We start from the raw sequence: 144179 nt of genomic DNA, 5'->3' as shown, positions 1-144179 counted from the left end.
TTTTGTACCCTTATGTTCAATTTTTGGAACTCCTCAATGTGCTCCATTATTGAACCCTTTTGTTTGTGGTATGGAACCAGCTCAAGAAAAGATAGAAAAGATAGATCAACGCCTTAGAATTTAGCATCTTCGATGGGGCAACCTCCTTTACATTACATAAATGAACAATTGTTGGATGATTCAAATGGCAAAACCTCCTTTCTATATATAGGAGTCTAAGGAGTCACAATATAACCCAGCCGACCTAACAATAATAATATAAAGCCACAAAAATAACAATAGAGGGATTCTATGGGGCACAGTAATAACAATATGGGGATAATAGGGGCACAACAGTATTAATAAGGGATGAAACTACAATAGTAATGGGGTAATTACTAGTATTATAGGGACCCAACATGCCCCTCTCCTTCAAAAAAAGTGTTGTCCTCAACACTTGAGTAGTTCTGGATGCTTCTGTATAAAATTCTCATCCTCCCATGTGGAATCTTCAGTGGATAAGTTCTTCCACTTGATAAGATACTCTGAAATTGATCGATTTTGTAGCTGTGGAGTTCTTGTTTTTGTGATTGCTTCCGGTTCCAATATAATTTTTCCTTCCTCGTCAAGTTCTGGAAATATTGTTTGAATTGGGAGCTTGTCGCCTATAACCTTCTTTAAACATGAAACATGGAAAACTGGGTGCAATCGAGAAGCTGCAGGAAGCTCCAATTTGTATGCCATAGTACCAATCATTTGCAACACCTTGTATGGACCATAATACTTTGGTGATAATTTATTATCCTTCTTAGCTTGCTTGAGGGACATTTGCTTATATGGTTGTAGCCGTAGGAATACCCAATCACCTACATCAAAACTTCTTTCACTGCGATGTTGATCTGCCTGTTGTTTCATTCTATTCTGTGCCAACACGAGGTTATCCTTTAAGAGTTGGAGGACTTGTTGTTGATGTTCGATGTGATGTTCCACTGCTTGAACCTTAGAATTTTCTCTTAAATATGATGTGATGGATGGTGGCTGATATCCATAAAGTGCCATAAATGGGGTCATTTTTGTTGCTGTATGGAAGGAAGTGTTATACCACCATTCAGCCAGAGGCAACCATTTGACCCATTGTGTCTGTTTATCAGATACAAAGCAACGAAGATATCCTTCCAAACATTTGTTTACTATCTCAGTTTTCCCATCAGATTGAGAATGATAAGGTGAGCTATGAGCTAACTGAGTACCAAGACAAGAAAATAATTCTGTCCAAAAATTTCCAGTGAAAATGGGATCTCTGTCACTTACAATAATCTTTGGGTTTCCATGTAGCTTTTGAATTGTTTCCATAAATGTAGTAGAAACCGTATTGGCTTTAAATGGATGTGATAATGCACAAAAGTCTACATACTTGGTAAGTCTGTCAACTACCACCATGATGACATTCTTTCCCTCAGACTTGGGTAACCTGTGATAAAATCCATTGAAACCTCCTCCCAACGTTGGCTTGGAATGGATAAAGGTTGTAATAGACCCGGTGTCTTAATTGTTTCAACTTTATTTTGTTGGCAAACCAAACATTCCGCCACAAATTTTTGAATATCTGATTTAAGGCCATCCCAAAAAAATTCCTTCTTAACCCTGTGGTAAGTTTTTAAAAATCCTGAGTGCCCTCCTAAGGGAGAAGTGTGAAATTCCATAAGAATCTTTTGTTTTAGTTGGGAATTCTTACAGAGGTATAAGCGACCTTTGTACCATAAAGAATCATTTTTCCAGCTAAATGTATTAGATGTATTGGAATCTTGTTGTAACTTTCGAATAAGTGCGCATACTTTTTTGTCATTCTTCCATTCCTCCCTTGCTTCGTTTATCCAATCTGGTTGGATAATAGAAATGGCGCACAACAATGCTTCCACATCCTCATCCTTTCTTGAGAGTGCATCTGCCACCACATTTTGCTTCCCTTTTTTGTAGATGATTTCAAAGTCATAACCCAACATCTTTGTGACCCACTTTTGTTGCTCTTCAGAGGATAATCTTTGTTCTAAAATGTATTTAAGGCTATCATGATCCGTTTTTACCTTGAAGTGTCTTCCCATTAGGTAGGGTCGCCATTTCTTAAGTGCATGGAGTATTGCCAACATTTCCTTCTCATAAATAGCTTTGTGTAAAAAATTTCCCTTGATTGGACGACTTTCAAAAGCAATGGGTCTTTCATCTTGCATTAAAACAACACCAATTCCATTTCCTGAAGCATCGCATTCCACAATAAAGGTTTTTTTGAAGTCCGGTGTAGCTAAGACCGGTGCTTGGCACATTGCCTCTTTAATATGTTTGAAGGCCTTTGTTGCTTCTGGAGTCCATGAAAATGCATCTTTCTTCAATAATGTTGTTAGAGGTGCTGCTATTCTCCCATAATTCTTAACAAACTTGCGATAATACCCTATCAACCCGAGAAATCCTCGCAGATGCTTTATGGATGTGAGGATTTTCCATTCCTTAATGGCTTTAATTTTGCTACGGTCTACCTTAACTCCTTCATGAGATACAATATGACCTAGATATTCCACCTCTTGTACTCCAAAGAAACATTTGGATCCTTTTGCATATAATTGTTTCTCCTCCAATAGTTGTAGCACCCTATCAACATGTTCAACATGATCCTTCCAAGACTTGTTGTAGATTAGTATATCATAAAAAAATACTAACACAAATTTTCTAAGGAATGGTTTGAAAATGGAATTCATCAAACCTTGAAATGTTGAAGGTACATTGGTAAGGCCAAAAGGCATGACCAAAAATTCATAATGACCTTCATGAGTTCTAAATGCTGATTCGGAATGTCTTCAGTATTCATTCTGATTTGATGATATCCTGAACGAAGATCCAACTTGGTGAAGTAAATTGATCCATGCAAGTCATCCAGTAATTCATCAATGACGGGAATGGGAAACTTATCTTTAATAGTGAGCTTGTTGAGCTCCCTATAATCCGGACACATGCGCCATGATCCATCCTTCTTGTGCACTAATACTACTGGAGTAGAGAAAGAACTTTGACTCGGTTGAATTATACCAGCCTCTAGCATTTCTGCAACCATACGTTCAATTTCACTCTTTTGGGCATAGGGATATCTGTACGACCTGATGTTTGAAGGAACACTTCCTGGAATCAAATGAATAGCATGATCATGATCACAAATAGGTGGGAGACCTTTGGGAGTCTCAAATACCTTGGAATGATTGTCCAAGACTTTTTGGAGATCTGGAGAAATAGATGATTGCAATGTGGACACATCTAGCGAACATAATTGTGCAATTACACCCCTTTGTTCCTTTTTTAGAAGCTTTGTCATACCATTAGAGCTAATTATCTTTCCCGATTTCCCTGCAATACCCCTTAATTCAACTTCCTTTCCTTCCATGGAAAATTTCATGAAAAGTTCTTGAAAATTGAAAGCTATTGTACCCAAGGATTGTAGCCATTGTACTCCTAGTACAACATCAGCACCTCCCATTGGAATGGAAAGCATTGGGCTAGTCAATACATATTCTCCCATTGATAGCTTGATATTATGGCACTTTCGAGAGCAATTTATTATTCCTCCATTTGCAACCATCACTTGACACTTTGGTGTTGGGTATAAGAAGCAATTCAATTCTTTTGCTACCTTACAATGAATAAAATTGTGGGTAATTCCTGAATCAATCAACACTAGTACCTTTTTCTTCTTGATTTGTCCTTCTATCTTGATGGTTTTGTTGGAAATAATACTGAGAGGGGGGGGGGGTGAATCAGTATTATCACATCAATAAGACTTTTCATTTCCATATTCAGATTCATATATGCTACTTCCACAACTTCTTATGATTCAGTTAGTTGATCCTTAATGAGTGCATTAGAACATTATCAACCATATTAACAGTAAACAGGTGCAGTAAAATAGAACAAATCATCACACATAAGCCACACATATGAACACCATGATATAAGGTGGAAACCCAATGTGGGAGAAAACCACCTGCTGCAAGTCATCTCAATCTTCTTCTTAATATGAAAATCCTTTTACAATATTTCTGTACTGGTGCAGTCTTATACCAGTACGCAAGCTTCTACCTGCAGAGAGCTACAACCCCCATAGTTCTTGTACTAGCCGATCCATTTACTAGTACGCAGGCTGCTACCTGCTACAATGCTCCAAAGTTTTCAACTGCTACTGGAAGGGAGCTACCACCCCCTTAGCTCTTGTACTAGCTAAGATACTAGTACATAGGCGCCGGCCTACAATCTTCTCTCCTCCGGGTACCATGTTTCATACATTTTCAGACTGGATACTCCTAAAGCACAACACATAATCTGAAAGGCCACGTTTCATCCAATTTTCATACTGGACCCATTAATATCATTGAAGCACATAATCAATCAATCTTCTGAATCACCCAAACACCATATCAATACATATACAAGGATAATATATGTGTTAGCACCCAGATCTAGTCCATCAGATCACATAAATATATGTCATTATGATCCTGATCCAATATTAGTTCTCATCCATCAATACTGAAGCTAAACATAATCAACCAAACAGGATATGCAGAATACTGACACCTTTAAACTGTCATCAGAACCCATCAACAACCAGAACCACCTGTGACTTCAAATATCATAGCTCAAATTGTATACGCTACTACAATGAACCAAACCTGCATACATACGCGCTTACACCAAAGCCAACCCGTGTACAGATCTATAAATATTCAAACATGACTTGCAGCGATTTCAAACTCAAGTTATACCCAGTTCAGATCATTACAAGCGTCAGTATACATATCTAGAATAAGCATAATCAAATATATAGAGATAGTTCATTTCAAACCATTTGATCCCGATCTATCCTTAGATCTTGTTTTCCATCAACCGATGAGATCCCTCTTTAGCTCAGATCCAGATCTGCACCATAACCCAATCACAGTATTCCAGATCTAGCACTTTATTAGATATTCAATAATTCAGATGATGCTTTGCCAAATGATCTCCTTCCTCTTTTATAGCCTTAGTCCTTTCTCAATACCACGGTCCAAAACCATAGGATCAAAAAAACTGTTGGACTAATACCATGAACCAACCATGAAAGTGCGTGAGATCAACACTTTTGGATGCAATACCACGGGCCAAAACCATAGGATCAAAAACTGTCGGACTAATACCATGAACCAACCATGAAAGTGCGTGAGATCAACACTTTTGGATGCAATACCACGGGCCAAAACCATAGGATCAAAAACTGTCGAACTAATACCATGAACCAACCATGAAAGTGCGTGAGCTTTTCTCTTGCATGAAGGGAACTTTTCTCTACATGAAAGTGCGTAAACTTTTCTCTACATGAAATAAACTTTTCTCTGCATAAAAGTGCGTGAACATTTCTCTACATGAAATAAACTCTTCTCTGCATAAAAGTGCGTGAACTTTTCTCTACATGAAATAAACTTTTCTCTGCATAAAATTGCGTGAACTTTTCTCTACATGGAATAAACTTTTCTCTACATAAAAGTGCGTGAACTTTTCTCTACATGGAATAAACTTTTCTCTACATAAAAGTGCGTGAACTTTTCTCTACATGGAATAAACTTTTCTCTGCATAAAAGTGCGTGAACTTTTCTCTACATGGAATAAACTTTTCTCTGCATAAAAGTGCGTGAACTTTTCTCTACATGAAGGAAACTTTGTTGCACTATAATTTATCAAATAAATTTGCTGCACTATAATTTATCATTTGTGTGATTTGCCATCAAGGACAACACTTGTCTCATAATGCCAACAATCTCCCCCTTTGGACTTGTCATACTGAGAATTGTCATCTGATATCTCTTCCGTAGATTCATCTAGATATATATAAGTGAGTTGATCTTCTATGAGTTGTTTGCCATCAAGTACAACACATGCATCATAATGCCAACAATATCCCCCTTTGGACTTGATGGCAACAACACCAAATCACTCTCCCCCTTTGACATCAAGGGCAAAGGGTGAACCAAGATATTCTCTTTCCTAAATAAACATTCCGCTGTCCATACTCCCCCTGAGTACCTGCTGAAATCTCTGAATGAGCTCCCCCTTTGTATATGCCAAGGTGTACCAATCTATCCATGCTACATGTTGAAAGCTCTGCTCTTGCTGAATTGTGTTGTTCATGCTCCCCCTGTATGTAAGCAAGGTCTGCAAAAAGGTGTTCTACAAGAACATGACTCTATACATCATACGTGACCTTCCTAGCACCAAATACTCATACATACATCCATCTCCCAACCAAGTGGGGATATACCAGAAAATGACAACCAAGTACATTACATCATTCATCCCAGGCATAGTGGGGAAACCAACATAGGCCGTTACATGACCTTGATATGACTGAAATATTTCATCAAATGACTACAAAAGATAGAGACACACTATTATAACATCATGAGTCTTGATATGACCTTTACATCGAATGATATACATGACATTTATAACAGAGACCAAACACCTAAATAAGATCATGATAAACATCAGCAACGACACTGTATGATCTGCTCCATAGCATATGTCAACAACAACTAGACCAGCAACTTGTATTAGTGCATGAATCATCAAGGTATGTCTGTATCAACTCATCCTTTTGAACAGAATTCTGTATATACAGAATCATTCTATCATATGTGAGAAACACCATAGCCATCCAGATCTGCATGGACCAAGTATCATCAATTGGGAATATCAATCAACATATGTACGAAACAACCTATCATCATAAAGGTAAGAACTCATCATCATCAAGTCTCCAACAATGCAACTTTGAATAATCATCCATGTATCCAGCCAACAATCCTCATCCATATATGTGCCAAGAACAATAGAAATCCTGCATCATAACTGTAATATATGATCTTTATGCATATGACGACAACAACATATGAGTGACTCATCATCAAGTAAAGAAGATGTGAATTCAAGCTAAGTACTTCTCCTTATCCTTATGAAGATCACCATGTAAGCACCATTAGAGGATCAACCACAAATCTGATCTAAATATCAACTATGTAACCCCAAGAATCATCTGAACAACTCATAACCATATCATAGCAAGATGAATCATTTATCCATATAAGCATCATCACCAAGGACTATTAACCATAATGCCAACAATGCATTAAAAGCATATACTCCCCCTAAACCTGTGCCATCTTGTTTACTGTCAGATCTGATCATTCATATCAGCAAGAAGTATCAATACATCATCATTATCAAGTTAGAAACAAAACACTTCTAACCATCAAGTCATTTCCACACATCATCAGCAAATTGTAACCATTATCAAACAGCGCAAATAATAAACCGAACCATGACTGATCCTTTTCCTGAACCTGTCCCTACTGCCTTTCCTCAAACAATCATATACGCGACTATGCTATAACCAACTCGCGTATATACATGACTTCTCTTTAAGAAACTTGCGTATCAGATTTAGGACACTGAAGTTTTACACTTCCAACTCCCTCTAATTCTGTTATGTCTGTATGTTGTGCTGTGCCGCCTCTTTCTGACTGTACTTCTTTCTTCTTCCACATCTTCAAGTGTGATGATGATGTTTTCTCCTTTTGGTATGGTGCCCATACTTTGTTCTTGCATTCCTTAGCTATATGTCCAAGCTTGTTACATGCATAACATCTTACATGTTTCATATTCCTCCTGTAGCAATTAGCAGCTTTGTGACCAAACAAATTGCAAGAAAAACAATATCCATTGAAGTACCTGGAATGTGATGATCTTTCGGTGTGATGATCTTGAACCATCCTTCTTCTGCATCTAGCTGCAACATGTCCAAGATTATGACATTCATAACATTCAATATTATTCATCTGCGTAAATGGCCGACCATAGTTAGGAGTAAGATATTTTCTTTGAGGAGTCTCTTTCCTTGATTGTTGATGGGGTTGACCTTTCATCTCCTTGTTGATCATTTTAGATTTCTCTTTAGAGTTCCTTGCCTCACCTTGTGAACTAGATTCACCTTCAACAGATTCATGAAAACCAAGACCAGTCTTGATAGCAGGAGACCTTTGACTACTAAGAATATCATCCAAGGCTTTAGTACTATCTTGAAATCGTAATAGTTTATCCTTTTCTTCTAATTTACCTTTCAAGATATTTACCTCAACTTGAAGTTGTTCCTCCTTTTCTAGACATTGCTTCTTCATGTCTTCTTCAACTTTCCTTCCTTCTTCCAACTGATGCCTTAGTTTGAGAATCTCCTTTTCTTGTTCTTCATTCAGATCCTGCTGCATTTGACGAGTTCTGAAGGCACATTCCAGTTGATATTTTAAGCTGATATCTTCGTTTACCTGTTTTTCAATAGCTTGGAGTAGATCTTTATTCTGCTTCTTTGATTCTTCAAGATCTTCCTTTAGCGAGCGGATCGTGGCTTCAAGACTTTCATAGTAACTGGATCTATCTCTGAGTTTCTTGATGGTTGTGCTTCTTTCATTGACTTCATCTCTTAATGATGTCACTTCACCCTGCAACTTTTGACATTGATTTTCCTTATCCTTGAGTAACTTTCTTACCTTGTTTCCTTCCTCTGATTGAGCTTTTAGTTTGGTAACTTCTTCTTTGAAAGCACATTCCCTTTTGTTCAATAGATCTTGTTGATCTTTAATTTTGTCTGTAAGCCTTCTAAATACTTCCTCTATTTGATACTTTTCTTGCTCACCCATAAAGGCAAATTCAGTTGCTTCACTATCACTTTCATCTTTTCCAAATGGATAGATAGCTGGAACATCAGAGGATAGAAAATTCATACCTGATAGTTCATCTTCATTCTGAAACGATTCTGAATCTGAAGAGCTTCTTATACCTAATCCCCAATCGATTCTCCCACTGTCATAGTTCTTCTGAGATGTCTTCTTCCTCTTAGGTGCTTTCTTCTTAAGCTTCTTTCCCATAGTTCCACGGATCTCCTTCAAGCGATCAAGCTTCTACCAAAGGACCTGCTCTGATACCAATTGTTGGAAATAATACTGAGAGGGGGGGGTGAATCAGTATTATCACATCAATAAGACTTTTTCATTTCCATATTCAGATTCATATATGCTACTTCCACAACTTCTTATGATTCAGTTAGTTGATCCTTAATGAGTGCATTAGAACATTATCAACCATATTAACAGTAAACAGGTGCAGTAAAATAGAACAAATCATCACACATAAGCCACACATATGAACACCATGATATAAGGTGGAAACCCAATGTGGGAGAAAACCACCTGCTACAAGTCATCTCAATCTTCTTCTTAATAAGAAAATCCTTTTACAATATTTCTGTACTGGTACAGTCTTATACCAGTACGTAGGCTTCTACCTGCAGAGAGCTACAACCCCCATAGTTCTTGTACTAGCCGATCCATTTACTAGTACGCAGGCTGCTACCTGCTACAATGCTCCAAAGTTTTCAACTGCTACTGGAAGGGAGCTACCACCCCCTTAGCTCTTGTACTAGCTAAGATACTAGTACGTAGGTGCCGGCCTACAATCTTCTCTCCTCCGGGTACCACGTTTCATACATTTTCAGACTGGATACTCCTGAAGCACAACACATAATCTGAAAGGCCACGTTTCATCCAATTTTCATACTGGACCCATTAATATCATTGAAGCACATAATCAATCAATATTCTGAATCACCCAAACACCATATCAATACATATACAAGGATAATATATGTGTTAGCACCCAGATCTAGTCCATCAGATCACATAAATATGAGTCATTATGATCCTGATCCAATATTAGTTCTCATCCATCAATACTGAAGCTAAACATAATCAACCAAACAGGATATGCAGAATACTGACACCTTTAAACTGTCATCAGAACCCATCAACAACCAGAACCACCTGTGACTTCAAATATCATAGCTCAAATTGTATACGCTACTACAATGAACCACACCTGCATACATACGTGCTTACACCAAAGCCAACCCGTGTACAGATCTATAAATATTCAAACATGACTTGCAGTGATTTCAAACTCAAGTTATACCCAGTTCAGATCATTACAAGCGTCAGTATACAGATCTAGAATAAGCATAATCAAATATATAGAGATAGTTCATTTCAAACCATTTGATCCCGATCTATCCTTAGATCTTGTTTTCCATCAACCGGTGAAATCCCTCTTTAGCTCAGATCCAGATCTGCACCATAACCTAATCACAGTATTCCATATCTAGCACTTTATTAGATATTCAATAATTCAGATGATGCTTTGCCAAATGATCTCCTTCCTCTTTTATAGCCTTAGTCCTTTCTCAATACCATGGTCCAAAACCATAGGATCAAAAAAACTGTTGGACTAATACCATGAACCAACCATGAAAGTGCGTGAGATCAACACTTTTGGATGCAATACCACTGGCCAAAACCATAGGATCAAAAACTGTCGGACTAATACCATGAACCAACCATGAAAGTGCGTGAGATCAACACTTTTGGATGCAATACCACGGGCCAAAACCATAGGATCAAAAACTGTCGAACTAATACCATGAACCAACCATGAAAGTGCGTGAGCTTTTCTCTTGCATGAAGGGAACTTTTCTCTACATGAAAGTGCGTAAACTTTTCTCTACATGAAATAAACTTTTCTATGCATAAAAGTGCATGAACATTTCTCTACATGAAATAAACTCTTCTCTGCATAAAAGTGCGTGAACTTTTCTCTACATGAAATAAACTTTTCTCTGCATAAAAGTGCGTGAACTTTTCTCTACATGGAATAAACTTTTCTCTGCATAAAAGTGCGTGAAATTTTCTCTACATGGAATAAACTTTTCTCTGCATAAAAGTGCGTGAACTTTTCTCTACATGGAATAAACTTTTCTCTACATAAAAGTGCGTGAACTTTTCTCTACATGGAATAAACGTTTCTCTGCATAAAAGTGCGTGAACTTTTCTCTACATGAAGGAAACTTTGTTGCACTATAATTTATCAAATAAATTTGCTGCACTATAATTTATCATTTGTGTGATTTGCCATCAAGGACAACACTTGTCTCATAATGCCAACAATCTCCCCCTTTGGACTTGTCATACTGAGAATTGTCATCTGATATCTCTTCCGTAGATTCATCTAGATATATATATGTGAGTTGATCTTCTATGAGTTGTTTTCCATCAAGTACAACACATGCATCATAATGCCAACAGATTTGAGGAGTGGTAATTCCCACCAATGCATTACAAGATATGGTTGGATTCATTTCTTCTTTATCTAGGTTTTGTTCCTGGAGTATATCCTCTTCTTTTGACCTTTCTTGCTCCTTTTCTTCTTCCTCTTCACAATCTATGTAGAATAATTTCTTCTCAGCACACTTATGACCTTTAGTGTATTTGCTATCACAACTGTAACAAATCCCTTTTGCTCTTTTTTCTTCCAATTGTTTTGGTGTCAACCTTATAGGTTGTGGAAGACTAGGAGCAACCACACTTCCATCTTTATAGTTGTGAGTGGTATGCTTCCTGGTTGCCATAATTTTGTTTTCCATTTTTCTTGCTAACCTGAATGCCTTCTCTAATGAATCAGGTTCCCAAAGGCGAACATCATGTTGGATATTATCCTTTAAATTCCCTATGAACACATCAATCCTATGCTCCTCTAGAATATCTTTTACCCTTATGTTCAATTTTTGGAACTCCTCAATGTCCTCCATTATTGAACCCTTTTGTTTGAGACTTATCAATTGGCTAAAAAAAGTGTTTCTTTTTGTATCCTCATAATGTGCTATAAATTCTTCCGTAAAAATTGCCCAAGTGATAATTTGTTTACAAGAGCAAAGCCATTGATACCATACAAACTGATTTGGTTCCAAATTTAAAGTTGCAATACGTACCTTTTGTGTGTTTTGCACATTATTGAGATTGAGAAATTGCTCCATTTGTAATATCCATGTTGCGGGATCCTTGCCATCAAACTTCCTCATATCGATTTTTGGAATATGGTGGGTTTTCGATCCCACATTAGAGTCTAAGAAATCACGATTAACATTTCTTTTGTTCGCACCATGAGTTTCCTTTACTACCTTTTCACCATTGGCAAGTATTTCTTGTAGAAAATTTGTCAAATTTGTCTTCAAATTTGCCATGCCTGTCTTCAAATTTGTGTTCAAATCTATCTTCAAGTTGTCCATCTTAGCTTCCATGCCATTCATCTTAGCTTCCACGCCATTTATCTTAGCTTCTGTTAGCTTTTGTGAGAGTGACATTTGTTGCACTTGTTCTTGTAATTTTGATATATCATGTAGCATTTCTTCCTCTTCTTCATGAGTCATGCTAGAGATTTCAGGTTCCTTACTAGGTGTTTGCATTTTCTTTCCTCGGGGCATCAGTTATCGATAATAATTCTCTACTATGCCCTTTGAATTCCTTCAAAATAAATTTTCAATCCAAGCTTAAGCAAAAATTTAAGAAAATCTACACACCTTTTTTCACTTTGTAGGAGCTCGATATTGCCTCTGATGTATCTCTGTACTTTCCAATCATCTAGTTCTGAATTTGTGACTTGCAGTATCCCTCTGTATCCTCTTTCCAATGCCACAAGTCTGACCCAAATTGGATTCTCCAAGGAAAAGTTATGCGAAATATCCCACAGTGACTTGATTATAGACTAGTTCAGTAGAGCGAACTTGTACGACGTGCCACGATTCACTGTTTCGACCTTTGGATCTAAAGAATGCATACAAGAAACTACATTCTGTCCTCTTTCTATACCTTCTTATGAAATTTCAATCCAATCCCCAGAGAGAAAGTTATGACGATTTTCCCCAGGTAACCTGTTTAGAATGTAATTCAGGAGTCTGCAAAAAGACCAATTTTGTCAAATCATATCTCTGCAAATATAGCACGAAAAGATCTGAAATTTGGACCCGAGGTTCAACGCAATTTCTTCTCAAATGGGTTTTTTTTTCAACTTCTGAAACGTAGCAAAAAAAGTTATAGTGAAAATGCCACGATGACCTGTTTAGAGCAGCGAAACCCTAGAATCCAAAGCTCTGATACCAAATGTTATGGAACTAGCTCAAGAAAAGATAGAAAAGATAGATCAACGCCTTATAATTTAGCCTCTTCGAGGGGGAAACCTCCTTTCTATATATAGGAGTCAAGGAGTCACAATATAACCCAGCCGACCTAACAATAATAATATAAAGCCACAAAAATAACAATAGAGGGATTCTATGGGGCACAGTAATAACAATATGGGGATAATAGGGGCACAACAATATTAATAAGGGATGAAACTACAATAGTAATGGGGTAATTACTAGTATTATAGGGACCCAACAGTTTAAGACTTATCAATTGGCTAAAAAAAGTGTTGCTTTTTGTATCTTCATAATGTGCTGCCAATTCTTCCGTAAAAATTGCCCAAGTGATAATTTGTTTACGAGAGCAAAGCCATTGATACCATACAAACTGATTTGGTTCCAAATATAAAGTTGCAATACGTACCTTTTGTGTGTTTTGCACATTATTGAGATCGAAAAATTGCTCCATCTGTAATATCCATGTTGCGGGATCCTTGCCATCAAACTTCCTCATATCGATTTTTGGAATATGGTAGGTCTTTGATCCAACATTAGAGTCTATGAAATCATGATTAAAATTTCTTTTCTTCGCATCATGAGTTTCCTTTACTACCCTTTCACCATTAGTAAGTATTTCTTGTAGAAAATTTGTCAAATCTGTCTTCAAATCTACCATGTCTGTCTTCAAATATGTCTTCAAATCTATCTTCAAATCATCCATCTTAGCTTCCATGCCCTTTATCTTAGATTCCATGCCATTTATCTTAGCTTCTGTTAGCTTTTGTGAGAGTGACATTTTTTGCACTTGGTCTTGTAGTTTTGATATATCATGTAGCATTTCTTCCTCTTCTTCATGAGTCATGCTAGAAATTTCAGGTTGCTTACTGGGTGTTTGCATATAATGCTCTATTATGCCCTTTGAATTTCTTCAAAATAATTTTTCAAACCAGGCTTAAGCAAAAATTTTAAAAAATCTACACACTTTTTTTCACTTTGCAGGAGCTTGATATTGCCTCTGATGTACCTCTGTAATTTTGGATCATCCAATTCTGAAATTGCGACCTGTAGTAGCCCTCTGTGTCCTCTTTCTAATGCCACTAGTCCGATCCAAATTGGATTCTCCAAGGAAGAGTTATTCCAAACCTCCCACAGTGACCTGATTATAGACTAGTTCAGTAGAGCGAACTTGTACAACGTGCCACGTGTTCCTATTTTGACCTTTGACTCTAAAAAATATATAGAAAAAACTACAGTCCGTCCTCTTTCTGTACCTTCTTATGAAATTTCAATCTGATGCTCAGAGAGAAAGTTATGACGATTTTCCCTAGGTAACCTGTTTGGAATGTAATTCAGGAGTCTGCAAAAAGACCAACTTCCTCAGATCATATCTCCGCAAATATAGTGTAAAAAGATCTGAAATTCGGACCCAAGGTTCAGTGCGATTTCGTCTCAAATGGGTTTTTTTTTCACTTCTGAAATGTCGCAGAAAAAAAGTTATAGTGAAAATGTCACGATGACCTATTTGGAGCAGCGAAACCCTAGAATCCAAAGCTCTGATACCAAATGTTATGAAACTAGCTCACAAAAAGATAGAAAAGATAGATCAACGCCTTAGAATTCAGCCTCTTCGAGGGGGCAACCTCCTTTACATTACACAAATGAATGATTCTTTGATGATTCAAATGACAAAACCTCCTTTCTATATATAAGAGTCTAAGGAGTCACAATATAACCTAGCCGACCTAACAATAATAATATAAAGGCACAAAAATAACAAAAGAGGGATTCTATGGGGCACAATAATAATAATATGGGAACAATAGGGGCACAAAAATATTAATAAGGGATACAACTACAATAGTAATGGGGTAATCACTAATATTATAGGGACCTAACAGAAAGCCACAGCTAAAAACCCCTACTATCTATATATTGCATTAGTCAAAAAATATGATAAGATTACAATGCTTTGCTCAAGCCCAAGCAACCTCTACACTATCTCTATCTGCCTCACAACTTCGTACATAAGCCTAGGCCAATACTTAACGAATTTTCTGCTTTCTCAAGTCCCCATTTCCTTACATTGTTTCCTTGGGAATTAACCCCTATTAATTAGAGAAATTCCTCAATTGGAATTGCAAAATCCATCATAGGCATTCCTCTGACTGCATGCACCACCTATACAATTCAGATGATTATACAATTGATAGTACATTGTCCCTGAACTCCAATCTCAACTGGGTAACTCTTATTCTGACATGCATGAGTTATTTATGAGTGAATCATAAGTTAACTACTTGAACACATGAAGAAACACCCCACCGTCTGACCTCCTACTAGTTCCTCCATCAGTTGGAACTAGTTTAACTGATTTTAACTCAATTAAATCAAATTAAATAATTACAACTCAAAATAAACTCAACCAGGGCTCCTATAAAGTAGGAGACACTCTACATGACTCAAGTTATACCCTCAACTCGAATTAGTTGATACAACTAATTCAACTTAACTTAGTTAACTCGTATAAGTTTCCTTGTGATGTGGAATTACAATTTTTCCCTAATTTAATTCAAGGAAAAAATTAAATTAGGATTTTCTTGTTGCATTTTCAATACTCCCTCTCAAAAATAAGGGGATTATCAGATACCCCAATCCTGCCTCTATGGAACTCGAGTTTTCCTCTTCACAGTGCCTTAGTCAAGATGTATGCATCCTGTTCCTATGTAGGAATGTACTCTAGCAACATGTTTCTCCTCTGCACACAATCTTGTAGATGGTGATACTGAATGTCGATATGCTTGGACAAATCATGAAAAATTGGATTCTAAGAGAGTTCGATACAACTTTGATTACCACAATAAATCACTGTAGGATCCATCTCCTAACCAAATAACCCAACAAGGATCTTCCTCATCCATATAGCCTCACAAGTTTCTTAACTAACAGCCACATTCTCTGCTTCTATTGAACTGATTGCAACTAATATATGCTTCCTATTGTACTAAGAAAATATTGCTGAGCTAATACTGAATATTCCCCCTAATGTGCTCTTCCTATTGGATGGACTCCCTACCCAATCTGCATCTTTGAAGCCTTGAAGCTTCACTCCCTCTATCCATTTGTACCAAAGACCAAATTGAGTGGTGCCTCTGAGGTACTTAATACATGTTTAACTGCCTTCCAATAAATTTTGGTTGGCTTAACCATTGCTTGTCTAAGCTGGTTAACTGCAAAACATATGTATGGTCATGTTTTCACAAAAAATATAACTGAACCCACAAGCTTCCTATAAATAGTATCCTCCACTAATTCACCTGAAGTAGCATCTTCCTTCCTCCAATTTCTTGCTAGAGGAGTCTCCATGGGTTTGTTGCTCTCTGTGTGGAACTTCTTCAATATCTCATTGGCATACTTTCCCTGAGAGACAAATGGTTCCTCATCTTCTTTCCATACTTCCATACCAAAGAAATAATGCATGGGCCCTAGGTCCTTCATCTCAAATTCTCTTATAAGATCCTATTTGCAAGATTTTACCAGCTTCTTGTCACCTGTTAGAATTAAATCATCGTCATATAATACTATAATCAACAATTTACCTTCAACCACAATATGGTAAAGGTTTGCATCTGCTTCACTTTTGGTGAAGCCCAACCCAGTGAAATAGTTGTCAATCATGGTGTACCAAGAACGAGGTTCTTTTTTCAATCTATACATCACTCACTTGAGTCTGCACACATATGACTCTTTGTTGAAGGTATCAATCCTTTTGGCTGCTCAATGTACACATCTTCCTCAATCACCCCATTGAGGAATGTTGTCTTCACATCCCTATGATGTATCTTCAATCCCATCCGCGCTGAAAGTGCTAGAATAGATATGATGGAAGAGTACCTTGCTACTGGAGAAATGATATCCTTGCAATCTATTCCCTCCACTTGAGAGAACCCTCAGGCCACAAATCTGGCCTTGTGTTTCTCCACATTCCCATCTATTACTTACTTTACCTTGTAAATACATATGGAACTCACCACTAACTTGTTTGTTGGTCTTGGGACCACTTACCAAACACTTTTTTTGATAATGGAGTCATACTCCTCTACCATGGCATCAAACCATACTAGTTGTTGCACTGCTTCCTCAAATGAGGACGGCTCAATCACTACACTCTTGATCATAAGTTCCATGTAGCCAGTGTATTGATATGATGACCTCCTCTACCTACACTATGATGTGGGTGATCTCACATTCTCTATAACATCATGCATCAATCTGTCAGCTTCTTTGGTGTTCTTCATTCCATCTTTGGAAGTCTCTGCATGAGTGGGTTCTTCCACTCTCTACTCATCTGCATGTGGCTACTCCACATCATCCTGAGGTTCTTCTTTTGGAGCTAAAAGCTCCTCATTTGCATGTAATTGAAGCTCCCTCTCAAAGGAATATCTCATGGCCTTCTCTTCTTCAAAATTCACATCTCTACAGACCAATGTCATCCTGTGAGATGGCAGGTTTTCCCAATAGTTATGAGGTGTATCAGTGTACCCCAAAAAATATGCCCAAATCAACTGTCAGTTCTATTTTTTCCTTGCATCCTTGGTAACATGACAGTAAACTGATGAATCAAAGATCCTGAAGTGTGCCACATCTAGTTTCTTACCTAAAAACTCTTCTTCTAGTTTACTCATCCCGAGAATATGATGAGGACTCATTTTCAGCTCATATACAACAATGTTGCATGCTTTAACCCACAAGTGCAATGGTAGGCCTTGATCATGTAACATTGCCCATGCAGCTCCCACAATACTTATATTCTTCCTTTCAGCCATCCCATACTGTTGTGGATTATGGGGTGCTATTAATTCCTGTTGAATTCCTTCTGAAGCACATAAGTTCTTAAATTCATTTAACACATATTCTCCACTGTTATCACTCCTGAGAGCCTTCACTTTCCTGCCAATTTATTTCTCAACAAGTGATTTAAATTCACAAAAATTAGAGAACGTATGATCTTTCTTATTCATGAATAAAATCCAACACTTACATGAGAAATCATCTACAAATATTAAATAATACATGTTCTTGGCCGTGGAGGCTGCCAAGAATAGTCCACACACAACTGAGTGAACTCTTTCAAGGATTGCTTGCACTCTACTGTCCTTATCATGAAAGGTGGCTTTGGTGTACTTCCCTAATGTACACCATTTGCATCTATCTCTCTGTTGTAGTGCACCCTTGGGAAGTCCTGTAGAAATCTTCTGCATGATCTTCAAATCTCCATGGTGAAGATGGCCCAATATTCTATGCCATAATGCACCGATGTCTTGGATCTGCACCTTCTCTGCTTTTGTGCTCAATGCTGCATAATATTCTACATCCAATTTGTAGAGGTTCTTTACCCGAACCCCAATCCGCTTCACTTTTCATGAGGCTATGTGTTGAAGGAAATCCTTTCCTTTGCTAAATATCACATCATAGCCACAGTCCTCCAACATAGCAACTGAAACAAAATTATTCTTCATACCCAAAACATGCATGACATATTTTAATGTGAGAGGAGAACCAAACTCCCTATGAAAAGTAACAATAACGATGTCGGTTGCATTATACCTTCCATCATATCCAATTTCAATGTGCATATGGAGGTCCTTCTCCTCCAAGTCACTAAAGAATTCTTTGTTGCTGTTCATATGGAATGAGGCTCCACTATCTAGATACCACACACTACCCATCACCGATGTCACCATGCAAGAAATGAGGGATTTTTTTCAGCCTTATTGTGTGGACACTTCATGGCATAGTGTCCCAGCTCATGAAAGTGAAAACATTTAATCTTCAACAAGTCCTTATTCTTGTCACCCTAACTGGAATCTCCTTTGGATTGGAATTTCTTTCCTTTCCCTTTCTTCACCTTTCCAGCTAGGGCACAGTTCTACTCATCATCATGCTTGGATGAGGTTCCATCTCTGGTGCTACACCTTAGCTCTTCTTACACCAAGTGAGACCATAAATGCTCCCACTCTAGTAGTTTCTCCCTCCCATTTACTGAATCCTGGTAGTTTTGTCAGCCCTTGGGAAGGCCTAGAAGTGCTAGGCTAACTAGTTCCTCTTCAACAACTATAATATCATCACTCCCAAGCTCATCTCAACGTTGGGTGAACTTGCTCAAGTACTCTGGTATTGTGTCACCCTTCCTCATCTTGATTTTCTGAAGCTTGTCCTTCACTGCCAACTTCCTGTGGTCATTGTTATTCTGAAATAGGTATGTCAAGGCCTTCCACATATCATATGGAGTCTCATTCCCATGGAGATTTGATACAATATGATATCGAACTCCTTCTAGTATGATCCTTCTCGCCTTTGCAACACATTTCCTCCACTCTGCTATATCTTAAGCATCTGTTGTTAGAGTATTAGGAATATCTTTGTCTATGAATTCCTTCAGCCCATTGTCTTCTAACACTATCTTTATCCTATCCTTCCAAGAAATATAGTTTGAACTACCCTCAAGGGCATATTCGAGTCTCAATTCGTAAAATGACATCCTATTGGCTCTGAAGAATGATACTGCAAATTCAATTTCACCTGCAAAAGAAAAACTTGTATTCTCTTCTTCTAGAGTGATTTATACTCTGATACCATGTAGAAATTCCTTGTAGATTCAAACTGCTAATTGTAATTTACTAAAACAATAGACTTTAATCTACTCTACTCATCAGCGGAAAAAATTAAACGATCACGAAGCATACAAGAGAAAGAATTCAATCAACAAATTACAGAATGATTTATTTAGGAAATCCATAGCTAAAACCCCCTACTATCTGTATATTACAATAGTAAGAAAAAATGAGAAAATTACAATGCTTTGCTCAAGCTCAAGAAACCTCTGCACTATCTCTATTTGTATCACAACTTCCTAGACAAGCCTAGGCCAACACTTATCCAATTTTGCGCTTTCCCAAGTCCCTATTTCCTTGCGTTGTTTCCTTTGGAATTAGCCCCCTATTAATTAGAGAAATTCCTCAATTGGAAATGTGAAATCCATCATAGGCATTCCTCTAACTACATGCACCACCTGTACAATTCAAATGACTATACAACTGATACTACATTGTCCCTGAACTCCAATCTCGACTGGGTAGCTCTTAGATCTGACATGCATGAGTTATTTATGAGTGAATCATTAGTTAATTGGTTGAACACATGAAGCAACACCCCATTGTTTGACATCCTACTAGTTCCTCCATCAATTGGAACTAGTTTAACTCACTTTTACTCAGTTAAACTGAATTAATTAATTACAACTCAAAACAAACTCAACTAGGGCTCTGATAAAGTAGGAGACACTCTACATGACTCAAGTTATGTCCTCAACTCAAATTAACTAGGCCAGCTAAGTCAAATTAACTTATTTAACTCGTACAAGTTGTCTTGTGATGTGGAATTACAATTTTTTTCCTAATTTAATTCAAGGACAAAATTAAATTAGGATTTTCTTGTTGCATTTTCAACATAGAGCATGGGGGCTTCACTCAATGAACCTTGACATAGCATGTGCGTTGGTGGAATACTAAACAATACCATTAATTTGACTACATTTTGGAAAATACATTTAAAAATAACATTATTTAACCCCCTACCAATATGAATCCAATACACCTTCCCAATTAAAAAAACCCCTACTTTCACTAGATATTGTAGGTATCCATTTTTTCATTAACATTTTTTATACTCCTTTATATTTTTTTCATTAACTTTGGGCTCCATTTTTTATACTTGCCAATATAAAGAAATTGAAAAATTAAAAAACAACATGAACCTTGATGAGGGATTAAACATTAGCAATACTTGGAAACCATTATTAAAGTACACTACCCATAATAACAACTAAAAATAATTCCTCCCATACATTAAAATAATAATAACAATAAATAATAAACAATTTCATCAAGTCGACCTTTAATTTTTTTTAAATACTACACTATATATATATATATATATATATATATATATATATATATATATATAGAGAGAGAGAGAGAGAGAGAGAGAGAGAGAGAGATACACACACACACACATTAAACCTTTATTAGATCTACACAAAGCACACAATCTTCTAAAAAATAAATGGCATTTCCCTGAAGATGGACTCACTTAGAAGTCTAAAACGTTGGATTTAATAAACTCTTAACAAGTTATTCCACACTCAATTTCAATATAAAAACCCTTTACCCCTATTATATACTCAATATATTATGTCATTTTTTCCTCAATATATATCCCCCAATATGAAGACATGTGGTATGGTATTTCTCCCCCGGTGAAGCCCACATGGGTGAGAGAGTTTTCCCAAAAGGAGGGAATGGACTACAAGGGAAATTTGATCCAATTTCTAGGTATACTTATATAAATGCTATTATATCTATTCCTTCATAAATGGGTTGGAGAATACATCAAATGGATGTGAAGAAAAACTTCCTCAATGGAGTGATTGAGGAGGAAGTGTACATTGAGCAACGATAGGTTTTTGTGGTGCATGGGAGAGAGTCTCATGTATGCAAGTTAAATAAGGCACTATATGGACTGAAGCAGGCACCTAAAGCATGGTACTTGAGGAATAAGAGGTATCTGCTAGGCATGGGTTTCATTAAGAGTTAGGTGGATACCAGCTTGTATTATACACTTGTTGGAGGTGGTCCATTCATGTTGGTCTTGTATGTTAATGACCTATTTCTTACATGGTTAGAGAATCTCATATAGATGTGCAAGCGAGATCTTGGTAGATAGTTCAAGATGAATGACATCAAGATAATGCAGTACTTTTCATGGTTGGAGGTGTGGTAGAAACAATGTGAGATTCTCCTGGGGCAGGGAAAATATACATTAGATATCTTAAGGCGATTTGGTATGGTGGATTGTGGTCCTATGTCTACACCTACGATCACCAACCTAAGGAAGCTAAATGCTTCAAATTCAAAATTGGTGAATTTCACTTTGTACAAGAAGTTAATAGGTTCCTTGATGTATTTGGTCAACACTAGGCTAGATATATTTTTTGCCGTGAATACCTAGAGCTATTTTATGCTGGAGTCAAGGAGGGTGCAATATGTTGTAGTGAAGGAGGTGCGTAGTTACTTGTGAGGTACACTAGAGTTTTGGCTCAGATATGTCAAGAGTGGTGGAGTGTAGTTGTATGGATATACAAACTTACATTGGTTTGGGAGTGCGACATATAGGAAAAACACCTTAGGGTGTTGATTATGTTTGAGATCAAAAATGATTTCATGGTTTAGTTAGTAGGAAGTAAATTTCAATGGAACTTAATTCAGCAGAGGTTGAGTACATGGAAACAAGTTTTACAAGTTGTGAGGCTATTTGTCTTCACAAGATGCTCATAGGTTGTTTGGTCTAGAGTTGGATCCCATTGTGATTCACTATGATAGTAAGAGTTACATAAATACCTCAAAGAATCCAATGTTTCATGACATGTTTAAGCATATGGAGATCATGTACCACTTCATCAAAGATAGGGTTCAGAGAGGAGTTGTGAAGCTCCACTATATCCCCATAGATGAGCAAGTTGCATACAAAGTCTCACCAAGCTTCTAGTGAAGGGGAAGTTTGTCTTCTATATGAATGAGATGGGGGTGGTGTAGAATAACTTCCTTACTATGAGGGATTTTTTATTTTGATAACTCAAATAGGTTCTTCTGCATAGGCTAAGTGTCAAGCATGCAGAATATCTCCAAAATCCTCTTTAGGTACTTGCTTATGTTGAGCAAGTGACTATTATGATTTCTTTCCTAAGTTTAATTTAGGAAAATAAAATTAATTAATTAATTAATATTAGATATTAAGTTAAGGTTTTTAATGAAAAATGAATTTATTTCATTTTAGTGAATTAGATCTAATCTATACTGTTGATCTCATGTGAGCCTTAGGATCTAATCCTAGCCACTCATCACTTAGCATTATAGGATTAGGGATTTGACTTAATGAAAATTATAAAATAAGTTAAGGGACAGGAGGAAGACACATCAAATGTTTGGGAGAGATATTTTATCAAGAGAGACTGAAGTGAAGAGAATAGTGTGTAGCAAGTTTTATTTTGGGAGAAGGATTCGAGGATGTTGATTTTGTGGAGAGAGAAGGTTAAAATTTGTGAGGGGTCGATTTTTTCAAGTTATGTTTATGTAAGGGAAGAAGGACAAATTTCTATGGTGCACAATGGGTCGTACATGTTGAGGATAATGGGGTTGAATTTGCATGTGGAGGTCGAGTCATTTCCTAGGTCGAAATTTCTAGTGGGTAGAATTCTTCAGGAGGGCCAAAATTCCTAGGGGGTGATATTCTAGGTTCTATTGTGTTGGTTTTTCTGTGTATTATCCGTGGGTCATTTTTCTTGTTAGAGAGACCTAATTTTCCCGAGTAATAGAAAAGTGAAGGAGAATTTGTTGGGAAAATTTCTGTTGTGTTTGTGACTGATTTTCTATTAAATTTATGTTTCAATTATTTAAATTTAAATGCAATGTATTTTTTATTCAATTTCTTTTAGATAAATTAATTTACTGGGGTGAATATAATTTTTTGGGTATAAAATAAATTGTTGAGAATATTAAATCAGATTTGGTATTGATAAATCTAACAATGCCTTTTGTGTGATATCTTTAGCTTGTGGTTCTTTAATATAAGTGATGTTCCAAGCTATATTTCCATAATATCATATCCCAGATTTGGGATTTTGTTACACATTAATGCTCCTCCTCTTATTCTAATTTTTTTTTTTAGCAAATTATATCACAAAATTTCAATAATAAGTGATATTAGAAACATTGAGCTTAGAGGGGAAACTCTTCCTATAAACGTCAATGATCCAAATCCCATACTCTCTAGTTTGATTTGTATTAATTCCTTGTAATACTCACCACATGGAAGCATTATTCCTTCCCAAGGGTGGAGCCACATTTTTTGCCTCTTTCCCCCCATACTTACTACCTTACCATAAGAGTCTTCTCATACCCTTGTCTTGTTTTCTCTAATATTTTCATCAATTTCAGTGTCATGCCTTGTGTGATTTCTTTATCTTGCGATTTTTTAGACAAGTAATGTTCCAAGCTATATTACTATAATATCATATCCTTGTTTTGTTATGCTCCTCCTCTTCTTCTAAAGTTCATTTTGCAACTTATATTAAAGGATTTCAATAATGTAAGTGATATTGGCAACATTTTCCTTAGAGGGGTAACTCTTTCTATAAATGCCAATGATACAACTCCAACTTTGCTACTCTCTAGTTTTTCCTAGAAATTCAATAAAACATTACATGTACACATTCATAATTTATTTATTGATAGATTAAAACACCTTACACATACACACATTCAAAATTGCTTTATTGAAAGATTAAAACGTACATGTATTCCTAGAGATCTAGAAGATCTGTATTGTCTCATACATCATAATTAAGATAACTCCTATTGTTTTTAGAAATATTTAATATGTTGAATTACAATATATTCTTATTAAGCTAGTGTTTATATTAAATACTTCACAAAATTTTTCCAAAAGTAATTGAAGGGATTATATTCTCTTAATTCTATATTTCATGGAACTTATGTCATCCACAAATTTCTAGTAGTGGTGGTATTTTACTATGTTATCCTATGGCTATTTAGTTGATTCTTATTCTTGTCTTTTGTCAATCTCTTCTCAATGTTTAGATTTTAATTATATAGAAACTAGATGATGGGAAGCCTTCTCTTAGACCTTTTGTTGATCCAAACACATTAATGGTTTCTCCATTTATTAACACTATCAACTAGGGGGATCTACATATCCCTAGCTATGCATTACACTTGTTAGGAAAGCAAACCTTTTAGGAATTGTTTTGATTATGAGTTGGAAAATCTCATAGGTTAAATGTAACTCACTAGTCATCATGCTTTTCCCATTTACAAGTTTATAATATAACTTATTGAAGTAAAAAAACATCTATATGGGTATATCATGGGCTTTTTTCATGTACAATTTCAATATGGATGTTACTTTCCTTGATCTTTTTCTCTCCATTACTTTATGTAGAATGATTTCTCCTTTACTATTCATTTCCCATGCATAAACCCACTTTGTCCCTCCATAATCATCATTCTTAAAGCATTTTTGGGAATGTTTCACATTTATTTATTGGCAAATGGGGTTGGAAGGGATTGAACTCAACTTGATTAGCATAGTAAAAATGTTGAATTTTCTACAAAGATGCATAGTAGAAACCAATATTCTGATATGATAATTATTTCCTAATGATATTTAACAATTTTATCTTTAAACCACTGATATCATTGAGAAAGTATACACATAAAATCTCAACAATAATGCAATAAAAATAGTAAGATCATAAATAGTAAACCATGCACAATAGAGACAACAAATTTAACTTGGGAAACCCAAACTTGGGAGAAAACCCAACAAATTTTCTTCTTAGGAGAAATTATTGTTCAATAATGTTTACAATTCCAAAAATTGTCTTGAAATCTATGCCAAAATCCAAGTCTAAGCAACAATCAAACTTGGTCAAAATTCTAGCTAGTAAATTCTTGTCAAGCCTCCAAAATAATCAATTTTGTTCAACTTTCATCCCTTTCAACCTATCTCCTGTGGTTAACTTTAGAACCGAATTTCACCCCTGTGGTCATCTCAGAATTTTTGGTTGAATTCCTATGGTCAAACTTGCAGTAAAAAAATCCCCTTCTATGGTCAAAATCCTCTATTCTTGCGGTCAAAGTCAAGCAAAAATCTTAGTCAAATGCAAGTAGTCAGATTGATTTAAACAATAAGTCAACGATCAACTTTTGTCAAACTTCAGATTTAGTCTAAACTCAATAAATTCATCCTCCTTCTGCTCCCACATGTGGCTGCTAGAGAAGATATGATTGGATGATCCAAATTGGTGGTGGAATGAGGAGTCACATCACTAATATAGGTCAAATGGGTGAATTTAACCAAGGGTCACACCCTTTCATGGTGGGGCTAACTTGACACTTTTGAGCCTACATGAAGCCCACAAATTATAATTACATATTTTTTTTTTCCATAATTTTCCTCGACTAACTTCGAAGGCTTCTTAGCATGTAGGAATGTTTCCTGATGCTACACAAAAAGTTGTTGGCATTTTAGTGTTGGCATTGATGTCAACAAGGTCATGGTGCTACTTGTTATATGTCTACCTGATGATGTAGTAGTCATCTTGATGTGTGATGAGTGTTTGGCTTCATGGTCCTGTTGGTTAACATTGATGTCAATATGCTTATGACATGACCTAGTGCAGGAATGGGAGGGTGAGTAGATATGGATTTAGGACATGTTGTGTGGTTGAATATGTTGTTATTGCAAGAGTTTGGATTGCTACTACAGGTGTTGCATATGCTTCTACATGTGTTGGAGGTGCCTCTACCAGTGTTGGAGGTAATTGGATGACTTGATGTTTTTGGTGCAGGTGTTGAGGATGCTACTACAAGAGTTAGAGATGTTGTTACAGGTGCATGAGGTGCTTGGACAAGTTGTTTTTGTTGCTTGAGGAGCTGGAGGTGCTAGTCTTGATGATGAGTTTGTAAGACTAGATCTTTCATGTCATTGAATTGTTTAAGAGGTTCTCAGTCTATGCCATTAGTTGCAAACTTGTTATAGAGGCTTGGAGATATGTTTAGGAGTTTATGAAGGTGTCCAAGAAGGTTGGAAGGTTCTGAGATGAGGGAAGATCGTTTCCTATCCATCCTCTACCCCATATACATGGATGGTGAGCCATGGGAGCGATTGAAACTTTACAGTCACTGGAAAGCAGGCCTGTGGGAGTTACTAAGGAGCTCCAGTTGAGTTTTTGCAGTGTTGTGTGTGCGATCGAGCCTTTTCACGATTTTTTCTCCACATTGCTCGCACAACTCAAATAATTTTGGTATTATAGCGACATTCTTGTTTGAAAGTTTTTGACGTATGGTCGGAAAAGTTAGTGGGGCCTCTAGAAGCTAATCAAAGTTGAAAATATCAAAAGGCAAGTGGAGTTAGTGGCTTGATCGAGTCAATGAGCTAAATCCAGATCAAATCAAGCATATGAACAGAGTTGTGGGGCTCAATAGTTCTTTGTAATTATTGAGTTGAGCACCTCAGTTCATATATATATATATATATCTATATATATATATATATATATATATATATATATATATATATATATATATATATATATATATTGGAGGAGCTCAATGATAGTATGGTTGATTCTCTTGATGTGTGGAGTGAGTGTGATACTTGGAGGATTATGTGCAAGCCATGAGAGTTGTATGATGCAGGATTTCTGAAGTAGTTTGCAAGTGTTGCAGCAGATAATAGAGTAGGTTTCAACCAACATTTTGTATAGTGAGAAAGGAGATGAAATAGTGTTTGATTGCAATATTGATGGGTTAGTGTTGCAGTTTGTGGTGTATTTGGAGATTGGAGATTTAGTTTTTGATTGTGTACTTTGATGATACATTGTTGTAGTGCTCATGTTGAGAAATTTTCAGTTCTAGTCTCAAATATTTTGAAATGAGAACCACATAAAGGAGTGGAGTTGGAAGACTCCGATGAAATAAATATAAGTGAGAACTTTTCTCAATCTAATGGTGGTTAGATAGTTTATAATAAACTGGGCAAGGCTCGTTTGTCATGGTAGCTTACAACAGATCAAAGTCTATAGCGTCGATTAGTAGTTCAAGAGTATCTAGGCGAGGATCATTGACTGTGGTTTTCTTCAATGGATGGTAGTCCATAGATTCTCATGAGAAAGAGTCTCCATTTGATAGTAGCTAGTTATAACTTTATGTAAAGAATTTACATGATATAATAGAATATTGGAGCAACACAGCAACAACATATGGTTTTTTCCCCTAGAGAGGGTTTTCCACTAGAAATATCCATGTCCATTGTGTTGATCTTTTCATGGTTTCATGTTTATATTTGATGCTCTTATATATGATTTTTTGTTTCAGTTTATGCATGGCTTAAGATTAAAAATTTGGAGAAAAAGTTATAAGTTCCTTCACTACTGATTCATCCCCCATCCCCCTCTCAATAGTGATCTATTTTCGAACAATTGGTATCAGAGTAAGGCTCTCAGTTGCATCTTGATCGCTAGAGAGTGGATCTTGGAGTTTTTGGAAGAATTTTGCAATTTTTTCAAAATGATACAACAAGGAGTTCCAGTTCTTCACAAAGGTAAATTTGCAACTTGGGGAGCGAAGTTAGATTCATACTTTCTATCTCTTGATGAAAATATTTTGTTGTCAGTAGAATATGGAGTTAGAGATGAATTTAATGATAAATCTAAAGAGATTATTATGCATGGAATTTCAAGATCTAATAACTTGTTTGTGAAGCATTGTGAGACTACAAAAGAAATGTTGGATAGGTTGCAGAGTTTGTATCTTGGAAGAAAATTGCTAATTTCACAAATGGAGAACCGTGAAAAGGATTCTATTCTTATTGTAGTGAAAAATAAATCCTTCTCACAAGAAGACGATGAAAGATCTAGTGATAGCGAAGATAATGAACAATCCAATATAATGGCACTAGAATTAAAGATTCGAAGACTCATGGCTGAAAATAAATATCAACAGATGCTGCTGCAAATGCTTGATGGAAAAAAGTGTGCTTATAAAGAAGAAATTTTAGATTTGAAAACTCGTCTGGAAGAAGGAATGAATATTGAAATTGCAATGAGGAAGAAATGTAATGAGTTGGAGGATGAATGCCAAAAATTGAAGTCTAGAGTAATTTTTGCAACAAAAGAATTAGAGTAGTTCAAATCTAGTGCTCAAGCATCAAAAATCAAACCTGAAAATTTTGGAGTAGCTAGTGGTAGTAAGAAAATTGAGAATCATCAAAAAAATTATCAGCCATCAAAGAAGAAGAAAAATAAGCAAAGAAGGCAAGGAAGAAGAATAGAATTGGTAGATGTTATAACTGTGGAATTCGTGGACATATATTAACAATTTGAAGTAGTGGAGAGATCAATATCTCTCATCAAAAGGAGTAGCGAAAAGAGAAGCAACATCAACCATGCATGCAAAGAGGATCTCCATTCATCATGTATAATAGTACTTTTTATGGTTACTGTTTCTCATGCAATGATTTTGCCATAGGGCTATTGATTGTAGGGCACATGCAAGGAATAAAAATCAGATCAACAAAATATATCAAGCTATTCCTCAGTTCCTTGGTCACATAAGATGTTTTGTGTGTGACAATATTGGCCATAAGGCTAAGGATTACAAACTGCCCATGTGTTACAAGAGATCCAATTAGAAAGAGGATAATATGCAAGGACAACCACACAAGAAGAAGAAAGTTCAATAGATGAAAGTATGGAGGAGAAAAGAGCAACAAGGAACTCCCATAAAAAATGAGGCCTACATGGTATCAGGGGGAGCATATGGTTGCATCATGAGTTGCATGAATAGTTTTGGATTTGCATCCATATATTGAAGAGTGAATGAAGACAAATCTGCATTTTAGAGATGCATGTGTTCAGAGGGATTTCAAGAGGTTCAAAGTTTGTTTTTATTTATGATCTATTCTTACTTTCAGCTTGTCATCATTCAAATTAGCCATATATGCATTTTTGTTAGCTTTGGAGAAGTTGCATGTTGGGTTACTATTGATATTCTTGATGCCATGAAAACCATGTCATTGTTTTTATGTGTATTGTTTAGGTGTGATGGAGGATCACACATTTAGGGGGAGCACTTTTGCTTCCTAATGAATATGTAGAGTATTGGCATTGTGTTCACTACGGAGGAGCATTTTGTGCATATTTTTTACATTTATTTGTTGCAGGATGGTTTCTTGCATGACATAATTGGTACATTGATAGTACTAATATTGCTAAATCTGATTTATGTCATATTTTTCTATATATAGCTTCCATGGAGATTTGATGATGTGTTGGATAAAGTGCATCTAGAGAATGCACTTTATTGCTCATGTAATTTTTGGATGGATGAGAGACGAGGAGGAGGATTTATACTACTCATGATACTTTGATGCATGATGATAATGAGATATTGTGCATTTATGAAGAGGATAAAATTATGTATTGATCACAAAAATTTATTGTTGGATCTTATGTTGTTGTTGATGTATATTGATGTTTTGCTGCTTGTGCATTATTGATGACATGTTGCTCACCTATGATGAGGAGATGATGAGATTAGTGCTGCAAATATTGCTATAGTGCCAGATCTCATGTTATTGTTGTTGTTGCTACCTATTGATGTGGTGTATTTGGAGATTGGATATTTGGTTTTTGATTGTGTTCTTTGATGATATGTTGTTGTAGTGCTCATGTTGAGAAGTTCTTGGTTCCAGTCTGAAATATTTTGAAATGAGAACCACATAGAGGAGTGGAGTTGGAGGACTCCAACAAAATCAATATAAGTGAATAGTTTTCTCAATCTAATGGTGGTTGGATAGTTCAGAAGAAACTGGGTGAGGCTTGTTGTTCGTGGTGGCTTCTAGCATATCAGAGTCTATAGAGTCAATTGATAGTCCAGAAGTATCTGGGTGAGGATCGTTGATCGCGGTGGCCTTCAGTGAATGGTAGTCCGTAGATTCACCTGAGAAATATTATCCATTTGATAGTATCCAACTATAACTCTATGCAAAGAATTTTCTTGACCTAATAGAATATTTGAGAAGTGCAACAACAATGGGTGGTTTTTGGCTTTGGAGAGGGTTTTCCACTAGAAATATCTGTGTCCATTTCGTTGATTGCTTTCATGGTTTCATGTTTATATTTGATGCTCTGATCTATGCTTTTGTGTTTCAGTTTATGCATGGTTAAATAATAATAATTTGGAGAAAAAGTTATAAGTGCCTTCACTATTGATTCACTCCCACCCCCACTCTCAGTAGTGATATAGTTTCCAATAAAAGCAACACTCCCTCTTAATGAGGGAGGTATTGTCCTTGGTTGCAACAAATTTTCCTTTAGCTGAAATTTCTCCTTACTTGAGAAAACATCATGAGCTTGTGATGTTGATGTATGTCTATAGATAACTCCATCATGGAGTGGAAAATGTAACTCTTTACATGCACATGAGTATCTAGGGCCATTTACCTCTTGCCAAATCCCATTATGGCTCCTAAGTTAATATATTTATCTCCTTTGGTCAAAGTCCTTTATGACCTAGCCAAGTCCTTTTGGCTTCTGAGGAGAGAATCTTCCCTTGGACCATTCACCCTTCTAGTCAAAGTCCTTTATGACCTAGCCAAGTCCTTCTAAGTTCTCAAAAGAAGATATGTCCAATCTTGTAATTTTCCCTTATAATTGCCTTAGGAAATTCGCCTTTCTGGTCAAAGTCCTTTATGACCTAGCTAAGTCCTTCTAGTAGCTAAGTCCTTTTGGAATCTTAGGTGAATGTATCCATCTCCCCTGGTCAAATTCCTTTATGACCCAACCGAATTCCTTTATGGCTTTAGGAGATGGTCTGCACAATATTGTAAATACCTCGTCACTCCTTAATGAGGGTGACATTCAATATCATACCAAGCTTGTCTTTGAAGTTGCTCATATGTGGATGCGTACTAGATCTCTACTGCTCTTCTCTGCACCATGTCTTGGATGAGGTGACCCTGCCATGTCCTTTTGGACTTTGAAGCCAAACTACTTCATGTCATGTGATACTGGTTGCGATATACTCTGCCTCTAATGTACCCTTAAACCTGAAATTTTATATTCTTGTAGCATCACTTCACCTCTTGAGACATATATCAAACCATATCCAACTATACAACACATGTACCACATGCTTCATTGCAACCCATTGTACATTCCTTGGTTTAACCATAAACAAGCTCAAGAAAACAAATATCAGGTTTAGTGTAAACTAGGCACAAAGATCCAATCAACTACCTATAGATTGTGAGATCCACCAAATCTGAATATCCAATCCAAGAAATAATGTATATGGTCATAATTCTAAATTTCGATCTTTGAATCCAACTCCATATAACACTAGAGAAAATCCATATGAGCTAATTCAGACTACTTCCTTTGTCACTTAGGCAAGTCCTTCTACCACTGTTGCTCCCTCTGTCATGTAAAAAAGTCCTTTTCTTATTGGTGATTCCTCTATCACGTAAGCAAGTCCATTTGCTATTGTTTTTTCCTCTATCATGTAAGCAAGTCCTTTTGTTATTTATATTTCCTCATATCTAGAAGCTCTTCTGGTCATTTGGCACAATCTTGGATGTACATACAATCTTTGCCTTCTCAAACACAAACCACTCTTGCTGAGTCTGTGCTTGAGCCCTTAGGTCATCCAAAATACTTGATCATTTTGTGACTGGAGAAAAACTATCCTTGTAGTCCACTTCATCTTACTGGGAGAACCCTCTTATCACAAGACTTTTTTTTTCTTCCTGATGTTGCCATCTACTGCCAAAATCATTACCTTGAGATCCTTCATGATGTACCTACAAATGTTATTTGGGAGGCAATGGAAGAAACAATTATAAGCAAGCAAAAGAAAAAACAAAAACAAGACGCTAACCAAAGAATAAAAGTAATAATAATCAAGGGAGAAGAATATGAAGTACTTATCTTTTGATTAAGTAGGAAACTGTAGAGGGTTGTAGGAAATGATTAACTCCCCCTTGATCCTTTCTTTCTTGCATAGATCAATGAATTTAAACTATTAAGCTTGAAATGTTCATCCTAGTCCTCAACATCAACTACTAATGCATGGTACTTTTATTTCTTGCATTGCTTGTAAGGGCTAGAGTTTCTTCATCCTGCAGGTTCAGTTTAGCAAGCCATTCATCAGGTTATCAGATAAAAAACTCAACATTAAACTAGTATTAATGTCAAGTCTACTCTTTTATATCCCAATTTCATTCCACATGCTATCAAGGAGTTAAACCAAGTACAAAATTCCACTTGCATCCAATCCTCCATGTCTTGCTCTAGGTGTTTATCCCACAAACCCTAGGAATTTCTTATCAAGACTTCATTATAAATTGCAACCTCCAAGTCTTCTCTAGGGTTTACAAACCCTAAATCTTCCAACTCGTGTACCAGGTTGGCATTTTCCTCCAATGCTCACAAGAATATCAACTCCTTTTGATCACTTTCAACTTATTGTTTGTAGGTAGGCTTATCCTTTAGGCACATGTACCATGCTAACATCAATAACCTTGATATTAGCCCCCATAATTCACTTCTCATCCCTTCGTTTCTTGATGTCCACCAAAACCACCTTCTACTATATTTACCATGGGTCTATAGGTGTGCTACAAAAAATAAACAAAGGGAAATGTTCATTAAAGGATAATAAGGGAGTAGAGTTTGTAGAAAATTGAGTTACAACAATCTTTTCAAGGTCATCAGAGAGCTCATACAAAAAGGAAGTGGGATATGGTTATGACTAACATCCATGTTTCTCAGGCTGAACATGCTCAATTAACAAAGAGTTCCCACTAAGACCTTGAGCATTGGAATCTGAGACTGGATGAATTTTATTTTGCTTGGGCTTAACATTCGATAAGTAAAGATCCCCAACATTTTACTGTTGGAAATAATACTAAGAGGGGGGTGAATCAATATTATCATATCAATAATTTTATTTCCCAAGCATATTTATATACGCTACTTCAGTGAAGTGAACTAGCGTGTATACGCGACTGTGCTTAAAGAAACCAACGTATATGTAGAGAACTTGTGATTTAGACAATTTATCATGTGTTGAGCTTAAACTAGTATATCAGAGATTTATTAGACAATGTAGTAAAAGCAGAATAAAGCATCACACATAAGCAACACACATGAACACCAAGATTTAAGGTGGAAACCCAATGTGGGTAAAAACCACCTGCTGCTGTCATCTCTATCTTCTTTTAATAATAAGAAAATCTGTTTACAATCTTGTACTAGTGCAAAAACATACCAGTATGCAGGCTTCTACCTACAGAAGGTTACAACCTTCTCTCATTCTCCAGCTTCTACTGGAAGGGAGCTAAAACCCCCTAGCTCTTGTACTAGCCAATATGTTTACTAGTACATAGGTGCCAGCCTACAGAAAACTCCACTCTTCCACTAGGGACCATGTTTCATAAATTTTCAGATTGGATACTCCTGGATCACAACACCACAAACTGAAGGCCACGTTTCATCAAATTTTCATACTGGACCCATCAAAGCTTTTAAACTTAAACTGCATCAACCAATATTCAGTTAATATAAACAATCATATCACTGACACCAGAAAACTATACTGAACCCAGAACCCTGCATCATCATTCAGAACTAGTTGTAACCTCAAAAATCATGCATTAGAATGTATACGCTACTTGGATGCACCCAAGCTACGTGTGTATGCTACTTTTGTTAATTGATCCTGTGTATACCTTTAAAACTACTGCAAACATAAACTTTTGAATCAAGTCTGTACCAACTATCAATATTTTGAATATCTACTGTCAACTTTCAGAGCTTTACACAAGTAGGGACAAAGATCACTTCTTCTCACTTATACTCAATCAATCAAATGCCAGCCACCTTATGCATTCAGTTTTACATTTAGATCTAAGAAGAATTCATTGATAGACAACTAGTAAAATAACAGAGTTTCATCAGATAGATCAACCAGATCTGAAAAGAAGCTTTTCTTTAGTATACACTACTTGAAGGAAATGAGCCCGTGTGTATATGCTCTTTGGATGAGACGAACCTACGTACAGATCTGCAAATATTGACTCAGAATATTGTTGCAGTTCCAGACTTCAAACAAACCTAAATCATGATAGGTAACGAATAGAACAGGTGCAAAACATCAGATCTAGTCTCATCCAATATCAGATCATTCAAGAATAAGTCATTTAAAGTCTCATGATTCCTGATCCAATATTGAACTCAAGGTGCACATGAATATTTCAGATCTAGTCCCAAACATAACCCTGCCACATAAAATATACTTTAGATAGAAGTATTCCTTAGAATCTTATTGCTTGCATACTTGGCCTAATGATATTCTCCTCCTTATATACTCTTAGGCCTTCCTTAATACCTTGGACCAAAACCACTTAGGACCAAATCCTTGGACCAAATACCTAGGGTCAATACCTTGGACCAAATACATTGGATCAAAATACCTTGGACCAAAAACTTGGTTTTCCAACATGTACGCGCTTTTTTTCTTGTGAAAGTGCTTGTATACATTATACGCTCCTTTTGTTCTGTTAACCTGTGTGTATACACTTCTTGGACAAAGTAAACCAACGTATACCTCTCTTTCTTCATTCTTTGGAGTCTGATCTGTAATCCTTTATTGTTGACCTGCTGTACTGTGAACTGTCATCTGAGTGAGTTACCATCAAGGACAACACCTGTATCATAATGCCAACAATCTCCCCCTTTGGACTTCATGGCAAGAACAACACCAAGACACTCTCCCCCTTTGAAATCAAGGGCAAAGGGCAGACCAAGATATTCTTTCCCTTTGACATACATTATGCTATCCATGCTCCCCCTGAGCACATGCAGAGTCTGCAAAAATGTTCTCCAAAATAATAACATGACTCTATAACTCAACTATGTGAGTATGGTTGCTGGAGTCAGCAACCATAATGCCAACAATGTTGAATGTATGTGAAGGCTAATTCTCCCCCTGAACCTATGCTACCTGTGCATTATTAACAAGTCAATGATCAAGGCGTCTTTATCAGTCAGATAAAAATTAATGAACAAATCATATCAATATACAGTAATCATCAACATCAGACAGAGCACCCATATCAGAGCCAACACCACTGTTTTCCTGTCTGAAAAACATATACGCTCCTTGACCCATAGAAACCCGTGTATGTACACTACTATACTTCATGAAACATGCGTATAATAACCTTTCTTTGAAAAAAATTGGATTTAACAGCAGGATGATGTAGCAACTACTCCCAGCTTTTGTCTGAGATATTCAAATGTTTCTCTAGGCAGTGGTTTAGTGAATATATCAGCAACTTGTTCTTTGGAGGGAACATACTCCAATTTGACCTTTTGTTTAAGAACTTGTTCACGTAGAAAATGGTACTTGATGGGTATGTGCTTGGTCTTGGAGTGCATGATTGGATTATTTTGAAATATTGACTTGTATTATCACATAGAATGGGGATAGGTGGAGTACATGTGATCTGAATGTCTTGCAAAGTTTGCATCATCCAAAGTAGTTGTGTGCAGCAAGATGTAGCATCCACATATTTTGCTTCAGTTGTCGATAAAGCAATTGAACTTTGTTTCTTGCTGAACCAAGACACTAACCTGGAACCCATATAGAATGCACCACCACTAGTGCTTTTTCTATCATCAACACTTCTTGCCCAATCTGCATCTATGTATACATGAAGAGTAAGATCTGTATCTCTAGGATACCATAAACCAAAGTCCTGATTTCCTTGAAGATATTTGAAAATTCTTTTGACTACTTGAAGGTGTGATTCCTTTGGATTTGCTTGGAATCTTCCAACTATTCCTACTGCATGCATGATGTCAGGTCGGGTACCTGTTAGATAAAGCAGATTTCTAATCATGGATTTGTAAGTTGGTTGATGTACTACTATTGATTCATCATTTAAGCTGAGACTACATCCTGTTACCATTGGGGTACATACAGGTTTAGAATCTTCCATTCCTTATCTTTTCAAGATCTGTTTGAGATATCTGGTTTGTGATAGAAAAATACCATCTTTAGTTTGTTGAACTTGTAGACCAAGAAAATAGGTAAGTTCACCAAGCAAGGACATTTCAAATTCTTACTGCATTACTGAAGCAAATTATGACTCATGGATTCTTCATTGCTACTAAAAATGATATCATCAACATAAACAATAATAATTAGCAATTTATCAGTTTCAACCTTTATATATTGATTGCTATCTGCAGAACCTTTTGTAAAACCTTGTTGGTGTAGATATTTGTCAAGGCGGTAATACCAGGCCCTTGGAGCCTGTTTCAGACCATAGAGAGCCTTTTTGAGTTTGCATACAAGTTTTTCATCATTTCCAAGAAAGAATCCTTCTCGCTGTTCATTATACACTTCTTCTTCTAAATCTCCATTAAGGAAGGCTGGTTTTACATCCATTTGGTATACTTTGAATTTCTGAAAGCTAGAAAGAGCAAGAAACATCCTTATGGCTTCAAGTCTGGCAACAGATGCAAAGATTTCCTCAAAATCTATACCTTCCTGTTGAGCATACCCTTTACAAACAAGTCTGGCCTTGTTTCTAATGACTTCTCTATTTTCATTTAGCTTGTTTTTGAATATCCATTTAGTTCCTATAATATTTTTATCATGAGGTCTAGGAACTAATTCCCAAGTATCATTCTTTTCAATTTGCTCAAGTTCTTCATCCATGGCCTTGACCCAACATTCATATTTGCATGCTTCATTTATATTTTGAGGTTTGGTGGAGGATAGTAATGCTAGATAGCTTGAGGTCCCTGTAATAGTTCTTCTTGTCTATACACCTGCCTCTTTTTCCCTTAAAATTTGAGTTTCTAGATGATTTTTCTGAACATACCCGGACGGAGTCTTTTCTTCTACCATTATATCTTCTTCTGGTGCTTCATTGGTTTCTTCTTCAATATCATTTTGATTTGATGTGGGAAAATAATCCGCATCTTCTTCATTGTCATAATATTCTGTTGATTTTATCTGTTTTGGATTTCTACATGCTTCATCAACTACAACATCAATGCTTTCAAAAATTTTCCCGAGTATTTTATTATAACATTTATATCCTTTACTTTTGTAAGAATAACCAAGAAGAATACCTTCATCTGCTCTGGGTTCAAACTTACCAAGTTTTTCATCAGTCCTTTTGATAAAACATTTGCTTCCAAAAAATTTAAAGTATTTTATAGTAGGAGTCTTGCCATACCAAAGTTCATGTGGAGTTTGAGTGCTATTTACCCGAACATTTTCTTTGTTGAGAATAGTTACGGCAGCGAATGCAGCTTCACCCCAGAAGGTTGCAGGAGTTCCAGATTCATCTAGCATAGCTCGAGCCATTTGTTGAATTGTTCTATTCATTCTTTCTACCACACCATTTTGCTGAGGAGTCCTTGCAGTGGAGAATTGCCTTTTTATTCCATGTTGTTCACAAAAGTCAAAGAATTCATCTGATGTAAATTCCCCTCCTCGATCATATTTGAGGCATTTGATTTTTCGATTTGATTCATTTTCAACCAAAGCTTTGAAGGCTTGGAAATTTTCAAATGCTTCATCTTTATGCTTTAGAAGACCTATCCAACACATTCTGGAAAAATCATCAATGAACAAAATAAAGTATTCTTCTCCACGAGGTGACTTTTTCCTTGATGGTCCACATAAATCAGTATGGAAAAGTTCAAGAGGCTTACTAGCTGACCCTTCTTCTTCCATGAAGTGGACTCTGGTTTGCTTACCGATTTGACATGGTTTGCATATTGTATTTTCTGGGATACTAATATCTGGAAGATCACGAACAGCCTTGAGTTTGCATGCTTTTCTTATTTGAGAAAAGCTTAGATGTCTCAATCTTCTATGCCACAACCAATTTTCATCGTTTTTGCTTAGATAACACTGTTGGTGTCCTCCCTTGAGTATGTATAAGTTGTTTGGAGTTCTTGTACCTTTGATCATGGTCTCTCCTATATCAAGCTCATGAACAACACATCCGTTTGATCGAAACACAACTTCATTTCCTTGATCAAACATTTGACTGACACTCAATAGGTTATGCTTTAAACCGTCTACATACATATCATTTCTAGCTTTAGCCTTTTCTTTCAAGAAAACAAGCCTTTACCTTTTATGACAGTAGGAGTGTCATTTCCAAATGAGACATTCTTTTCCTTTTCTAAGGCATTATATGAGTGAAGTTTTTCTTTATCACATGTCATGTGTTTTGAGCATCCACTGTCGATGTACCACTGATTTTCTTGTCCTTTTGCATACAAGGCTATACCACATCTTTCTGTTTGAGATTCTTTCTTTCTCCATACCTTGGGATTTAATGGCATTTTCTCCTTTTTAGATGTTTGCCGAAATTTTCTCCTGCAATCAGATTCTTCATGACCAAAGTTGTTACAGATTGAGCATTTTATTTCATTTTCAAGATGAGAAAAGTTATTATAGGAACTTCTCTTGATCCTTGTTACATTCCTTTGATTTCATGCTTCTTTAGTCATGATGGTTTTGTAACCAATGAATTAAGTAGCTTTGTGCCCAAAATTATGCCATGAAAAACATTGCCCATTAAAGAAGTTCTTGCGACTATCGAATCTATTAAATTGGTGATTGAAGTTTCTATTGATATTCGTCTTTGGAGCAAATTGAGTATGATTTGCCTAAGGTTGGTTGTGGCTTCTATTCATCCTTGGAGTAAATTGAGTATGATTTACCTGGTGATCTGCTTTATTCCTTTGCTGATGATTGTCATACTATTCACTTCGTCTTTGCTGCATTAAGATAGCTTTTGGTGGAGGTTGACGACTTCTGTGATTGAGATGCTTCTTCAGTATATCCAAGCCCTGTCTTTATCAAGGAGAACGTTGAACTTTGATAATTTCATTTAAATTTTTTGATCCTTTAGCAAATCTAAGATTGAGAGATTTCGTTTTCTCAAGATCCTTTCTTAGACCCACAATTTCACATTCAAGTTTTTCATTGTGTTTTTCCTTTTCAGCAAGTTGGTATGTCAGGGTATCTATAATCATATTCTTTTCTTCCAAACAGATTTTGAGTTTAGATATTTCTTCATGAAGGTATTCCTCTTCTAAAGCATCCCAAAAATTATCATCGTCATAAGCCATGAGAAGTCTGTAATCTTGTCCAGTTTCATCTTCATCACTATTAGATAAACCATCGCTATCTTCATGAGTATAGTAACTCATTTTATTCACAACTTGTTTTCTATTCCCTTTTGCATATTCCTTTCCTTTTTCATATTTATCTTTATGAGGACATTTGGCAACATAATGACTGACTCTGCCACAAGCAAAGCGTTTGAAAGGTAACTTACCTCTAAACCTTCCAGAACCCCGTTGAAGCTTCTTGACAAAGTTTACCTCATCTTCTTCTTCTGAAATATGCCCTGATTCATTGTGTTCTTCCTTTCCTTTTCCTAAAGCTTTAAATGCGGTTTCTGTCATATTTGATGGTCCTCCTTTTCTCACCTCGAAGGTAGTTAAGATTCCGTGAAGTTGTGTCATAGTGATATTCTCTAGATCCTATTTTTCTTCTATGGTAGACACTTTGGATTCAAATTTAGCAAACAAGGATCTCAAAACTTTCTCAACTAAGGTAACTTCCTTTATTTCTTCACCCAGATTCTTCATACAATTAACAACCTCATCTATATGTAAGAAGTAACTAGCTATACTTTCATTACTATGCATCTTAAGGGTTTCATACTGAATTCTGAGAGTTTGAAGCTTAGCACGTTTTACCTGAGAGTCTCCTTCATAGCTCAGAACAATTTTGTCTCATATTTATTTGGCTGATTTGAGCTGCATGACTTTGACAAACTCTGATTGTGACAGACTTCCCAATAAAGTATTGACAGCTTTGGCATTGGTTTCATATTGCTTTTACCTGCCGCATCTGTAGGAATTGTTGTTGGAAATTTATATCCTCCTTCCACAATTTCCTAGACATCCATTCCAAGCGATTGTAGATAGGTTGTGGTTCTTATTTTCCAATAAACAAAGTTGCTCCCATCAAAGATTGGCGGTCTGATGGATCCCATGATTTCTTTATTATTCATGTCGATGGATCTCCCTTGAAGTGATCAAGCTTCTTCTAAAGGACCTGCTCTGATACTAATTGTTGGAAATAATACTGAGAGTGGGGTGAATCAATATTATCAGATCAATAATTTTATTTCCCAAACATATTTATATACACTACTTCAGTGAAGTGAACTAGCGTGTATACACGACTGTGCTTAAAGAAACCAGCGTATATGCAGAGAAGTTGTGATTTAGACAATTTATCATGTGTTGAGCTTAAACTAGTATATCAGACATTTATTAGACAGTGCAGTAAAAGCAGAATAAAGCATCACACATAAGCAACAAACATGAACACCAAGATTTAAGGTGGAAACCCAATGTGGGTAAAAACCACCTGCTGCTGTCGTCTCTGTCTTCTTTTAATAATAAGAAAATCTATTTATAATCTTGTACTGGTGCAGAATCATACCAGTACACAGGCTTCTACCTGCAGAAGGTTACAACCTTCTCTCATTCTCCAGCTTCTACTGGAAGGGAGCTACAACCCCCTAGCTCTTGTACTAGCCAATATGTTTACTAGTACGTAGGTGCTAGCCTACAAAAAACTCCACTCTTCCACCAGGGACCACGTTCCATGAATTTTCAGACTGGATACTCCTAGATCACAACACCATAAACTAAAGGCCACGTTTCATCAAATTTTCATAATGGACCCATCAAAGATTTTAAACTTAAATTGCAGCAACCAATATTCAGTTAATCTGAACAATTAGATCACTGACACCAGAACACTGTACTGAACCCAGAACCCTGCATCATCATTTAGAACCAGCTGTAACCTCAAAATCACGCGTTAGAATGTATACGCTACTTCGATGCACTCAAACTGCGTGTGTATGCTAGTTCCATTAATTGAACCTGCGTATACCTTTAAAGCTACTGCAAACATAAACTTTTGAATCAAGTTTGTACCAACTATCAATATTCTGAATATCTACTATCAAATTTCAGAGCTTTACACAGGCAGGGACAAAGATCGCTTCTTCTCACTTATACTCAATCAATCAAATGCCAGCCTACTTATGCATTCAATTTTACATTCAGATCTAAGAGGACTTCATTGACAGACAACAATAAATTAACAGAGTTTCATCAGATAGATCAATCAGATCTGAAAAGAAGCTTTTCTTTAGTATACGCTACTTGAAGGAACTAAACCTGATTGCATACGCTCTTTGGCTGAGACGAACTTGCGTACAGATCTGAAAATATTGACTCAGAATTTTGCTGCAATTCCAGACTTCAGACAAATTCAAATTATGATAGGTAACAAATAGAACAGGTACAAAACATCGGATCTAGTCTCACCCATATCAGATCATTCAAGAATAAGTCATTTCAAGTCTCATGATTCCTGATCCAATATTGAACTCAAGGTGCACATGAATATTTCATATCTAGTCCCAAACATAACTCTGTAACATAAAATATACTTCAGATAGAAGTATTCCTTAGAATCTTATTGCTTGCATACTTGGCCTAATGATCTTTTCCTCCTTATACTCTTAGGCCTTCCTCAATACCTTGGATCAAAACCACTTAGGACCAATAGCTTGGACCAAATACCTAGGGTTAATACCTTGGAACAAATACCTCGGACCAAATACCTGGGATCAAAATACCTTGGACCAAAAACTTGGTTTTCTAACATGTACGCGCTTTTGTTCTTGTGAAAGTGCGTGTATAAGTTATATGCTCCTTTTGTTCTGTTAATCCGCGTGTATACGCTTCTTGGACAAAGTAAACCAGCGTATACTTCTCTTTCTTCATTCTTTGGAGTCTGATCTGTAATCCTTTGTTGTTGACCCATTGTACTGTGAACTGTCATCTGAGTGAGTTGCCATCAAGGACAACACCTGTATCATAATGCCAACATTTACCTCCATCACATGGGGTTGAATGGATTTCAATTTGCTTGATCTTAATATGTTTAATTAAAGGAAAAATACTTGCTACTTAGACCTTCATTAGTAGGAGCTAAATCTGATTAAGTTCATTTTCTTCAAGTATAACATGATAAGTGAACAAGAGTTCCCTACTTGGATACTTATCACTGGATAAAAATGTCATTCTCATAGTGTTTGAGCTTAATATGTAGAAGGATTTCAAGGTGTTCTAATCCTGAGGCCTTTCAACCTTCCTGAGCACACTTTTTGAGGCCCTCGACCTTCTTCTACGGTTGCTGCCAAGACACATATTTTCCTTGTAGCCTTTTCCACGTCGGTTATCCTTCAAAACTTTTCACATACTTTGGTTAGTTCTCTTCTTGATTGTTATGATTCCTTTAGGGCGTGTTCCTAGATAACTTCAATGGCTTCTCTTTTACCAAGTTTTGATACCATGTTGAATTTTCTACAAAGATGCATAGTAGAAACCAATTTTTTGATCTGATAATCATTGCCTAATGATATTTAACAATATTATGTTTAAGCCATTGATATCATTGAGAAATTATGTAATAGATCTGACCTGCAAATATATTACCATGAAAAATTCTCCTAGCTTTCCCCATGAAATAACAAAAGAGATTGCTAGAATGAAAAAATATTTTTATTAAGATCTGCAGAAAACCCTTGAAGTAAGGTTACACCATACAATCACTCCTTAAGGAAGGAGAATACTCCACAAGCCATATGCTTGTCAATATAACAATCCTTGAAATTCTCAATGGAGAGTCTCTAGCCTCTATATAAGCTTCATACATATAATACCATGAGTAATTATCACGAGTCTCTCAATACCATACATCTAATACAATGGGCTTATCACATTATTCCCTAACTACTTGTGGTCCCTTGCATAATATGGGTTAACCACTTTATTTATTAATTATGGCCCAATTATTTATCATCCTTACAGTATTCCCTCTGGTACCTCCCTCTATACCCCATATTATCCCCCCTAGGTATACTACAAATTATACACAGAAAATATCAACATTAATGCAACGAAAACAATAAGATCATAAAGAGACAACCATGCACTATAGAGACAAAAAAATTTCCCTGGAAAACCCAAACTTGGGAGAAAACCAATTATTTTTCATCTTAGGAATAATTATTCTTCGACAATGTTTACAATTCAAAAAACTATCTAGAAATATGTGCCAAAATCAAAGTCTAAGCACCAGTCAAACTTGATCAAAATTCTAGCTAGTAAACATTGACCAAGCCTCCAAAATAGTCAATTATGGTCAACTTTTGGCCTTGTCAACCTATCTCCCGCAGTCAACTTCGGCCTATGGCTGAACCCTATGGTTAACTCAAAGTTGTGGTTGACTTCCTATGATCAACCTGAGGTCAAACAATCCCCTTTTGTTGTAAAACTTGGCCTGTTTTTGCATTAGAGCAATTTTGAGGTCTAAAATGGGCGTCCTAAGGAATATTTTAAAATAATAGTGACACAATAAAATAATATTAGATTTCATCATCAAATTTTAGAGGGAAAAAGGAAAACCTATTTTTTCAACTTGTATTTTCAACTTATCTCCCTATGGTTTTACTCAAATTTTCATGTATTTCTCATTTTTCATGTAGAAGGGTCAATCGAAAGTATGCAACATGGATAATCCATGGATGAAGGATCAAATTTTGCATCCAACGAGTGTTCCCACTCGAAATTTGAGTAAAATCGTAGGGAGATAAGTTGAAAATACAAGTTGAAAAAGTAGTTTTTTTTTATTTTTTTTTAATCTTTTTACTATTTTACTCCAAAAATGGTAAATCATCCCACATGATTGAAATAATCGTATTTAATCCTATTGGTTATTATAAAATTGATTTTAGTTGTACATTTTTGTTTTGAGGTCCATTTTTCACCTCAAAATTTCTCTAATGCAATCAAAGTCACCTAGAAATCTTAGTCAAATACAACTAGTCAGCTTTGTCAAAGAGTTAGTCAATGATCAACTTTTTCACACATTAATATTTATTCATCACTCATTAAATTCATCCTGCTTTTTCTCCCATGTGTGGTTGTTAGAGAAGATATGCTTTGATGATCCAAATTGGTGGTGGAATGAGGAGTCACATCACAAATTTATATAGGTCGCATGGGTGAATTTGACCAAGGGTCACATCCTTTCATGGTGGGGATAAATGTATAGTTTGTAGCCTACATGAAGCCCATTAATTATAATTTTTATTTTTTATTTCCACAATTTTCCTAGGCTAACTTGGAAGGCTTCTTGGCATGCAAAAAATACCTCCTAATGCTACACAAAAATCAACAGAGTATGCTCCCAATTTTTGCTATTTTGACATCACTAAAACATGGTAAATTTATTCATAGCTATGTTATTAGATGTGGGTTGTAGGGATATGTTACAACGAGGAATTTTCTCATATATTTGTATGTGAAATATGGGAATCTAGGTGTTGCATGCCAACTTTTGAGAAAATGTATAAGAGTACAATTTCATGGAATGCAATGATTCACAAGTTTGACAAAATTGTAGCCAACATATCATATGGGTATTAAACATTTTCCATGCTTTAAATAATATCCACTAAGATGCCATCATTGAGCGGTGTCTATTCCATCATTTTCCCCCCAAGACTTGCTTTTAGCTTTGTCTACAAGGAATGGTCCACATATGCAGGAAAATACTACCTTTTTGCAAGGGCAAGACAATTTGTGAGGGGACAACATACCTTTGGGAGATATGAACCTTGGTTGGGGGGTATATAACACCCCCACTTTACTCCTAAAACAAGACTTTTTCACTAAGTTTAGGTTTCATTTATTAATGGAGTTACAAGATGAATCTAATCACAAAATTTTCAAGAATACACATTGTTCAAAGAAGAATAAACTCCCCTTAGTTATAAACTTTGTATGGTTGAAGTTCCTAGTATCTTTGTTTTAGTATTGTTGTCATTAAACTTAATTTAATGAAAGTGGGGACTTTTTAACAACGGCATAAAGTTTTTGTTGTGGTAGAACCCTATCTTCTACCCTTTTTGTATTAATGCTTTGATGTTCTGTACTTAATAGAAATTTGAGAATTATGTTTCAAGCAATATAACATAATTATGTTTCTTCAATTAATGTTAGAGATCCTTACCAATCTAGTTCTTTTAGCTATTTGCAGGGTCACTCATGTCGGTCCCGATATGGATTCATCCCTCTCTTCCTCGTCTATTTCCTTCTATACAAAGTAGATGAAGGTTGACTATGAGATGACTACTACAATTGCTATAGGGAAAGATATTTGTTAATTTACACCTATGGGCTATATTTTAGCTTTTTCTTAGAATATGATTTGTCAACAAGAATAATGATCTCCTCTAGTAATTAAGTGTTTATGTAAAACATTTTAGTTCTCTACACATTTTCTCTAAATTCTTAATAAAAGTAACCTTAACTTCATTATCATAATTGTAACATTTTTTTTGTATATTCACAAATGAAAAAAAGTTAACCAAAATTAGGGACATTTCTTATATTTTCCCTTTGAATTTTATTTACTCTATAAATCAAATTTTGAAAGAATGTGTTTCTTATATGGTGTACTTTTGGTTTTCATTTTTGGGATCATTGGGAAGCGTTGTGAACTCGAAAGATTAACAATAAAATCATCTTTCTCCTATATGATGAGAATTTAGTAAAGGTTATTGACAGTTCAAAAACATGGAATTTTCTTTTCATTTTTCAGTTAAATTTCAATATTTATTAAACATGACATTGATTCATGGGAAGTGGTTTTCATGGTTAGTTCAACATAATCTTAGAAATCTAACCTACTTTATTAAGGACTATTATGTTTTTCAGCCTAGAAATAATATATGCATTGAGACATCCATGCTACAATATTGTTTTCATTTGTTGTTATGTGATCTCTACAAATAACAACAATATAATAATTACATATGATATCCACCTTTTGACCTAAATTTTATTTTTATTTTTAATGACTATTATAATTTTAGTATAGAAATAATATCTGCATTGAGGCATCCATACTATAATATGGGTTTCATTTGTTGTCGTCTTTATAAACAACTATAATAGAATAGTTATGTATGATATCCACTTATGTTATTCATATCTCATGGAAATTATGACATTATTTTCATTGATGGTGAAAGACCAACAAAAGCAAAGGAACAACAACAAGGAAAAACAAAGGAGGATTAGCGAGGAACACTAAAGGTAGAAAAGGAACAGCAAAGGAGAAACAACAAGGAAAAAGAGTAAGGAAAATGAAAAACAAAAGAACAACATAGTAGAAACAACAACATAATAGAGATATGGCATGCTGATATGGCATGCGATGATTGGATTGTTCTATATGCTTATGTTGTTATTGAAATGCTAATGTATGCACTAATGAACATGATCAAGAAAAGTATGCAAAGGAGAAGAAAGGGAATGGTATGACCTAGTTGAATGAATATGTTGTTGTATTTGGGTATATTTGTGTTGATGACTTTGATAAGACATGATGATCTTATGTAATGCAAGGTAAAGGCATAAAGGTTGTGATACATATGTTAAAATGCTTGGATAATGTTGCAGAGATTGCTATGTTGAATATTTTGTTGTGATGCTAAATTGTTGTGATGCAAGGCAAAGACAAGACTCAATGATAGTAAAGGAAAAACTCCATGACAACAAAAACAAGACAAGACTCAAGGATGTTGAGGCAATGGCATGAAGAAAAGATGGCTTTGATCATATATATGGATTTGGATATTGAATGTTGCATTCATATGGCTTGTTATAATGTGTTTATTTTGGAATTATGTTGATATTGATGTACTTAATCATTATAGGTGGATGAAATAATATTTTGAGCACTTATTTGTGTTCTTATATTCAAAATGTGAAGGGCTTGGAAAAAATGAGTGGTAGGAAAAGGGTCAAGGGTATTCACTTCATATCCTTATATGGAATACAAACAACCAACAAAACTATCTTTATAAAAGATGTTACTTTTGGAAGGTAGGGTGTGAGAGAATTTGTGAGAGTTGATTGAAGTGTTCTTCATTACTTATCTAGCACATAGAAGAATATATGGGTTGTAGCATGCAAAAAACTGATTGGAGTTCGAACTTCCTTGCATGTTGTAGCTTGCAGAAAGATTGAGGTAGTGGCCTCTTATAGGTTGGAGCCTATAGAAAATCAAATTTAATATGGGAGTAGGAGCTTTCCTTTTCATTACAACAATAACAAAATTTTGGTTTTCTCCTTTATGGGTTTCCGCTTATATCTGGTTTCCATATGTGTTACTTTTATGTGCTGATGTGATGTTTTTGGTCTACTTATTACATGTTATTTTCATATTAAATCTGTTGGTCATTATGTATCGATATTCTCATTTGATGGTTCAGTTAATGAGTTTAAAGAAAATCAAATTAATGTCCATGAATGTACTAAACAGATTCACCTCGCCTTCTCAATTTATTCAAGTTTTCATGAGTTGGTATTAGAGTTGGTTCCTTTGGTGTAAGCATAAAAACTTCGGTGTAAGCATAAAAACTTTGAAGGTAGATCTGGTTGAGTCATTGACTTTCAAAGTGTACTTGTGCTTAGTGAAACAAACTCTCATGAATGGAGAGATAAGGTAAAATCTGAATTGATAGCTTATGGACCTAGTGTATGGAAGCTTGTATGCAATGGATACAATAAATATAATTCTCCCTCTATTCAAGAACAACAATGGATTGCAAAGGAAACATGTGAAATGTATAAAAATCTTCATAATAAGGATATTGAGATGGTTATAGACCTTAAATCTACAAAAGAAATTTGGGATAGATTACAACTCATACATGAACGAGATACTGGTGTCAAAAGTATTGAAAAAGAAAAGGGTAAAAAGAAGAAGAAAAAACATTGTATGTGTGAATGACCCTGGAAAAAGTTAGCTAAAGAACAAGTCAATCTTGATTAAGATCCATCTCAAATAGAAATATTGAGGAATGAAAGTAAAGATACTAGTGCAGATATGTGATGAGAGAGAGCATGAGTACAAGGAGGAAATTGTTAAGCTTGAAGACACATCTTGAAGAAGCGCGAAGAATAGAAGATGGGATGAGAATTAAATTGAACGGGAGAGTCCTACAATGTGAAAGATTAGAGTTTGAGATTGATTCAACTAGAAGTGAGTTAGATGAAGAGAATAGATTATGTAAATAGATTCAAGAGGAGGTTGTTTCCATGAGAAATTTAGAAAAAGAAGCCATAGAGGATAATGAAGCATCCCTTAAAAGACTTGTAGGAGAAGGGATAAGCAACATGATTATTAAAGAAGAAAACAAAAACAAGCAACAATATCAAAAGCAAAAAATGAGATGAAAAGGGTTCACTGCAAGAAGAGCATTTTCTCTTGGAAATGAGTTGAGCAAATTTGGAAGATCCCAAAGGAGAGTTTTTGCTACCTTGAAAGACAAAGAAAATCAAGTTTAATCAATAAAAGATGCAACAAATTAGAAGACTCCCTCAAGCAAGAAAACAGAGAAGACATTCATTCACTAGGTATAAAAATCAATTTTATTGTTATTTTTATTTGTGTAATGAATTTGGACATAAATCATTTGAATGAAAACTGTATGCAAAGAAAAGTATGAACTCAAGAAGGAGCACACCTTTTTCCTAATTTCTTGGTGACATAAAATGTTATGTGTGTGATAAACTTGGCCATAAGGCCAAAAACTGCAAGTTGTCATGTACCCTAAATAATCCTAGATAGAAGATGGCCACTTCAAGAAAACCAAACAATGAGACAAGGAAATGTAGACAACAAAAAGCAACTTACTAAAGTGTGGAAGAGGAATAAAAAGGAGCAATTCTTAGGGGGAGGTTCTCATAAAAACAATGAAGAGTCTTGTTAAAGAAGTAATATCTCAGGGGGAGAGCAACTCCAATAGTTCGTTGACAATATAATATATACATAGAAGTGTCTTAGCAATAAAATCTTGATGAAAAGAATGACTATATTTGGTTGAAATTTCAAAAGGAAAAATGTTAATATATACATTGAAGTGTCTCCACAATAAAATCTTGATGAAAAGAATGACTATGTTTAGTTGAAATTTCAAAAGGAAAAGTGTTTGCAGGACCTAGTTGAGAAGTATTCAGAATATATTAGCTATCCTATAATTTTATTGACTCAGAAGGAACATGAATGAATTATACCTAAGAAATAAAAGGCTTGTATTCAACAAAAGAAGGTACTCATTGTGTTTAGAGAAGAAATATTTATAGAGGTTTGAAAAATACCAAGACAAAAATAAGGAAAATGCCTCGAGTTGAACTTGAGTCTATCATTTTTTGAAACATGAGTGTCAAATCCACTAGATAATCTAGTATGAATCAGGATAATTAAAAAAATAAAAGGAGAAAAGAAAAGAAAGGGAGATGTTACGACTCTTAGTTGGATTTCAATGAATGTTTCCTGGTTGCAAAGAGATTAGAGATTGAACCCCCTTTCGTGAAACTACTTTGAATGCCTCCACCATGGCAAAAAGTACTCCAAAAGGAATGTTGTGTATAAAGAAAAGCAACATCAACTTAGAGAAGTTGCTCGTAGGCAAAAGGAGGCAAGAGAAAGGGATCATCACAGTAAGTAATTCTTTAGAGAAATCACATTCTCATTATCCTATTCTAGTTTGAAAATTTAGTTAATTTTTCATTAGTAAATGCGGTCATGGATCGTGATATTGTTTGGGTTACTGGCACCTAATCTGGAACTGTGGGATGAAGTGTTTCAACATGAATAAACTTGAAACAATTTTATATTCCAATTGAAGCATTAGAAATAGACTAGCAGCATATCATGTTATTGAACATTACAAAATGAAGGAATGCTCATCGTGAATAATGTGTTGGATAGCTCTCAGATTCAATGAATTGGTATGAAATTCATACAATGCATATTTTTATGGATAACGAGATGAATCTACGTGCTCCTCAGACTAAAGCTATTGATCAGTCTACACCGACCATCCTAAATCATGTTGAGCCTTGGATTGTGAATTGATTTCTGGACAAATTGGAAAAACTACATTAGGGAATGGGTACAAAAATGGAATGTTCGTTGTTATTTTGAGAGACTAAACAATTACACAATCAAGAAAACGACACTCCAAAGAGACCAATGAATGCATGAAAAGGAATATTTGTAATAAAATTCATCCAACAACCATAAAGGTAACACATAGGATAAATAACAATGAACAAAGATGACAGGTAAAGCAGGGATGGCAGATTTGACAACAAGATTCACTGGTGACAGACTTGATAGGGATGCAGTGGAGGTGTCGGGGATGCAGAGATGTTATTTTATAGATGTGCGTTGAATGAATTATACTTGCAGTACGTTGAATGGATGAAGTTATTTCCTGCATTAAAATTGTTGGTATCAAATGTGTGTTGGAGTGGTTGGCAAATGAAAAACGCTGCGAACAAAGCTACATTGCCATGTAAAATGTATCAAAAAGATTGCACTGCAAAATGACTAAAAAGTCAATCATGGGAGTAATCATCAATCTAGAGGAGGTTATTACTCAATGCAAAATGCTGCCAAGAAAGATGTGTTATTTTCTTTGGAAAAGTTATGATAAAGGATGCGTAAATATCTATATCAAACTGGGTTGAATTATGGTGTTATCAATGTATATATTTAACAACATTGTATATATTCGACATATATTTTATTATATGGAGCAATTATATAATTATTGAGAGTATATGGAGGGTTTATGTATGGAACATTTATTGTCGGAGCATATTTTCTAAATCATTGTAACTGGAAAGGTACCTTATTGTAATTGTAACCATTGTATAATCGTCCTTGGAATAAATTTGGTGATAATTCTATATTTTCATAAAAAATAAATCTCGATGTAGTTGGTATTTGTCTGTCTAAAGGAGTTTATTCTAATGAGTAAAGGAACAGTGTCTCCCCTGGATCTGTGGGTGATATTACACTATTCTCTTTCGCCTCTAGAGATGAAACCGACCTCCACTCAGGGATCGATTGGGGGTCACTTGGATGGATTGACATGTAAACATGAATCAATGAAATCTTGGCTGATCCTATCATGTTTGGCAGGTGTACGTAGAAGTCAAACATGCATGGACATTGGTATGGAGATTGGTGTCAGAGCCCAACGTTAATTCTGTGGCAGCATTATTATCCATTAAAAGAGTGCGCTCTCTTTAAAGCCCAAGTACCCAGTCCACGTTCCAACACCCGCAGGATGCACGCTACCCAGGGTGCCCAGGAACCACCTATTGAATTGATAGCGGCCTCAAGAAAACACCGTAAGCGGGATCAACATCGGAGCCGAGGATATACCTCACTTTAGGGGAGGCTCAATCACTATCCCTACTCCTCATCCAACTATGATTAATTCCTATCTATGAGCAATGAAACTATGGACCAATCAAACTATGACATGTTATAATATGCAATGCTTGGCATCAACTATTTAGTATGGAATGATACAATATCGATGCTATATTATGGAATGATATCAACCTATGTTATTAACGATATGCATGTTGGCTGGTGCACATTAGTTAATGGTGTTGATCCTGATTAAGCTTGGTTGATAGGATATCTCCAACCATCCTTCGTACGTGAGTGCTTCTATTCCCCATCGTTCCTGTAATGCTCTATTGACTGTGAAGAGTTTCTGTCAACAACTTCTTCTATGCGCTTAGGGAAAACCCTAGTCTGTGGGAACCCTAATTTTCTTATATACCCAGAGATCCATTATTAGGCTGAAAATTCATTACTTGGAGCTACGAGAAATCATAAGACCTTCATATCATATGCTTATTTATGAAATGTCTTAATGTTGATCACTCTTAATGTTGATCACTCTTGTTGTTGAGTTGAGGTTTGTTGTAACTCAAAGGGCACAAAGAAATGAAATAGAACTGACCACAATAATGGTGTTGATATGTGGCGCTATATATTATTGGCAAGGATATGGTGTTATATAATATGTGATGTTTATTATAATGGAGCCACATTCATGCTAATGGACAATCAAAATGATGTTCAGTGAGGAAATGCAAGGCACCAAGAGTGCACGCAAGAGATTCATGAAAAACACTAGAAAAAGATGGTAGCCTTGAGAGCTCAACATGCCAAGCGACGAGAATATTTTTATATGAGTTTCTTTCACGAGTTGGGAAACATCAACAACCAGTTCTATCAAAACAATATCATGAAATGGCTAGTGGTCCAATGCTTGATCGTGGTCATCATCGTGGCTATGGTTGCAACCTTGGTAAAGGTCATTACGCAGGGATGAAGCGAATTTTTATGGAAATCCATATTCTTACAATAGAAGTCAGGGCTACGATCTGAGGAACATCTTGAGAAGTTATATAATACTTGTCAACATTATCATGCTTTGTGTTAATTCTCTGGTAGCCATGAGTAGCGATAAGCAATCCCAAGTCTTGTATAGCATGTGTATCATGGTGTGATAGGTGCCATATCATTAATATGTGATGGACAAAATTAGCAGCATTAGAGAGAATAAAATTAATATGTTAGATCTTTAATATGGCAAGATTCTTTAATATCATGGAGAGCGAGAGAATTATGTTCTTTGTATTATGGGGAGCATGTTAATGCGTTGAGAGAGTATAATTGTTGGAAAATGTTATATTTTGATCCTATATAATTGTTGCAGGGTGGAAAGAGCTGAAATTCATATATTTTTTTTACATTGAAAATTAAGGGCATATGGAGCAAATTAAAGGCATTTCATGTTAGGAGCCAAGACATTTTTTAATCAAAGTAACGACATTTTTTAATCAAAGTAACAACATTTTTGGGCAGAAGATATCTAAATTGTTATATTCCTTTCATTCTAAAAACCCCATGCCATTGATGTCAAAAGAGGAGGTAAACAAGTCTGGAGCAATAAGAAGTGTTTTCTCAAGACAAAATGGGGAAGAGCATAGTTTTTCCATCAATGCCAAAGAGGGATATTGATGGCATTATTGTCATTGATGGCAAAAGGCCATAAAAAGAAAAGGAACACCAACAAGGAAGAACAAAGAAGGAGCAACAAGGAAAATGAACAACAATAAAACAACATAGGAGCAACATCAATAGAATAGAGATATGGCATGTGATGATTGACTTGTTATATGTGCTTATGTTCTTATTGAAATGATAATGTATGCACTAATGAAGATGATCAATAAAAGTATGCAAAGGATATAAAAGAGAATGGTATAGCCTAGTTGAATGAAGATATTGTTGCATTTGGGTATATTTGTGTTGATGGCTTGATGTTTGTATTGACCTCTTTGATAAGTCATGATGAGCTGATGTAATTCAAGGTAAAGGCAAAAAGGAGTTGTGATACATATGTTAAAATGCTTGGATAATGTTGCAGAGATTACTATGTTGAAGAATCTGTTGTGATGCTAAATTGTGGTCGAGTTGAATTGTTGTGATGCAAGGCAAAGGCAAGACTCCATGATAGCAAAGAAAAAACGTGGTCGAGTTGAATTGTTGTGATGCAAGGCAAAGGCAAGACTCCATGATAGCAAAGAAAAAACTCCATCACGACAAAAAAAAGACAAGACTCAAGGTTGTTGAGGCAATGGCATGAATAAAAGATGGTTTTGATCATATATATGGATTTGGAGAGTGAAATTTGCATTCATATGGCTTGTTATAATGTGTTTCTTTTGGCATTATTTTGATATTAATATACTTAATCAATATAGATGGATGAAATAATATTTTGAGCACTTATTCGTGTTCTTATATTCAAAATATGGAGGGCTTGGAAATGAATGAGTGGAAGGCAAAGAGTCAAGCATGTTCACTTCATATCCTTATGTGGAATACAAACAACCAACAACACTATCTTTATAAAATATGTTATTTTTGGAAGGTATGGTCTGAGAGAATGTGTGAGAGATGATTGAGGTGTTCTTCATTACTTACCTTGCACATAGAAGAGAATATGTGAAGCAGATTTGAGGAGGAGGAGAAACAAAGACAAATATGGAGGTATGTAAATTTATAGACCAAGTAACCTACACATTGTTTTCCTTATGTATTAGGGGATTATATTTTCCTTTCAAGTTGCAACTTCATAAATGATAGGTTGGAGCCTGTTGAGGTAGGAGGCTCCTATGGTTTAAAAAAGAAAAATTGAGTTGGAGCTTCCTTGCATGTTGTAGCTTGCAGAAAGATTGAGGTAATGGCCTCTTGTAAGTTGGAGCCTACAAAAAAGTAGATGTAATAAGGGAGTAGGAGCTTGCCTTTGCATCACAAATAAAAAAAAAAAAAACTGTGGTGAAAAAAAAATAATATTGAGTTGGAGCTTCCTTGCATGTTGTAGCTTGCAGAAATATTGAGGTAGTGGCCTCTTGTAGGTTGGAGCTTACAAAAAATTAGATGTAATAAGGGAGTAGGATCTTGCCTTTGCATCACAAAAATAACAAAATTGTGTTGAAAAAAAAATGGAGTTGGAGCTTCCTTGCATGTTGTAGCTTGCACAAAGATTGAGGTAGTGGCCTCTTGTAGGTTGGAGCCTACAAAAAAGTAGATGTAATAAGGGAGTAGGAGCTTGCCTTTGCATCACAAAAATAACAAAATTGTGGTTTTTTCCATTTATGGGCTTCCACTTATATATGGTGTCATATGTGTTGCTTGTATGTGCTGATGTGATGTTTTTGGTTTACTTATTACTTGTTGTTTGCATATTAAATCTGCTGGTCATTGTGTATCAATATGCTAATTTAATGAGTTTAAAGAAAATCAAATTAATTCCCACTAAAGTGATTCACCCCACCCTCTTAGTTTAGGCAAGTTTTCATTAGGAAAAACATATGAATTGGTTATTGTTGAAGAGTTTTATGCTTAAATTTAGGCTTGGAATTGTTTTTTTTTTTTGTTAGATCAACTTCTCTTTAAATTACAATCACAAATTCTTATATATATAGAATACTATAACGCATGTTGGTATGAAATTTCATGAGTACTAATGATTTCAGTTTTTCTTGGCCTTCTGCAGTTCATAATAAAGTGATTCTATACATTGTCTTCTTATGTTAAGAATACCATTTATTACAAATATAATATGTTTATACTTGTATCCAATTCTTACATCTACATTAAATGTTGTTAACTTTATATGTAGGCGTGCATACTTGATCTGGGAGGATCTTGGAAAGGCCATAAATTAAAGTTCGCAAACTTAATGGAAATAGTTTCATTGTGATGAACCTGATGAGAAGATTATAATGCAACTTGAATCACATCAAATGGAGTTTGTATATGAAATATATGAGGTTATGAGGTTTTGAAGAAACAAACAAAAATGAAGGACAAAGTGACACATGGCAACACCTAGACGTGACACGTGGTAGGATGTATGAGGTACACGACAGATTTTGTACAGGACATGTGGTAGAGGTGTTCATGTGGTAGAGATCGTACAATGATGTGGTCAGCTCTAGGAGATGATATGGCATTACAGGTGGCACTGAGTTGGTAGTGACATGGAAAGGCCACGGGATGGCACGTGACAAAAAGAGGTTGACATGGAATTCGACTGGGATTTGGATGAGTTACAACTAGGGTAGTAAAAATTTGCCACATGGCCCAGCTGGAGGGTGCCACATGGTACCCTGCAGTTTTCCAAGTGGTATACCAAAAGTGTTGGTGGTTGTAATAGCCAGGGTCAAACTCGTGACATCAACGGTACTGGGAAAATGACCTACTGTTATGTCACAATTGGAGCAAAAAGCATGGAATGCGACATGATATATTTAAAAACCCGTTATGTCATAACACCCAAAATGGGTAGGGGCACCCACAGATTTGATCACAGTATCCCCTCCTAACCTCTGTTCCATTATTTCTATGCCAACCAAGTCCACCAACAAACTTCTTATTATGCCAGCTGATGAATCATTATTTAAAACTTATATTCTCATTTTCAAGGGGAGAGTGATGTGCATGCCAGACCATGTGTACAAATTCCAAGGTATTTCAAAGAGATTCAGTCTATGTGGCACAAAGTCCGAGGTAGTGGAGCCCATTGGGGTCTAGAAGTGACAGTGATAGATTCTTATGGTGTTTATAGTCACTCTTCACAATTTTTCAAGATGATTACACTGGTGCATACATAATTTGGATATGAGCAGCGGATCTAAGGGCTCATGGTTAAATCCCATGTGTCATCAATGCTTGGCATGCATTTCGAGACATAGATGCAATTTTCAGAAGATGGTTGTGTTTACAGTCAAAAGTTGCAGAATGACGAGATGGACCTCCTGGTGCTATGTTTTTTGAGTTTTGAGCAACAAATCCGAGGGTTGATAGTTAAATATCACACATGTCATTAATGGTTGACAAAAAATTGAGACATAGATGCACTTTTCAGAAGCTAGTCATGTTTATAGTCAAAAGTTACAAAATGATGAGATGGACCTATTGAGAATTTTGGCACTTAAACGAATGTAAGTCTCACTTATTGTTGAATTTCCCATTTCTGATATTTGTAAGAGGGATAATATGTACTTGCAGATTCTGTATTATCTTTGTACGTTGTAGCAAGGCAAGAAGATCTGAATTACTGTAGAGACTTCTTTGTTTGAGCCTATGCACACAAACCGAGATGGTGTAGTACTGAAAGGGCCATTGCCACTTGAAGTGAGAGTTCAGTCCTTTTGTATGGTCAAAGGATAATGTCTCTTCGAAGGAGATACATTTCCACTTGAAGTGAGAGTTCATTCCTTTTGTATTGTCAAAGCAAAATGTCTCTTTGAAGGAGAGACATTATCACTTGAGGTGAGAGTTCAGTCCTTTTGTATTGTTAAAAGAGAACATCTATTTGAAGGAGACACATTTACACTTGAAGTGAGAGTTTAATCCTTTTGTATTGACAAAGAAGATAATATCTATTGAAGGAGAGATAATGAAGCTTCTAAACAGTTGAGCAAAGCTCGGAGACATAGCCCACACTGGGTGAACTCAATTACTAGTTCGATGATCTCTTATCTTACAAATTGATTTCTTGTCTCGTTTTACTTGTGCATGTTATTTTGGCAATTATGATCATTAAATGCATTAAGTAATGAATTTGGAGACTATCAACACATTTTCATGTTTAATATTCAAATTGGATTCAAGATTGTTAATGCAATCAAGTCAAAACATCATTATTAAGAATTGTGTATTGTTCAAAGGGATTTCAACTATACCAAGTTTTGGATCGGTTTCCCCTAATATCTATCTTGAGTTTGGTATTAGAGTAGGTTTGATAGGGATCACAGTGATTTAATGATAGATGGGAAAAGCATCGAAGAATGTATCGCTCAAAGAACTAGATAAAATCAACCAAAGCATTCAAGTGAAGAATGTTGAGTTGAGAAGATTACTACAAGAAGTAGAAGAGGAGAAGTGGGGATTGCAATTTTAGTTACTAGCCATGGAAGAGGCCTTGGTGAATTTTTGGTGTAATAAAGGCTTAGTGAAGCCATCCTCACCCGATTATGATGATTATTTTTTAAAATCACACTACAATTATTGGCTTGAAGCTAAGAAAATGGGATATGAAGGAAAATTCCTTGGATTTAATGGCTAAGGCATTGTGAATCCCATCTAAGTGGTAAAACTACCTCGATATACAAGACTAGGCTTTGATAGAGAGGAAGATGGAGCATTCTCCAAGACCACTGATGAAAGAAAATTCAAAGCCACAGAAGCAAGAAAGTCTTCAAGTAACAAATCTAAATCAATTCATGCCGAGAGAACATAACACCATTCCAATGATCGTGAATGTAATCCATCTCCAAATGGAGGTAAGCATTTCATATGATGATCTAAGTCAAGTTCTCCTCACCAGATATGCACCAAAGAAAACCATTCAAGGTATAACTATTCCAATGTTATTTTTTATTATAAGGTAATTGGCAATGTAAAGAAAAGTTTATGGCATAGAAAACCATATGCATTTTGTGGTTTGAATAACCTTGTTGCTGCCAAGTGTTGGAAAAGAATGACTTCATATAGGAAATGTATGTCAACCGGGAAGGAGACATGACATAAAGACCCCACACCACATCAAGAGAAAAAGAAGGGCAAGAAAGTATGGATGTTGAAAAACCAATGCACCTATTGCAAAAAGAGTGGGCATCAAAGAGCTACCTGTTGGAAGCTCCATCTAGAGCTACATCCAAAGGACCAGAAGCATATTGAAGCACTTGTGAAGAAAGAATCCCTTGTGTAGGAACCAATAAATGAGAAAGTAGAGCACATTGTAACCCTCCATGAAGCCACTTAGGAAGAAAGAAAACTATAGGAAGAGATCCCATTAGCCTGGTTGGGTAAGAGATGGGTAACCTTTTTAAGTAGTTGAGTATGGCCACCATTGTAAATCACATGTTGCTTTTGAAGCCCCCATAAATGGGCGATTTATTTTGTAAAAGTGATGAATTGTATAACATTACTTAAGTATGAAACACGTAGTTATTTTAGGCTTTATTTTGAGTAGCAAAGGATATGGATTTTGTTGTAAATCAAACAAAACATGTCTAGTCTTTGTATGTAAACTTTTGGGGTCCAAAAGTCCTTTAGTTGAGAGGAATGATCCGGGAGGATCCTAGAAAGGCCAAAAATTTAAGATTCCCAAAACTTAATGGAATCAGCTCCATGTCAAAGAGCACGATGAGATGATTCCAACCCAACTTGAATCATGTTGAATGGAGTATGTATGGGAAACATATGTGGTTTTGAAGTTTTAAAGAAAAATGCAAAAAGGAAGGACAAAGTGACACGTGGCAGCACCCCAATGTGACTAATGGCAGGACATATAAGATACACGTGGTAGATTTAGTATAGGACACATGAAATAGGTGATGATGTGGCACACTCTAGGATATGATGTGACATTATAGGTGGCATCGAGTTGGCAGTGACACGGTAAGGCCACATGTTGGCACATGACAAGTAGAGGTTAACATGGAATTCTCCTAGGTGTTGAATGGATTACATTTGGGAAAATGAAAATATTCCATGTGGATCACTTGGAGGGTGCCACATGACACCTTGTTGTTTCCAAGTGGTCTACCAAAAATGTTGATGGTTGTAACGATTGGGGTCAAACCCTTGACCTTGACGATACCAAGCCAACGACCTACTGCTACGTCACAAATGCAGCTCAAAGTATGGAATGCAACAAGATATATTTGAAAACCAATTATTTCATAAAACCCAAAATAGTGGGGGGCCCGTGGGTTTGTCCTCGGGACCCCTCGCAACCAAGATTCTAGTATTACTTCACCAACCAAGTCCTCCAATGAACTTCTTGTTATGTCTACCCATGGATCACTATCTGAACCTTAGATTATCATTCAAAAGGGAGAGAAACCCTCACACCCAACCACATGCACAAATTCCAAGGTGTGTCTGCATTAATTACAGAGAGATTGAGCTTGTGTGGCACAAAGTCTAACGCAGTGGGCCCAGAGGGTTCCAAAAGTGACAATGGAAGAGTCCTATGGTGTTTATAGTCATTCTTCATGATTTTTCAAGATTAGTCCACTGGTGTAGACAGAATTTGGATATGATCAGTGGATTTGAGGTCTCATGGTTAAAGTCTGAATGTGTCATTAATGCTTGGCACACATTTTGAGACAGAGATGCAGTTTTGAGAAGCTAGTCATGTTTATAGTCAAAAGTTGCAGAATGACAAGATGAACTTGTTGGTGCTATTTTTGCTGAGTTTTGAGTGACATATCCGAGGGCTCATGGTTAAAGCTTAGATGTTTCATTAATGCTTGGGATGAATTTTGAGACAGAGATGCACTTTTCAGAAGTTGGTCATGTTTACAGTAAAAACTTGTAGAATGACGAGACATACTTGTTGGTGTTGTGTTTCTTGACTTTTGAGCATCCAATTGAGAATTTTGGCATGAAAGCTAATGTAAGTCTCATTTATTGTTTATTTTCCCCTTTTGAGATTTGTAAGAGGGATAATATGTACTTCTAGATTATGTACAATGTTTGTATGTTGCAACAAGGTAACGAGATCTGAATTATTGTAGAGAATTCTTTGTGTTGAGCCTATGCATGCAAAACAAGATGGTGCAGTAGTTGAAAGGTCCATTTCCACTTGAAGTGAGAGTTTAGTCCTTTTTTAATATCAAAGGAGGACATCTATTTGAAGGAGAGACATTTCCACTTGAAGTGAGAGTTCAATCCTTTTGTATTCTCAAAGGAGAATGTCTCTTTGAAGGAAAGAAATTGCCACCTGAAGTGAGAGTTAAATCCTTTTGTATTGACAAAGAAAAGAATCTATATTGAAGGAGAGATAATGAAGCGAATATCTAGTTTAGTGGAGCCCAAAGACATAGCCCACATTGGGTGAACTCCATTACCAATTCGGTGATATCTTCTCTTATGTGATTAATTCCTTGTCTCATGTTTTCTTATGCATGTTATTTTCACAATTATGATCATTAAATGCATTAAGTAATGAACTTGGAGACTATTAACACATTCACAAATTTAATATTCAAATTGGATTCAAGCCTTTTAATGCAATCAAGTCAGAATATCAATATTAAGAATTGACTCTTATTCAAGGAGCTTTCAATTAGACCAAGTTTGGGATCGGTTTCCCCTCATATCCAGATCAATACTTGAAAGAGGAGTTGGTGCAAATTATTTATCAAAGTATATAACAAGAATTATCATCTTGTTTTGGCAAAAAAAAAAAAACCCTTTATTCAATGAAATTTCCCTAGAGTAAGGTCCCCCAATGTTCAGTTATCCCTCATTTCCATGTACTCTACCAGTAAAAAAGAAAAAAATTACCTGTAGGTAAGTCTCCCATTAAATTCTAGTGTTAAGTGAACTCTCATTTCCACATTCTCAATGATAATTTCCTTACTCGTAATTCAAATTGTAACATAAAAGGAATTATTTCTCAATTATGATTATAGTTCATAGAAACCATCAAATTAATAGTATTTCATATTTGGGGCATATCAAAGGTTTAAATTAATGTGATAAAATCCCTTTGATGAAGTAACTAATAAATGTGAAGAATTTGTGGAAATTTCAAGAGATTTACCTATTATATTGTAATTGCAATGTAGCCTAAAATATTTAATTAGTATAAGTTAAATTATGTCTCTTAATGTAAATGATTATTTGTATCACAGTACATGATTTGCAGCATGTATACTTGAAATAATTCTAGAGTCCTTTAACAATATTAATATTGTATAAGTTGAATTATGACTCTTGATGTAAATAATTATTTGTACCATAATATGTGATTTGAAATATGTATATTTAAAATAAGTTTAGAGTCCTTTAACAACATTTTTTTTGTAAGATTAAAATCGATTCATTCATTAAAAGGATACAATGTCACTGATTTTGGTTTGCTTTGGTCTACCACTTAGGAAACTAGACTAGCAGAAAAAAACCCTTTTTTATATCTAAACATGAAAATAAAAAATATCATTAAAAAAATTGAGTGTTTGGTCTATAGACTATTACAACTTTATCATCTAACATAAAACCAAAAAACCCTACAGAGAGAACTAAAGTAGCTAGAAATTCTATGAGAAATCATGCAAACTTAGAGGTGTATGGTATGTCTACCATGATTGGCTTGTTACTACTTCCATGTGAGCTTCTTAGACATGGAGGTAAGCCGAGGTGGTCTTTGATCTCTTTCAGGCACCTTTACAAATTTTTCAGGATTACCTGAAGTTCATCCAACATGAGGAGGACTTCCTCCTTGGCCTCGTTTCTGTCCAACAAGACTTTACCTAGAAGAATTTTCATATACTAGTGAGTGTCCATGGTGTGGATGTATTAACTAAATCTCCCTATAATGTTCCATATGTTAGGAATCTAATATGCAACCTCTCTTATAACTTTTGAATTAGACAAACAAGAAAAGGATACAGAGTGAAAGATAAAATAGAAAAGGAAGGAGGACCTAGTAAAATTCTACTGGTGTGGTTCGGGTAAAGAGCACTAGAGAAGTAGACTAATAGAAAAATGTAGAAACAAAATTGGCTATGTCTAGAGGATGTGCATTGGAAAAATACCAAAAGTTAAAAAGATTGCAAGGGAAAGCCTACTTACCATTTGAAAGGCATGGTGAGTAAACCCAGGAGGTCAACACCAACTACTTTAAGACTTGTGGAAAGGGAAGGCCGTTGTAGAGAATAATAGTTGAAACATTAATTCCTAGTACCTTGGGAAAACAAGGGTTTCATATTGTGTTCAACCACCCCCCAAATCTAAACTCCACTCTTGCAAATTATAATTATTTTTTCGTGGTAGGATAAGTGGAAGAAATTGCTAATGATGGCCTCATACTACCAAAACTAGATGTAATACCTTCTTGAGATCTCCAACCTCTCCATTTTTTCATTAAGCTATAATTTTTGGAGTTGTCTTTAGTGTGACTTTTTGGAAGCTTTTATGGTAGGTTTTTCCGGTCTAATTTCTCTAAAATCTGACAGGAATTTATTGAAATCACAAGCTTGATGGGTAATCCTATGCAATCGAAGTTCCCTAGGGGTTTTCAGGGTGCTGAATCCATATATACAGTAAAAAAACTAGTTTAAATAACACAAATCAAGATTTCACCTCAAATTTTTCCACTGGATTCCGGCATCGGAAAGTCCAAAAGGTCACACTAAAGACAACTCCATAATTTTTAAGATAATTCAGCATCTTGTTGATGATTGTTGCACAAGGTGTCATGCAATAGCTTTGTCATTAATGATGTTCATCGGGGAGGGCACACGACCATGTCCCCATCCATTATAGTGGGACCACTTCCATACACCCTACTACCTAGTGTGTCTTAGTCACCCCATCCAAACAAGTCCTTTAACAACATTGACGTGAGTGGAAATATGCATTTTCACAATGTACATGAAAGTTAGTAATCATATTTTAATTGAAAATTTTATATACAATATCAATATTAAACTCTATTTATTTGCTTGATTATATAAATGAGATCGATTTCCCTTTAAGATTTTTCCTTCTTATGTTCTTTGGGTAAATGTTGCGTTCTAATAAATTTTAATCAAACAAATGAATTATGTTATTATTCCCTACCTTTGGCATGCATGGAATCTAGTGATCGCTTAATCATTGACGAAATATTACTATGTTCTTTTACTAATTGTTTCCTCTCTTCAAAAACATTTAACTAAAGTTTCTAATAGCAATTTTGCTTCATCAAAATTTTAATCAAAGTTTTCAATTCGACCTCTTATTGTCACCTTCACATGTCTCGAGGTAACTTCAGATATCCAAAAGTCTTTTTAATCAAAGTATGAAATGAAAGTTGGGAAACATTTCATTTTTATCCAAAGTCTGAAGATATTATACATATGAATTTGAACTAATGCTAACTTTCAAGTAAGCATTAGTCTCAAAACATTAAATGCTTCATTAGTTTTCAAAAGTTAGTATAAAACATATTTTTTTGGGACGTCGCCTAAAAACTTAGATAGCTAAAGCTTCCATCTTGAATTGCCACCTACTACTTCTAAATTTCAACCTAATTCTCCCATGAAAATCCTCGTGTCAAGAAAAGCTAGATCCTTTTGGCTTTTGGTTATTGTATTTCTAGTTGATAATGAAAATTGTTGTTCCCTCCTATGCCTCTAGTTTGAACAATATGGTATAGTAAGTGAATCTATCCAAAAAATATCATACACGAAGTGAATCTAGCCAAATAATATCTTATAAGAAGCGTGCTATAATGTATCTTTCCACCTTTCCAACTCTTCTTGTACATGTTCATCCCATCCTTAATAGGTTCATCATGTCCTTAACAACTCTCCTAATTGATTTAATTTAACCTAAATTGTGTGTTACAAAAGTGTGTTGCATTAACTAACTAGTTAGCCGTTGCAATCACCAATCGCAGAAAAAAGAAAATCAGAAGAAAGAAAATCTAAAGGACATGGCGATTGTGTTATTCAAATCATGTAAGAGATTCTATAATATTGCATAGCCCATTTTACATGCTATTCATGAACAATAACTTCTCAGTAATGGAAAAAATCATATGATATCTACATATCTAGATAAATGTTCAAGAGTTGTTGGCTTGCCACTTACAACTTCTATGTGATTTTCCTTACTTTTTTGCAACTTGCATAGCCCATTTTATGTGCTATTCATGAACAATAACTTCTCAGTAATGAACAAAATCATATGATATCTACATATCTAGATAGATGCTCAAGAGCAGTTGGCTTACCACTTACAACTTGTATGTGATTTTCCTTACTTTTGTGCAACTCCCAACTTTTGTGTGTTGCAATAAGTGACCACATGTTACATAAGTTGCAATCATTGACCACAAAAGAATTGGTTAGAGGTTGCAATCACCAATTGCAGAAGAAAGAAAAGAAAATCTAAAGGACAAGGAAATTGTGATATTCAAACCCTGTAAGTCATTCCCTATATCCTATTTCATACACTATTCATGAACATTAGCTTCCAAGCACTGCAATTTTATGAAATAATTCATGACACCATAACATACTATGAGATTTACTCAATGTACCAATTCATATAAAATGGATTACCAAAGATTGGCGCACGGTAGAAAACACATATTTTCACCAAATTTTCAACCATAAATTCTATGGAAACCCCTGAATTATTTGGGGTTAACGATGAGAGAGCCTAAAGGGATTTAAAATGATGAAGACATTGAAGCTATCTAACTCTGAGATTCACCACTACATAAAAATGCATTCTAGCTTAAAATAAAACCATAGCTTAAAATAAAACCATTGTTGCTAGCATAATATCCCAAGCTCTATATGCTTAGAAAATGCCCAAGATAAATGTGGAATTAATATAGGAAAATGACCAAAATGACACGGAGGTAGAAAAAGTAAATGGCTATTAAACAATAGCTGGTCCAAGAAGGGATTCTCACATTTTGTGCTTACCCGATCAAATTCTTCTTTTTATCACATGAATAGTCTAGTTCTCTACTTGGATTGATCTAGATGGTGAAAGGCCACACTTCAACTTGTCAAAGTCACGTGTGAGAACTGAGCTAGATGCCTATCAATGTTTCCTGTGGCCATGTTCTAGTGCTCAAATGTTGGTTCTCCTTATTGTTCAGGTCTTCATCCACCCATATCACATTTAACTGAGGTCATTTATCACATTTAACTGAGGTCATTTAGAACTTGGTTGTCAAAGCCATTCATATCTGGAAATGATGAAGTGCATCAAGTTCATTTGCATAAATATCTTGTTCTTTGCATCCTCCACCCCATAGATCTAAACTTCAATTTGGAAGCTTTCAACTTGGTACAAATATCGTGTTTTATGCATCACTCGTCCATATATATAAACTACAATTTGGAAGTTGTACCAAATATCTTGTTTTATGCATCACTCATCCATAGATATAAACTACAATTTGGAAGTTGTTTGTTTGGTATTATTTGGTACATTAGTTGAAACTCATGTTACAGTACATGCATCTAGCATGATGTGTGAGAGTTTGGATTATCCACGCTCTAGATTTGAATCTTGGGACACTTAGCTATCGCTGATTGGTATATATGCTTTCCTCGCTCTTCCTACAAGCAAGCAAACACAGAGATGAAGGATCCCTCTATACGATCAAACTTGGACTGCAGAGATGGTTCGATCCCTCTGTAGGGTCAAACCTGGAACAAGTGGACTAGCTGCACAGAAAACATGCAGGAAAAATATGTGGAGTGCATGCATTGACAACCTGCATGCAAAACACTTGGGAGAGAAAGTTTCAATATTAAAGACATTTGAAGATAGCGAGATCTTAAAATAATATTGATTTTCAGCACCTGTAAATTGGTGAAGCCACCTGAGTGAATGGAGTCGCATCATAACATGCATATTAAAATTTATATTGGAGCCATTTATTAAAGTTTTTACTATTTATTGGAGTCGTTGTCATGAGACAACAACCGATTTAAATAATATAGTTGGATCTTAAAATAATATTAAAGCAATTTGAAGATAGTGGGATCTTAAAATAATATTGATTTTCTGTTGTTGTAAATTAGTGAAGTCCCTTGAATAAATGGAGCCACATCATTATAACATGCATATTAAATTTATATTGGAGCCATTTGTAAAATGGGTATCATTTTTTTTTACTGTTTATTGGAGTTAGATGCAGTTGACAAGTCATAAAACCCTCATAAAACCCTTTACTATTGCATATTAAGTTAACGATCAATGAAACACAACATATCGATTTTTACGGAGATTGCAGATTTCGGCGGAGATTACAGTTAGTAGATCAACATATCTATGCCTCCCCATTTCCACTTAAACCTTAAACCTCATCACTTATTTTATAAATCTATCACTCTCCTGTCAATCCATATATCTTCTATAACAAAACAGACAAAACAAATATTTTTAACTCAATTTCATTACTGCAATACGCAAATTATTCTAGAAAAAATAATTAATAATGATAACAATATTTAATATTTATCAAAAATACCAATTCACAACAAAATTTTAATATATTTTACCTCTTTGAAATAAAAAAAGTTTATGAATTAAAATTTTATATACATAATGCGCAGTTTATCAAAGAAGCAGTTAAATTCCAGAAGAAAACAAGGCAAGTTGCTTTCATATTTTAATAGTATTTTTTTTAAATTCTATAGCATTTGATTGGATATTGTATTCTAGGTCTTATTGCAGGGAAAGGGCAATATCCTAAATTGTAAATGACAATATACGATATATATTCGCTGAGAGCGTTTGATTGGGTGTTGTATTCCTAGATTTTTTGCAGAGAAACAGCAATATCCTATGTTTTAAATAACGATATATACGTGCCAAGACTTTGTTGCAAATTTTGCGAGACTCTGCTTTGCAAGATCTATTTTAATACGAGTAAAAAAAAAATTAATACAAAATTTTATATCCAAAGTTTTAATACATCCTCAATGTTTCGCGTCGATAGCAAGAAGCTCGAAGGTTGACACTTTCGTAGCTAGCAGGTTGACAATACATCAGTGAAAAGAACAAACCTTGGTCTTAGTGTAATTTTTTTGAAAGTTTTTCGAGTGGGTTTTTTGGTCTAATTTTTCTAAAATCATGCAGGGATTTATTGAAATCACAAGATTGATGGGTAACCCGTGCACAATCAAAGTGTCCTAGGGTTTTTCACGATGTTGAATCTATATATACAATCAAAAAACCAATTTAAATAACACAAATCAAGATTTCACCTCAAATTTTTCCGCCGGCATGAGAAAGTACAAAAAATCGCACTAAAAACAACTCCTTTCTGATATTAGCACATTTTGCATATATTTTCAAAGTGCATAATTATGTTGCATTATATTACTCTGTGTTGCTCATGGATTATATACCAGCATAGATCCATTTTATATACGGATCTAATATGAGCCGAGAAGGATCCGATATTACTTAAATATTTTGTATAGTTAATTTTTTTTTAACTTAATTTTTATTTGGGCCGACAAGAGCAAAATTTCAACTTTGATGACAGATAGACAGAATTACACATCATACTGGCTGTAGAATAAGCCTCTCAACCCAATAAATCTTTTAGCTCAATTAATTATTAATTCCACGGATTAAACCAAACCCTATAAAAATAATGCGAGATAATGATACTTGCAACCTTGTTGAATAATGACATTTCATTTCAAAATTATTTTATAACTCGCAATATTATTCAAAACCTATAATAATTATCTATTTATTTTTTTTCTTTTCAAATGCGATATTTTTAAAATGGTCAAGGCTGTCATAGGAGAGAACATCACATAGGTAAAAGAAAAAGTTAATAAATTAATTAATGGAGTTATCTAAAATTGAAAAATAAGTTTGTTCATTAAGTTATATACATAAATTAACTCATAGTACATAAGATCAAATACAATATCTTAATTAATAATATGCAAATAAAATGTAAAATAATAAAAATATCAAACATGATTTTGAATAAATTTATCTAGTAAGATATCAAATGAAATATCTAACCAAACAACATTATATAACTATTGTAAGAAAGCATAATTATGGATATAATACCATTGAACATATTCTTTTTTTTTTTGTCAAATAAGAGAAGAACCTTCTATTAACCTCAAGATAGATTACATAATTTACAAAGCCTTACAAAGTAAGGACCAGAATAGGCTAACACAAGTTTTTTTATAGTTAACCGGCTATAACAAACGCAGATGACTCGATACCCTCAACGGGAGGCTTACAAAAATCCATCCAGGATTTTGTGAAAATCGACAGTCATAAAAACTATTAGAAAGATAACAAGCATTCCTATTAACCAGAACATAGACTCGAAAAAATGGGAGAGAGCCAAAGTTTAATCAAAGTTCAGGTTTGGCTTGATACTAAAGTTACGAGCACTTTTTGAGCTCACTACTTGTACAATCCGGCGCCTAAAGATCTGACGCTTCTCCATGATATCAGAGTGGAAAATTTCATGTCCTTTAATTTTCTAATCGGACCCGAAAAGGAATATAAACCACCAATCTATAAAGCATCAGGTTCGGCTTGACACTAAAGTTATGAGAACTTTTTGAGCCCGATACCCGTACGATCCGGCCCCTGAAGATTTGATGCTTCTCCATGATATCGGAGTGGAAAGTTGCATGTCCTTTAATTTTCTAATCGGACCCAAAAAGGAATATAAACCACCAATCTATAAAGCATCGGGTCCGAAAAGGTGGTTATCCTCCGCTTACTTTTCCACCCGATATCCATTCGATTGCGTAGGCAGTTGTGATCCATGATTAGCGCTCGACAAAGGTGCTTGCTATTTATCTAGAGCTTTTCTCCTATGGAGAGCTCTTTTTCGTGCCATTTTCTTCTCTCTCCACCTACTAAAGGCTTACACTTCTGCTTTCTCCAGTTTCCTCTGGTCTTCCTTCATGTTCAATCCTTGTGGTGTGGAGTTCTTCCATGTCTTTGTTCGCCTGTCTTTCACAATCCTCTCGCAATTTTCCCAAGGGTGTTGAGTGCCACTCATATCTTTTGTAATTGTTTTTGCATACCACTCCTTCATTCACCAGATGATAAACTAGCATATTTTCTTTTCTACGCACATGCACGAGTTGGTTGGTCTCAGGGTTTGTAGGTGGGAATGTATGCACTGAAATACTTGCAAAAGTCACCACTGTGTGGAAACTTTTTTAGGTGCTTTTCCGTTGCAGAGCTACTTGGCCGCTTTAATAACCAATTATGAGTTAACTTCAATAATGGCATTATGAGAATTTGCCTCAATCAATATTTCCAGGCACTGCTCTAAGGCTATGAGCTCTGCCATGTTGTTTGTGGCTATGCCTAGATGACTATGAAAGATGTCTTTTATACACCCCTGCTCATCTTTGATAACTCCTCCAAATCCAACCATCCTTGGGTTACCTTTAGAGGCTCCATCTATGTTGATTTTCAAGAAACCATGCGGTGGAGGTTGCCAAAAAACTTTACCAACATGTATCTGTCTAACATCCTTGTGTGTGCTCTAGGGAACAAGTGACTGGAGACCCAAATGCAGCATTATACTGTCGTCTTGGGCTCGAGTCAATGCCTTAGTAGGTCCCCCTAACATGGCACCAATAGTTTCTTTGAGCTGTCTTAAAATCTGTGCAATAATATTGTGGGTTGATTTAGTTTTGCTTTTGAAAATCCTGCCATTTATTTCTTTCCAGACATTCCATATTAGGAAGCCTAGAACCAGAGTCCAAGCATTGTTTATGAGCTCATTGCTTGAGAAGTTTCTTCTCCACATACTTAAAGTGTTAGCAATGTTGAGGCCATCCCTGTTAGTTTGCCTGAAAACTGAGGCCACCCAATCCCACAGGGTAGAGGTGAAAGGGCAAAGGTTGAGTAGGTGTTCCATCATCTCCTCCTGTGTACCACACAGATAACATTTGGATGGGCCGAAAAAACATTTCTTTAGAAGATTATCCCAAGTTATAATTTTCTTTTGTTGAACCAACCATATGAAGATCTTTATTTTCATCTAATGCGGGTCCTGTCAAAGGTTCTTCCAAGCCTCATTTGGGTACTGATAGGCACAACCTATGTCTATCTGCTTGGCTTATTTGAGGTTAAAGCTACCTTTTATGTTCCTTCCCCATCGTAGTTTATCGAACAAATTTGAAACCAAAATCTTCCTCTGTTCCAAATCCATAGCTAGAGAGTTTACCTGAGCTCTCAAAGGGCTCTCTTCCTTGTAGCCTAGATCCTTCCAAGTTCTCCATTTGTCATTGCTCCTATCCTGATCCCAGAAATCCTTAACCAAATATAAACCTCTGTAGTCAGTGTCATTCTTGAGATCGGTTAGTTCTTCCCTAAACAGGTTTTTTTCTTGCTACTAGTTATCCTCCCAAAATCTTGCCAAGCTCCCATCCCGGATCTTCCAAAAACTATGCTTCTAGATAATGCATTTATTTTCCCAAGCAAGATTCCAGATGTGGCAGCGCTTGATAAGCCCTGACATTCGAATATGATCCCTCTCCTACCAATTTTGTGCATATTTTTGTTTCCAAACCTTTGCCCAAGGGGATGCCGATTCCTTTAGCCATCTCCACTAGAGTTTTTCACCTGAGACTTTGCTAAGGGTTTCGGGGTCATGAAGCCCCAAACCTCCATGGGTTTTAGGTTTGCAAAACTTATCCCAAGCTATCAATGCCCATTTCTTTTTCTCCTCCCTTTTTTCCCAAAGAAAATCTATTTGCATGTTCCTGATCTTTTGCAGAACTCGTTTAGGGGCAGGCAGAGTTGACATCATGAAGATAGGTATGGCCTGGAGGATAGCTTTTGTAAGCACAAGGTGCCCTGCTAAATTTAAAGATATACATGTCCACTTCCTTATTCTATCCTGAAGTTTGTTAACAACCGGCTCCCACACTTCCCTACTCAGGGGTTTGTCTATAAGGGGGATACCAAGGTATTTTGAGGGTAATTGATCCCTTTGAAACCTGGAATTCTGGTGAGGTTTCTTTGAATAGCAATGTCAGTGTTAAAAAAGAAAACTTTAGATTTGTCTAAGCTTACCTTTGTACCAGCTGCCATGGCAAACGCATTCAGGATTTGTTTAAAATCTTTGGCTTCCTTGACCGTGGGGATGCCCTGCAGCATAGTGTCATCCACAAATTGTTGGTGAGTTGATACCTCGCCATCTGTGGTGAATTTTAAACACTGGATTCTTCCCTCAGCACTTGCCATTTTTATCCCTTTTCCTAGTCCTTCCATCATGAGCACAAAGAGGAAGGGGGAGAGTGGATCACCTTGTCTTAGTCCCCTGGAAGGTATGAGAGTTCTTGAGGGCGAACCATTGAGCAAGATTGAGAAATTGGCTGATGAAACCAGGGCCATGAACCATCTAATCCAATTGTGGTCAAAACCATAAGCTTTCAGCATTGCTTTGATATAAGACTAGCTTAGCTTATCGTAAGCTTTTGCTAGGTCAAGATGTATGATCATTCCAACTTGCTTTTTGCTTTTGAAGGAGTGGACCATCTCATGTTCTTGTATGATATTGTTGAGAATTTGTCTTCCTTCCACATAACTAGTTTGCTCCTCAGATATGAGAGTTGGAAGGAGTGGCTTTAGGCTATTAGCAATCACTTTGGATATAATCTTGTACACCACATTACATAGAGCTATGGGTCTGAATTTGTCTGGTGTGATGGCTTTCTCTTTATTTGAAATTAAAGCAATGAAGGAGGCATTAAGAGCCTTCGGGACTGATTTGGATCTTCTTGAGTCTTCCAGTGCATCCAGGATGTCTTGTTTGACTGTTTTCCAGCAGGCTTTGAAAAAATCTACATTAATGCCATCCAGTCTAGGGGTTCTCCCATTTTGCATCTCATTGATAACTTCCCTAACCTCATCTTTAGATACTGGTCAATTGAGATTATGATTGTCTTTCATCATTACAAGCTTCGGGATGTACCTTGTGAATTTCTTAATAAACTGTGACATGTCTAAGAGCGGATCCATCACTATGCTAAAGAAGCGTTGCACTAGGAGAGACTCCATTTCTTTGTGGGTAACCGGCTCTTTCCCTTGAAAATATCTAAGTTTCAAAATTCTGCTATGTGACTTGTGACTTAGAGTTGACTTGTGAAAGAATTTTGTGTTTCGTTCCCCCTCTTTGATCCATTTAACTCTTGATTTCTGTCTCCAGAAAATCTTCTCTTGCCTGCATCTATCATCCCATTCATTCTGAAGAACAATAGATTGTGAATTCCTTTCCTCTGTGAAGCCATTTGTAATCATAATCTTATTGATCTCCTAGATTTGATGTTCAAGTTCTTTTTTGGCTTTGAAAATGTTACCAAATTGCTTTTTGTTCCAATCTTTGAGTTTGATTTTGATGTGTTTAATTCTTTGTTGTAGCATGTACATTTTAATGTCATGATAAGGCAACCTTTCCATCCACCATTTCTCAATGTTGTTAGTGAAGTCAGGGTGAGAGAGCTAGACATTTTCAAATCTGAAAGGTCTATTCCTCGGTGAGCCAATAAAAGTGGCTTCAAGCTGGACAGGCTAGTGGTATGATCCTCCAAATGGAAGGATAACAGCTGACATGTCAAGGCCTGTGAGAAAAAGGTTCTCTGAGATTAAGAATCTATCCAGTTTAGAGGCAACTTGAGAAGCCCCCCCTCTCTTCTTGTTCCAAGTGAAGATGCCATTTATTATTTCAACATCCACTAATCTCATGTCATCAATGAAGTTTTGAAAGGTAGTAGAGTCTCTTCCTAGTGTTCTAGTGCCACCTTTCTTCTCTATAAGAGATTTGATCATATTGAGATCTCCTGCCAGAATCCAGGGTAGATTGGGATGTCTTCCTCTGAGCTCCTCAAGGGAGGTGAGAAGCTTGAGTTTGTCTTCTAGTGTTTGAGGTCTATAGACATTTGTCATCATGTAATTTTGCTTATCACCCACAAGCTATATTACCATTGGAAGATAGTTCTTGGATGCTTCCACATCCAAGATGCTAAGTTTTTGGGGGTTCCAAAGCGTTAGAATCCCACCCGCCGAGTTGTCTGCCTTAACTTCTAGATACTCAAACCTTCTTAACCAATTACTATGGACTCCTTTGATTTTATCCATTGAACACTTAGTTTCCTAAATGAACACCTTGTTGGGTTTTCCTTCTTTTATTCTACTGCTAAGATTTATTTGTTTCCTTTTACTTCCTAGACCCCTGATATTCCATGTTGTAAACTTAATTAAGATAGGTTTGTAAAAGAGTAACTAGTGAGATCTTTCATCTTACCTGAGTTGATCATGAGTTTTCCACATTCTGTCAGCAGCTCATTCTGTTTTTTCCTTCCTCTTTTCCTACATGGGTTCTTGGAGGATTGTCCCTATGTTTCTTCCATTAGCTTCATCCCTTTATTTTCCTGGCTATCATGGTTTCTTTTGACTCCAGAATTCTTCATCTGTGACTACCATTGGAAGAGTTGTTGAACCCTATTAAACTCTTCCTTTGGCAGGGAGTCAACTCCTTTGGTAATACCCTGTTCCAGAAATTTTTCCAGATACAGGTTTTCCTTCTCAAGAATCTCCTGTAGTTCCCGGTCCTCCATTCCTGCCTCACTTGGGGTCATCTCATGGTCCCTATTGAGCTCCATAAATCTTGATGTATCATCCTATAGTTGGCTATTCTATGTTATGTCCTCCATAATGGTGTCCATGTCCTTCTCATTTGTTTTAGCTTCTAATCCCTAGTTTTTCCCTTTATTTCTTGTATATTCTTCTAAGATTTTGAAACTGTTGTGGCTCCATTGTCCATCCTCATTGATTTTCTTTTGATTCTGTTTTCCTCCTTTCCCCTTTCCCGCTACCTTGGTGAAACCTTCAGGATCTTTACTTGTGGTGGTTTTTTTACTGTTTTCCCCTTTATTTGATGGGCAGTCTCTGTAAAGGTGCTCGTGTTCATGGCATTTATGAAATCTAAATGGTACATGCTCCTAGTCTACCATCTGCACCCATTCTTCATCATAAACTTCTAAAATGATCTCGTCTGGGAGTGCTCTAGACAGGTCCATTTCCACACAGTTTTGGGTGAAAGAAGTGTATTTGCCTCTTAATGTCACATCTGATATCTTAATAAAATGACCTAGTTTATTGCCAATAGCTTTCAAGGACTCTGGCAGCCAATAATCTAAAGGAAGGGAGTATAGTCTTATCCATACCGATATTGAGGTGAACGTTTCTCGTTCTAGGACAAAATTTATCACTCATGGTCACATGTAAAGGCCTGTAGCAGCGTAGAAGTATGGCCCTCCCTCGAACACTCTGTCTTTATCTTCTAAGCTCATGAACACCACCGTAAAAAAGCCCTTGGATCAAAGGTGCAAGTTTATTTCCCCTTTGGGTTTCAAGTGGTTTCTTATCCATGCATGTAAAGCTTTCTCTGTCGGCCAAGATCCCCATAAATTTTCATATGATCGCATGTTCTATCATATGATCTATGTGTACCTGTAGTGTTGGGTCACTCAAAATGACCCTAGGAGTGATGGTCATCTTGGGTTTGCAGATCCCTCTCGCCCTTAGGGGTGCATCTTTCTGACTGCTACCCTCTTTCCTCTTCTCCCTGCTATCTTCCTCATTGTTTCCTTTCTGTTCATGATTCTTGATATTTCCTGTATTGGTGTCCTCTGTTATCGCCTCCGTTGGTTTCTTGAAGCTGTGCAGATCCTTTTCCTTGCTTCTGTTTGCAACTATTTGACTGTAGGAGAAAACCTTACTCCTTCCTCCACGATCCGCCATGGTTACCAACACCAAACCCTAGCTCAAAACCTAGTTCTTCGCCCCTTCCACCAAACCCTCTCTGTCGTTTGTCAAAATGTTGGTGATTGTCATGTTCTATTGAACATATTCAATAAGTGTTCAATTTTAATTTTATTAGGTATTGGTTTAGGTAAATTTATCTAGTAAACTATCAAATAGAATATTCAATAAAAATAACATTATTTGATTATTTATGAAATGATAAAATGGGTATTATATTATTGATCATATTCAATAAATATTCAATTTGATTTTAGTGTGTATTGGTTTTGGGTATTTTATTTGGGTGGTTGTGTAATATTTAATTGTGGTTTTAATTTGCTATTAAATTTGATATCTTTGATATTTTAATTTATATTTAAATTGGTTTTCATTTTTCTTCCTATTATAGATTAAAGTAAAACTTAGTGAAAACAATAAATAATATCAATAATATTATATTATTTTTATTATATAACAAAATAATGATATATAATTGTGTTTTTAGTATTTTTTTTGTTATAAAAGATTTATTTCCAATTCATGTGCTAGTAATATGTTGACGGCACTAGATGTCACCAACATACAAGGGTTTCCTTGATATAAAGTCTCAACTAGGTCTCACAATATTATAGGGATTATGTTGTAGCTGCTACCACATAATCCCTATAATATTTATAATAATTATGGTTTTCATACTAATTATAACTCTTATACCTTGTGTGTTATGCAACCAACTCATAAAATAGAAGAAAAGATAGATCAATGACTTCAAAATCAACCTCTTCGAGAGGGCAACTTCCTTTACATTACAAAAATGAACAATTCTTCGATGATACAAATGATAAAACCTCCTCTCTGTATATAGGAGTCTAAGGGGCCACAATATAATCAAAGCCGACATAACAATAATAATATAAGGGCACAACAATAACAATAGTGGGCTTCTATGAGGCACAATAATAACAATATGGGGACAATAGGGGTACAACAATAACAATAAGGGCTACAATGACAATAGTAATGGGGAATCACTAGTATTATAGGGACCTAACAAGCCCCTCTCCTTCAAAAGAGTGTCGTCCTCAATGCTTGAGTAGTTTTGGATGCTTCTGTATAAAATTATCATCCTCTCATGTGGAATCTTCAACGGGTAAGTTCTTCCACTTGATGAGATACTCCAAAATTGATCAATTCGTTGCCATCGAGTTCTTACTTTTGTGACTGCTTTAGGTTCTAATATGATTTTTCTTCCTCATCAAGTTCTGACAATATTGTTTGAACTGAGAGCTTGTCACCTATAACCTTCTTTAAGCATGAAACATGGAAAACTGGGTGCACTCGGGAAGCTGCAGGAAGCCCCAATTTGTATGCCATAGTACCAATCTTTTGCAACACCTTGTACGGACCATAATACTTTGGTGATAATTTATTATCCTTCTTAGCTTGCTTGAGGGACATTTTTTTATATGGTTGTAGCCGTAGAAATACCCAAACACCTACATCAAAACTTCTTTCGCTGCGATGTTGATCTGTCTATTGTTTCACTCTATTCTACGCCAAAGTGAGGTTATCCTTTAAGAGTTGGAGAACTTGTTGTTGATGATTGATGTGATCTTCCACTGCTTGAACCTTAGAATTTTCTCTTAAATATGATGTGATGGATGGTGGATGATATCCATAAAGTGCCATAAATGGGGTCATTTTTGCTGCAGTATCGAAGGAAGTGTTATACCACCATTCAACCAGAGGAAACCATTTGACCCATTGTGTTTGTTTATCAGATACAAAGAAACGAAGATATCCTTCCAAACATTTTTTTACTATCTCAATTTTCCCATCAGATTGAGGATGATAAGATGAGCTATGAGTTAACTGAGTACCAAGACAAGAAAATAATTCTGTCCAAAAATTTCTAGTGAAAATGGGATCTCCATCTCTTACAATAATCTTTGGGTTTCCATGTAGCTTTTGAATTGTTTCCATAAATGCAGTAGAAATGGTACTAGCTTTAAATGGATGAGATAATGCACAAAAATGTGCATACTTGGTAAGTCTGTCAACTACCACCATGATGACACTCTTTCCTTTGGTCTTGGGTAAACCTGTGATAAAATCCACTGAAACCTCTTCCCAACGTTGGCATGGAATGGATAAAGGTTGTAATAGACTCGGGGTGTTAATTGTTTCAACTTTATTTTCTTTCCAAACCAAACATTCCGCCACAAACTTTTGAATATCATATTTAAGGCCATCCCAAAAAAATTCCTTCTTAACCCTATGGTAAGTTTTTAAAAATCCTAAGTGCCCTCCTAAGAGAGAGGTGTGCAATTCCATAAGAATGTTTTGTTTGAGTTTGGAATTCTTACATAGGTATAAGTGTTCTTTGTACCATAATGAATAATTTTTCCAACTAAATGTATCAGATGTACTGGGATCTTGTTGTAGCTTTTGAATGAGTGCCCACACTTATTCGTGATTTTTCCATTCATCCCTTGCTTCTTTTATCTAGTCTGGTTGGATAATAGAAATGGCGCAAAGAAATTCTTCCACATACTCATCCTTTCTTAAGAGTGCATCTGCCACAACATTTTGCTTCCCTTTTTTGTAGATGATTTGAAAGTCATAACCCAACATCTTTGTGACCCATTTTTGCTGCTCTTCTGAAGATAATCTTTGTTCTAAAAAGTATTTAAGACTATCATGATCCGTTTTTACTTAAAGTGTCTTCCCATTAGGTAGGGTCGCCATTTCTTAAGTTTATGTAGTATTGCCAACATTTCCTTCTCATAAACAACTTTGTGTAAATACTTTCCTTTGATTATATGACTTTCAAAAGCAATAGGTCTTTCTTCTTGCATTAAAACAACACCAATTCCATTTCCTGAGGCATCACATTCCACAATAAATGTTTTTGTAAAGTTCGGTGTAGCTAAGACTGGTGCTTGGAACATTTCCTCTTTAAGATTTCAAAGGCATTCGTTTCTTCTGGAGTCCATGAAAATGCATCTTTCTTCAATAATGTTATTAGATGTGTTTCTATTCTCCCATAATTCTTGACAAACTTGCGATAATACCTTGTCAACCCGAGAAATCCTCGCAGATGCTTTATGGATGTGGGGATTTTCCATTCCTTAATGGATTTAATTTTTCTAGGGTCTACCTTAAGACCTTCATGAGATACAATATGACCCAAATATTCCACCTCTTGTACTCCAAAGAAAAATTTGGAGCTTCTTGCATATAATTATTTCTCCTCTAATAGTTTGAGCACCTTGTCAACATGTTGAAAATGATCCTTCCAAGACTTGCTATAGATTAGTATATCATCAAAAAATACTAACACAATGTTTCTAAGGAAGGGTTTGAAAATGAAATTCATCAAACCTTAAAATGTAGAAGGTGCAATGGTAAGGCCAAAAGGCATGACCAAAAATTCATAATGACCCTCATGAGTTCTAAATGTTGTTTTTGGAATGTCTTCAATATTCATTCTAATTTGATGATATTCTGAATGAAGATCCAACTTGGTGAATTAAATTGATCCATACAATTCATCCAATAATTCATCAATGATAGGAATGGGAAATTTATCTTTAATAGTGAGCCTTTTGAGCTCCCTATAATTCGGACATATGCGCGATGATCCATCCTTCATGTGCACCAATACTATTGGAGTAGAGGGTTGAATTATAATGGCCTCTAGCATTTCTACAACCATACTTTCAATTTCACTCCTTTGGGCATAGGGATATCTTTAAGGCTTGATGTTTGGAGGAACACTTCTTGGAATCAAATGAATAGCATGATCATGATCACGAATAGGTGGGAGGCCTTTGGGAGTCTCAAATAACTTAGAATGATTGTCTAAGACATTTTGGAGATCTGGATAAATAAATGATTTTGATGTGGGAATCTCTAGCAAACATAATTGTGAAATTATGCCTCATTATTCTTTCTTTAGAAGCTTTGTAATTCTATTAGAGCTGATTATATTTCTCAGTTTCCCTGCGATACCCCTTAATTCAACTTCCTTTCCTTCCGAATAAAATTTCATGAAAAGTTCTTGAAAATTAAAAGCTATCATACGCAAAGATTATAGCCATTGGACTCCTAGTACAACATCAACACCACCCATTGGAATGGAAAGAATTGGGCTATTCAATACATATTCTCCCATGGATAGCTTGATATTATGGCACTTTCCAAAGAAATTTAGGGTTCCTCCAATTGCAACCATCACTTGACACTCTGGTGCTGGATATAGGAAGAAATTCAATTCCTTGACTATCTTACAATGAATAAAATTATGGGTACTTCCCGAATAAATCAACACTATTACCTTTTTCTTCTTGATATGTCCTTCTATCTTAATAGTTTGAGGAGTGGTAATTTTGGCCAATACATTACAAGATATGGTTGGATTCATTTCTTCTTTCTCTAGGGTTTGTTCCTGGTGAATATCCTCTTCTTTTGATGTTTCTTGTTCCTTTTCTTCCTCCTCTTCACAATATATGTAAAATATTTCTTCTCATCACACTTATGACCCTTAGTGTATTTGTTATCACAACTGTAACAAAGCCCTTTTTCTCTTTTTTCTTCCAATTGTTGTGTTGTCAACCTTGTAGGTTGTGGAGGGTTAGGGGAAACAACACTTCCATCTTTATAGTTGTGAGTGGTAGGCTTCCTTGTTGACATATTTTTGCTTTCCATTTTTCTTGCCAACCTGAATGCCTTCTCCAATGAATCAGGTTCCTAAAGGTGAACCTCATGTTGGATGTTATCCTTTAAAGTCCCTATGAACACATCAATCCTATTCTCATCTGGAATATCTTTTACCCTTATATTCAATTTTTGGAAGTCCTCAATGTGCTCCATCATTGATCCCTTTTGTTTGAGATTTATCAATTGGCTAAAAAAGGTGTTGCTTTTTGTATCCTCATAATGTGCTATCATTTCTTTTGTAAAAATTGTACAAATGACAATTTTTTTATGAGAGCAAAGCCATCGATACCATACAAACTGATTTGGTTCCAAATATAAAGTTGCAATGCGTACCTTTTATGTGTTTTTCACATTATGGAGATCGAAATATTGCTCCATCTGTAGTATCCATGTTACGGGATCCTTTCCATCAAACTTCCTCATAGAGATCTTTGGAACATGGTGGGTCTTTAATCCAATTTTAGAGTCCATGAAATCATTATTAACATTTCTTTTGTTCTCATCATGAGTTTCCTTTACTAACCTTTCGCCATTAGTAGGAATTTCTTGTAGCAACTTAGTAAAATATATCTTCAAATCTTCCATGTTTCCTTTAAGTTTTTCTTCTATACCATCCATATTAGCTTCCACACCATTCATCTTAGCTTCCATGCCATCCATCTTAGCTCCCACGCCATCCATCTTAGCTTCCATGGCATCCATCTTATCTTCCATGCCTTTCTTTAAGACATCCATCTTAGCTTTTGTTGCTTTTTGTGAGAGTGAATTTTGTTGCACCTGGTCTCGTAATTTTGATATATCGTGTTGCATTTCTTCCCTTCTTCATGAGTCATGCTAGAACTTCCAGGTTGCTTACTAGGTGTTTCCATTTTCTTTCTTCGAGGCATCAATTAATGATAATTATGATTCACTATGCCCTTTTAACTCCTTCAAACTAATTTTTCAAACCAAACTTATGCAAAATTTTAAAAACAACTACACACATTTTTTTGCTTTGTAGGAGCTCGATATTGAATCTATTTTATCTCTATAATTTCAGATCTTCAAGGTCTAAAATTTTGTCGTGCAGTATCCCTCTGAGTCCTCTTTCCAACCCCATGAGTTTGATCAATATTGGATTCTTCAAGGAATAGTTATGCCAAATCTCCCACGATGACCTGATTATAGACTGGTTCAGTAGAGCGAACTTTTAGGAAGTGCCACGTGTCACTGTTTCAACCTTCGGATGTTGGGTCCCCATAATACTAGTGATTACCCCATTACTATTGTAGTTATACCCCTTATTAATATTGTTGTGCCCCTATTGCCCCCATATTGTTATTACTGTGCCCCATAGAATCCCTCTATTGTTATTTTTGTGGCTTTATATTATTATTGTTAGGTCGGCTGGATTATATTGTGACTCCTTAGACTCCTATATATAGAAAGGAGGTTTTGTCATTTGAATCATCCAAGAATTGTTCATTTATGTAATGTAAAGGAGGTTGCCCCCTCGAAGAGGCTGAATTCTAAGGCGTTGATCTATCTTTTCTATCTTTTCTTGAGCTGGTTTCATAACATTTGGTATCAGAGCTTTGGATTCTAGGGTTTCGTTGCTCCAAACAGGTCATCGTGGCATTTTCGCTATAACTTTTTTTTGCGACGTTTCAGAAGTTACAAAAAAAACCCATTTGAGAAGAAATCACGCTGAACCTCGGGTCCGAATTTCAGATCTTTTTGCGCTATATTTGCGGAGATATGGTCTGAGGAATTTGGTCTTTTTGCAGACTCCTGAATTACATTCCAAACAGGTGACCTGGGGAAAATCATCATAACTTTCTTTTTGAGCATTGGATTAAATTTCTCAAGAAGGTACAGAAAGAGGACGGACTGTAGTTTTCTTATATATATTTTTTAGAGTCAAAGGTTGAAACAGTGACACGTGGCACTTCATACAAGTTCGCTCTACTGAACTAGTCTACAATCAGGTCACTGCGGGAGATTGTGCATAACTCTTTCTTGGAGAATCCAATTTGGATCAGACTAGTGGCATTGGAAAGAGGACATAGAAGGCTACTACAGGTCACAATTCCAGAACTGGATGATTTGAAATTACAGAGATACATCAGATTCAATATCAGGATTCTACAAAGTGAAAAAAGGTGTGTAGTTTTTTTTTAAATTTTTGCGTAAGCTTGGTTTGAAGGAATTCAAAGGGCATAGTAAAGCATTATTATCGGTAATTGATGCCCCGAGGAAAGAAAATGCAAACACCTAGTAAGCAACCTGAAAGCTCTAGCATGACTTATGAAGAAGAGGAAGAAATGCAACATGATATAGCAAAATTACGAGACCAAGTGCAACAAGTGTCACTTGCACAAAAAGGAATAGAATCTAAGATGGATGGTTTAAAGAAAGATGTAGAAGCTAAGATGGATGGTTTAAAGAAAGGCGTAGAAGCTAAGATGGACGATTTGAAGATAGATTTGAAGACAGACATGGAAGAATTGAAGAAGTTGCTACAAGAAAGGGTCACTAATGGTGAAAGGGTAGTAAAGGAAACTCATGATGAGAACAAAAGAAATGTTAATCATGATTCCATAGACTCTAATGTTGGATCGAAGACCCACCATATTCCAAAAATCGATATGAGGAAATTTGATGGCAAGGATCCCGCAACATGGATATTACAGATGGAGCAATTCTTCGATCTCAATAATGTGCAAAACACACAAAAGGTACGTATGGCAACTTTATATTTGGAACCAAATCAGTTTGTATGGTATCAATGGCTTTGCTCTCGTAAACAATTTATCACTTGGGCAATTTTTAAGGAAGAATTGATAGCACATTATGAGGATACAAAAAGCAACACTTTTTTTAGCCAATTGATAAGTCTCAAACAAAAGGGTTCAATAATGGAGCACATTGAGGAGTTCCAAAAATTGAACATAAGGGTAAAAGATATTCCAGAGGAGCATAGGATTGATGTGTTCATAGGGTCTTTAAAGGATAATATCCAACATGATGTTCGCCTTTGGGAACCTGATTCATTAGAGAAGGCATTCAGGTTAGCAAGAAAAATGGAAAGCAAAATTATGGCAACTAGGAAGCATACCACTCACAACTATAAAGACGGAAGTGTTGTTGCCCCTAGTCTTCCACAACCTATAAGGTTGACACCACAACAATTGGAAGAAAAAAGAGCAAAAGGGCTTTGTTACAGTTGTGATAGCAAATACACTAAAGGTCATAAGTGTGCTGAGAAGAAATTATTCTACATAGATTGTGAAGAGGAAGAAGAAAAGGAGCAAGAAAGGTCAAAAGAAGAGGATATACTCCAGGAACAAAACCTAGATGAAGAACAAATAAATCCGACCATATCTTGTAATGCATTGGCGGGAATTACCACTCCTCAAACCATCAAGATAGAAGGACAAATCAAGAAGAAAAAGGTAATAGTGTTGATTGATTCAGGAAGCACCCACAATTTTATTCATTGTAAGGTAGCAAAAGAATTGAATTGCTTCCTATATCCAGCACCAGAGTGTCAAGTGATGATTGCAAATGGAGGAACAATAAATTGCTCTGGAAAGTGCCATAATATCAAGCTATCCATGGGAGAATATGTATTGACTAGCCCAATGCTTTCCATTCCAATGGGAGGTGCTGATGTTGTACTAGGAGTCCAATGGCTACAATCCTTGGGTACAATAGCTTTTAATTTTCAAGAACTTTTCATCAAATTTTCTACGGAAGGAAAGGAAGTTGAATTAAGGGGTATTGCAGGGAAACCAGGAAAGATAATCAGCTCTAATGGTATGACAAAGCTTCTAAAAAAGGAGCAAAGAGGTGTAATTGCACAATTATGTTCGCTAGATGTTTCCACATCGGAATCATCTATTTCTCCAGATCTCCAAAAAGTCCTGGACAATCATTCCAAGGTATTTGAGACTCCCAAAGGTCTCCCACCTATGCGTGATCATGATCATGCTATTCATCTGATTCCAGGAAGTGTTCCTCCAAACATCAGGCCGTACAGATATCCCTATGTCCAAAAGAGTGAAATTGAACGTATGGTTGCAGAAATGCTAGAGGCTGGTATAATTCAACCGAGTCAAAGTTCTTTCTCTGCTCCAGTAGTATTGGTGCACAAGAAGGATGGATCATGGCGCATGTGTCCGGATTATAGGGAGCTCAACAAGCTCACTATTAAAGATAAGTTCCCCATTCCTGTCATTGATGAATTACTGGATGAATTGCATGGATCAATTTACTTCACCAAGTTGGATCTTCGTTCAGGATATCATCAAATCAGAATGAAGATTGAAGACATTCCGAAAACAGCATTTAGAACTCATGAGGGTCATTATGAATTTTTGGTCATGCCTTTTGGCCTTACCAATGCACCTTCAACATTTCAAGGTTTGATGAATTCAATTTTCAAACCATTCCTTAGAAAATTTGTGTTAGTATTTTTTGATGATATACTAATCTACAGCAAGTCTTGGAAGGATCATGTTGAACATGTTGACAGGGTGCTACAACTATTGGAGGAGAAACAATTATATGCAAAAAGATCCAAATGTTTCTTTGGAGTCCAGGAGGTGGAATATCTGGGTCATATTGTATCTCATGAAGGAGTTAAGGTAGACCCTAGCAAAATTAAAGCCATTAAGGAATGGAAAATCCCCACATCCATAAAGCATCTGCGAGGATTTCTCGGGTTGACAGGGTATTATCGCAAGTTTGTTAAGAATTATGGGAGAATAGCAGCACCTCTAACAACATTATTGAAGAAAGATGCATTTTCATGGACTCCGAAAGCAACAAAGGCCTTTGAACATCTTAAAGAGGCAATGTGCCAAGCACCGGTCTTAGCTACACCGGACTTCACAAAAACCTTTATTGTGGAATGTGATGCTTCAGGAAATGGAATTGGTGCTGTTCTAATGCAAGATGAAAGACCCATTGCTTTTGAAAGTCGTCCAATCAAGGGAAAGTTTTTAAGCAAAGCTATTTATGAGAAGGAAATGTTGGCAATACTCCATGCACTTAAGAAATGGCGACCCTACCTAATGGGAAGACACTTCAAGGTAAAAACGGATCATGATAGCCTTAAATACTTTTTAGAACAAAGATTATCCTCTGAAGAGCAACAAAAGTGGGTCACAAAGATGTTGGGTTATGACTTTGAAATCATCTACAAAAAAGGGAAGCAAAATGTGGTGGCAGATGCACTCTCAAGAAAGGATGAGGATGTGGAAGCATTGTTGTGCGCCATTTCTATTATCCAACCAGATTGGATAAATGAAGCAAGGGAGGAATGGAAGAATGACGAAGAAGTGTGGGCACTTATTCGAAAGTTACAACAAGATTCCAGTACGTCTGATACATTTAGCTGGCAAAATGATTCGTTATGGTACAAAGATCGCTTATACCTCTGTAAGAATTCCCAGCTAAAACAAAAGATTCTTATGGAATTGCACACTTCTCCCTTAGGAGGGCACTCAGGATTTTTAAAAACTTACCACAGGGTTAAGAAGGAATTTTTTTGGGATGGCCTTAAATCAGATATTCAAAAGTTTGTGGCGGAATGTTTGGTTTGCCAACAAAATAAAGTTGAAACAATTAAGACACCGGGTCTATTACAACCTTTATCCATTCCAAGCCAACGTTGGGAGGAGGTTTCAATGGATTTTATCACAGGTTTACCCAAGTCTGAGGGAAAGAGTGTCATCATGGTGGTAGTTGACAGACTTACCAAGTATGCACACTTTTGTGCATTATCACATCCATTTAAAGCCAGTACAGTTTCTACTGCATTTATGGAAACAATTCAAAAGCTACATGGAAACCCAAAGATTATTGTAAGTGACAGAGATCCCATTTTCACTGGAAATTTTTGGACAGAATTATTTTCTTGTCTTGGTACTCAGTTAGCTCATAGCTCATCTTATCATCCTCAATCTGATGGGAAAACTGAGATAGTAAACAAATGTTTGGAAGGATATCTTCGTTGCTTTGTATCTGATAAACAGACACAATGGGTCAAATGGTTGCCTCTGGCTGAATGGTGGTATAACACTTCCTTCCATACAGCAACAAAAATGACCCCATTTATGGCACTTTATGGGTATCAACCACCATCCATCACATCATATTTAAGAGAAAATTCTAAGGTTCAAGCAGTGGAACATCACATTGAACATCAACAACAAGTCCTCCAACTCTTAAAGGATAACCTCGTGTTGGCACAAAATAGAATGAAACAACAGGCAGATCAACATCGCAGTGAAAGAAGTTTTGATGTAGGTGATTGGGTATTCCTACGGCTACAACCATATAAGCAAATGTCCCTCAAGCAAGCTAAGAAGGATAATAAATTATCACCAAAGTATTATGGTCCGTACAAGGTGTTGCAAAAGATTGGTACTATGGCATACAAATTGGAGCTTCCTGCAGCTTCTCGATTGCACCCAGTTTTCCATGTTTCATGTTTAAAGAAGGTTATAGGCGACAAGCTCCCAGTTCAAACAATATTGCCAGAACTTGACGAGGAAGGAAAAATTATATTGGAACCAGAAGCAGTCACAGAAACAAGAACTCGACAGCTACGAAATCGATCAATTTCAGAGTATCTTATCAAGTGGAAGAACTTATCCACTGAAGATTCCACATGGGAGGATGAGAATTTTATGCAGAAGTATCCAGAACTACTCAAGCGTTGAGGACAACACTTTTTTGAAGGAGAGGGGCATGTTGGGTCCCCATAATACTAGTGATTACCCCATTACTATTGTAGTTATACCCCTTATTAATATTGTTGTGCCCCTATTGCCCCCATATTGTTATTACTGTGCCCCATAGAATCCCTCTATTGTTATTTTTGTGGCTTTATATTATTATTGTTAGGTCGGCTGGATTATACTGTGACTCCTTAGACTCCTATATATAGAAAGGAGGTTTTGTCATTTGAATCATCCAAGAATTGTTCATTTATGTAATGTAAAGGAGGTTGCCCCCTCGAAGAGGCTGAATTCTAAGGCGTTGATCTATCTTTTCTATCTTTTCTTAAGCTGGTTTCATAACATCAGACTTGAAACCAATACACAGGAAACTAAAGTCTATCATATTTCTGTAACGTTTTATGAAATGTCAATCTGATGCTCAGAGAGAAAGTTATGATGATTTTCCCCAGGTTACCTGTTTGAGATATAATTCAGGAGTTTGCACCAACCCTAACTTCTTTGGCTCATATCTCTGAAAATATAGTGATGCAATATCTGAAATTTGTACTTGAGGTTCATCTAGATTTCGAATCAAATGGGTTTTAATTTTAGCTTCTGAAACATCGTATAAAAAATGTTATAGTGAAAATGCGATGATGACATGTTTGAAGCATCGAAACCCTAGAATCCAAAGCTCTCATACCAATTGCTATGCAACTAGCTCATAAAATAGAAGAAAAGATAGATCAACGACTTCAAAATCAGCCTCTTCGAGGGGGAAACCTCGTTTACATTCGCCAAATGAATAATTATTTGATGATACAAATGATAAAACCTGCTTTCTATATATAGGAGTCTAAGGGGTCACAATATAATCAAAGTCGACATAACAATAATAATATAAGGGCACAACAATAACAATAGTGGGCTTCTATGGAGCACAATAATAAAAATATGGGGACAATAGGGGCACAACAATAAAAATAAGGGCTACAATGACAATAGCAATGGGGGAATCACTAGTATTATAGGGACCTAACATTGTGTGTTAATAATCCCAATAACACATATAATCCTTACTAGCCTTATGCTATGTAATGTGGCTTTTGTGTTATTACTCCTAAAACACTTATAAGTCACATTATCTTCATGGGAATAAGACATGATACATTGTTAATAGTAACCCTATGTGGGGGTGGCATGAATGGGATGGGTCGTGTACAACCCTGAAGGAAATCTGGTCAAGATGTATGCCCGAGGACTTGGATCAATGACAAACAATCAAGCATAGATGCACAACTTGTTAAAGAGTTTGATTTTGGCCAAAGCTACATAGATGTCCAATATCAGAATTTTAGGAGACTCCCTTCTCACCATACAACACATATTCAAAGTAAAATCGCCCTATGACAAACACTTGGGGAACCTATTAAATAGAATAAGAAGGTTTATTGAACACATTCAACAAAATAGGTACTTTCATATCTTCATAATTTGAAATGAAGAAGCATATAAATGTGTTAACCAAGCCTGCCAACTATAGACATGACATATAGAAGTAAATGGAGCATTGGAATAGTAGAATATTCCATAATGCATATGGCACAATACATATATTTTAATTAAAAAAATGACTCATATTAGTGAAAGGGGTTGATTCAATACAAAAATTGGGTTGGGGGCTCAACGGATGTTGTTGCACCTTGAGTAAATGATCTGAATTGGATCCATGAAAGACTGTCAAAGGACCATGACTGTATCAGGTCGGGACAAATCTCTAAAGAATCCAAAACAGTGATAAAAAGCACCCTAAACCAGTGGCAATGGCAGCCAGTGTGGAACGACGAGGACCTCGGTCAAAGCGCACTGACTGAGGCCCATGGAGACTGCACAGGAGGTCAAAGTAGCACCTGGGAGCCCCGGATCGAGAAAAGAAGGAGGTTTTTGATGCTTGATTAGCGCTTAGCGTTGGGCAAACAGGGACATAATGGAAAAGCCCGAGCAATTGGTCACATGGGGGAACCGGAGAACCGCGGGCAAAAAAGGCAAAAGCACTAAAAGGACAAAGGCGGGACTTGCGCTCTTAAAAACTGGTGGTATTGATTGGGGTGCCCTTAAATGGTAAGTGGTTTTGGACGAGAGTGGAGTGATCCCATTCATCGATCGACATGTGGCAAGTGGAGGTGAGAGAAAATCGTCGTTGATCGCGCGCTATCGGTTGAGCAAGTCAACCGAGCGAAACGTGCGTATGGCGTTGGATCTGGGGGACCCAAATCGGATGGCCAAGATCGTGCCCAAAGGAGGAAGCAGAATCAACAAGGGAATACACCGCATTTTAGAAATATTTGGAGTCTGTTTGATCGCCACGATGGAGGAAAGACTCATCCATTGCATAACTGAAGAAATGAATCGACGAAGCAGGCTGGCACGAGTTAGAGGAGGACATGTGGCCACTCCCTAAGAGCTGATGATGACGCTGAATAGGGAACTCCAAGCGCAGCTGCAGAAGGCGAATCGATAGAGGCAAAAGAGGAACCAAAAAGGCATTGGAAACAAATGGCTAAAAGCCATGAACAACGATAGAACACACAGTCAGAGCAGTCGAGAGATGAAGAAGTGGAATAGTGAACCCTGAGAGGAGGACTGAACACAAAGAGATAGAAACCAGAGAAAGAAGGCAGTAAAGCAAAGTAAAGAAGACAGAGGGCCGAGCTGACCAGAGGTAGCATCGAGCACTAGAGAGCTTGAAGATTCAAGCCATCCCATAGAGGAATCTGTCCGAACTGAGCACCAAATTTGGCTCTTTCCCCTGTAGACCAGAAGGTCACAGAGTTGGTAGGAAGAAGAAGTCTGTGTACTCAAGTGGCTTGGGGAATCCAAGAACCACCCTGCCAAGCAAATCTGCTTCAGGAGAACTTGCATTGAGTCCCTGTATTGTAATTCTCTGCTTAAATACACAATAAAACAAGGCCACCACTGAAAGCTGGACCGAGATGTAGCCCTGGAGAATAGGGTGAACTCCTTATTAAATTTCTTGTGTCTTTGTGTTTGCTTACTGTATTTCTTTGTTGTCTTTCCATTTAATTGTCTGTGTATTGGCAATCTGATCGATCCATTGCTTCAATAACACAGAACACACACCAGCACATGAGTCTGTAATACCTTTTGTTTAATAAATCTTTAATTGATGTCACTCATAGGGTGAATATTAGATCAAGTGGTATTAGAGTTCTAGGCTGTAAGGTTAGGCAAGCTTGTGTTGGTTTAGCGGTTGAATGCTTACAAGATCAAAGCTCAAATTAGGAGAAGGAGAGTTGGTGGAAACTAATCCTGAAATTGGGAGAGTCTATTCTCAGAAGACAATGTCAGAGGAAGGTTCTACATGGCCAGACCCTCAATTCATAGAAATTTTCCTAGCTATAGAGTCTATGGTTGAAGAAATGTACAGAGACTTTAGAAAGAAAAAGGTTGAAGATTCATCAGGCTCTAAACAAGATAAAGAGAAGATGAGTCTCACTACCAAGACCACTCCAAAGGAAAAGGGAAAGAGGAAACCTTTCTCACACCTCCTCATAGCCCTGTGCATAATAAGAAATCATCTTTGATTAAGTTAGATGTTAAGTTTGATTTTCCTATATATGATGGAGAGTTAAATGCTGAAAAGTTGGACAATTGGATTAGATAAATTGATGTGTATTGCAGGGTATAGCACATAGACTCAGACAAGAGTAAGATTCAGCTGGCAAGCCTATGCCTAGGAGGCACTGCCTTGGTTTGGTGGGAAGGCAGAACCCAAGCTGATATGAAAAGACATGGTAAGACCATCTCTGTCTGGAGTGAATTTGTTGCTGCAATCAAAAAGCAGTTCTATCCATTAGCCTACATGCAACAAGCCATGATGAGTTGGCAAACTCTTCAACAGTTGAAAGGGAAAAGTGTGCAAGGGTATACTCAAGAATTCAGAAAGAGAGCATTGATGTTGGGTATCTCATTAGACTCACCAAAGACACTTTTGAAGTACTTTGGTGGTCTACATAGCTACATGAGGCATACCATCCTCATGTTTAATCCCACTAGTATAAATGAGGTATATGTAAAAGCTACTCATCTAGAAGCTAGAGGAAAGAATGGAAATCTAGAAGTTGGGGGACCATCCCAACCCACTCTAAGCAAGAGAAAGGAGAAAAGAAAGCAGAAGTGGAAAGCAAGGAAGGCTAACACTGCACAGAAAGCCAAAGCTTCATGCACTCACTGTAAAAAGGATGGGCATGATGATGAGCATTGCTGGATTCTGCATCAAGAGTTGAGACCTAAGAAGTTCGAAGGCAAGAAGAAGAAGACAGCCGCAGCTATTCAGAAAGATTTGGGGTTAGACTCAGGAGATGAAACAACTATAGTAGCCACAGGTATAAAAGGTAAGAATTCTGAAGCATCTACTAGTAATTCTGCTCAATCTATTATTGATGAAGAAAATGAGAGAAAAAGACATGAGATTTTCCATATTTGAGTTATTTCCAAAAATCAAAATATTGATACTTTGTTTGATAGTGGCTCTCAAGTAAATCTAATTTCTGAAACAATTGTAAAGAAATTGGGATTAGAAACTACACCTCACAAGAAACCATACCCATTAGGATGGTTGAATGATAAAGCACAACTACAAGTGACTAGACAATGCAAACTCAAGTTTTCTTTTGGGTCAGCATTTGTTGATGAGGTTGAGTTAGACATAATTCCTTTTGGATATATGTGGAATTGTTTTAGGAAGCCCTTACTTGTATGATAGAAAGGCTATTTTCTATAGAGCTGAGAACAAGTATCTACTTGTTAAAGATGGAATCGAATATTTTGTAAGAGCTCATAAGCTCAAGAATAATTATACTCTCATAAACTCAGGACAGATGAAAAGAATGATAAATTCATGTAAACAATTCTTACTGATGGTTGTAAAGGAAAAGAAACCTGATAAAACCAATGTATTTGAGGGCTGTAATGTTGAACAACAAGGTGATATATAAAAGGTTGTTTCAGAGTATGATGTCTTGTTTCAAGAACCTAAAGTTTTGCCACCCAAAAAGGGAATAGTACATGATATTATTTTGCAGCAAGATGTTCCATTGCCTAAAATTGGGATGTACAAGCTGTCTGCTTTAGAGAATGCTGAAATCAAGAAGCAGGTGCAGGAGTTGCTCAAGAAAGGATTCATTAGGCCTAGCACATCACCATGTGGGTCACCAATCGTTTTGGTGAGAAAGAAAGATGGCTCGTGGAGAATGTGCATTGATTACCGAGCACTGAATAAGGTAACAATTAAAAATCGTTATCCCCTTCCTCGCATAGATGATCTTTTAGATCAATTGAAGGAAGCTGTTTATTTCACCAATTTGGATTTTCACAGTGGACACCATCAGGTCAGAGTTGTAGAGCAAGATGGATGGAAGACTGCTTTCAAAACGAAGCAGGGATTGTATGAATGGTTGGTTATGCCTTTTGGCTTAACTAATGCTCCTGCTACTTTCATGAGATTAATGAATGATGTACTCAGACCTTTTCTTGATGATTTAGTTATTGTGTATCTAGATGACATTATGATTTTTAGTAAAACATGGGGTGAACATTTACATCATGTAAGAAGACATTAGATGTTTTGAAAAGAGAAAAACTTTATGTTAAACTCTCAAAATGTGAATTTGGCAAAACATCTCTAAACTACTTGGGTCATATAGTAGGGGGAGGTGAATTGAAAATAGATCCCTCTAAAGTGGCAGTCATTGTGAACTGGCCTAAACCCAGGTCTGCTACAGAAGTGAGAAGCTTCTTAGGAGCAACAAAATATTGGAGGAAGTTCATTTCTAACTTTTCCTCAATTGCAACTCCCTTACATGCTTTAACAGGATTGAATAAGGTGTTTCAGTGGGGAGGAAAACATTAGAAAGCATTCAACACCTTGAAAGAGAAAATTAGTATAGCACCTGTACTAGCATTGCCAGATATACAAAGACCATTTGAGATCCAAACTGATGCCAGTGACTATGCCATGGGAGCAGTGTTGTCACAGCATGGTAAACCCATATGTTATCATTCTAAGACTTTTAATCCTATAGTAGTTAACTATCCTACATATGATAGAGAATTGTATGCATTAGTTCAAAGTGTGAAAAAGTGGAAGCATGACTTAATGGGCAAAGAAACAGTAATACATATTGATCATCAACCACTTCAATATCTACACTCCCAAACTAAGTTGCAGCAAGCAAGACATTATAGATGGATGGGTTTTCTACAACAGTTTCATTTAGTCATCAGATATAAAAAGGGCATACATAACAAGGTTACAGACATGTTATCTAGACCCATTATAAATGCATCTACCATACTTAAGCATAATTTAGTGCTACATGAAAGCTACATTGAACAATATGCTCAGGATATGGACTTTAAAGATGTATATGCAACTTTGAGTCAAGGCAAAAGAGTAGAAGAATTGGACTATCATGTGAAGGACTGACTCTTATACCATTGTGGGAAACTTTCATTCCACAAACTGAGAGAGTAAAGATAATTATGGAAGCACACACTTCTCTGATATCAGGTCACTTTGGAGTAAGTAAAACAGTTGCATAGCTGCAAAGGTTCTGCTATTGGCCGAAAATGAATGAGACAGTTTCTAGATATGTAAGAGGGTGTGCCATGTGTGCTAAAGGCAAGCCCAACAATAGAAAACTAGGCTTGTAGACTCCATTGCTAGTTCCTTCTCACCCTTGGGAAAGTGTTTCCATGGATTTTGTTGGAGGACTGCCTAAATCTAGGAAAGGTCATGATTATCTATATGTTGTTGTGGATAGGTTCAGCAAAATGTGTATTTTGATACGTTGTAATAAACAGATTACAGCTGAACAGACTGCAAAATTGTTCTTTGAACATGTATGGGTTCATTTTGGATCACCCACTTCCATTATATCTGTTCTTGACACCCGATTTGTTGGGATGTTTTGGTCTAGTCTGTGGGAACTGATGGACACCAAACTGAAGAAAAGCATAGCTTTTCATCCACAAATAGATGGCTAGACAGAAGTAGTAAATAGGATAGTGATCTAGTTACTGAGAGGATATTACAACAAACATCCTAAGCTTTGGGATGAACACTTGTGTTATGTGCATCACGCTTACAACAGAGCCAAGCACTCTTCTACCCAAAGATCTCCTTTTGAGACCTGTTTTGGTTTCACACCAAGGTCTCCTTTGGATTTTGTCTTTGGTAAAGATACCATGGTTGATGGACACAGTGCTGTGGATAGGGCAACTAGGTTCATTGAACAGTTTCAGGAGATCCACTAGGCAGTACAAGAACAACTGGAAAAGAGCCAGGCCAAGTACAAGGCTAGGCATGATAAACATCGGATGGAGCATAATTTTCAAGTTGGAGACCAAGTCTGGCTGTATATCAGCAAGGACAGGATGCAAGGTGAAGGTAAAAAGCTAAAACCTATCAGGTATGGACCCTTCAAGATACTTGAGAAGATTGGTGAAAATGCTTTTCGCCTTGATTTACCAGCTTACATGCACATCTACTCAATCATAAATGCAGATTGCTTGAGATTGTTTGAACCTTCGATGATTGAGGACCCTGAAGAGTAGAGTCAATTGCCTTCTATTAATGACCTACTACCTAAATATCTTAATGAGTTGCAGGAAGACACAGTGTTGGACAGGAAGGTGAGGATGACGCGCAGGGGAGATGTTGAGTACCTCAGAATTAGGCTAAAAGGTTCAAAGCCAAGCAGTGCAAAATGGATTGAGATTGGACAAGTGAGAAAACAATACCCTCACTTAGTTGATGCTTGAAAACCAACTTTTGGTGGTCCAAAAGCTTTTTCAGTGGGAAGGCCATGATTCGAATTGGATCCATGAAAGACTGTCAAAGAACCATGACTGTATCAGGTCGGGACAAATCTCTAAAGAATACAAAACAACGATCAAAAACACCCTGAACTAGTGGAAATGGCAGCCAGCGTGGAATGATGAGGACCTTGGTCAAAGCGCGCTGACCGAGGCCCATGGAGACTGCGCAGGAGGTCAATGTAGCCCCTGGGAGCCCTGCATTAGGAAAAGAAGGAGGTTTTTGATGCGCTAAATTACGCATCACTGGGCAAACAGGGCCACAATGGAAAAGCCCAAGCACTCGTTCGCGTGGGGGAACCAGAGAACCACAGGCGGAAAAGGCAAAAGTGTTAAAAGGAAAAAGGCGAGACCCATGCTTTGGAAAACTGGCGGTATTGATCGGGGCGCCCTTAAACGGTAAGTGGTTTTGGACGAGAGCGGAGTGATCCCATTCATCGATTGACGCATGGCAAGCAGAGGTGAGAGAAACTGTCGTTGATCACGCACTATCGGTCAAGCAAGTCAACCACGCGAAATGTGCATATGGCGTTGGATCTGGGGGACCCAGATTGGACAGCTAAGATTGTGCCCGAAGGAGGAAGCGGAATCGAAAAGGGAATACACTATATTTTAGAAATATTTGGAGTCCTTTTGACTGCCACGGTGGAGGAAAGACTCATCCATGACGTAACTGAAGAAACGAATCAATGAAGCAGGCTAGTGTGAGTTAGAGGAGGACATGTGGCCACTCCCTGAGAGCCATGATGACGCCAAACAGGGAACTCCAAGCGCAGCTGCGGAAGGTGAATTGATAGAGGCAGAAGAGGAACAAAACAGGCATTGGAAACAAATGGCTAAAAGCCATGAACAGTGACAGAACACACAGTTAGAGCAGTCGAGAGACGAAGAAGTGGAACAGTGAACCTTGAGAGGAGGACTGAACAAAAAGAGACAGAAACCAGAGAAAGAAGGCAGTAAAACAAGGCAGAAGAAGACAGAGGGCCGAGCTGACCAAAGGCAGCATCGAGCACCAGAGAGCTTGAAGATTCAAGCCATCCTATAGAGGAATCTGTCTGGACTGAGCACCACATTTGGCTCTTTCCCCTGTAGACCAGAAGGTCACAGAGCTGGTAGGAAGAAGAATTATATGTACTCAAGTGGCTTGGGGAATCCAAGAACCACCCTGCCAAGCAAATCTGCTTCAGGAGAACTCACATTGAGTCCCTGTAGTGTAATTCTCTGCTTAAAGACACAATAAAACAAGGCCACCACTTAAAGGTGGACCGGAGATGTGGCCCTGGAGAATAGGGTGAACTCCTTATTAAATTTCTTATGTCTTTGTGTTTTCTTACTGTATTTCTCTACTGTCTTTCCATTTAGTTATCTGTGTATTGGCAATCTGATCGATCCGTTGCTTCAATAACATAGAGCACGCACCAGCACATGAGTCTGTAATACCTTTTGTTTAATAAATCTTTAACTGATGTCACTCATAGGGTGAATATCAGATCAGTAAACATGACACATGAAATAGTCATACATCCACACCTCTCTTATTAGCGGGATGTAAGCCAAAGGAAACTAAATAGCTATGCTATCGTACCTCCACCTCTAATTATGAACATTTCAAGAGACAAAGCAATAATGTAAAAGCATGTAGCCATAACTCTACCCTCATGTGGGATTTGGGGAAGCAATGTGAATTGCAGAGGATGAGATTAGTAACAAGAAATGGTTTGCCTATTTATGAGGCACTATGGTGACAGGAAATTGGGGGAAAGGTCGTCAAATCTGGTAGGTTCCATGGAGCCACAACTAGCTTGGTGAGACATCCCCCCTTGTTAAGACTTTTGATTCCTAACTTGTTTTTCGTCCTTGTTTGTTGCTTGGTATAACTTGTATGCATGTCTAGGAGAATAATAGGTGTGTGCAAGGTTTTCATTGCAAGTACAAATTCCTGGTCTCTCCATATATTTTAGCATTGGATCCAATGATTGGAGGCATTAGGATATCACGTTTCTCAGGACAGGGCCTGCCTATCTTTCTTGGAGTCTTGGGTTGTCTTACAAGATATCTATATGGCCCAACTTGATAAATAGAGAGATATATTATGGGGCATTGGTCACAATCAGATACCTAGCATTAAATGACTAAATGGATGCATAATTGAATATTCTTGGGATAACTGGCAACTGAGGGAGAATAAGAACCCGACAAGATTGGATTGGCTAAAAAAGAACATCACAATTTGAGTTTCTTGGCGTGTAACAAAACTAGAGGAGAATTTGAGAGACTGTGTCATACACAGAAGATGGAGGCTTGGAGGTGATTGTGTGGTACATTGAAGTAGGTAGCAGGTTTCTTGGGACAGGACATGGAAGGATGAGATGAGGGAAAGAAAAATTTTGTGACGATCATGGTCAATAAAGGCCAAATAATTATAGATGCAAGGAACGTCCAATGGACCAAATATAATCCCACCAAATTGACATGATGATGTTGAACATGAGACAACAAAAGTAGATGGAAACAAGCATGAATGTGATGGAAGAGATTCAAAGTTTGAAAGGTCACAAACTAATGAAACTGGATGAGATAGATGCACATTGCCAACATATTATGGGATTTACATTAACAAGTTTAACTTTTAAATACTATTTTAAACAAATCAAGCTTTGGAAGTTGGAAGGAGGTGAATGAGTGTCCAACCCTCAACTAGACACCAAAGGAGGAGGGTGAGGACCTAAAATGATTTATGTACTATTGCAAATTTTTCTTGTTATTAGGAACTTATTTTTGGATATATCCATGAAGGAATGTAATCAATTTTGTGAAAATATGTAGTCCACTTAAACTCATAGAAGTCTATAGTAAGAATAAGAACAACAGGGCAGTTGAATGACAAACCATTTATCCCCTGAGTATTTTTTGTGACCAAGAACAAACTTAATGCAATATAAATACTCATTTATGTTAAAAAAATAATAATTTTTGGCTTTGTGGGGCTTGACCCAGGTTCAACATTATTTATCCAAACAACTCCCTACACTACTGGCCCTTTCGGCATCAGCCCACGGAGCGCGGACCGAAGTCTCACCCGAAGCAGTATGGGGGGGTGCTGGAACCAAGTTTCCGCACCCTGAGATCATCGTGATGTTGGTTTATACCCTCTGCCCCTACTTCTGCACAGGTCACTAAGCTTTAGGGCTCTATCAGTCTACCCTTTATTCCTCCCTTCAGTAGGTCCTCCGCAAAGGTGTACGATTGAGCTTCGTGTAGCCCTAACTCGTGGTCCAGGTACTTTCACGCAGCTATGAAAATGTATGATATAGGTTCCCAAGTTATCTCAAGTGTTTTAATTATCTTATTAATGAATCACAATTAGCGCTACATAAACTAATATCCTCACTTGCGTTTAATTAACCAATACAGTCACATTCATTCACGCATCATATGAACATTATAAATTAAACCCAAAATGCCATATAATCAGATGCATTAACAAGAACTAAATACACAAAATTTGCAAAACACTTCTCTTTATTGATATCTTCCAGTTTAATACAGACTCTATCCGCCTGAGCACACAACTATAGGGGTCCGTGCACTCAGTTGTGGACTTCCACCCTAGGCCTCTGCGCACTCAGCTGCAAAGCCTCTACCTACGCTAAGACCCGAACACTTAGACTTCTCTACCAAAACTCCAGTGCTTCTCTTACTACTTTTTTTCTTCTTAACTACTTAGAGCTTACTTACTTAGCTCCTTTTTATACAATCCCATGGTCCGCGGACCATGGGTGGATATTTACAGCTAACTTTACATTTTACAAAATAAGGGTGGAAAACCCTTTATGACTCTTAACACCTTCGCGCTCTGCAACAAAAAAATTCAGAGACTTTACAACTTTATTACAAAATTATCCCAAAACATGGGCTTTTAGCCCCAAAATTGCTCTTGTAGGAACCCGTTCCCAACATGCCCCAAACACAAACATGGTGACTTGCCCTCGAGTCACTCTGTGGATATGGAGATCTTGGCACAAAGACCTCCCAGCTCGACTTGTATGACGGCAACCTTGGCAGTGTACTGTGCGGCCGCCTGCTTCGCTTCGGATCTTGGGATAAAATCACGGATGAAATTGCAGTTGGATTCTGGGAATCGATCAAACACTAGGCAGTCGAGCAATGCATGGATCATGCACATCTGAGAGCTCACCAACTCAATGTTCAAAATGCCAAGTGTTTTTTGTTGGGCCTCCACCTATAATTTATAGGCCATTTTGAATTCAAATCCGACCATTCCCCCCCACATTCAGTTCATTAATGCTGGATTGGTGACAGATTTCCAAGGATCTTACCCATAAAGTTAGTCTTAAATGTCGGTCGCCCACTCCATTTTGCCACACTCTTATCATCAAATCATGAACAGTGACTTTAACGGTCACTTTCTGGCTGCCCTGCACAATTTTTCCCTATATAGCGCAACTCACTCCGCACTGTCATGAACCTTGTGACATCTTCTTATTTTGCACAATCCTCCAATCGTGCAGTGTAGTTTATAGTCCCACGCCTCCTTTCAGCTGCCTAGAGCACTAAGACTATGCTACCTTCATATAGTCACCTGGCCAGATCACAGTGTATGGCTTCAATCGGCTGCCATTCACCTTTCCTGGGAATGGATCTCCATTGAATTTAACCAACTGAACTTCTCCATAGTTAGTAATATCCTTAATGACATAGGGCCCTAGCCATTGCATTGTGAATTTCCCTAGAAATTTATCAAACTTGCTGTCGTATAACAAAACCAGATCATTTACCTTAAAGGTGCGCAGCTTAATTTGTCGATCATGCCATGCTTTTTCGCGCTGCTTTTGGACTTGTTGGTGAAATCCAGCCAAAAATCTTTCTTCCTCAAACTCAGCAAGTTGCGTGAGCCTCTCTTCCAGGGCTCTGTGATCCCATATCCGTGAGTGCCACTATGCGCAGACTAGGCATAATGTATTGCATGGGCATCACTACTTCAACACCATATACAAGCCTAAAGGGTGTCTGCCTAATCAACTTTTTGTAGGTCGTTCAATAGGCCCATAGTACGGAGGGTATGCACATGTCCCAATCACTTCGTTGAGCATTGCAAACCTTTGTCAGTGCGTTTTCCAGCACCTTATTGAATGCTTCCACCATCCCATTAGCCTGTGGGTGATAAGGCGTGTTTTTCTGGTGATATACCCGAAATTCCTCTATTAGCGCGCTGATCGTCTCATTCAAAAAGTGCATACCACAATCACTCATCAAAATCTTTGGACACCCAAATCGCATTAGTACATACTCAAAGAGAAACTTCGTGGTGGTTGTGCCTGTGCATTCCTTCACAGGTTGTACCTCCACCCATCGAGTTAAATACTCAGTTGCAGTGATAATGTACTGCGATCCCATCTTCTTTCCTTAGGGCTGAATGGGTCCCAAAAAATCTATTGCCCATTTCTTGAAAGGTTGTAATGTCATATGTGGGTTCAGAGGTAGCTCATCTCTCTACGATGGCCTGCCAGTCCTTTGACACACATCACATGCCCTGCAGTAGGCTTTGGAATCCTGATGGAGGGTTGGCCACCACAACCCTGCGTGTAGAATCTTCTGTGCGGTCACTCTTCCTACATAATGGCCTCCTACGGCGCCCCCATGAGCATCCATGAGGATACTTATCCTTTCAAACTCTGGTATATATCGTCGCAATACTTCATCAGATCCCATTTTGTATAGATGGACACCAATGACAGGAAATTCTGTCGCACGCACCACTAACTCCTTTTTCTACTGGACGGTGTAGCCTTCTGGGGTAGTTCCTGTCGTTAGGAAGTGTATGATGCCTTCAAAGTGACCATCTACGACGTGCACTACAAATAGCTGCGTGTCAGGCAATCCCTCCAAATTAGTGGGCTCTTCCCCTATTTCGATACGCAACAAATGATCTGGTCCCGCGTTCAGTCATCTAGGCTTCACAATAACCTCAAAATATTACTCCTGGAACAATAACAACCACCTATAGGTTCTCCCCCCCAGCATAGGCTCATTGACCAGATATTTCAACGTAGAATGATCTGTATACATCTTAAAATGCCACCCAACAAATAGTGTCTAAACTTCTGGAGCATGTATACCATGGCTAATCCTTCACGCTCAGTGGTGGAATAGTTCTTCTCAGCCTTAGATAACCTCCTGCTTGCGAATGATATAGGATGGTCCAATTCTCCTCGCTGGCCTGTGTTAGTACTACTCCTAGTGCTATACATGATGCATCTACATGTACATGAAACTCCTTCTTCCAATCTGGGAAGACTAAAATTGGTGCAGTGACCATTTTTCCTTTCAATACATCCAAGCTTTTTGATAGTCCTCGTTCCAATAGAATGTGACATCCTTTTTCAACAACTTCTCCATAAGCACAGTGATCTTGGCGTAGCCCTTGATAAACTTCCTGTAGTACCCAGTATGTCCCAAGGTAGCGCGCAACTGTTTTACACTCCTCAACACCTCCAAGTTAAGTATCACTACGATCTTTGTGGGATCTACCATCAGTCCCTGTCTACAAACCACATGACCCAACAAAGTCCAAAAGGAACACAAAACAGAAATTTCTTCAGAGCGTAATCTGGTACCTTCGACATGTATCGAGCATTAAGCGCAAACTTGCCACATGGTGTTTTACCAACCCAAACATGGTCCATGCATCAAAGTACACCTCTAGAAACTTATGAATGAATTCTTTGAATGCAACAATGACTACGCGCAAAAAAATTGCAGGTGCATTCTTCAATCCGAAAGGCATTACAATGTACTGAAAACATCCCCATTCAGTCGTGAAGGTCATCTTGCTTCTATATTCAGGCGCGTTTTTGATCTGATGGTACCTAAAGAACCCATTAGTGAAGGAGTACGCTTCCTCGCCACCTACATTATCCAATACCTCATCAGTGAATGGAGTCGGGAAAGGATCATGTATGCAAGCGTCATTCAACTTCCAAAGATCTACGCATATCCTTATTTCATCCTTCTACTTCTTTTCCTATACCACCATTGGGCTTACCCAATCAAATTCTTCTACAGGCTCAATTATGCCTGCAACGAGCTTCTTTTCTAGCTCTAAGTGGACCTTTTCGTTATACTTCAGATTGAGATGGTAAGGTCTTTGCTTAACCGGCTTCGCGTTGGGTTTTAACGTGATCTTCATAACGCCTAGGTCTCCTATTATCCCCTTTAACTCTATAAACTTGGTAGGGAACAAATCCTGGTATTTGTGGAGCAATTCGACAACCTTATCTACCGTCGCATCATCCCAATAATCTCCAATCTTCACGAACTTGGGCTCCGCCTCCATACCAATATCTACTGTTTCGTTTTCAGTGGCGCGGTTATATCAAGATTCTCGATCTGCGGTCCCTCGACCTCACAGTGACACTTGGTTTTAGGGATATTAATCTTTTGTGGATCCTCGTCTTCTTCTTCAGCAACCTTGTTATATCATTCTAGCGTGTGACTCCGGGGAGTAGTCCAATTGGGTTGAATTAGATCCAAAGGATCCTGCGGTATCCTAAAGATTGTTTCTTTAACTTCTTGTAGCACTTTGTCAATACAGTCAAACCCATCTTCAAAGCTAAACGTCATTATCAATCCTTCATGCAGAATATCCCATTCACCTATGCCATGGCAGATCTATGTCTCCAAGTACGAGTTCATCGGGATGGCATCGAAGGTATGACAGAACAAGTGCACCCATTCAGGTTGGGGCTTCGCCCCTTAAGCCTTAGCCCATTTGGCCAATTTTACGTGCAAATCATCATTCCTATCATATTTTTCTATCACTCATACCTTCGGCTTCCTAAAGCGTGTTCGCCTCATCCTCCTACACTCGTGCCAATCGTCAAAGCTACCCTTGTGCGTAACCCACCATCTTGCAGGCGCAGTGCACAGTGCCCAGTCCAAAGCTTGGAAGCACTGCTTTTCTAGTACTTCCCTTTCAAATGCATCCAAAAATACATCTACATAATTCAATCCATCGTATGTGGGTAGACTTCTTACCTTTGATGACACACAGCGCAGCAATTGGGTCACCATGTTACAGCTCAGTGTGGTTACTTCATGTAGTTGATTTTGCCAGCACTCTAATTCTTCATTCAACTCTAAGGTGCATGAACTCTCGCGATCCCATGTAATTCGGACATCCTCTGTTGGATTCACCTAATCTTGGTCTCATGTGGTTATTTTATATATGCAGTCCAAATTGTCATCACTCTCGTAATCGCGGACTGGTTCAGTATAGCGAGATCCTTTAGCAGGATCTAGGGGTACTATTACATGAAGCAATTTCTTTTCAAAAGTCATCTTTCGCTTCTTTAGGTTGATTAACCCATTCATGTCAGTAGCCCAGTCAATGCCAATGAGTGCAAGGTAATGGTTACTATCATCCACAATTTCTATTACTTCAAAATCAGCCAATGTGTTCGTGCCTTCAATATCTACAATTACTCCTTGCAGTCATCCCATGGGGATGATCTTCTGCTGGCCATCCTTAACTGAATCACATACCACTGGAGCGTGGGTCTCCCCATCTACTCCCAAGTCTGCTTTGGTAAAACATTCGCATCTGACCCCAGATATCGAATAACCTGATCCATTTCATATTCTCCTATCTGCGTGGTGAGTCTCATCTCACTTCCTGTCCTTGCTTTATGCTTGCCAATCTTTCGTACCACACGCGGTTCACCCAGAGTGTTTCTAGCGCATCTATTTATAAGTTCCTGTAACCCCCTCACAGCCTTGCTATCGTGCAATAGCTTCATCTAGGTCTCTAGAAAGGTCATAAGCATAGAAGGGTCCATTTCCTAATTAGTCTTATCCCGTCTCCCTGAGGTAGAGGCCTCAGCGAAGCTCTTCTTTGCTTCCATGAATGTTTTGCGTGCACGCTCCAAATCAAATTCAGCCTCCTTCGCTAGAGATTTGTGAACCCATGTGCTATCTTTGGGTTGTTTCCCCTTATCATTTCCAATTGCAATCCCACTTCAGAGCACTATATTCACATTTGAATACTCTTCACGAGGCTCAGACCTCATCATCTGTAGGTTCTGAGTCAGCTGCGGGGGTAGCACCCCTTTTTCATGTATCCTTGTCACTGAGTACAATATTTGCAAGACAGATGCGTTGGGTTAGTGCATTCACAGACATAGTGTCCTGGTCCTTTGCAATTGTAGCAGATTAGTTGTCCCAACCTCTATCAGGTCCTCCCCTACCTCGGCCTTGTCCGCACCCCTGAAAGCTTGTTCGCACCATCCCAACGCTCTGGTTAGAGGGCCGGGTTTCTACCTGAACTCTATAGGTGGGTGTTCTATCCATCATCAATTCGTAACTTCGGCAGTTGTGCTCATCATGCCCTACCGACATGAAGAAATTGTAGAAAAGTTACTGCAATGTTTGTACAAACTTCTGTAGCAAATGACAATTATTAGTTGTATGTTTCCCTGCTACCTAACATATAGTGCACCACAACACAGGCCCCTTGCTTGGTCCTGCTTGGGCTTTCGGCCTCAAAGGCATTGGTCCTCCTCCTACAATATAGTTCGCAAAGACCAAGCAATGGTCATTGTCATGCCCCTGACCTTTACATTTCAAGCACCATATCTCTTCGCATGCCTTCAGTCGAACTGTTTTGTCCTGCTTCAAACTTTGCATTTCGAGGCAAAGATTTTGTAACTGCACATGGATCTGTTGAACCCCTAGATTCAAATCTTGCATCGGTGTTTCATGCAGTCTTATTGCAATCTCCAAGGCCTTTCCCTAAGTTGTAATCTTCTGTTGTGACAGTGCAACCCTTAGGTGAGGCAGGAGTGAAGCCACGAACCACTCGCGATGTTGTCCATCTGTTAAGTTCATTAAGCTTCGTGGATTTTACACTTCAATCTCTGATCCAATTCCCAAGGTGTCTCACCTGGTCTCATCATGATTTCTTTGAACCCCATAATCAACTATGCCTCAGATTTAGGCCTACTAAACTCTTTATTCAGTGTAGTCTGGATTTCTGCCAACCAAGCATTTGGGTTATCATTAGAGTACTTGATGTAGCAAGTTAGTGCATGATCTTGCAAAGCACTAACCAATGTTTCCTTCTTCATGTGATCGTCTGTGACGCCCTGAGCTTCCCATACAACTTTTGCGACAAACCAGAACTGGTCTGGTTCCTCATTTCCCAAGCCTTTAAATAAAGGCAACTTCACTGAATTCGCCATTTTGAACAGTGGTAAAGGTGAGGGTGGTGTGGGCGAAGTCATAGGTGACGGTAGTGAAGTTGGAGGTGGTAGTCGCGGGAATCCCTATTTTATTAAATGAACTGCACTTCACGGAGAAGCCTACACTACTCCCTCTGCATCACCCAACAGAGGTGAAGTCAGTGGGCTAAATTCAAGACCCTTTCTTCCTTCGTTCCTATAAGTCTTTCCACTTCGCATAGCTTCGAACATCAAGGTACCTGCATAACCCATTTTTCACACAATAACATCTTAATACAGGTATTTAAAGACTTCAAGTACTTACCTCGCGGACATTTGGAAAAGCGCAGCTTTGCCTCGCTGTAACTAACTGAGGTATTGACCGCGAATTCAGTCACAAATCATCCTATGATACGATCGAGCCAATGATCGACAACACAGATGATCTTATCCTCAGAAGCTTCTAGTCTCTGTACTAGCTCCGAGGTCCAGACAATAGGACTGTCAAGCCTCCACCTTCCTTGGCTATCCACTAGCTTCGTGATCCACTCGTATAACTCAACTGGAAAGGAACAGAAAAAGATCTCATGGATTTCTGTATACAGGTACCTATCCAACCACTGTTCCTTTGTCAGCCGTAGATTTTTGTTCTCCTGTGCCACAAATTCGTGGATCTTCCTGTCCAACCAGTCTTGACCTCTTTCTTAGTTGGATTCCAGTGATACAACATCACACATCTCTCATGCAGATTCTGGAACCAGCAACAGAACCATTTGTTGGCTTTGTGGGGCCTGAACCAGGGTCAGCATTAGCTAGCCAAACAAATCCCTACACTACTGGCCCTTTCGGCATTAGCCTGCGGAGCACGGACTCAAGTCTCACCCGAAGCAGTATGGGGGGATGCTAGAACCAAGTTTTTGCACCCTGAGATGGTCGTGATGTCGGTTTATACCCTCTGCCCATACTTCCACGCAGGTCACTAAGCTTTAGGGCTCTGTCAATCTACCCTTTATTCCACCCTTCAAAACCTCCACGAAGGTGTATGATTGACCTTTGCGCAGCACTAACCCATGGTCCAGGTACTTTCGCGCAGCTATGAAAATGTATGATATAGGTTCCCAAGTTATCTCAAGTGTTTTACTTATCTTATTAATCAATCACAGTTAGCGCCGCGTAAACTGATATCCTCACTTGCGTTCAATTAACCAATACAGTCACATTCATTCGCGCATCATATGAACATTGTAAATTAAACCCAAAATGCCATATAATCAAATGCATTAACAAGAACTAAATACACAGAATTTGCAGAATACTTCTCTTTATTGTATCTTCCAGTTTAATATAAACTCTATCTGCCCTGCGCACACAGCTACAGGGGTCCGCGCACTCAGCTGCGGACTTCCACCTAGGCCTCCGTGCACTCAGCTGCAAAGCCGCTACCTATGCTAAGACCTGAACACTTGGACTTCTCTACCAAAACTCCAATTCTTCTCTTACTACTTTTTTTCTTCTTAACTACTTAGAGCTTACTTACTTAGCTCTTTTTTATACAATCCCATGGTTCATGGACCATGGGTAGATCTTTACAGCCAACTTTACTCTTTACAAAATAAGGGCGGACAACCCTTTATGACTCTTGACACCTTCGCACTCTGCGACCACAAAATGCGGAGACTTTACAACTTTATTACAAAATTATCCGAAAACATGTGCTTTTAGCACTAAAACTTCTCTCGGGGGAACCCATTCCCAATAGTAACCCCCATGACAATCTTGTTAGTAACTCAAATAATAATAATAATAATATATATTGATAACTAATTAATGAAAAGAATACGAAAATTTTCCTTATAATTTAACGATGTTTATTCTAATGCCCTTTGGTAATGATTTGACACCCCTGAATAATAATATGGTATTGTTTACCAATATTTGTAATTATATTAATGTGAATGTATTGGTACTAGAAGCCACATCCAAGTACTAAGACTCGAACTCCACATAACTCCATTATTAGTGATACTTATTGCAATTGGAACACATAAAATAAAGATGGTTTCAACCATCAACCATGTTTTCCTTTCCTGGCCTATCCAGAATAGTAATATTGAACTCCTGTAATAATAAAAACCATGTAGTAATTATCCCATTAGTAGTTGGTTTATTCATTAAATACCTAATAACGTAATGATCTGCATGAATGAAAGTTTCATAACCAGTGATATAGTGTTGAAACTTATTAATGGCATGAACAACAACTAAAAAATCATTTTCTATTACTGTGTAATTTAACTCTACAGGAGTCAAATTTTTACTTGTGTAATAAATAACATAAGGAGTCAAATCTTTTTGTCCCAATACAACTCCCAAAGATGTATCTGAAGCATCAGTTGAAATGTGAAAGGGAATGGACCAACTAGGTCCCCTTAAGATTAATGCTTCAGTAATTTTTTTCTTCAATGATTCAAATGCTTTCTAGCAATCAAAATTCCAAACAAAATCACAATCTTTTGTAATAAGTTTAAAGAGTGGAGAAGTTATTTTTGTGAAGTTTTCTATGAATTTTCTATAATATCACGTAAAACCAAGAAAACTTCTAACATATTTTTGACAAGTAGGAACTGAAATTTTAGAAATTACCTCTACCGTAGACGCATCCACCTTGATTCCATCATTTGAAATATGGTGGCCTAAAACAATTCCCTCATTAAACATCATAAAACATTTCTCATGAATTAATGAAAGATTTTATTCTTTACATATAATGAGAACTTTTTCTACTTTTTCAAGAGCTTCTTCAAAAGTGTTTCCATAAATAGTGAAATCATCCATGTAAACTTCTACACAATCATGAATCAAGTCAAAGAATATACCTAGTACTACCCTTTGAAATGTTGTAGGTGCATTACATAACCCAAAAGGAAGTGACCTATAAGCATATGTACCCCATGGACATGTAAAAGTTAATTTGTCATGATATTTTGGTGCCCATTAGCTTTGGTTGTATCAACTGAAAACATCTAAAAATGAAAAGTATTTCTTCCATGCTAAAGTATCTAGGACTTGATCAATGAAAGGTAGTGGAAAATGATCTTTTAAAGTAGCTTTATTCAATTCTCTGTAATCAATGCAACTCTTCACTTTCCATTCTTTTTAGGAACAATCACTAAAGGTGAGACCCATTGACTATCTGATATTAGATAAATGAAATTCACATTAAGAAATCTTTGTAGTTCCTCCTTAACAACTTCTCTTAGATTAGGATTAATCCTTCTCTGAGGTTGTCTAACTGGCTTGGAATTTTCTTGAATGTAAATATGATTCATACATGTATTAGGATCAATTCATTTCATAACAGTATATTCCCATGCATATGCAAATGAATGTTTTGTAGCATCTTAATCAATTGTTTATTTTGAGATTCTTCCAAATTATTATTAATATTTAGTGTTTTTCCTAGAAAAAATCTACCAAAGAATTTCCCAACTTTTCCATAGAATATAAAGCTACTTTTGAAAACTTTGATCTTGTATGAAGAAGAATCGTTATTATTCATCAAGTTTATCAATTGGTCCTCCTAATCTATTTGTGAAAGAGTAAATATTGGTTGAATATCATCAGAGTCTTCATTATCATCATCAATCCAAAATTCAATTTCTACTTCAGTTATTGTTTTTGTAGGTGGATACATTGTAAATTTATTAGTAGAAATACCATTAGAAATGTACATATTACTAGATCTACAACTTATGAATGCATTAGTTGTAGCTAGCCAAGGTCTACCAAGGATCAATGGATGGCCTCCTAAATTATTCTTGGGAGTTAAGATCATAGAATCAACAAGATACACCCATGAATCTAAAGAGACAGATACATATTGTAATATACCATAAAGTTTAATAATAGATCTATATGTTAGTTGTAATAGAGTTGTGGTATACTGAAGATTAGGAAGCTTTAATTGATCCATAGCATGCTTACTCATGATATCAATGGTTTCTCATAAATCAATCAAAGTGTTTGTAATTTCAATACCATTGATGTGAATTTTCACAATAGGTCTACTTGGGTATAAATATTTTTGAACTATTGGTTTTTCCATCATAATATATACAATCTTTTCGACTAATTGAATCTTTTTAACATCTTTTCTTTTGCTTATTGGTTTTTTAATGCACAAATCCTTTATTGTCTTCACAAATATAGTTATTTTCTTTATAGCTTGAAGTAAAGGAATTTTGATGCGCATAATTTTCAATTCATCTAGCATATCATAACCAGGAAAATGATTTTCCTTTATATTCCCTTATCAATTTGAAGCCTTTCAAGAAAAGGGGGACTTTGTAGGGAAACAAAAGGTTTCTCTACTAGAGGAATACTAGGAGTTGATTTTATTTGGCTATCACCTAATTGTGTGGGAACATTTTCCTTTGGAGGAGTCTTTTCTTGATACAGAGGTGCCTCTTTTTCAATAAATTTAGCCTCCTTAAATTATTGGATGAAAACTGGTGGTGACTTCTTTTGCAAAACCCTCCCTGATCAAGTTGGGCATCTTTTAGACTTATAAGGGTTATCATCCAAGCTTGAAATATTTCTACCTTCAACATTATAAACGGGTTGTTGATGATTTTTAGTATTTGGATTCATAAGTGGTTAAGCAGGTAATTGATTAGGCTTTTTAGGAAATGGAGTGGATGGAATAGGAAGTGGTTGATTTAATGATTGGGGTTGGAATTGTGGTTTAGTAGGTTGAGGTGGGCAATATTGGGGTTGGTATTAAGGATATGGTCATTAGAATCAAGGATAATGAGGATTTCTACCATAATATTTTTTCCAACCTTGTGCCCAAGATAGGTTTTGAGGTTGGGGTGGCCAAGGTTTCCAAGGCATAAGTGTATTCTAATTTCCTTGTGGTTGTGCATATTATTTATATTTAGAATTGGCACATTGTTCCATACCTATTTGTTGAGGTTTCCATGGTATTTTAGCAATAAACCAAAGTGATTCAGCTAGGTTTTTCCAACTTCATCTTGAAGGACAATCTTAAGTTTAGGTATTGAGGGACACTCTTTTGTATCATGATCTTTTGTACATATTACACATATCTCAACACTATCAACAGGGAATTTCCATAGAGCATGTTTTTCCTACACCTAGGGTAGATAATGCAACATTCTCAGCTTTTTGCTTGTTTTGTATCTTTAGAGTATCTAGTTGTTCACTAAGATTTCCAAGGATATCTATTTTAAAGTTGTCAAAGAAAATTTCCTAATTCTTCTCTACTTACTGTTCTAGATCCAGATTTCTTACACTTAACATGATTGGATCTCTTGGATTCTTACCATATCTTTCCATACCTCTTGAAATATGTTTTCACAACTCAAAAATTTCATCAAATGGAAATTGGGAGACATCTCCTTTTCCTGTTAAATTGAGAATATCAATACACTCATCCCTTATGGTTTTCAACAAAAGAGTTTTTAATGTCTCCTCATATAAATTGTGTGTCTTAGCCCCTTTTATATTGTAGGAAAATCTTTCCACATGATCTTCAAGGTTTTAATCCTCTCTTTAAACCATATTAAAAAATTCATCCTTAAGTTTACGTTGCATACAATAATATTTGTATTGTTTTAAGTGTTATGCAGAATTTGTGATTGCAGACAAAAGTATCTTTCCTAGACTTAGTGGACTGGTCTAGAACAAAAAAAAGCAAAGAATATAGAGTTTCCCTTAAACAAATTAAAAAATGGGAAAGATTCTTACATGGAATACATCGCAAGCTTTACTTTACTTGGATTGTAAGCTCCAATCATATCTCCGAAATCCATAATTAGAAACTACACATACAACCAAAACAAGCCAAATATCCATATCATCTATGTAGCATAATGCAATTAATTTATTCAACGATCAACGAAGAATTGAAATACATGAATGTAATTGTGACATAACACATATAGAAAAATGATATACTTTTGTATTAATAGAAATAGAAGAGAATTTACAATGAAGAATAATAGTTGATCTAGTAGAGAACTCCCCAAGTTGACTTGTCCTTCCTTGTCATAAAGCACACCTCAATGTCATCCTAATGCATGAAGATGATGACTCTCTTAGATTCAAGGCAATAACATGAGGGCATGATCAGTCTCCAAAATCCAACCTTGATGTTGTAGATGGCAGTAAATTTATAGGAGAGGGATGGTAGTTTAGGAATTCTTATCCATTTACCAATCTAGGCTTGAGATCCACTTAAGATGGGAGGATAAACCCAAGGGATAAGAGGTGAAATATCCAAGGTAGGATTAGATAGGATTCGAGTTTCTTATCCAAATAAATGGTTAAAACAACCCCTAGAATCTTCTGGAGGAGAAATCTTCAGAATTATTTTTAATTTTCCCGAATTTCTAAAATCAGTGCACACCCAGCAAAGAGAAAGATGTTACTGACCAATGTTGGTGTAGAAAGGAGCAACCTATTGTTGAATGTAGGTATCTAAAGGGGCAGGGTGTGCTGGGGCTTAAAAGCTCTGACTTTTAGCAGTTAGACCTAGAAACTCAGTTATTTTGAAAGGTAATGCTTAGAGATTTATGTAGGGATGATGAAAACATGTTCAAAGATGATGATTGATCTGGTTTGTTGGCATATTGAAAAATTGCGACAAAATGGCCTATAACTAATCCCAAGATCTTTTGCTTATAGATGTGTTAAAGAATTATATGCATAGATTGTAGCTTAACATAGAAAACTTAATGTGCACATGAGAGAAGAGGAGAAACACATAAAGCATGAAAAAAAGACAATAAAAATTGATAACAGAGTTCCTCCGACTTCTACTACATCTCCGGGCCCTGCTCAATCAATGAGTAGGCCTTCATTCATTAAGTGGCATGAGAAAGAAGAGTACAAGCATCAGTTACAAAAAAGGAGTTTTTACCTCCATACTGAAAAATGGCCAAAAAATGCAGAATTCTGATGGAGAAATGGACAGCACCATTGCGTTTGTGGCATTGAGCAATGCTGAAACCATAAAAAATTTGTCAAAATTTAACAAAGTGAGAATTCGGCCCTCCTGCAAAATTCTGCCTTGAACTGCGTGCACTGCCTCCTCCCTCTGGGCGCACTAGTGAGCTGCGTTTAAATAAAAAATAGGTGGCGGATTTCTCAATAAAACAGTTTGGCTGAGTTGGTTCAGGATTCAGTTATTACGGAGGAGGTTAGGCGATCAAACCTCGCCTCCTCCTTCTTTTACATAGCAATTTTCTTTAATTAAAATCTGGGTTGGGTTGGGCCTGCCTTGGGCGGCCCGCCCACCATACCTTCCTCCTCTCCAACGGCCCGCATCCCTCCTTTAATGGTAGTTGTGGTATGTTTTTTGGCGTGGTTGGGTCCATGCCCCAAGGGCCAGCCCACCACCCACTATATATTGAACATGTCGTGGTGTGGGTTGTGGGGTGGCGGGGTCATGGCCGCCCACCACTTTTTGTTTGTTGTTTGTTCCATTGGAGGGGCCGATGGTTGTGGCCCACCCCTCCACCAATGTATTTATTGTTATGTGGTTATGATTTGGTGTGGCGAGGTTGGTGGCTCGCCACCCTTTTTTTATATTTTTTTCATATATAAAACAAATTGCGCATTTTTGAAACTTGGTTTTTGACTGAAGGAGTCATTTTAACCAAGCAACGATTTCGCCAGGAATTTGGTCAAAGTTGGTCGGAATCCGTCCCCGGAAAAAGTCCAAATTGTGCCTTCATTAATGCTGCCTAGTCATAAAAAAATTCAACCCAACTTTGACTACCTCTATCTCCTTCATCCAGACTTGGATTGGAGTGTTGTTCACACCATTGGAATCAAGGCGACGAGCACTTCGATCTGATGTCAAGTTCATCGTCTTTCTGCCACTTTGAATTTTGAGCCTTTTCCATGCCACTAGTGTCTGGAGATCCACCTGGATCAATCCTCCCTACTGAGGAGCTTTTGGACCCCAAAAGCATTTACACTTAGCACACTGTTTGTGTCCTTTCAACCCACACTTTCGATCACCTGCACGCAAAACTAGTACACTTTTTTTTTTTTTTGCAATCATGCACACCACACATGACTTAACAACCCTTCCTTGCCAAGAGTTTATAGCACACACTCCTTGGCCAAGGATTACATAAAAATTAATCAATACCTCAACTACTAATAAAGAAAGGCCAAAATATCATCGTTGTGTTTTGAAGTGATAGGAAACACACCATCACTTTTACATTTACTTGCAACGTATGATTTACAATGGTGGCCATAACAAGCTACTACCTTAGAAAAACCAACTTAATAAAGTAGACCACCATGAATGGGGTGGATTCATTTGTTGAACATGTTCACCTTTCTGCTCCTCCAGCAATGTTTCCAGAGCATGGAGTATCAGATATGCAGTTTGTTGGTGTCCTTCTTTGTTGCAATGGCTACAACAATTATTTTTCCTCCAAACTTCTAGGGTTGCCTTGGGGTGCTTTCCCCTGGTGTTCCTTTGATAAGTGTTTATGGGGCCCTCACTATCACTGGACTGTGAGGAGGGAATTTCATCATTTGTCGTTGGCTGGTTACTAGTTATATTGGAGCTTTCTCCCATTTCCTTTCTGGCGTATCCGAGTCCTGCATGACGCGAAAATTCCTCGACTTCGATGGGGTTTACGTAGCCTTGGCCTTTGATGCTGAGGCCCTTTCCCTGATACCCCGTCTTCTTCAATAGTTTGGATCCAATCCCTGTAGTATGTTTTTCAAAAGCAACAAATTCCTTATCATGAAAATTATATGAAATTGAGGAATCGCTTTTTACCTCCAGATAGCAATGCTACAGCTTTTCCAAGGCCTCATCCTTGGCTTGAAACTGGCGTAGTAATATTTTTTTTCTTCCATTGCCTCCTGTAGAAGCCTCCTTAGCTCATAATTTTTTGCTTGGATGCAGAGGTTGATCTCCTCAAGTTCTTGGCATCCTGCTACTGGGAGTGCCCTTTTTGTTATGTTTGTTGAAATCCTTGATTCATGGCCCGAATCAGACCCAAAATCTCTGGGTCCTCCTGCTGTGATCCCAAGGGCTGCAAACTTCATTTCATCGCTGGAATCGGACCCCAAGTCAATGGGCCTACCTCATGAAAATCTTGCAGCTGCGACCTTCTCATCTTCCTCTGACTCGGAATCTCGGTTTTGTTGCACAGTGGTGACGACCTTCTACTTCCCCTTTCTTTCATTCCTTTCAGGTCTCAGCTTAGGGTGCAACTTCCAATAATTTTCTTCATAATTCCCCTCTTTCTCACAATGTGTATAAGAGGGCTTTGTTCCCCTTATCTTGGATGTTGCAGCTCTCTTTGGGTGGTCATCTCGTTCAGGTGTTCCGCTATTTTCTAGATGAATGGCCTTTACACTGGCCGAGTCAATGGTAGTAGGTTCAAACAATAATAATGAATGTCTAATGTAACTATGTAATGATCCAATATACTTAGTTACTACTTCAGGTGAGTCAAGTGCAATGCCCAAATTAAGTGCTTGTTTTCTAAACTCCTCGGTAAAGCTTTGAACATCCTGACCTCTGCCTTGCCTTAAGTATTGCCAATCCATTAAGGCTTTTTGCTTATAACCCAAGGGATAAAATTGTTCCTTTAATGCAGAAATGAAACTAGGCCATGAGGAAAGAAGATTACCCACACTCTTATTGCTTCGCAATTTTCTCTCCCACCAGACGAGAGTGGTGCCACTCAGTCGAAGAGAGGCCAACTGAATCTTTGCCTCATCCTCTTCGATCTGCTAAATCCTGCAGTAGATCTCAATCTACCTAATCTAGTTATTAAGATTTTCTGCATTACTTTCACCGTTATACATGGGAAGATCAAATTTGACATCTAATTTAAAGAAAGGTTTCTTAGATGCACCCCTTGAATTTCTACAATGATGATGATGAGAGGAAGAAGAGCTTTCACTCGTGGAAGGAGAAGGAGGGGGTTCTTCTTCACCATTTCCATGCACTAAACCTTGTTCTTCTGCCTTTTTCCCTTCTACTTTCTCCAGCCTTGAAAGAAACTAACCAACATTTTCTGCCATTGTATAGAAGGTTTTGTGGAAATTGGGCTCCTCTTCATAACGAACCTCTTCATCTCGCATGTTTCTCCTTCGATGTGCACACCTCGCTTCAGGATCGAAAGACTTTAGTTTCCCTTCACCTCTTCGGAGCTTGTTTCTTGTTAGCATACAAACATTAAATTCACATCTAAAAAGACCTACTCTGATACCACTTGATCCCAAGATCTTTTTCATATAGATGTATTAAATAATTGCATGCATAGATTGTAGCCTAACATAGAAAAATTAATGTGCACATGAGAGAAGAGGAGAAACACATAAAGCATGAAAAAAAGACAACAAAATTTGATAACGGAGTTCGTCTGACTTGGACTATGTCTCTGGGCCCTGCTCGATCAATGGGGAGGCCTTCATTCATTAAGTGGCATGAGAAAGAAGAGTACAAGCATCAGTTACAAAAAAAGAGTTTTATACCTCCTTACTGAAAAAATGGATAAAAAATGTAGAACTCTGATGGAGAAATGGATAGCACCATTGTGTTCATGGCATCGAGAAATGCTGAAACCATACAAAATTTGTCAAAATCTGACAAAGTGAAAATTCGGACCTCCTGCAAAATTCTGCCTCGAACTGCGTGCACTCCTCCTCCCTCTAGGCGCACTGGTGAGCTGCATTTAAATAAAAAATAGGTGGTGGATTTCTCAATAAAACAGTTTGGCTGAGTTGGTTCAGTATTCGGTTATTACAGACGAGGTCGGGCGGTCAAACCCCACCTCCTCCTTTTTCTACATAGCAATTTTTTTATTAAAATTTGGATTGGGCTGGGCCCACTCACCGTACCTTCCTCCTCTCCAATGGCCCGCATCCCTCCTTTAATGGCGATTGTGGTATGTTTTGGGTGTGGTTGGGTCCGTGCCCCAAGGGCCGGCCCACCACCCACTATATATTGAACATGTCGTGATGTGGGTTGTGGGGTGGCGGGGTAATGGCCGCCCACCCCGTTTTATTTGTTGTTTGTTCCGTGGGAGGGGTTGGGGGTCATGGCCCACCCCTCCACCAATATATTTATTGTTATGTGGTTATGAGTTGGGGTGGTGGGGTTGGGGGTCTGCCACCCTTATTTTTATATATTTTTTTTCATATACAAAACAAACTGCGCATTTTTGAAAATTTGGTTTTTGACCAAAGGAGTCGTTTTAACCAGGCAACAATTTCACCCAGAATCTGGTCGGAGTTGGCCGGATTCCGTCTGCTAGAAAAAGTCCAAATTGTGCTTTCATTAATCCTGTCAAGTCATCAAAAAGTAAACCCAACTTTGATTGCCTCTATCTCCTTCATCAGGACTCAGATTGGAGTGTCGTTCACACCATTGGAATCAAGGCGACGAGCACTTTGATTTGATGTCAAGTTCATCATCTTTCCACCACTTTGAATTTTGATCCTTTTCCATGCCATTGGTGTCTAAAGATCCACCTGGATCAATAACACTAGAAATATTCTTTTCAAATCATTCTAGGTTCAAATACAATGTGTTACTAGCCCCATGAACTATTCAAGGGCTCCATCATTTAGAGTGGCTAGAAAAAATTTCAATTTTTGAGTATCAAGTAAATAATCATATGATCTACATAATAATTCAAACTAAAAAATAAATGTCTTGGGATCCTTCGTTCTCAAGCCATGAAAATTAGGAAGAAGAGAAGGTGAGATATTTTTCATGGTAGTTGTGGTATCACCATCGAAGATAGGGAATCCATAAGGGTATTCTTCACAAAAATATTTATCATCTCCCCTTCCACCTCTACCACCTCAACCACCTCCTCTATTTTCCCCTCTATCTCTTCCTCCACCAATCCTAAGTTCACCATATCCATTGTGTACTTCTACTTCTCCTTCTCCTATCATTGTAGATTCTTCAAAGATTATATAAAGTTCAACAACAAGATTTTCTACTTCTTCCACTAATGGTACCTCAGAAAATATTTCCTCTTTTTCCTCACTAGGCAATTCCAACTCCTATCCTAAGAGTTGTTCTCCTGTTGAAGAGAGAAATATGTCTCCTTCAGTAGGGGATGTAGGTTCTTCAACTACAACTTTTGTGGATGAAGTTGGTGAATCCTTAGGATGAATTTCATAGATATGTAACTCAAGGAGTCTATGCTACCTTCTATGGATGGAATGTGAGTGTTAGTGGATGGTGTAGCACTACATGGTCTAGCGGGGGTGGTTGGCGATGTTGGTATTAAACTACATCCTCTACTTCTACTTACAAATCTACCCCTAGAAACGTTTTCTCTATACATGCATCCTAAATGATTTTAATATGATTCTAACTATGCATCTAGAAAATGAATGCATCTAATATGATATGGAAATAAAAAATAAAGTCCTATATACACTTCCCCAGCAACGACACCAAAAATGTTGGGTAATTTAATTGATAGTTAAATTACGTCATTAAATTGTCAAACCAAGGTTCGTGTACTTGTGAAGTGTATGTGCACTATATATGCTAGGAGTTCTATCTTTGATTATGAAATTAAATTCTAATTTAACAAAATTAAATGCAAGAAAATCTAGACTTTCTCAAGTTCAATTCTCATTAAAGAGACACACATGTTCTTTCCATAAGGCTTGTTAAATTAAAATGACTTTAAAAGAAAACTAAAAAGCAAGAACTAGAAATGAAATTTATTCTATTGACTTGGAATAAAAACTATTCTATTGACAAAAATTGAAATTTAATCTATTGCAATGAAAACTAATCTATGAGTAGAACTGAAATTCACTTAAAAACTATTCTATGAGCAGAGAATTGAAATTTTCATCTATTGAATTGAAATAGAAACTATTATATGAGCGGAATTGAAATTCACTCTAAAAACTATTAAAGTCTATTGTGCTCAAATTCAAAACTATAATAAAACTTCAAAATTAAAGAAATGATTTCAGCTACAAGCCTTGATAGATTACTGGTGTGTGTGTGACCAATCATGATTATTAAATTCATTCAAATCTAAGACTAAGCAAATCAACTAGGATGTACTAAAGGAGGAAACGTCTTTGGTATTTTTAATTTATGATTGATCGCTCAACCTGTGTAAACAAAGCAATGTCAAATAATGAAAAATAGAGTACTAATAGAGAGCATCTAATTATATGTAATGGAAAAAGAGACTACTTATGAAACAATTTAAATAAACCACTATCTAACTTACAAATCTTCAAGGGGCCCTTCTGTTGAGCGTAAGAATGAAAGGACTCCATTCACGAACTATTTCCCACGCATTTAATCATAATGAGGAAATAGAGTATTTGCAATAAAAACAAAATCCTTCAAATAGAAAATGATTATAAGCCTTAAATATGTTCATTTTCTCGTTCCAAGGCTATTTATAATCCATTTTTGAATAACAGTTTGAAGAGATATAAGCCGAGAAGCTAGTTTATATTTCACAACTAAGTACTTAAATTGAAAGAAGAATCATGCTTATCATGATTTTCTACAAGAAGAGAAAATCATGAGAAGATTTCAATTTTCCATATCAAAACTTTGATTCCAAACTTTTCTCATTCAATCCCATGCTCGCTTGATGATGCCACGATCTGCCTTCAAATTATTTGCAAGGTTGGAGTATTATAACCAGAGTTGACTTCTAGTTTGACCATCATATTTATCAAACCCTGTGGATTTCCAGATCAGTGTAATAGGTGGATGTCCATATGTTCACCATTTTTCATCTACCTATATACTTTGTTCATCGTCAAATGCGTTGGAACTTGTATAACCATGGATGTAGATGCAAAATTTATGGTTAGTTGGAGAATCAGTGAAATTTGGTAGCCATATAGATGTTTTGATTAACTTTCACAAAGAAAAAAGACTATAAACTACAAATTACTGATACCTTTTGTAATATCTGAGCATATCTAGAGTGACCTTATAGCTTGAAAACATAACAAAATTATGATAAAAGGGATGGAGATGAAGGAAATATAGTGTCAAAAAGAAGACAATTCAAGACCTCAACATCATAAATGCCCATTTTCTTATTGGAAATAGGTAGATGTGTGGGGCCCATATAGATGAAATAATGTTGCCTGTGTGTCTACTCAAGGAATGAGTGTAGGTATGGTGACATAGTTGAGATAGCTAAGGTATATTTCCAATAATATAATAGGTTCAAAAGAAAGGTCCATGCTTTATGTTAAATATATCAGTGCATGATAATCATGACCATTAACATTATTGTCTCCAACACAAACTAGATTTCAATAGAAAAAATAAATAAAAGAGCATGAGAAACTGAAGAAGCAATGTGCAAAATATCATGTACATTTATTATGACACATTGAACACTTAAGAACTCATATCAGCCATGATATTCATAAGGTAATAGTCTCCTAGTGAACATACATCTCAAGGGACAAAATAAATTTAGTCATTTGAAAACGTATTTAGTAGATAAATGAAGGTATGGTGGTGGATCAATGTTGAATAGGAAGAGAAGAGACTTTATGGACCAAATTGGTGTTAATACCTTTGTTATCCATAGAATAATAAATACATAGGTCATCATAATTTAATCACCTTCATACCTCTTGGGTTCACTACTGAATTGAGATGACAGAACATATCTAAATGTGAGATCGCATATTGTCTTAGGTTCATCATGAAGGACATTGAGTATGAGAAGAATTGAATAAGGGTTTTTCTTCTTGGGAAAGTAGGTGAATAAATTTTAATGCAACAATGTCCACAAAATAATTGGTCACCCCAACACAAATTTATGCATAGAAATTAGAAGTCTCTCTCTCTCTCTCTCTCTCTCTCTAGGAAATAATTCGATTTTTGTAAGTGTTTTTTTAGAAGGGAAATTCACTCTACTCTTTTTTTTCTTGAAAGATGTGACTATTGGTGTTCCACCTTTGTATTTGATTTCTGGAAGTCTCTCTCTCTCTATGAATCTAGGAAATAATTTGATTTCTGTAAGTGTTTTTTAGCTCTTGATGTTCCACCTTTGTATTCAATTTCTGCAAGTGTTTATTTTTAGCTCTCTCGCTCTCTCGGAATCTAAGAAATAATTTGATTTCTGCAAGTGTTTTAGCTCTCGGTGTTCCACCTTTGTATTCTATTTTTACAAGTGTTTAGTTTTAGCACTCCTCTCTCTCTCTCTCTCTCAGAATATAAGAAATAATGCATTAAATTTCTACAAGTGTTTACTTTTAGCCTCTCTCTCTCTGAATATAGGAAATAATGTATTCAATTTCTACAAGTGTTCATTTTTAGTGCTTTCTCTCTCTCTCTCTCTCTCTCTCTCTCTCTCTGAATATAGGAAATAATGTATTAAATTTCTACAAGTGTTTATTTTTAGCTCTCTCTCTCTCTCTCTCTCTCTCTCTCTTTCTCAATCTTGAGAGGTTCCTCATTTTATTCGAACAACATTTATGCACCAATGCCAAATCAAAGCATGAAATATTGTACAAAATATTCAAATACATCAAGAGATGCCCCCTCTAGATTGGAAGACACCATGCTTAAATGTGATATTTCATACTAGGATGATAATGACATTGGGAGGATGAAGAATGTGTTTATATCAAAGATGACAAAGTTTTGATGCAATGGAAGTCACAATCCAAGATGATCTTCCAAGGGGAATCTCGATATAATAAGATATGTCTTTGCCTCGAAAACACATGGATGATATACAAACTCAATCAATAAATAATGATTAATTTTATTGTAGATAGCCTCCAATACCTTTAGATGGGGATATAAGGATGATTGTGGAAATGGTGGCTCATTTAGAAGAGTTATAACCTTAGAAATCTAATTTTTTTGTTGGTAAATCAAATCAACATATTCAATGTGAAATTGATAATATAAGTGATCACAAACATGACTCTTATGTGGCTATCACTCATAAGATCAATGAAAAACAATTATCATATTCATTACAATCCCATCGTTCTATTCATATCTCAATACATACAGAACTTTTTGTAGCTCAAGAACTTAGCAAAATAAAGGTTTCAATCTCTTTTACCTTGGTCAAAATCCTATATCAAAGGAAGAAGTGATGAAGTTGTAAGGCATGGGAGAAGGAATCAAACAAAAACAAGAAAGAATACAAATCTACTCGAGCATGAATTGAATCATCAAGGAAGATCAATCAATTGCATTCCATGTGTAACACCCCAAGTATAATTCCCCACATATATTGTAATTGTAATTAATTATGTTAATGATACCTTTATGGGCATGTAAATTTAAATGGGTTAAAGACCTAGAATAATTATGATTATAATTTAATAAAAATATTTGAAGAGGTGAAGCCTTGATACAAACCATGAGAATCCATGGGAGGGGAGGGAAACTAGCACTAGGGGTCAAAGGAATTAAATCTTGCCAATAAATTATTCATTGAGCCAAAGATTTATAATATTTTCAACTTTCTTCGAAAAATATCTAATGTGAAGGATGTAGTAGTAACTTCCATATTTATGGAAGTGGTTGGATTGTATTGCAACTATCTCATCCAAAGTATGGGTAGAGTACCATTTACATACTTTTGGGATCTTACCAGAAGCTTCTAATATGACCACGATGGGAAATTTCATTAGGAAAACAAAGAAGAAAATCATGAAGGAAAGTCAGGGAGGAGAGAATTGAGACAAGCACTAATGGGGGTGCAAGGGAAAAAGAAATATAGAGAATAGGAAACAAGAATGGATCTAGAGATATGACAACACAATGAGGGATAAAATGGATATGATCCTAGGATTAAAAATTTGAGGGTAAGAGTCTTGAACTCGAGATTTTATAGTGTTGCATTTTGAGTGCTTCTTGGTTAGGGAATTGAGAATTTAGAAAGGGAAGGTCACCAAGTCACTGGAGGGTAGTTAATGGGCTTCCTTTATGTTGTGCAAGACAACTCAAAAACCACCCATAGCCATGTGTAAGCTCTTAGCTCTTTAGGGTTTGAGGGGAACTTGTTGGTTTTATGTTGATGAAGGGGAATGATCTTTAGCCTTAAACCACTGATAGCCTAAGAGAGAATTGATTTGTGAGTGCTTGTTGTACAAAATAATTGAGAAGCCACCCATAACAGTTGGGGAAAATCTAGGGTAAGTGGGATTTTTAGAGAAAATAATGTGTTTGACTTAATGAAGGAGAATGATATTCATGGCATGCTGAGTGAGAACTTCCCTCATGGCCTCATGGCCTGGCTTGAGGGTGGTCATCTACAAAGGATAGAGCTGACAACTAAACCTATGGTGGTGTGGAATATGGCACACCCTTCATGAGTTATAGGAAACCTTTTACCTTGATCAATTAAGTTCCCTCATGGAATTAAATTTGTATTGGAAATCATATTTAATGCAATATTAAATGATATTGATAAATTATATATATTTATGTTCGTGCATACTAAATGGATACCTTGATCTATGTGATACATGCTTATGATATGGAATCGTAATTTTTTTTTCATGATTATGGAATGTTGATATGCCAGCGTGTTGGTCTCAATGTTCTCTCGTGATGTGTTTTCATAATCAAGCATGGAACTGATAGATATTTAATCTTAGTTATTGTTAATGTTTATGGTTGTTTGAGGCCCTTTTTCAAGTAAGATGTTATGGCCGAGAAGATAGGGGATGTAAACTCCCTTCAACCTCTTGGATAGTTGTTGGTAAAAATATATGTATTATATTTAAAAGAATTAATTATCAAACCGACATCTCGTGAACTTAGAGGTGCTAGAGAAATATATGTGAGATCAAATCCCTAATATAATTTGGTCTAATTGGGAATACAAAACAAACTTTGAAAGATGAAATGAAAAAACAAATGCATGAACTTTAGGCTTTTTTATCTAGCCTTTACCCTTAGACCTCCTAGCCTAGCTTGGGAATACTCTCTTTCGCTACCTCCACGCATGAATTTGAATATTCAATGCAAGTTAGAGTCTCAATGATAAAAAATTATATTTCTAGTCCTAGAATCCTTTAGAAACCAAATAATTGAATAAAAAGACAAAGATGTAAATAAAATACTAAAATTAAAAATTTCATGTTGTTGGGTCCATCATTTTGGAGGATTTTGAACATGATTGAGGAGTAGTCACGAAGAAGAAATGGCTAGATTTTCCAGAAGTAGCCACGGGAAATTGAGAAGCAATAGAGAAGTAAAGGATCAATTATGTTGGAATTTGTGAAGCCGTGAAAGAAGGAAGCACAAGCTATAATTTGAAAATATCAAAGATGATAAGGACAAAAGCATCAGAACTCGTCAAACTGGACCCAATTGAGATTGGGATCAAGGAAGTTTCATGTCAGACAATATCAAGGAGTGAGATCTATAATAAGGGCCAAAGATGGATACATCGGGTGGTTGTTAGCTGATAGTTGTTAGTTGAGAGTTTTTTGTCATAGATTGAGTCATAGTTGGCGGAAGAACTAAAATTATGTTATTTCCCCGTTGTGTAATAGTTCATCAGAGTCTAATTCCTTAGTTATCTGAAGTTTTTTTATGCTTTTATAATGAGTTGTAGTCCACATTATTAATATCTCGCAGTATGTGTGAGCTTCTGGTGTAATGAATGGTCCTATGAATAAAGGAGTTGTTGTGGGAAATTATTATGAATGAATGGTTAATGATTGCATGCCCCCTTTAAAATTTTAATTTACTTTGCATGCTTATTTTATTGTGTTTATCTATGGATGTTTAGTATGAATGTCAATCTGTTGCGCTGGTTAATGGAATGTTAAGAATGCATGTATAATTTAATGAATAAAGCTTCTTAACAATTCTTATAGATCCTTTATCTCATTTTGTTCTGGCACGCCTTGGGTGAGACACTCCTCTTTCTCCAAATAGGAGTGAAAATGATGGCAATAAGCTAGACTGCAATGATGCTTTTTGTTGGAAACCTAAGGTTGAACCTTGGGTCTCTAATAATTAAATTTTATGCCAACAAATGGTTTCTTTGTTGGGACATGTGAAAATTTAAAAAGAGATCTAGATCATGGTGTCAAGGATTCTTAGTGGATACATTCAGGATTGGTAGCATGAGAATATTGATCACTTTATTTTGCAACAAGATCAACTACGGTAGGATAATTTAGATTGGGTTAAGGAAAATATTTTGTGCGCAAAACCCACTTGCAATCAATACGAAATCTTCTGGTGCAAGTTACCTGAAGAACTACAAAATTGGTTGAGGAGGCTACAAGTTAAATCCAGACAAGGGAACCATCTTAGGCTTCGTAGATATTGGACTACGAATGATTTGGCTAAGCTGCACCAATTAGATATTGAACTAACAAGAGTTGTTGACTTTTAGGTTCATGCAACCCTAAAGGGGTACATTATTGGGCTCAAAAGCATCAATATTTTTTAAGGCTGAAGTAGTATTTAAATACGGGTTGTGAGGAAGACTGCTGAAGGAAATTCCGCTGTAGATCAAGATCTTGCTAGTTGAAGAAAAACTGTTGCCATTTCAAGAAAATAAGATGATTGCTTCTGACAAATCTAACCATTTCTTCTTTACGGCTACTCCTCGATAATGTCCTTCAAAATTATCCAAAAACGAAGGAACCTACATATGTAAACTAATCTATGATGACCAAGAGCTAATTACTAAGTACTGGTTACTAAATTGCTAGGTTGCAAAATTCTAGATTGCTAGATGGTCGAGCAAGAAACTAGCCTAACTTAAACACCTCTTTCAATCAAAGACTTATGCAAATTTTATAAATGTGAAACCAGATACAGTTCATAGTAGAAATATCAATACTTCAAGAAAACCAATGCATATCCATAAATTTGTACATTCATATCACTTCTCACACTTACTATAGTATATCACTATGTATTCATAACATTTTGTTACATTGGATCAACATAAATTCATTGAATAAATCGCTATGCATGCATATTAGACGTCATAGATCATAGAGTAGTATTTTTCAATCAACATTTCATGCGTATATTGTCATACTATGAACCATAAGAAAGACATCAAAGCCATGTTCAAGAGACAAAGATTTTGTATGAATAGAACTTAAGCACATAGTATTAAATATCTATAAGATTTCTTATGAATCAAGATTTTTTAACACACAAGTAAGCATTGTCAAAATTTAAATAAAGGTTTCAATATAGGTCTAGGTACATTTCCATCAAGAGGCAATGCTATTCACATATGGATCTTGAGATGATTGTATCATATCGAAGGCATAAATAATAGAGTATGGTAGAGTATGTTATGTCTTGAAGCCTACTCTATATTGAACTTCAAAAATAAGTTTATTAAGTGATCACAAGTTCAGAAGAAATATTTCTAATAATGATAGTGTTATAGGTTATTTCTTTACATTCAAACAAAATAGCCCTGAACTCAGATCTATTATCATCCATTTACACCTTGCAATCATTCGTACAAATCCAAAATCTTTCTCTCTAGAGAAGTTATAAGAATTTTGGATTACATTGGATGAAAACCCTAGTTTAAGACCTCATTGCACTTACTCTCTTGACAAATTGCGATGTATGTTATGGGTGAAACCACCCTATGACTTTGGGTTGAGAACCCAACTAGAGTAGAGGGAAAACCTCAACAAGAAATGCTCAAACAATCATTAAAAATCCTTATTCTACTAAACCGCGTAGGAGTGTCCTTACCCAATGTCCTTCGTTTGGGTAGATCCCGCAAGGTGCAAACCCTCAGCTTCTCCCAATGTTCTTGAAACCTAAAAATTATTCAAATAGAACATACACAACAGTAGAAACATAAAGGATATACATGATGTTAACTTTAAATCATATAAATGAATGACTAATTATACATCAATATAAGATTCATAAATGAATTACAACATAACTTTGATGCATAAACACATTTCATATCAGAAACAGAACAACATTCCTTTTTATTGAAGTAAGCTATAGATAAGGTGGAGAAATACGACTTGAGTCCTTCTCTGGCTCCAAGTGGAACCATCCTCCGGATTCGTCCTTTCCCGGCCTTCAACAATCTTCCTCCATCACCAACACAAGGATATCTCAAGCAAGATGGGGGATATCTATAATTAAGGAAACAAGGGTTTCCTAAAGCTTTGGGGAGTGCAGGAGGCACAAGGATTCTTCAGACTTGATCAGGGATAATCTCACTATAGTATCAATATCTCATACTTTCTCCCCTAAGGCCTTCCCATGGAGGTTTATTTATACCTCTCCAAATTAGTTTTTTTAGTTGGGCCACGGGAAATAGGAGGTGAGTAACATGTAAAACCCAAGAACTCTGCCTGAAATTAAGGAAATTTAATTTTTTAAGTGTTTTAACATATGTACGCGGGTTGGGTATATGCTGACCCATGTGTACACGCTTTTATCACAGGGAAAAGTAGCATATAGGGAATAAAACACTATTTTTTAAGATTTTGGACCAAGCCTGGAAGGAAGGGTTTCTCTAGGCCATAAAAAGAGCATCAGATCTATCAAGAGTGGTAAATGGTGCTATAACAGATGCACCCTAATATATGAGGTCAGAAGGGGTACATTATGGCCAAATTGTATTAAGTGTATCGAAAGAATCATGTCAAGGCTGAGGAGGAGTTCATCAGAATTCAGCCTGCCAAGCCATCGAAAGAGATGAGAAAGAAATTTTTGTCTGAGGCGGGCATACCCATGCTCATAAATAGTAAAGTATGTCTGCATATTAAGTACAAAAGTGGATCCAATATGTATACAAGTATAAAGGAACTGAAAGTACATAATGGATCATCTGATCATAATCAAGAAAGTACATGTCTAAATATCACATATAAAGAGATGATCAATGATGCTGAAGTATGAAGCTGATCACTGAAGTTAAGAAACTGATCCCAATAGTACCAAGTGAACATGATGGAATAAATGATACTACACCGCAACTCGGGTGCCAACATATAAGATGTCGCTGTAAGGAACTACAACATATAAGGTGGATGGCGTCAACTAGCAGAAATAGGAGCAACTGACAAGTGAGCCAAGACATGCTGATGCAAACCTGAGGTCTTCATCGACCGCCATGGTACATTTCTACACAATGGGAATGAATGATCTGAAGTTGACCATGTGAGAAATCATTTGATTACCAGTCATTGATGTATACCATTAACAAATGCGAGACTACTCACCGATAATGATAATGAGAGTCAAGGTACCCAGTACAATCTAACAAGTGTGAATAAATGAGTTGTAGTTGAACACTTGAAAGAATCTATCAATCAGGAGACAATGATGTTTTCCCACTATCGATAGTGAAGGAATCTGCCATTGATGACTGCAAACCCTAAGGTACTGCCAAATGGACTCTAGATCTCTTTCTTAGAGCAATGAGATGAAGTTGATGGGAAAATATCCGCTAGAAGGAAGGCATTAAGGCATCCTTCATCAATCTAGCACGAGTGTAACCCATAGGCCAATAATGTGGAAGGAATCAGACAAACAAAGATGTAGTAACCCAACCGAAGCACATTTCCAGCATACACAAGATGTAGCTAGCGCACGATAGAAACCCTCTGAACCAACCAATAATGAAAGTTGACACAGAGGCGAGGAATCCACCAATGGGGTCAAATGGAAACCAAGGCACTGCAAAAATCCCAATGTTTGATAATGAAAGTTGATGTTGAACACAAGGGAAACCACCCAGTCAAAGACCCATGATACTTATCAATGTTGAGTACAAGGTGACCTATGAAGCTGATCATTGAAGTCAAGAAACTGATCCCAATAGTACCAAGTGAAGATGATGGAATAAATGATACTACACCGCAACTCAGGTGCCAGTACATAAGATGTCGTTGTAAGGAACTGCAACATATGAGGTGGATGGTGTCAACTAGCAGACACAGGAGCAACTAACAAGTGAGCCAAGACATGCTGATGCAAACCTGAGGTCTTCACCGATCGCCGTGGTACATTTCTACACAATGGGAATGAATGATCTAATGTTGACCATGTGAGAAATCATTTGATTACCAGTCATTGATGTATACCATTAACAAATGCGAGACAACTCATCGATAATGATAATGAGAGTCAAGGTACCTAATACAATCTAACAAGTGTGAATAAACGAGTTGTAGTTGAACACTTGAAAGAATCTATCAATCAGGAGACAATGATGTTTTCCCACTATCGATAGTGAAGGAATCTGCCATTGATGACTGCAAACCGTAAGGTACTGCCAAATGGACTCTAGATCTCTTTCTTAGAGCAATGAGCTGAAGTCAATGGGAAAAGATCCACTAGAAGGAAGGCATTAAGGAATCCTTCATCAATCTAGCACGAGTGTAACCCATAGGCCAATAATGTGGAAGGAATCAGACAAACAAAGATGTAGTAACTCAACCGAAGCACATTTCCGGTGTACACAAGATGTAGCTAGCGCACGATAGAAACCCTCTGAACCAGCCAATAATGAAAGCTGACATAGAGGCGAGAATCCACCAATAGGGTCAAATGGAAACCAAGGCACTGCACGAATCCCAATGTGTGATAATGAAAGCTGATGTCAAACACTTGGGAAACCACCCAGTCAAAGACCCATGATACTTATCGATGCTGAGTACAAGGTGACCTATCAATAATGAAAATAGGGCCAAGGTGCGGCTCAAGATTTTCCCTCAGAGCAATTTGTCATAGTCGATAAGGACAAGACCCACAAGCAAGAAGTCAATGGAGACCTTCTCAAACCGGCACAAGCAAAGGACCAATACAACTGATGTGATAACAAACATGACGTTGACAACCAGGGATGGCCAACTGAAAAATAGGTCAAGAGACACTGTAGAGAGGCTGACTCAGGCTTACTTCCCTTGAACAAAAGCACGACTCAACTGTGACTATATGGCAGCATATGATAACTCTGTATAAGTTTGTCATGTAGGAGGCATAAGCAAACTCTCCATATGATTGGAAGAGGTAACCAATCAGAGGAGAACTGACTCGATAACAAGGTTAAGGCTCTCCTAAGTCAAACTAAAGCCCACCCCAATGGAGGAAAGACTTTCTTTTGAGTGCTTTGTTCAAGGGCGACACGACTGACTCTAGCTGCCATCAAAATATGGAAATAATGTCCCGTTCCCACTCTTTTTGGAATATATAATTTTTTTGTCTTTTTCTTTTATATGAAGCTTGAAAAAGAATAAAAGAATGCTATAGTATAGTGGAAAGAATGAGTGTTAGAAAAAAAACAAATGCTCTAGTTCTTGGGGGGAGCATTCCTATGCTCAATGCAAGGTGGCGAAACTAGTCAAGGACATTCAAAGGAATGTTATTTCCACAGGTATAAGGGTGTGTCAAGTTGTAAAGGCTAAGTGATTGCAAGATTGATTTTGCAAAAGACATGGTCGAAAAAGTGGCTTAAACACAAGTCCAAGTGAAGTCGGCTCAAGGCTAAAAGGTGCAAGTAGTCAATATGCAATGCAACAGCACAACTCAACACAAATAAGCCTCTAGGGTATAAGGCCAGAAAGCAGCGGAGAATAATGAGAATGAGTCTTCAACGCATAAGTCATGGAAGGACTAAAGGGGACTCCCGATCCTACTCAATATAGCAGCATGGGCAGCCAATGTCAGGGAGGATAGAAGATGTCGATGTAAAGGATGGTTCTACCACCGCATCATGATTTTTAAAGTCAGCGAGTGAAAATGGCTTGTGAACCAAGACATGATGGGGTCGACCCTATGGCTAATGTATCGCAGTATGGAGGCTAGTGTGCAAAATGCTACAGAAAGTGGTATTCCCTAACCTATATGCCAGTAAGAAAATGATACCTGCCATGATGGGTCTACAGTGATGGGACCAGAATAATGTCTCGAACAAGTCTCCAGAATATCTTGTAATGACAATCCAGTCATGACACTCCAAGCTAAAAGGTCAAAAAATCCATAAGACAAAAGTCAATTTTTGAAAAAAAAAATTGTATTTCCCAACTTATATAAGGACTTTTGGACTCACAGTTTTTTCATTTGAGTTTTGAGCAAGGAGTTGTGGATACAAACTCAAGCAAGCTTCCTCTGACCAATTGAACCATTCAAATCACTCCAAAGTTTCTAGGTAACCCTTATATCCTGCTTTTAATGATTTGTCATACTTTTCAGATGTTTTTTTCAAGTTTTGACCATGGGAAAATATGTCAAAAAATTCAACTCTACGTACATGTGGGTTGAATATGGGTAACCTGTGTATATGACAGCCCTACATGCGACTGTGTGTAAAGGGAACTTGCGTGTGTGCGAGTTAAAATTTTAAAACAAAAAACTAACGGTTTGAAACATCTTTTTGGACAGGATGACCATCACCTGGAGGGAAAGAGAGCATAGTGCTATAGATAATGAAGTAATGGAGGACCCAAATGCTTTGGATGCTTTAAGAGGCTGCAACTTACTAAAATTCTTTAAGATGCCGAATATGAAAGCCAACACACAATTGCTTGAGCTTTTGATTCATTACTAGAGCACAGAAGATGACGCCTTCATGATCGATTAGATGCCTCTAAGGATTGAGATCGAAGATATCTACTTTATTATCGGTCTTTCCTGAAGAGGAGAGGTGGTGCACTTGACTGGCCAGATGAGGGGTAGTCTTTTTGTTGAAGACTATGTCCACATCTACTATCCTGGTCATCTAGAGAAGATTGGAAGTTAGATTCCAATCAAACACGTAGAGAGCTTGTCCGTAAAGATTTTACTATTTACCATTACTAGGATAAATGGCTCAACTTCTTTACATTAGGCCTCATGAGTATCGATGAGCCTAGCAGTGGAATGTCTCACCATAGTGTTTGATTGGTGCACACCTCTACTGGCCAATATGAAGAATCAACTAACCTCTATTCAGAAGGGTCAGACAAATAATTTTGGGTATGGCACAATCTTATGTTCATTCTTCTTCGAGAAAGAACCTGGGCTTCGAGCCAAGGTATTATCGACTATTAGCACCCCTAGATATCCATGAATGGGTAGATGGGTTGATCTGATGAAGTGCCTTGGGGCTGGCGATGTGTCTAGAATGAAGTTTGAAGATGAGTTTTTCTCCTGGTGCGATCAACACGTCATCACAGTCGATGACTACTCCTATGCTGGTATGGATTTCCGGGGAGATCCAGACTTATTGTTACCACCAAATGCAGCATGGGGTGCCATAGGTAACAATTTTTTGATTTTTAAGATTTGTTAATAGTTTTTTGTATTTTTAATATAAATGAACTTAAAAATATTTTTTGATGAGACACAACACTTAAAAAAAAAGTGTGCAACAAGAAATGCTAAATTTAGGAAATGCTAAAATAGAACTACTAAAAATAACACTTCTAAAAATAACAGTTAGGCCAATGAGCATTTTGGCCACCTTGGGTGAGAGGTGAAACTGCTAAAAATAGCATCTTCTAAAAATAGCATTTTGGGTCCCTTCCTATTTATAGCAATCCTCGGTCTATCTATAGGAAGTAAATTCAAATTTGGTCTTACCAGCAGTTTGGAATATTAATTAATTAATTATCCATGAGTTAATTAGTTAAGGAAAAGAAAACTTGAAGTCTTTGTGAGAACATGCAATTATTTCTCCACTGATTGGGGAATGTGTCCTTGATTTGCTCCATTGATTAAGGAATTAAGGATGAGTTATATATTGAGAGGATCACTTGACTTAGTTTAACTTAGTCAAGTTCAGTTAGATTAATTTAACAAGTTGTTAAATTAATGAGATTTAGTTTGTTGATGCTTACATGCATGTGACAACTATTATTTTCAGATAACTGTGTATTCACTCATGGATAACTGATGCATGTCAGTTCTGTCAAAGACCCAGTTGAGATTAAATGTGGGACAGTGTCCTATCAGTTGGATGAATATTTTTCCTATAAAGTAAGCTCATCCATGATGAGGATTTATCTCCATCATGTTTGTGCAATTAGATCAGAGGTCAGTGTTGTGTGTGAGGTGAGAATCACACAGGTTACAGTTAAAGGACCCAGGAAAAACTGTGCATAGAAATAGGAGGCTTGGAGGGCAGAGGAGAAGGTTTGTGAGAAGCCTTTGACTGTCTATGAGCAGTAGAGGGATTATACTGAGAGCTGGATAGCTTCCAAGCTAAGGATTTGTGTAATTTGGACATATTTCCACTTGTATGATAATACAAAGATGGGGTTTTAGGATGGTGCTTTCCCCTGGTTATATCTTCTGTGTTATGTGTGTTTGATTTCTCCATATTAGTTATATGTGTTCTTATTAATGTTGCTCATGTTCGATTAAGCTTTCGCTAAATTGTTTGTAGAAGTAGATCAAGTGTTTTGCTTTAGTACATTGCATTACCAGGTGATCTACAGGTGGGAAATTTCTACATGGTATTGGAGCTAGCTGATTTGTAGAAAAAGTTCTACATGGTATCAGAGCTAGCTGATTTGTAGAAAAATTCTACAAAATTCTACATGGTATCAAAGCACAGGTGATCAAGGAAGAACACTATACTAGAGGAGATTTCAAAGTTTTGGGTTTTGGGCGAAGAGTTTGCAGAGAAGATATGAAAATTTCTGTAAAAAATTTTCAGAAACAAATAGCAGATTTGGATTCCTTACGGAAAATACCCAAAATAAAAAAAAAAAAAAATGGCTAAATTGGAGTTCGAATGAGGGAGATATCGCTGATTTAAAATCAGTTCTTTTTCTAAAAAATTTCATGACGACGAGAAAGTGGAAATAGATTGGTATGCTAGCCAAGAACCTGTGTGCACTTGAGGTACAAGATGCATGCAAAGCCTTGAGGAGCAAGGAAAAGGTTAGCTACTTGGTGGTTGAGAGGAAGAGTAAATTACCTCTCAACATGCAGAGCCAAAAGAAGGCTTAGACAATTGTGGAGGAGCCACGATTGGTGCAACAACTTCAGGAGGTTGTGGAGCAGCCACAATAGGGGAAGCTGAGAGGAGATCGAGTAGAGACATCTACTCATGCAGAGACCTCCAGTAGGGGGAAACTTTGAGCCAAGTGGGTAGAGGGATCACATGCAACCATACCTCCAGGTAGGAGGTGGGGCGATATAGAGTGATCGTCCCAAGGAGGAGGGGCAGGATCCTTGAGGTACCCAACCTCTTGGATGAGACCTTGCTACGGGAGCCTCGATGTGGAGTAGTAGGAACTGACTGATTGGGTAGAGACCGATGTGGCAAAGAGAGCTATAATGTAGGGAATCCCAGGACAACGCAGAGCATGCAGGTTGCAGTAATGCGAGAGGCACAGGTGTGTTGCACGGTGCAAGGTAGCACAGAGAAGGGTGCAATGGTGCTAGATGCATGGAGATGTTGCAGTAGCACAGAGGTCATAGAGGGATCACTTTTCAGCAGCAAGTAGAGCTTCAACATCAGAGTATGTTTCTAGCCCAACAAAGAGGTCAGTTGGGAGTTTTTTTGTTCCGAGTGTTACTGGAGCGACTGCACTTGGTAGATGTGTTGCATGCAAAACATTCCAGAGTTACAGGATCGGGTTCGAGAGGAAGCCTTTCTTGTTGAGAGGGAGTGTTGAAAAGTGTGCAACAAGAAATGCTAAATTTAGCACTTCTAAAAATAGTAGTTTGGCCACCTTGGGTGAGAGGTAAAACTGCTAAAAATAACATCTTCCAAAAATAGCATTTCTGGGTCCCTTCCTATTTATTACAGTCCCTCATCTATCTATAGGAAGTAAATTCAAATTTGGTCTTACCAACAGTTTGGAATATTAATTAATTAATTAATTCTCCATGAGTTAATTAGTTAAGGGAAAGCAAACTTGAAGTCTTTGTGAGAACATGCAATTATTTCTCCATCGATTGGGGAATGTGTCCTTGATTTGCTCCACTGATTGAGGAATTAAGGATGAGTTCTATATTGAGAGGATCAATTGACTTAGTTTAACTTAGTCAAGTTCATTTAGATTAATTTAACAAGTTGTTAAATTAATGAGATATAGTTTGTTGATGCTTGCATGCATGTGACAACTATTATTTTCAGATAACTGTGTATTCACTCATGGATAACTTATGCATGTCAGTTCTGTTAGAGACCTAGTTGAGATTAGATGTGGGACAGTGTACTATCAGTTGGATGAATATTTTTCCTATAAAGGAAGCTCATCCATGATGAGGATTTATCTCCTTCAGGTTTGTGCAGTTAGATCAGAGGTTAGTGTTGTGTGTGAGGTGAGAATCACATAGGTTGTAGCCGGAGGACCTAGGAAAAACTGTGCATAGAAATAGGAGGCTTGGAGGGTAGAGGAGAAGGTTTGTGAGAAGCCTTTTACTGTCTATGAGCAGCAGAGGGATTGTACTGAGCGCTGGATAGCTTCCGAGCTAAGGCTTTGTGTAATCCAGACATATTTCCACTTGTATGATAATACAAAGATGGGGTTTTAGGCTGGCGCTTTCCCCTGGTTGTATCTTCTGTGTTATGTGTGTTTGATTTCTCCATATTAGTTATATGTGTTCTTGTTGATGTTTCTCATGTTCAATTAAGCTTGTGCTAAATTTTTTATAGAAGTAGATCAAGTGTTTTGCTTTAGTACATTGCATTACCAGGTGATTGACAATGGGAATTTCTACATGGTATCAGAGCTAGCTGATTTGTAGAAAAATTATACAAAATTCTACAATGTGATATAAACAAATGATTGTTGCAACAATATCACTCTAAAAAACTGGCAATACAATAGGGATCGCGTACTCGATAAGTGTTATTCTGCTGAGATACCACCAGTTGTGAGTCCAAATAAACCACTAACGAATCAATACCAAGAGATATTGCTTCAGATAGCAAATTAATAATGGCAGTATATTCGGCAATATTATTCGAAGCAGGACCGATACATACTCATCTTGAAACCATCAACTGGCTAGATGGTAATAAATCACCCATGCTACGGAAACAAGGTTTTAGGTATGTTTACTCACACCATCGATTAATCCTAGATATATTGAATCGTCCATCAATACCTGCCAAAGCAGATCAAAAATATCGACATCACTAAAACCACTAGATAGATATGTACAAACATACAATATATACAAAACAAGTAAGCACTCAGCCGAAGACTAAGGAAAATACTTCTTAAGGTAGAGCCCATTTCTAGGCTTCGCCAACTTATTTCCTTCAAAGTCAATTAATTCGTATGCCCCCTTTTTCAAAACACGCTTGTTTATAAAGGGACTGTACCACATGGATTTAAACTTGCCTGCCCCCAGGGCGTCTTTGTCTTGATCGTAGACTAGGACAAGGTCACCTTCATAAAAATTCTGAGGATGGACAACTTTATTGTACTAAGTTTTTATCCTCTTCTTATGGGCTTCATTTATTATGGCTACATCTTGACGCTGCTCATCAAGATGCTCCAAATGAACGAGGCATTCCTCGAGACTAGAAGTCTTTGGAAGAAGTTCTACAACTAGCTTAAGAAAAGGAATTTCACATTTGATAGGAAAGATAGATTCCAACTCGTAAACGAGTTGAAAACGAGTAAAACAAGTGGTAGTCTTGACTGACATTCGGTATGCCCAAAGTGTCGGATACAACATGATGTGCCAATTGGATCAAGCTTTGTCAATCATCCTTTGCAGGATAATTTTAAGGGACTTTTTCATGGCTTCAACCTACCCATTGGCCTGAGGATAATATGGAGATGAATGCTCTTGCCGGAAACCCAACTTGAGAGCCAACTCGGACATCAGTTGATTTTGGAAGTGACTGCCATGGTTAGTGACAATCTCTTTAGGGATACCAAATCGTGAAATAACTTGATTGAAGAGAAACAAGGTTGTTTTTTCACTGTCATTTTTGAAATTAGGCATAGCCTCAGCCCACTTTGTAAAGTAGCCTACGACTACAATGATGTACTTGTTATTTCCTGCCAAGGGTAGATTACAAGTAGTAAAATTGATGCCCCACTTTGTAAAAGGATCGACGGTGATAACAGGGAAAAGTGGAGCTGGATGTGCGCACATTTTCTGAGTATAGACTTGACAAGGATGGCATCTTTTGACCACTTCAATTCAGTCTATGAAAATTGAAGGCCAAAAGTAGCCTGCTCACACAAATTTTTGGGTTGTTGCAAGCCCTGATAGATGACTACCACAAGCCCCACTGTGGCAATCATTAAGAACTAAATCGGCTTCCTCCAAAGTTAAACAACGCCTAAGGATTAAATCAATCCCATGACGATATAATGTGTCACCTATAATAACATAATTCTTAGCGAGGTGATGCAATTTTCTATGCTCGTCTTTGGAGAAAGCAGGTGGAAACTTCGAAGTCGGGAGATATATAATGATATCTCCATACCAAAGATATTATGAAGAAATTAGGAATCAATGTTCATTGGGAAAATTTTCCTCATAAATAACTACTTCTTCACAAGGCAGCTCTGATATCAACTATGCAAATACTAAATATTTCTTAGATTTAGCCGACATGAATTCTAGATCGAATTCTTGCAAAATAACAATCCATCTATTGTATTTGTCCCCAATCACTCACGTACTGAGAACAAACTGAAATGGATTGACGACTGCTAAGACAAATGTTTTTCAAAGCAGAATGTAATGCCGAAGCCACTAGACAGCATGGATAGCTTCCAAAGCCAATTTCTCGATGAGAGAATAGCGTAGTTCAGGACCTACCAAGCCTCAACTTAAGTAGTATATTACATGCTCACAGAAAGCATCATCTTCCTGAACCAGAACCATACCAATAGTTGATTCTGCAGTAGCGAGATACAAAAGGAAGTCTCTACTATAATTGGGTGGACTCAACAATGGAGCAGAGGTTAATGCTTTTTTCAAAGCATCAAAATATCATTGTGCGAAATCATCCCATAAAAATGGGACTCCTTTCTTAAGCAAATGCATAAATCCTTTTGTAATCTCAACATAATTTGCTATGAATCTCCTCAAGAAATTTGCCTTTCCTTGGAGACTTTGAAGTTGATGAATGGAAGACGGGGGAGGCAACTGAAGTATTGCCTCAACCTTGAAGGGATCAACTCGAATCCCTTCTGTCGATACAATGAATCCTAACAACCGACCAGATGTGATGGTGAAAACACACTTATTTGGATTCAACCAGATTTTATAAAAATGACACCGTTCAAAGATCAACTAAAGGTGTTTAGGATGATCAATTATCTTTCGAGAATGAGTAGCTAAATCATCCAGATATGCTTCGATAACGTGTTTGATGTCATGAAAAGCATAAGACATGGCCCACTGAAAAGTGGCTCCAGCATTTTTAAGGCCAAAAGGCATCTTTTTGTATGCAAATGTACCCCAAGGACAAATAAAGGTTGTCTTGTGCTGATCTTATGGACGGATAGTAATTTGATTGTAACCAGAGAATCCATCCATGATCAAAAAAATTTCATTACCCGCACATTCATCAATAATTTGATCAATAAAGGGCGTGGGGTAATTATCTTTTGGATAAGCTTTATTAAGGTCCCTAAAGTCGATACATACCTGGATCATTCTTTTCTTTTTATCTACTGAGACTAGGTTAGAGACCCACTCAGTTAGAGGAACGAGGTATATGAAACCTACCTTAAGCAGCTTTTCAACTTCAGCTTTAATAGTTGTTGCTTTTCTAGGATTGATCGATCGAAGTTTTTGACGAATAGGTTTAGCATTTTTGTATGTCTTGATCTCATGCTGGACTATAGATGGATCTATTCCAGGCATTTCCTCATAAGACCAAGCGAACACATCTCGAAACTCTTTGAAGAGATCAGTGTAAATTTGAATTTCTTTAGGGGAACAGTCAACTTCGATGAAGACATTTTCAATTATGTTAGGATTCCTAGAGATGTTCACGGGTACAGTTTGTGAGATAACAAACATGTTACCTTCGGAAAAAAACTGTGCCGGAGCCAAAGGGTTTAAAACTATATGAACATCACTAGTTGACAGATTGGACATACTTGACTCAATTTTGTGCAAATGAGGGAGGAAATATGAATGATGGTGTAAATCATCCCATGGTCTATCAACACCCATCATTGCCTCCAGAATTGCTTCCTTAGATGGTAAGACTGTATCTAGGAAATCCTGAGCTGAAGTTGAATCGAGGGTCCAGGCCGGAGCCACATCCCCATCTAACTCCTCTAGTGAGAAAGGAGTAGGATGGGATTCTACAGAGTTAACGATAGACTGATAAGCAATTTTTTCCACAGACATGGGGAATGCCATTCCACCCACCTATCCTCCATCTAATATGGTAGTAGATGAAGGTAAGGGCCAAGGGTCCAAAAAATAATGAGTTCTAAAGAACTCTCTTGGAGAAGGTCCCTTGGAGGATGAAATAGCATTGATTCTAGCTGAAGGAGTAGGTAGATAAAAAATACCCATTAAAGAAGAGTACATCCCAACGCCTAAATTCTCAATAGGTTGCTTGGGATTGTCCATTAATGGAACAATAGAGTCAGAAGATGCATGAGAGTCACCTGGAGAATAATTGATTTGATTAACTCTTACAATCCTTCCCTCATGAAGAAAACACAAGATGCGAAATAATGATGAAACTATGGCATCAATCTCATAAATCCAATTCCTGCCTAAGAGGAGGTTGTAATCCAGGTTCGCATCTATGATTTCTACGTCAATGTTTACCACCTTTGCCCCAACACATATGGGAAAGGCTGGAATAATCCCATGCAGCCTATGAGAATGTCCATCAAATACCGTCAATAGAGTTGGTGAAGGAACAACTTGAGGTGATCTAATGGCCTTCCAACATGACATGGACATCACGCACGTGGAAGCTTCCTCATCTATAACGGTTTGAAAGATGTTGGTCTTTTAGTATGTAGACTTTATCTGGAAAGCCATATGATGGGGAAGTCTCTTTTTGACATTTTACATATCAAAAGTGATCACAAGATAATTTTTAGGATCTACTTCTCTGATTGCTGAGAGCAAAGCACTTCTCTGAGCAGGGCACGATTGGAGTACCTCTAACGTTGACATAGCACAAGGAATTTGAGCCAAATCTTCTACAATCGAGTATTTTTGGGCTGCCCTAGCATTAGGGTTGATGGTTGAGTGCTTCGCAGAGCCTTTCGGCATCCAAGGTATAGACTCAACAGAGGGCCTCTCAATATGGAGCGGCTCTGAGGCATCAAAAGCAGACTTAGCCTTAGATGATTCTGATTCACCGTAATCACGTGATCACGTAGCGACATCGATATGTGAGCTCATCATATAAACATTTGACGAATTGTCCCCTTCCTGGTTGCCCCCTGCAGGGGTACCAGCATTATAATTTGTGCTAGCAAGTAATTGTTGCCCTTGGGGAGAAGGGTTAGTGAGAACAACCTGGGAGCTAGAAGACCCATGCTGTGCTAATAAGTGCTGAGAGTCTTGGATCTTAGGGCAAATATGAGTCAAATTATCCCCATTGCATAACTTACATGGGAATTTTACCTTTTTCTTGGACTCTTTCCTACCCTCTCCAACATCATTGTCAGGTTTGTTCGCATTGCCCTTCCCATCCTGGTTCTTCTTCCTGCCTCATCCTTTCTTCTTTCCATCAAATTGTTGATTTCCTTTGGGGTTAGAAATTTGGATGATGTTTATAGACGTAGGTTGGGAAGGTGTAGATACATATGGTGATGCCTACATAGAGCAAGCAGTTTGTAGAGAAAACTGCTACAATTGATTCAGCAGGTTCACCGTGTTAACATATATTGATCCAACTAGCCCATCTGCATGGGAACCTGGCTTCGGTTTGGCTATATCAACCTTGGATCTAGGAGTGTCAGGTAGAATTTTTTGAAGAACCCTAGACTGAGAATAAATCAGTTCTAACTGTTGGGTCCTGAAAATAGCCTGCTCTTCAGTGGAAACACTAGAGAGGGACACGTCCTTAGAGATATTAGGTTGTAATGATTTAAGAAACCATTCGAGAAGGATTTCTTGTGGGATATCAGCTTTGATGAGCCTATTCCTTCTCCATTCCTGAATATGATTGGAAATGTGAGTTGCCTAATCTTGTTGGAAATTAGTTAGAAGCTCAGTTCTGGCATCATATCGGATAGGCAATTGAAAATGGTCCAAAAAGATAGTATCCAAATCACCGAAAAAAGTAAAGGTGCCCCCTGGTAGCTCTATGTACCACTTAGCCACGTTTCCAACTAGGGTACGTTGAAATAATCTCAACTTGATTGAACCATTTATCAGAGAGTTGGATGAACACAATAAGTGGAAAGTGGTTACGTGGTCACCCGGATCTTCACCTGTCTTCCCCTCGAATTTTGGGATATTGTAGGGAATTTTGGTTGGGACCGGAGGCCAAACAAGGTTATACCTAATCAGATCATTAGTTAATTTAGTGAGATATGGCAAGTTTAACGTTGCCAGGAAAGGGAGTTGTGGCAGACCCTAAGGATTCCAGCCAGTGTGGGCGGAACTCCCAACGTTCTGAAAAAATGACCTGGAGTTGTGAAGGAACCAGGTTTCCCGGAGTAATTCGTAGACCCAATTGAACCATAAGGATATCCTTGTGATCCAAAAAAATTCAGAGTTTGACCAACTCTTGGCACAAATCCTCTGTAACTAGTAAAGTTACCCCCTAACGAAGTGTTAAAAGGAACAGAAAGCCCCTAATAAGGATTCCATGCATTAGCATAGGGAGAAATTTTTTGAAAAGAATTGACAAAATAATACGACATATTCCCCTGTTGACTGAAATAATATTGATTCTAGTCTCCTAAACCACTAACTGCAGGGTTTATCCAACTTTGAAATGGATTATTACCTTGACCTGTAAAGGAAAAAGGCATTGATCCTACTCTTGGGTTGGAATGTGGTATATGACCACCCCTAAATGGGAAACCCTGAAAAGAAGTCGATCCACTCGCCATGGATGTGGAAGCAGCTGACGGAATACTCAAAGGAACTAAAGGAATCGTGCTGGTCGGCATTCCAAAAGGGAAAAAGCTAATGCCAGAGGCAACATCTTGAGAACTTTCACTCGATGATGGAATGGAAGTAGAACCAAATATAGTAGTGCTAGGAGTAATAAAAGGTATAGCAATTGTTCCTTCTCCTTGTACAGATATGGGAGTCTACATACTCATAACACTTGTCATGGATTCCATGCTTCCAACAGTGGTCATCGAAGGAATAGATTGGTGTAAACCTGGGCTCGAAGGCCTCTTGGTCGGAGTTTTGACGTACAATGGAACATCTGGATGATCAAAAGGAAGAGGAGAATTAGGAGCTGCAATTGACTCAGAAAGCTCTTCAACCTCAATATTATCTTCCGACTGGAAGAGGACTCGAGAAAGAACTGGAGTGTTCCTCTCTAATTCTCTACTTGTGCCAGGTCTATCTTCTGAATCAATGACTCCAACCAAAGGATCAATCTCCAATGCACCTACTACCACTGGCAGTATTGCTCCTACGCCTTCGAGGAGAAGGCTCAAGACTTGTAGGTGATAGCCCACGAAGTCTCCTAGACCGACGAGCTAGTCGATTGGCCACTTTGAATTATTTTTAGGAAATCTACTAAAAGACTCAAAAAAGTTATAAATATAGGCCAACTAGGAGTAAAGAGCACTCTCTAAAAGTCCCTAAAGATACAAGAAATCAAAAAACTCTCAAGTATTTCTACTCCGGGTGATTAGGACCAGACACCAAAATACAAGAAAGCCAAAATCAAGGGCCTTCCAAAAATAGACTGGGGTAATTATGCCCCAAGTCTACTAGCGAAGGTATCAGAAGCAGTTATGCTGACCTCCAGACAACAGCCTTTGCCGGTGCAAGCACCCAAGCTTCACAAGGGTACCCTCTAGAAGTACTGTTGAACGTGATGCAACGTCAACCTCAGGTGCCATGGGATTCCCCTCCGCAGCCACCTATGTGATTCCTAGGAAAGGCAACTATGGATACCAACTTGTATCAAAAGCCGAGTGGAATAATTGTGAAGCGGGATCCAACAAGTTGGAGAGGGTGTATCTCTCTTCCTTGTCTTTGCTCTCCCTCGTGCTTAACTCCTAGTCACAGAGCTTTCCCATTCTTTCTAATGATATTGGGTTTCACTCTTTACTCAACTTCTACGTTTTGTAATTTGAGCGGCCTTGGAGAGTTAACTCTCCACTCACCTAATCTAAGGCCCTACTGAACCTAAACTTGTTGGTGTTTGTTTAATGACAACAATAAAAGTTCTAGTTCATTTTATTAACCACTTGATTTTATATAGCTGTTCTTTAAGTCAGGGGAAATTACAAGAGTGAAACTGATGATGTTTTTATGACGCAAGAGAAATCAATAGAAAACTAATTATATGAATGCAATCATTTTCTTCGATGAAGAGTGATCTCTGCTTGGGTTCTACGAAAAATTTATATAAAGCACAATATTTTTCTTTTCTTTTCTAAAACAATCTTCACATACCCAAAAACTAAAAAGACTAACAATGCCTTAAAATGCAAACTACCCTAATGCAAGTTACAATGATAATGCAAGATCCTAAACAACCTTAATAAGAAAATGCAATACTTTGTAGAGACATAGCCAACTTAAAACTAAAGAGAACAAGAATTTGAACACAATTATTCAAAACAAGCAGAACAAATTGCAAAAGATCGCAATTCACCTTTCAACAATAAAGCAAACAAAACCATAAACCAAAAACTTGGAAAAAGAAAACAAAAGCAATGTTTTTTGAGCTTTTCCTTTTAAGGAAACAAAAACAACTTTTTAAAGTCACAAGAGTACTACTAAAACTCAAAAGATCAATAAATAAGCACAAGGAATCTTTCAATCTTGCAAGTTATAAACTTGAAAATGAACAAAAATTGAACAAGAAAGACTACAACTTGTACAAACTGACCCAAATAGCAGCAAAAGGTTTCAACAAACTGACCAAAAGGCCAAGAAAGAAATACTTTCAAACTTGTCAAAAAGACTCTCAAAAATCAAGAAAAGCAATAAGGCCACCAAACAAGGGAAAGCAAAGCAAGAGAACTTGAAATCCGGGCTGATAAGGAAATTGAAAACAATTTCCAATTCTGGAAGACCAGAACAACCAAGAACTTCAAAATGAAGCCTTGAACGCGAAGATACAAACTACAAACTTGCTTAAGAAGCAAACCTAGGCCAAATATTTTCAGTGAGAAGAGATTTTGAAAAAGAAAGCTTGTAGGAAAAGTAAATTCTCGAGACAGTCGATGACCATATAACAATAGAAATCAGTAGGCTAAAAACCTAATTGGGCAGAAAGATTTGAAAAAATCATCCAAAAAATTGCATACGTGACTGTGTAAAAATATAGAAGCATTCACATGCATTTCTAATACAGGAAACTCGCGTATACGTGAGTCTTCTTTACAGAAACCTGCATGTATGCGCTACTGTAAACAAAGTAAAAGGCGTATACAAAGCTTTATAGGGAAAAACAAAAATCAAGGTCTGATCAAGAAGATTAGACTTGATGCCTAGGACACTAATGGACCAAACAATACTGCAAAAGCAAGTAATCAAGAAAGTGAACCCTGATTGAGAACAAACAACCCAAACCAAGAATAACAAGATTGTATTCCCCAGTGGAGTCACTAATTCTGTTGTGGGTGAAACCACCTTAGGTATTTGGGTTGAGAACCCCAACAAAGAAGAGGGCAAACCTCAACAAGAAATGCTCAAAAAATCATTAAAAATCCTTATTCTACTAAATTGCATAGGAGTGTCCTTTGTCCTTCA

The sequence above is a fragment of the Pinus tabuliformis genome, chromosome 5_2 (genome assembly GCF_031772625.1).
Source record: "Pinus tabuliformis cultivar Carrire ecotype Pingquan chromosome 5_2, CPIR1, whole genome shotgun sequence".
Taxonomy (NCBI): Eukaryota; Viridiplantae; Streptophyta; class Pinopsida; order Pinales; family Pinaceae; genus Pinus; species Pinus tabuliformis.
The sequence above is the reverse complement of the archived record's forward strand: the minus strand, read 5'-3'. Positions refer to the sequence as shown.